This window comes from Haemaphysalis longicornis, unplaced genomic scaffold, assembly GCF_048455015.1.
Source record: "Haemaphysalis longicornis isolate Haplotype H1 unplaced genomic scaffold, Haemaphysalis longicornis Haplotype H1 scaffold_4, whole genome shotgun sequence".
NCBI classification, from domain to species: domain Eukaryota; kingdom Metazoa; phylum Arthropoda; class Arachnida; order Ixodida; family Ixodidae; genus Haemaphysalis; species Haemaphysalis longicornis.
In genome coordinates, this window is record NW_027526361.1 from 186,356,872 (window position 1) to 186,501,050 (window position 144,179).

At 47.1% G+C, this 144,179-nt stretch overlaps 3 protein-coding genes and 1 long non-coding RNA gene across 6 annotated transcripts in view; 3 read left to right on the plus strand and 1 right to left on the minus strand.

The window, feature by feature from the left end:
* Positions 1-2,861, plus strand: part of LOC144179573 (condensin complex subunit 3-like) — a 4,105-nt gene extending 1,244 nt beyond the window's left edge. Inside the window, exon 1 of the mRNA XM_077707979.1 lies at positions 1-2,861. This exon is cut by the window's left edge and continues 1,244 nt beyond it. Within this exon, the coding sequence (XP_077564105.1) occupies positions 1-2,021 (2,021 nt within the window). The 3' untranslated portion in view covers positions 2,022-2,861.
* Positions 2,862-18,149: 15,288 nt separating this feature from the next.
* On the minus strand, positions 18,150-77,185 carry LOC144179574 (uncharacterized). 2 transcript variants are annotated; one of them, XM_077707980.1, is made up of 8 exons: positions 77,097-77,185; positions 75,918-76,018; positions 56,662-56,727; positions 48,588-50,705; positions 40,847-40,927; positions 37,251-37,607; positions 34,414-34,614; positions 18,150-25,970 (listed from the first exon to the last, which is right to left on the minus strand). In XM_077707980.1, exons 3-8 carry the CDS (start codon positions 56,705-56,707, stop codon positions 25,957-25,959), a joined length of 2,817 nt encoding a protein of 938 aa, XP_077564106.1. In that variant the 5' UTR covers positions 56,708-56,727; positions 75,918-76,018; positions 77,097-77,185; the 3' UTR covers positions 18,150-25,956. The 2 variants fall into 2 exon arrangements, with proteins under 2 accessions (XP_077564106.1, XP_077564108.1); XM_077707982.1 differs by lacking the exon at positions 77,097-77,185 and adding an exon at positions 76,797-77,063.
* LOC144180711 (uncharacterized) lies at positions 62,395-63,427 on the plus strand. Its single transcript, XM_077708993.1, has one exon. It carries the CDS (start codon positions 62,395-62,397, stop codon positions 63,355-63,357), a length of 963 nt encoding a protein of 320 aa, XP_077565119.1. The 3' UTR covers positions 63,358-63,427.
* Positions 77,186-83,919: 6,734 nt separating the features above from the next.
* LOC144180712 (uncharacterized) lies at positions 83,920-89,252 on the plus strand. Of its 2 annotated transcripts, none has more exons than XR_013324521.1 (3): positions 83,920-84,552; positions 88,090-88,184; positions 88,269-89,252. It is a non-coding gene; the product is annotated as an uncharacterized LOC144180712 (long non-coding RNA). The 2 variants fall into 2 exon arrangements; XR_013324522.1 differs by having other exon boundaries at positions 83,920-84,351.
* The last annotated feature ends 54,927 nt before the right edge of the window (positions 89,253-144,179 follow it).

The window sequence follows — 144,179 nt, forward strand, 5'->3', positions numbered from 1 at the left end:
TTGACGTCGAAAAATCTGAGAAGGTGGTGGAGGCGTTGTTGAAGGCGCTGTTTCAGAAGTACGACGTCGACATGTTCGTCAAGGATATCAAGGAGAACTTGCTCGACCAGGATAAGATCATCGCCGAAGACCGCCTCACTGTCGAGAGTGCTTTGTACTGGCGCTGCCTGGTACAGCACCTTCATTCCCTGGGTACTGCCAAAGCAGAGGCGCACCTCGACACCATTTTCCCGGACCTGACCGTATACTGCGGCTACGCCTCCAAATTCGTGCTGTCCCTCGACACGACCTCAGATGCACTGGATCAACTCCGGCACAAGCTGGTGTCGATGCAGCTGGTGAGCTTGTTCTTATCGGCTGACCTCGCTGACAACGCCGGCAGAGAGCGCCTCATTGACACGGTCCGCAGGCTGTTTCTTTCACCGAAGGTGGATTCGCTGCTGATTGAGCGACTGGTGAAGGTGCTTCGGCACATATTCCCGCAGCCGGAGGACACGCTGAAAGAGGTCGAGCTGTTGTTGCCAGACATCCAGGCTCCGCTGGTCAACGCCACGCAGGCGTCGCAGATGGAAGAGGAAGCGTACCAGCAGGCTTCCGTGGACGTCCTCGTCTCGAAGGTCAAGGTGCAGCTGAACATACTCAGGGAAGAGCTTGAGCAGTCCGTCGAACGGGAGGACTACCAGAAGGCCCAGGAGACCAAGCTGAAGATTGGCAAGCTGGAGAAGGAGCTCAACAAGCTCAAGCTCGACACTGCGGTTGTGGATGTGGAGCCCGTGAACGACACCACGGTCATCCTCAAGTGCCTGACGCTGCTCGCGGATGTGATGGCAGCCACGCCGCTCAAGTCTCTCAACCCTTTCCTCCAGACCTGCCTGGAAGACATTGTCGTTCCGGGCATTGTTCAGCCGGACTTTGCCATCCGCAAGCAAGCAGTGCGAGTGCTGTGCTACTGCTGCGTGCTGAACAAGCATGTTGCCGTCCAGCACCTGAAGCTTCTCTTCGAAATCTCCTTCGTGGACTCGCCGGCCATCCGCAGCATCGCCCTAGCTGGGGCCCTCGACGTTCTTCTCGTCAATGGGCTCAAAGAGTGCGACGCCCTGCTCCAGAGCGTGTTTGCCGGAGCCGAGGAGGACGAAGAGAGCCCCATTCCGAGCAGGAAGACTTCTGACCTCTTGGTGGAGTACCTGACCAAGTGTGCCGACCATGAAGACGAGCGAATCCGCTCCGTGGCGGCGGAAGGGATGGCCAAGCTGCAGCTGTTCGGCCACATCTCTTCCTCGGAGCTGGTCACTGCCCTGATCCTGCACTGGATCAACCCGTGCGCCAAACGGAACACCAGGTTCCACCACGTCCTGGGCGCCTTCCTGAAGACGTACTCGATGGGCGGCCCCAACAACACCTCCTGCTTCGAAGAGGCCTTCATTCCGACCCTGGACGCCGTGCTGAACGCGCCTGCGTCGAGCCCCTTGGCCAAGCTAGACCCCATGAAGATCTTGAACTTCCTCACGGAGGTCACCCTCCTGAGGGCACCGGACAACCCGTACGAGTACGCCACGGAGGAAGACCTCACCGAGCCGACACCGCACGACCGCCTCGCCGAGCTGCTTTGCCGAGAGGTGCTGAAGGATCCCAACTGCGAGGACGCGCTGTGCTTTGCCAAGGCGCTGACGCTCCTCAGGCTCACCCAGAGGTGCGCCCTGTCCGCACTCGTGTCGGCAGCGGAGAAGATGGGGGCGAGCGTCAAGGCGCACCGCACCCTGGTGCAGGTGAAGCGCTTCAAGGAGAAGCTGACGGCCCTCGCGTCTGGTGAAGCGGGCGAGATGGACTCATCGAGCGTGTTCATTGAGAGCGCAACCACGGCCGACAGTAGCGTGCCCTCGTCGGCTTCATCGAGGAAGAGGAGGCTGCTGAGAAGAGGAACCGAACAAGACAGCGCCTTTGTCGCTTCTCTCCGGGAAGACACGCCGGAGCAGCAGCCAAGTTCGGAAGAGCTGTTCCCACCCAGCTTCAGTTCCTCATAAACTGGCTCCGATGTGTGCGAGTTCGTACATAATCGGATGGGAATCAGCTTGAACCTAGACGAACACCAGAAAGACTGGAAGGAAATGGACGACGCAGGGGTAGGTTGTGTATTTCCTTTCTTTGTCTAAGTTCAAGCTGATGCCCATCCGATCCCCGTAGGCATTTGCAGAGTTTTTACGCTTGCACCTTAACCGCTTGTCTTGTTTTACTCTCGTATTTCTAGGCCTTGGCACATGGTCATTTTGGTTTTAGCTTTGTGAGTTGAGACCTTACTTGTAGGCCAGTGTGCCAGCACCGGTAATATAATTTGTGCAGGCAGGTCACAGCGCGTATGTTGCTCATGTCTTGTCACTTAATGATAGCACCAAGCTGTTGACTTAATGGTGTGCCAGTTTACATGACCATAACTGCTTTGCTGCTTACAATTTCATTCTTGAAATTTTTGCTACCAGCGCCGTTTTTGCCAGTTGTACAGTTGTGTGTGACATAAAGTTGAAGTGTTCTTGTACGAGCACTGCAACTGGCCTGTGGTGGAAATTTATTTTCGAGCTTTGTATTTTATTGTTCATTGACGTGTACTATGGATGCTCTGCAGTAGGAATTTGTTCACAATTTGTTTTCTTGTACTGGTGTAGCAAGTTTCTTGTGTTGTGTTTGGAACTTTCTTTTTAAGCTGCACTTCTGATGGTTGTTTTTGTCTTCTGTATGTCTGGCCAATTCATTCTTGTGTTTCCGTTTTAACAGCCGTTGTTTGAATACTTTGACGACAAAATGCATTGTACTCATATAGCGTGCAATACATTGACATTGCTGTACGTTCAGCATTGTTCTTTTATTTTTATTTTTTTCTGCACCAGGCAGCATGGGCCTGAGCAGAGAATGGCATTACCTGATACAGTGTAATTCTGTTCTGGTAACTAAATATGTTACATATTGTCATAATTAATGACAGCTTTAATTACAATGGGACCACTACTCTTCTTATGAAGAAGCATCATTATAGCAATCAGACATTCATTGTAGCAAATACCAGTAGCTTTATCAAGGCTCTTGAAACTGGTAATATACTGGTGCAATGACATTCTGGAAAATCTTTGCTCGAACTTTTAATGCCAGCTAGTTTTGAGTTTGATGCAGTGACCATTGATACTGTGAGGTGGCCCACCGCTGTGGCTCAGTGGCTAAGGCGTTGCGCTGCTGAGCACGAGGTCGTGGGTTCGATTCCTGTCCGCCACGGCCACTTTTCTGATGGAGGCGAAAAGCAAAAACGTCCGTGTGTACGAGATTTCGGCGCACGTTAAAGATCTCCAGGTGGTCCAAATTAATCCGGAGCCCTCCACTACGGCGTTCCTCATCGCCTGCGTTACGTCGGCGCGTTAAACCCTAAAATCAATCAATGGTGTGAGGTGAATGGCAATGTTCACAAAGATTTGAACATTGAAAGTTAATTTTGCACAAGAGATTTCTCGCAAGGGAGGTTCTGAAAAAAATTTATCAAGCAGAAACGTGCTAGAACCCACCCTAGTAATCCTTGTGTCAGCTCTGCACCATCCCAGAGAGTGCTGAACGTTATGGATGCCGCTGGAAATCAGTAGGTGGCAACGGCAAGCCTGGAGAATTTGGGAAGCGCAAGTCCAGCTTTTGCAAAGAAAGTGGGAAATCAGCTTCAACCACAGCACTATCTCGCTACAAAGGAAACTATGCAGCTTCTGTGTAGTTGTACCCAATAAAACTTCGTTGCAAGAGATGCTTGGTTATAAGAGACATTTAAATGAAAACGGTTTGGTTGGTTTTCCTATGTTCACCATGTTAGCAACATTTCATACAAGGGACCTTGGTTACAAGAGACATGTTTTTTGGGTCCCGTGAGTGTCTCTTAATTGTAACGAGGTTTTACTGTGGCTACTTTTTATGTACTGAGAAAAGCAACTCAGACGACGGAACACAGCAAAGAGAACCACACAACAAAGGCACTGATGAACATCTGAGTGCGCTTTATTATGGCACTATAAAGCAGACTGAGTTGTTGTGGTTGCTGTGTTCCATCGCCTGTGCTGTTTTTCACAAAGCATCAAGTGCCAACTAGCCCTTCAACAAACCCGTTTAATTTTCAGGTGGCCATCGAATCATCCTCACCTGCAACTTTCCCAGACTTGAGGTGTTTCCCCTGAATTGGTCATACTTTCATATGTAACTGCGTCACTCAAGTAGCTGCGGTTTCTGCATTTGTTCCAGAAGTCGGTTGAATTGTAAGCAATGCATTCAGTGCAGTTGGCAAGCAATTTTGGTGGCTAAAGTAACTGCTAGGAATGCTAACTAACTCTTGAGCAATAGTAAAAATTTTGCTCTGTATCGAGTGGTTTGCCATAGCTGGTAGTGTACAGCTTTCAGTTACAGACTTTGCCTTTGAAAGTCAGCCTAGTTCTTGGAGTGAGGGCATAATTTTACTCAACAGAGCAAAAAGAGCACAAATTTGTATTGCATAATGTGCAATAAATTGCAACAAAATTAAGGTACCACTGCTACACTTACTGCAAACATGTTTTCTGCCCTTGCGGTGGTAGTAATGTCTACTTGAATATACCTAACTGCAGTGGTAGCACAATTGGTGTCACTAAGTTCACTCTGGACTTCATTGGCCGTCATGGGAGGCAGTTTTATTTTTCCTGTGACAACAAGTCGGCTGTAGTCGCTAAGAGGAGAGGCTGACTATGGTTAAGTATTCAGAACACAATCGGTATAACTGATTTGCCTGGGGTTCAGAGGCACATTTGTTCTGTACTTCTTAACAACTCTATTTATTAATCTAAAAGCGTTAAGGTACCGGCTAGTTCGTGATTCACATTGGTAAACAGCGCTTGTTCGTAGTCCCTCTTCTGGTTGTACCTGCTCCATTTTCGCGCTGTGAAGCTGTGAAGCATCTCTGCACCTTAAAAAGAAAAACAGCTGCTGCAACTGCGTTCAGTTGCAGCTTAGTTTTGTCACCTCTTGAAAGCTTCAGGAGAGGACAGTTGTGACAGCTCGTGAATGAAAAGAGTTCACATTGTCACAGCCAGGGCAAACAGGTCTTTACAAAATCTCTAGATGCTGGGTCTAAGGCTTGAAGGAAGAGGGGTGATTTGCGACATGTTTTCCTAACCACCGAAATAAAAATATGTAAATTAGCAGTAACCGATTAGCTCACTTCTCCGTTCTGTTCGCTCATGGCAGCTTTTTAGCAGCTTTAGCACAAGCTTGGTTCAAGCAACTATTGTTTTGTGATCACCAGCATTCTTTGTCTACCAAGGCAATCGTAATCTCTCTTGCGAGAGATGGTGCTCATCCTTGATTTACCAATCCTGGACTGAAATTCCCATAGGAATACATAGAAAAAAAATGCGTCCCAGATCATGTCCCAGGCAGTGTGTGGATGGTGCGAACTTGTAATTGAGGAGGCTCAATAATGGGTCATCCAACCGGTTGCCATGATGAGCAGTGGAGCAACAGAGCAATCCACTCTCCACAAAAGACAGCACTGAAAGTAAGCATTCAAAGGCTTTGTTTCACGGACGTTCTAACCCGTTCGTGAGGTTCCCCAGCGTGACATCTCTTATGCCATGGATTGTGCTCGGTCACTGTGCCACAGAGCATTGCCAAATTGAATGCACGGAAATCTGTGTGGGAAGTGTTTGCGTTACTGTAAGTATAAACCTAGGTGTAAGGTATTGTGACAAAAAAAAAAAAAAAAAGCAAACACAGCAGCTGCCATTTTGAGCCGTGGACACAAATTCGAATATTACCTGGGTTCGTAGTCAAGCCACTGCCATTCATTTAAATTGGGAAGCTCAGTATCTTGAAATAAACGCTTCGAAAGTAATTCTGTGGTATCACTAGGACAAGGGCATAGAAGTGAAATTTATGGTACGCCATATTTCATGCTTCCATCTTTAACAGCAAACGGTTGTGGAATCGGATGCAAAATGACCCGTACCAAATTTCGGTTGGTGCACACGACAGAATTTTAAGGCTACACAAACGGAGCAATTTCCAAACCATGATGTTGCTAGGTCCAGATTTCCATTTATTTCTTCAAAACAAAAGATAGGTTACCAAAAGATGCCCTTGTGCAAGGCTGCATTAATAAGCAGGAGATACTCTGACACGACCTGTTCAAGAGATGCGAAGGAAACGCTTTTTAACTAGCGGGATTTCCCATACAGCACACATAATGAAAGTTTGCATGCCTACGAAGTACTATTTATGATGGCAGCACGTGATGTGTCGTGTTTTAGAGCAGCTCCATTACAACAAAACTTTTGGCTAGTTTTTTCAAATCATCACTACATACATTTTTATAGCTCCAAGGAAGCCAATGATTGCAGTTCTATTTGCCGGTAGACAGCTACCTGAAGGTGTTCACATTTTTAAGTACTCACCTCCTGGGCCTTGCTTTCTTGCTTTTAGGAAAAGAGACAGAGAGAGAAGACTTTATATCCAGTCAGACTAAGACCTATTGGTATTCTTGTGTAGTTTATAAATGTAGAAGCGGCCTGTTGTATTTTCTCAGGGGTGGCATGAACTTTCACAACATTATGCAACAAACAAGTGACCAGAACAGTTGAGCTGGATGAAGTACAGTCAAACCTGTTTATAGCGAACTGCAATATGCACCGCGATTAGTTCGATATGTCCAATAGTTCGATATAGCCGAACCCGCTTATAACGAGCTTGTTACGAGTTCGCAATCCGCGGAAACCACCCCCCCCCCCCTTACCAACTCTGCCATCCGCGTATGCAGAAACGAACACAGTAAAGTAGCCATTACCATAGAAAAATAATCCATTTATTGCAAGTAATAAAGCTACTTTCTGCCTTAACTGCCCACGTTGCAAAAAAAAAAAACACGGTGATTTTTGTATTCACTTTCGTTTGGGCGGCTTCAACTAACATAGCATTCTCTACAGGAAACATTGTTTGCACCAGTTCCGAGTCCGCGTCCTCAAAAATCTAAGAAGCATTGGCAGAGCACATCGACTGCCGAAAGCGCTTCATTATAAGCGTCGGATGGATTTCACTCGCGACACCATCGGGAACGCTGGCGAGCTCTTCCCAGAGTTCACCGATGCTGCTGTCTTGGTTCGGACTCGCTGACTGGGCTTGTTTCGTCACGAGTCCAGCGCGTCTGAAACAGTTACGGAAAGTATTGGGCGTCACATCGCTCCGTGCGAGGCGCAATGTCTCAGCCGCGGCTCTTGCTCCGTGGTCGCGCCCAATCCACATCTCAATCGCCGCTCTGAGATCATGCATTTCGGCGGCCATTCTAGGCGCCCAGAGTTCGATATATCGGATGTGAACTTCGTTACAAGGAATATGTTTCCCATGTATTTCCGTAACTGAATTATTTTTGTTCGATATATAGCATAATTCGCTCTATCCGGGTTCGTTATAGCCGGGTTTGACTGTAGTGACAAACAACGTCAAGCATCAATTTAGTGTGGTTTTTCGTTCAGCATGCAGTCATAATTAGTGGAGCTCTGACCATATTTCTGTAACATTTCAGCTCAAATGTGCACAAAAAAATGTTGGCAAGTATGAAGCTTTGTACTGATGCTAGAAAATCCAACTTTTTCTTTCAAAGGTTCACCTCCAGGCTCGAGAGACTGGAACTTTAGGCACGACAAATCAAGGTTTCAGGCACCTATAAAACGCACTTAAGGGGGGACGTGGCTTTCAAAATCAACTTTTTTATTTCTTTGTGGATTTTGATGAAAATTGGCACAGCAACTGGAAATGCTTCCGTGATAACACCATAAAAATTTCAAACTAATATTTTGAAAACTTTTTGATGTATTAAATTTTCTTTCTGTTCCGCTTGTACCGAGCTTGAGCGGCTTATAAAACACGATAGAAAACTTGTTCGAAGTGCTTTGCATTCCCATATGAATGGACGAGGTCGTGACAGTTTTAGAATTTTTTTTTTACAACACAATGTTTTTTGGTTTTCATTTTTTTAGAGGTTAATGTGCAATAGGCATGTTGACTGTGAACGATTATTCGAATAAAAAAATCACAAAAAACAAATCTGGAAAACCAAGAGTGTCACGACCTGAACTGTTTATCAAGGAATGTAATGCAAGAAACGAAATCAAAATAGACCCAGCGGTCACAAAAAAATCCCTGGTACAAGCGACGGAGGTGGCAAAAAAAACTGTTTTGAGAAAACGGCTTCCGAAGTTGCAACATAGGTTTCACTTATCAAAAGTCGTCATGGTTGTAGCCTTTCATGTCCTTTTGAACATGCGGCTTCTGGAATGCCTTGCCTTGAAATTGGAGTGCCTTTTACAGCCTTTTTCTTTCCAGAAAACATCATTTTCAGCTCCTCCGTGAAGAGTACATACCCCACTTTGCAGACCAAACGAAGGGGGAGATGGGTTTCAATGGGCTTTCAATGCAAAGTAGGTTAGCTGGTTGGCTGTATCGCACTGAACAGCCTCCTTTTGCAGTGTTGTCACCATGGCAACAAGTTGAGCATTTTTTTTACTAAAATTTGAACATTTTTGGCTTTTTTTTATGTTTTATCATCTTGCCTGGCACAGCAACTTAGTACTCATACGTGCAGAGGTGTTCATTGCCAAAAGTTTGCATACCACAAGGATGAAAATGAGCTACTTTGAAGCTTGGTAGAGTATTCTGCATAACTCCCAACTTCAATGCAAGAGCATATTTTTTTAATACTTTTGACATTCAAGGCATCCAATATTTCTAGCAGCAAAGCCAGTATGCCCTAAGCAATGGTATCAATAATTTCCCTAAAAAATCACTGTTAAATGCTGCGACAGTAACGTACATTTTTAATGCAGAGAACATATTTTTATTCCTATATTACTAACTCAAACCTGTTTGCATGAAAATTACAAGTGCACGGGAAACGTTGCGCAATACGGGCGATATGGCTCGCGCGCATCGCAGCGCACGCTTACCGCGACATATCGAACTTTAATTATACCTGATATGGCTGGTCAGGTCGCTTTTAAGATTAAATCTAACGTCGCAGGCATTAATTACAACTACTGGCGTTCAATCGTAACCGGTTGCCCAGTCATGTGCTGCTCCAATGCGCGTCGGCTATGCCGTGCGCGCCAGCGCGTTTGACGCGTCGACCGTTTCTTTTTCAAGGCTAGCGAGTCCACAGTCAAAACACAGCAATAACTAAGCGTGTAAACATCGCAAACCCGACTAAAAGTTCACTTCACGAACCGCTATCGCAAGCGCGCACACCGCGTCACCCTCCGGGGTCTGGCGACGGTAGAGTCACGCGCACCACGAAGCGTTCGATGACCTCCTCCTTTCGAGCCACACAACTTCCCGTAATCTGGCTCGCGATCTCAGGCATTCCCATCGCGATAACGTGCGTGTTGAATACCACAGATTGAACAGAAACTCGGCCGAGCGAAGCGGCGAAAATGAACTCAATGCGCTCGCTACGCAGCTCAGGCGGCCGCCATCTTGCGTTGCGCCCGTGACATCCAATCAGGAGGGTCGTTGTTCTGAGCCCCGACCGGAGGACCAACAGCGCTTCAGCATCTATTTCTAGCTTCGTTTGTGCGTCGTTTCTTTTCTGCCGTTTGTGCGTTTGTGAATGAACGAAGATAAAAGAGACGAGCGGAACCGGAAAGACGATCGCTCGGCCGATCTAACCATATCAAAATGGCCGCGCCCGGTGGCACCGTTGCGGAGATAGAGCGCTCCGAAAATTGCCGTTTTTTCGGCCTTTTGCGCTGATAGTTTGTCACCGCGCCTGACAAAAGTATTTTTTTATGCCACTTTGCGACGCTTTTCAGCGTAAAAACTTTGCAGACGCATACAATAGGAAACATAGAAGCCGAATATGCGGGTTTCAAAAAAACGATGTTTTGGTCATTTTTCCGAAGTTGAAAGCCGCGTCCCCCCTTAAAAGCGCCATTTAGGCATTTATAGGCACTGAATACTGTTGTTTAGGCAGACAAAGGCTCAATTTATATTTGCTTCAATTTTTGACTTCCACTCAAAACAGTGGACAAGTCTTCTGCTGTGGAAAAGCAATGTGATTTTTTCGTGAAAATTAGTCACACAAGAATTGCTATTTCAACAGATCTACATGAAATGCAGGGTGATTTGACAACCAAAGAAAAGCTTAAAAGCCATGACAAACCAGACCCGTCTCAATTATTTGCAGTTGAAGTTGTACCTCATTTCAGTCGATAATTGTGTGCAACAAACAACACCCGACGTCCGCTAAAGTTGGGGGAGCGTGCTAGTACTTCGGCTGCAAGACCTGATTCCCTCTGGAATATCAGAATGTTTGGTGCTCAGAATCTTTGAAAGCTTTTTTTTTTTTTAAGTACAGGGAATCTAGCAATTTTATGTGAGGCAGAATGGCAGATTGGCTCTCTCAGCAACCGGTCCTTCGGGTATGGTGGCGGATCTGTCCTGGGCCTCCCAGCTCAGCATTCTTGGTCAGAGCGGCGCCCAAGCTGTCAGCTGCAGGAATGCTTTCTTCTAAGAGTGTGAAATAAGCACAGGAATGTGGCAAGTCATGTGCAAGAGTAGCGTGGTGTAAATAATTTCGGCTGCAACGCTTTTGTCGTCTGCAAAGCTGTCAGCACCAACGAGTGTTTCTGTAGTAGCTTTCTGCCCTTTGCCCTTAGTTCTGCCCTTAGCCGGACAACAACGGGCTCTAATGGAAGAGGCACAATCGGTAACTGCTGCTTGAAAACTGCAGACAGAAAAAAGATCTTAACTGCAGGTGTCTGCTCGTTGACAGAGCAGAACGACCTCCTCAGCTCTTCACAGCACCGCTGAATCCCTTAGTGCAATAATTTCGTACAAATTACTGAGCTATTCTGTTCCGGAGAAGCAGATGACTAGGGAAGCTGCGGGAACAACATCAATCCGGAACTACACACTATACACCGATTATCTATTTTTCACAGCACGCAACATTGTTTGCAACTGATTCCCTTACTGCTAGGTATCCAAATGCCCTTGAAGGTTACCCGGCACAGCAAATGATGCCTGTCACGACTAGAGTACTTCAAAAGTGCCGAAATGTTCACTCCTACAAGCTCCATTTCTCGTTCCTCCTTCATCCTACACGTGCTGCATCTTGCCTTCCAGCAGTGTTCCCGTAACCGACGGATGACTGTGCGCGTGTTCGTGGCGTCACCTTAAAACTTTGGCGTGTCAGATTTGCACGTGATTTTCCCTTAGGTACTTGAACTTGACTGGCACGTGCGCGTCTGCATTGCATTCATTTCCTCCTAGTTTGTTTTTCGTTGCGTTGACAATGAATCGGGCACATAGGCAAAAGCTTTTGCGCCGTTGGTCTGCGGACGCAGCGCGTCAGAACGACATAGGACAAAGCAGCTTGTGGAGACAGGGGTGACGTCGGCGAGGTTGGCTGCGGTGTCGCTGCATAAGAGCCTCTGCCCCCTCGGCCGGTTTGGCGAGGTCAAGGTGGCGGTGGCTCTTACACGGTTTGAGTTTCTCGGCTTGTTTGGCATGGCTCGCGGAGTTTTCTCGCAAACGGCGTGCAAAATATACCCTGTTGCGGGCTTCTGGAGCGAGAGCAGCCCACGTAGACTATTGACTCAAAAAACTAAAAAAGGCGTATATAACACAAAAAGGGCATTTTTAGGCGCTAAAAAGCCCCTATAGGCTCATGTAGTCAAAATAGGAGCTAAAAAGCCCATATAGTCAGAATAGGCACTTAGAGGCACAATAAACTATTGCTTAAAATGCTCCCCTTTGCTTAAATTCATGCTATCTGTTACATAGGCTTGATATGGACTCAAGGGAAAAACAGGCATTTTGCCTGAAGTTCCGGTCTTTAGTCATCTCCTCTCCTTTAACAAATGACTTCTGCTAGACACAGGTGGAAGAGAGCGGATACGTATCTGTTTTGTGCAGACCCCTTGAATTTCCCTGAGAAGCTTTTTTGATCATTGTGCGCATGCATGCCTGCATGCATACACGCCTTGGCAGCTGTGAGTTCATCTCAAACATTTATTCAGCACTCAACCATCGCAGCAGTGCGCAGACATTGCACTTGATTGTTCCCACAGCATTGTAATATTGTCGCCACATTTTCTTTTTCCTCGCAAATTATACGCAACGGGTTACGAAGAGCACTACGCATGCGTCGTGTGGTCTTGCTAGAAAGGTAGGCCTGGTTGGCCTATTGTTACGAGCGAGGCTTACAGGCGTCTGCGATATGCCCCCAATGGCATTTCATAAAGGGTCATGTGCACACTTTGAGAGAAAATCTAACCACTTCACGAGGCCGTAAGGGTCACAAGCACACCTCTTATCGGTTAACACTGATGTCACATGGGCCTGTTCACTAGGTGTCCCCTCACTGCAACATCCCAATCATGTGGGCCAAACCTGGCTTCTCGGAACTGTTCACGTGCTGCTTATGAATTCGTGCCTCCCAGTGAGCGCTCATCACATTGCAGCCTGCGCGACTGAGTACATCAGCTTCGAGTCCTGGATAGTGATGGAGATTATGTTTGAAGCCACACTGGCATACTGTTGTTTGCACTCGACCGCTCTTTCTAGAACCACGTGCTAACTCAGTGTTAAGACACTTTGTGCACCTCTGTGCGTAGATACTGTTACTGCTAGTTTTTTTTTTTTTTTCTGGAATTGTGCATTCCTGAAAAACTGAAACTGAAAAGCGCGGCCAGAAAAATGACACCAAGAAACCTACCCACCATTAGGGATAGAGGTTTGTCCTTCAATGTTCCAAGTGTGCCTAAGTTAAGTATGAGGACAAACCACCTGGCAACATTGTTCACATCCCACACTTCCAATTTTTTTACTCTCTTACACGTGGCGTCATCTCAGTGGAACACAAAGGTGAGTCATACATATATTTTAGGCATTTTACGTGCTGAAGTTACATGTGGGCTAAGCGGCTCGTTGTAGTGGAGGGCACCAGATTTATTTCAGCTATCTGGGGATCTTCAACGTGTGCCGAAATCTTGACACAAGAGCGTTCTCACTTTCCAACTCCATCACAAAAATTGCTAATGCAGACGGGATCGAACCTGTATACACAAAAGCAAATCACATAGAAATCAAACTCCTGAGAGTTCTGTCATCAATACCTCTCAGACCATTTCATTTCAACAACAAACACTGCAGATCATTTTAGTAATAAACGCGAGCTTTGCCGAGTTCCTCCGACTTCAAAATTGGCAGTATACTGCTACGTAAACATACCTACTCCTCTAAAGGAATGATCACACAGTACTATTGACTGCGAGGAGCCAAGAGCAGCATACGACTTGTGGATACCACAACTGCATGAAATTTCGACTAGCTTAGTTCTACCAGTAATTTGTAGTTTCAAGTTTCGCCCAGAAAGATGATAGAAAAGCAGCCAGAAATCTTTCCTCTAAGCACATCTTCCTCAGCAGATTTCCTGCCACACGCCTCGGGTTTGTCCTAGCGACATCGGCCTGAGTGCTTTAGCGCACCTCTGAAGAATTACAGAGGTTTCGTTTGAAGCGTTTATTGCCTTTTTTTTCCTTGCCTAAAGCTGTGCAAGTGGAGATCAGTTGGGATGAGGAAATGGAACAGACCAAGGTGACCAAGTGACAAAAGGCATGAAGGGCCACATTGAGGTGCATATTGAGAGTTCAAGCTGTTTGCATTGCTGTCAAAGCAGCCTCAGAGATTCCAAAAGTCACTTGCAGGGCTATCAATCAACCCAAATGTAGAGCTGTTGTCGATGCACTGCATTTTGTGCAGTTGAGGCACTTAATTGGTGCACACTATGTTTTTTTGGGTCTGTAACGTAACTTATGGTGCTCCATACTAACAGCAACTACAGCTACTTGAAGGGGGAAGGGCTGGTATCCAGCAGTTTTAACTGCAAATGCTGGCGTTATTTGTGCGCCAATAGGTGATATACTAGCTTGTTGACAGCAAACAGGCGGCTACATGCCACAGCCTCCTCTAAGCAATGAATCGGAGCTAGACACGTTGCAGCCGTATCTTTGCTACGAGGCAGGCCGCAAGTTGCAGAGGGTTCGGAATTTCTCTATGTCAGCGTTGGAGTTCCCCACCGCTTGACCAACGCTGCTCACGCACTACCCAGTCTGTCTTCGTCAGAAACACAACCGGAGGGTTTGAAAACATTAACGTGAAATGTTCTCAGGCTGGCATTCCCAATCATTTGATGCGGCGGTGGTGCTGGTGAAGTTGCCTTACGCCACGACTGACCAGTGTTGTAGCAACGTTTTCATGTTTGCTTATGGGGGCACTCTTCCGCAAACTCTCTCCGCCTGCGAGTCGAGGGAGTCAGCCAGCATTGAGAGTGCAGTGTGGAGTTTTCTCCCCATAAGCAACGCAGCAAACAAGCCACCAAATGAAGGCCTCACAAAGACCTTTGGACTTCTCCACCGACACCTTGATGATCAACCACAGCTGCTTCTGTGAGACCGTTGCTTTGCGCATATATGTGGGCTAGAAGTAACACGTTTAAAGCTGTACTCCCGAGTAAAGGTTGTGAACGGGTTTTGTGACTGCAAAAACTGTGCTTCCTCCCTTGTCGCTGACAGCTACCTCAGGTATGCCACGACGAGCAGAAGAAGATTTGCACTGGGTCACAATGGTGACAGCCATGACTACACTACAATGGGTTTCTTGATTAATAATCTGTTACTATATAGTAGCATTTGTTGTGGTGAACTTTTCCAAAAAAATGTGTGGGCAAAAGTGGCACCTTCCCATTTAAGCTGGAGTGATCGCAGGTGTCGGCATGGGGAGCGAGGTCAGCGTCGATCCTTGCCCACCAAATGGAATCTTCCACTCTACCCTGGCACTCCACTCTACCAATTCCTCCACAAGAGCCACTTCAAAGTCGGTAAGACTCTGAAGTGGCTCTTGTGGAGGAAGTGGTCGTGGCCACAGCTAACTTTGCCAGCCCAACTATAGCATAGCCCTTATATCGGGACGTTGCTTGTTTCCACAATTGTTTCCTTGCACTGCCAGTACTCCCTCAGCACAGATCGAGGTGACTGTGCATGGTCTTTATAAAAAACCCAGCGAGATCCTTAACTGCGAAGTCATTAGATTTGATTTCAAGGTACACACCTCCAATGATGCGATTGTGTCGTCTCGTCGCCATTCTTTTCCCTTTGCGCTGTTCTCGTGGGAGTCTGTTTGAAAGTCGTTCCGATGCATCACGCTGTTATTGAAAACACTCGAAAACACAGTACTCTAGTGTGATTAGGTTATACTACATTAGGTTAGGTTCAGGTTAATTTTAGGTCTGGTGCACGTTATGTTGGTACAGCATTTTAAGGTGCATGCTGCGGTGGAATGACCTGCAATCCCTGTTTTCGGTTCCTCTCTAGTTTCCATCTCCCCCTCCCTCAGGGTATTGACGCGTGCGTACCCACGAAGAGGGATTGCTTTCGTCTTCTCGATTCCTTCCCCTCTAGCCATACACAGGGTTCGTACAGGCTTGAAAAGCGAAAATTCAAAGGTTTTCAAGGACTTTCAAGGACCAGAAAACACATTTTCAAGGTCCCCATCTAACGTTTTATATGGGATTATTTATAACTTTTCCAACACAATGCAAAAGTTTTTTTATTGCACAATACCTAAGCAAATTAGTGCACATTTAGATAGTTGCTAACGGGTTCGTAAATGCTTCCCCAGCTTTATTTTTTATTTCATGGCTGGTATTTAGAGGTTTTTCTTTTTCCTTTGTGTTTGCTGAGGCTGTTTGATTTTAAAACTTAGTTAATGTTGCCTGCATCTCCTCCTTTGTCAGCAAGAGTATCAGCTAAAATTAAATCCGCAAGTGTTGCTGCAAGGCAGGATGAACAATGTACACGTCCACCATTTTCACAAAAAAGCAAACGCAGATGGAGCGTATGAGGCACAGGAAATATGCAAGGAGCATGCGTCCACAGACTATATGGAAGATGCAAGATAGAGAACAGAAGCTGGCTTTCACTGGATTGTATCGTGACATGGATTGGATTGACAAGTGTCTGCTCCCACCAAACTTGTAATTTCACGCAATACACTGAAACTTAATTGTTACGATGTTTCTTTACATTTGTTAGCACCTAAAGTCCACGATAAACACTTTGAATTCTTGTGAAAAGACAGGGCCATTGATTCTCTCCGGAAAAATCAAGGGTTTTCAAGAACCATTTAAAAATTCTAGGACTTTCCAGGCCTTGAAATTGACACTTCTAAATTCAAGGGTTTTCAAGGTTTTCAAGGGCCTGTGCGAACCCTGCATACATATTCACTATTATGCAAAGAGGTTTGCCACTTCTGCAATCATGCATTCCCAAATTAGCCTGTAGGCCTCAGTGCATGCCTCCAACACACGTTTCTAAGTTAATGGCCCAAATGCATTGACTGGGTCCACCTCTTGTTTGCTAAAGCCCAGGCTCAGCAATGGCAGTGTGCCACCTTTTTGCTCACAATGTCGTGCTGCTCCACCAAGTGTACACGTAACATGCAATGTAGCGAAACCAAATGGCTGCATGAGCTTGGTACCCTTGCAACTTTTGGTGTTTTTAGCAGTCTTCCACATCTTTAGTCTAGCCAATGGTTTTTAGAATTCTAATATGCGATGTATACAAAAGATGGTAATTAAAAAAAAAGCTTGGCGATGGTCTCGCAATCTGTAGGAGCAGAGTTTGAATCCCAGACCCATGCAATTTTCAATTCATTGCTTTTGTTCTGTTCGCGCGTCTGGCCATTTTTTGGGCCGTCTTTCGGTCACGCCGACGCCAGAGGCCGATGTTTGCCTAATGAGGCATTTAACGTTTTAGCGTTAAAAAGGTTGTATTTGTTCCTTTAAAGAAGGGAGAGGGGGGTTTTGGAAGCACGCATCACACTCGTACCACCTCGGCTATGAGGCATACTGCAGAGGCGGGCTCTGGATTTATTTGGACCAATCTTTAACGTGCCTCGAAATCTTGTCACACACTTGTTTTTCCGTTAGAAATACAGCCATCACGGCAGGAATCAAGCCCGAATCCTTAGGCAACAGCATTTCTTCTTTCGTCCGTATCCAAAAAAGCACAGGCAAGGAATGCTCTGAGTAAGCTTCACAATAAAGCTTACTCAGACCTTCAGCTTTACAATAAAGGTTCACAATAACCTGTGAAAGCTTCCCAATAAACAATTTCAATTTCAATCTCAAAGTAGTGATCAGGATTCTTATCCCGTGCTCCAATAATGTTCTTCAACTTAAATCAGAATCTTATGCTGCTCCACTATGCTTCAATGGCACCTGGTTCAACATCTTTATCAAGCCGGTATCCAACGGCAGAAGTCATTTAAAGCTTTCAATAAACTCCAGAACAGAAATTCGCACCCTGCTATCTGGTGTTTGGATGCCAGCATATTAAACTGAATATTGCATACTGACCACTGTGGCCAGACAATGACCAGACATTAAAGAAGAGTCTAGCCAGCCACAGTACCACGGCTAACCTGAACTGCAATTAATAAAAACATAACAACCAAGTTGCCCTTGCAATCACTTTAAACATAAATAGAGACGGTTTTTTTGCTTATAGCATTGCCACTAAAGTTTTTTATTAGGTAATGAAAATGAACATTAGCAACAGTCCGAGTGAATGGTAAGGCTTTCAAAAATACCGTTAGAAGTCGCAGCAGAGACCGGCGCAACTTAGTTGAGTGCCAACGTCATTCAAAGTTTTGAAATTTGTTAAAACGCCACTGGAGCACACATGTTACTCTCAACTCCCTTGTTTAAAAAAAAAAGGCATTGTGTCGTGGCCAAACAAACAGGATTGGAAAAAAAAAATAATTATGAGCAAATCGGGCCCCTGCGGAGCTAACATGTAAACCCATAAATACACCCTACGTTCCCTTTCTTTGAAAAAATGAACACTGCTGTCAAACTACTTGAGCGGTCAGGCTTTAGGAAAATCTCGAAACAGCTGCACAGTCAACTTTAAAGACAAAAATAAAAAGAAACGTTTGCAAGTCAAAGACACACAGCGTAGGCCAAACTCTTTTCCTTCAAGCAGTTGCTCAATTAAGGTGTTGAAACACTCAACAGTGCAAAAGACCGTTTCCATCTCAACAAAGTGTTTCCATCTGATGGAGAATTATAAATATATTTGACGAGATATACATGCGACATGGTTGAAATACAACGTAACAACAAAGGAGCAGACAGTGGCATCGTGATGTCTTCGTAAAAGCAAACAGTGCATGGCCGTGAATTTTTCTCGAGCTACCGATGAAGACACTGCATCGCATGCAAAAGTGACATAAAAATCGGCTCAGAATGGGGAAAATGTACACAGGGGGAAAAGTGCCAAAAAGCCAGACAACGTCGAGCTATTGTTATTTCAAGCCTCAAGTTGTATTACTTGCCATAGAATCACTCGCCGAACCGAGTGCTTAATCATTCAAAAAACTTGCAAGGCCTACATTGATTACAGTGCGAGATAAACGCCATTCCAGCAGGAACGGATCAAGCCAGGCCATTACTGATAGCTGCTTTCTTTTTTTCCTCCAAGAGAAGTAGTTACCATGATTGAAGCACAACGAAAAAAACACGGACAGTGAATACAGAGTAGACAGGACAGGTGCTATCCTGTACTTTCTCCTCTGTATTCACCGTCCGTGTTTTTTTTAGTTGCACTTCAATAATGGCAACTACTCACCAACTAGCCCAACAAGGAACTCTTCAGAGAAGTAGTTTCCGACAAACTTGCACAATTTCAAATGACCTGACTTGGCGTGGCAGCAATACAGCAACAATATTGCACTCCAATAATTTCGCATGTTTTGTTTCACCATCCAATCCCTAGCCTTCCTGCATCGCACATTGGCGTGTATGAAGCACAAAAACTGAACAGAAAGTGTAAAACCCATCCTTAAGACAAAGAGGAAAAAAGTCACTGATCACACAGCATTTAGGCACTGGTTGTAACAAAGACAACAGAGATCACAAGTATAATGCTTTTAGAACACACACACAAAAAAAACAAGGACGAATGCATCATCCGCATAATTACAGGAAAATTATTGCCTCTGCTATAACAGGAATTCTGCTGCAACGTAAAATGCTTTTGACGCTAAAACATGTTTTAAAAAAGCAGCAACAAGACATAATGCATTTAACTGAGATGCATAATGCATATAAAAGAGAGAGAGAGGGGCCTTACAGGTCACTCATCATGTCCTCAGTAATGCAATTATTTAACCTGCTTAGGGTCGAGTTTTTGCACAGGTTACACGCCTCAAGTGTCACGTTTGTTTTTCGTGTTGCAGCATTTTTAAGTGGAGACAGAGAAGATACGGGTATGTCGGCAACACAGCTGACAGAAAAGCAAAACTGTACTAGTACATACATCACATACCGGTCACATACAGGTGCGTCGACACAAAAAGGATCAGGTGTAAAGGAGCCATGCAGACAAAACACAAGTTTGGTTCATTCAAAAGATTGCCTCATTAGAATCATACTGACAACACTTTTAACGCACACTTTGCTCAAATAAGCTATATAATTAGGAAAAAAGGGAATGGCCATGCGACCCACCAGCTCATTTCCGCAACAGAACCTACGATGTCATATGTGCCCAGCTGTGCGATTGGCCGAGGCCGGCAAAAGCAAACGCAAATTAGGCACAGCTTATAAGCTTGCTGAGCACCCCTCACGGTGGCTCAGTGGCTAAGGCGTTGCGCTGCTGAGCACGAAGTCGCGGGCTCGATTCCTGGCCGCCGCGGCCGCTTTTCTGATGGAGGTGAGAAGCAAAAACGCCCATGTGTACGAGATTTGGGCGCAATTCAAAGATCTCCAGGTGGTCAAAATTAATCCGTAGCCCTCCACTAGCCTCATCGCCTGCGTTGCGTCGGCGCGTTAAACCCTACAATCAATCACTAAATCAATCAAGCTTGCCGAAACAGGCTATTTCCGCTTAAATTAAAGGCACATTCTCCTTATAGCTGTAGGAATAGTGGGATTTATAAACAGTGGAAACTGCATACCGCTGCGGCGTTTTCGGGTCGTCTCAGACGACACTGACCGATTGGCGTAAGCGACTGTGTCTTACGTGACCGTATTTGTCGAGCGAACACTATGTTTCATGAAATGATTATCGTCCACGTTAACAAGAACGAGCCAGGTACAAATACGGTCAAAAACAAAGCAAAGGCAGAAAACGGCCCTTCGCGGCATGGTGGCGCCATCTAGGTTGACTAACGCTAAACGAGGCTCCGCAATCGACTGGACAGCGGTTCTTGTGATGTCATTGCAGACGTCGTGAAAACACACGATTTGGCGGGAGAATCAAAATCTTAAGCTAGATTGACTATTTTCTGTGTGAATAAAGCATCGTTTGCTTCCGGACAAGCGCTGGGGCACTATAAAACACAAAATCTTTCAGATAAAACAAAAATAAAACGTATTTTGTCTGTATGGCCCCTTTAAGTCACAACTGAGAAACATGACTGGGTCACTGTAGTGGGGTGTCCAGTTCCGTTTCATCTTATCCCTTGAATGCAGACACGCAGTTATGTTCTTAGATCATTACGTTCTTAGTGCGGGCCCATATTGCGTCAATCCTGCCATTATTAAGCCACTGTAGCGCTAAATGGGAAAGTTCTTGATATTTCTTGCATTTTTTTCTTTTGCTGAAAAAGGTCTTTGGTGGGTGAAAGGGGGTGGGCCGAGTATGAAAGGCAAGTTCTTTAAAAGTGAACAAAGTTGTAAAAGTGAACAAAGTTGTGTTTCATCTTCATGGCCACTTTCAGTCCAAATTTTAACAACAAAAGTAAGTGCAAAAGTACATAAATATAAGCTTGAACACTAGGCAACTGTGTTACAATCGCAAACATAGCGTATATTCACACTTACAACCTGAACTAAATAATAACAAAAGTTTAACGCCATACCAGCATGCACGTTACCAAGGCTTTTTTCGGCTCGGACGCGCAGGTTTTCTTTCGGACAAAATCCGTATACGGGCAGTAAACACGGGTGCATGTGTCGCACATCCAAGCTGGCTACATGCGTGGATAAGCAATAGCATCACACAATATGCATACACACCAATGTCAACTCTGGCGAGGTGCACTCAGTAATCGCACTACACACACATCACATTTCTAGAAGAGAAAGAATGAAACGTCGAAAATACAGATGTCGATGCCATAACAGTGCTCCTTAAAAACAAACAAAACGGGAAAAAGGCCACCACTTGAACATGCACTCAGCCAACCATACATACAAAGTGTACAATGCCGAAACACTCGTTGCCTCGCCAAGTCCAAACATTTCGAGGAAACGTAGTCCTCTTCACAATACAGTGTTTTTAGCAGCTTTAAATGCACAACGCGAGACTGCCCACTTTCACTTCAACACACACACACAGTCATAGTCCCCATCCCAGCATGCCTTCGGGCAGCTGTCATAACAGATCATTCCCAGAGGTGATTTTTTTACAGCAACTTTACAGTGAGCTCACAGAAGCACACTAAAAAGAAAGCGAACAGCCCCAACAGCTCGCTACTAGCTTGGTTAACGTGCCTGTCTTTGCAGATGGAGCAATACCCAGGTGTCCCATGTTCTTTGTCACACACTATCGTTCTTTGTGGAACTTTCCATCCAGCGTTACTTTCTAAGACAGTCATCTCGGAACAGTTTGGAACTACTGCAGAGCACTTTAAGCACTACCTACCACAGTACCTAAGGAAAAGCAGACTGAATTGCGAATGCTAGTGTCACCGACCAACACTGTCAAGCTGCTTCCGAGCACGGTGGCACAGTCCAACCTCGATACAACAAACTTCATACACTGGATACCTTGACATAATGAAGTAACAAGGTGTACAACAGCTTGTGTCATTGAGCCTCATGTATATTTAATCTCGATTTGCCCACCGGTTCTTTTACTCGGAGCGAAGCTGTAGATGCTTTGGTTTCCACATATCGTGTGTGTGGAAAAATCCGCATAAAACCGAAATTTTTCGCACCCAAGAGCTAGTGGTACGTGCTTTCTTCTTCAAGGGCTCCTGGAGCGACATTTGGACCAGTGCTTTTCCCGTCCAGCTAGAAGTGCTTCTGCAGCGACATTTTGGCAGGTGTCTTTCGCATCCGAGCACACTCGCATCACCAGTTTCCCCTTTATGAGTGCGTGGGTTGGTGGGGGGCGCCCCGTGCAAATGCAGCTAGGCTTCAGGCACCCACCAATAACATGCCCGCTATGATGGTGGGAGATTTAGATGCGATCATCTCACAGCCCCTCCGTGACCCGATTGCTGTCCTGCGTGGTTTGGGTTGGTGTGCTACACAAAAAGGAAGATGCCTACGACCTGGCAGAGGAACGGACGGCTCCATGTTTGTCCCCTAGAATAAAACTGCAGTTCTCCTTCCAAGTTTCATTCAGCTAATTAGCTAGGAGGTTCACAATCGTACTTTGTTTTTGAGCACTCCTTTGATTGCGTCCAGCTTCGCTGGTCATCCTTCTTCACAGAGTGAAAGGGCACTGAATTTTTCCGTGGACTGATTGATGGTGGGTTTTAATGCTCCGAAGCTATACCTTGGCCCCGAGGTGCATTGTAGTGGAGGGCTCCAGATTAATTTTGATCACCTGGGGATCTTTAACATGCACAGAAATCTTGACACACGGACGTTTTTGTGCTTTGCCTCCATCTGGAAAGCAGCCGTGCCCTTGGGCTCAGCAGCCTGACGCCTTTGCCACTGAACCACCGCGGCGGGTTATTCCGTTTTTTAACACGAAAGTGTTTTACGGCCGGGTACACCAAGATCTGACTGGCATCATATCCGTCACGGCAATGACGTCGCCAGAAAAAGTTCCATTGATGCGGCTGTGCTCGGATTGGAGCCACGAACTCTCTCGCTGCAACGGGAGGTACACAGCGCTCTGCCCACTGCTCTACAAATTCAAGCGCAAGTAGGTCTACAAACGCACCTTATATCTTTCCCACTACCTTCTTCATTCAGATGCCGTCTAGGAGATGCTGCCATCTAGGAGAAGCACCCTCTACTGCTTTCGGCCTCAGTTCCGTTTCGTTTGCATGGTTTTCAAGGGCATGTGGTTTCACACGGGCTTACGCAATGTTCCGGCGCATGCAATCCAGTGTCTACATTGATACGTCTAACGGTGCCATACCGAGGTAATATAAACAGCAATGTGCAAGTTCATACGAAAGCACAATAAATGCTCCTGCAAAGGGCACATTTCACTTTTGTGTTTTACCGATTCCTATGAAAGAGGGATGCACCACTTTTTTTTTTTATTTGGATGCAACCAAGCTTGTGGCAGTAAAACTAAAATAAACGTATGGCAAACCCTCATTGTAACAAAGCCACTTCATTACAAATTCACTTTATTCAAACGGTGTCACAGTCCCCACTCCTGTGCAAGTCACCTCCACTTTTAACGAAACATCAGTTATAACGAAGTCAGTTTTTTGTCTTAAGGACTTCTTTTAACGAGGGTTTACTGTATGTGAAGAATTAATTTTTCGTTTATAATGCAACATTTGAGGTAAAATTATCGGTAGTGCGAGTGACTCGAGCTGCTGCACTTCTCCTTTCTCTTGGTGCAACAAAATAACCGCCTTCTGGCCGCCTTTTTCCCATGTCCTCAAAGTTAGTTGTTTGAACAATGTTCGAAACATGCAAGTGGAACCAATGCCAACCACAATGTGTGGTTGCGTCAGCAGTTTGCACAAATATGATCCTCGTTACAAGAGACACTCAAGGGAACCAAAAAACGTGTCTCTTGTAACCAAGGTCTCTTTATGCAATGTTGCTAACTTGGCGAGCATAGGAAAACCAACCAAACCGCTTTCATTCAAATGTCTCTTATAACCAAGTGTCTCTGGTAACAGTGTCTCTTGTAACGAGCTTTTACTGTAGCAACAAAACACCACACCCACAAATGCAGCACGACACTGGTTTTAGCTGCGAATGGGGAGCACAGAAATGGATGTCAACTACTTCCGCAGCCGTTCCAACTGTCTACAACTTGCAAGTAAACTGGTGTTCGTTTGTGGATGTCAGGCAAGAATTGCATATTGAATGAAATTAAAATTAACGAGTTTGTTGTATCGAGGTTCAACTGTACACAATAAAACGAAGGCATCCATCTAGTTTATCATTTCAGAGTTGAGGCTGCATGCTACCAGTGGTTGAGAAGTTTCGGGTTCCACCAAAAGGGGTGGCTAGGTTAGCACAGCAGAAAACAAAGAATTGAGTGGTTACCTGGACCACGGCAACTAAGCCTTCACACATAACTAGAGTTTGGTCTATTTCCCATGCCTTTGACAAGATAAAATCATTAATCTTACGTACATTAAAAAAAAAGGCAACTATTAAAGGAAGAACACGTATCAGCTGGTGTTGGCTGTCTTGCATAAGAATCCTTGCATGATTAGACTTAACGTAGCCTCTTGTTCTTTTGTAAACACAGTATTCTACAGCACCTGCCAACATTGGCTTATTATCGCCACAATCACGAATTATACCACTTTTGTTATAAATAGGGTGACCACAGTTCTCAAGGAAGAAAACAGGACATCCTAGGGAAAGCACGGTGAAAAAAGTAAGCACAAGCAAGAGAGTCAATATTTTAATTAGACTACATAACTGCACTTACAACTAATTGCCAGTACATCAATAAATAACTTACGGGGAACAAAAATATCCACAGCCAAGCTTTGTAAATTCAGTAACACCAAAAAAGGTCATTCTTTTTTAACAGGAAGAAACGTTCATTTAATGCTGACTCCTTGAAATTGCATCCGCAGCCAGCAAAAGTAAATACAGCTCTAATTCCGGCTTGGGGGAAAACCGGACATTATGAGTTAGCGAGGCAAAAAAATACATTTCAGTGACCCTCCAAAACAGAACTGTCCAGGCCAAAATGGTCTATCTGGTCACCCTATTTATAACAAGCAGTAATTAAGGAAAAAAAAACCTACGTCCACTGAGGCAAAGCAAATCAGCAACAAATAGCAGCCATTTTTTGAAAAAAGATGAAAATGTACCAACATAATCACGGGCGTTCGGAAACATGTCAGCCTTGAAATGCTTTTGTTCATACTTATATATGAATACAGCATGTCACGTGCCCCATGCGAATCACGTTGGAAAAACTCCGAACATACGCATTGTTTGAAATACAGTTCTAAACCGCCGTGAGCTCGAACATGAAACGCCAAGCCGCCTTTTGTTTTGACATTATATACAACGACAATGTTTTTTTTTAACAGCTAGCGGTTAAGGTCACAAGTATTTCCTTCAGTTTACCTCGCGTCGAAAACAAACGCGACTACGTGGACAACGTAAAGTATATACGCAAAAAACGAGGTAAAAAAAAAGGGGGAACAAGTAGGCCATTAGGCAAAAGAAGACATTTTTGAAGCACACTGTGTTCTGATGCTCCAAAATTTGCCTCTCCGTCTGGCCAGCTCCGATATTCAAGGCCGGCTTACCAACACAGATTACTGTTCCACGAATAGCGTAATCAAACCGCAATAAACCAGCACTCGTAGCAAAACTGGCATGGCAGCTCAAGAATGCAGCACTTGCTCGGTAGACAATACGCGCGACAGTGAAAATTGTAGTACGCCAAGTGTTCGTGCGACGTGATCAGTTACCAGGAGCCAAGAAACAACAGCAACAGGGCATCTCTCGTGACACATACACACACACACACACACGCCATACCGACGACGGTGCACAGCACAGTTCCCGTCGTCATAAACACTCAACAGGCAGTGTAAGAACACGACAGACGTCTTCCCTAGTCCAGGCATCTCTGAATTGCAAACCAAGCGTCAGGGGAGAAGGTTCCTTGACAAAAATGACACCTTTCTTGTAAATGTTGGGGAAATGAACGCCTAGTCCTCCTTGAGCAGTCATGTTGACGGAGCTGCAGGAAACAAAAGGAAACAGATTAACGAGGTTCGTCACAAATTAAAAGCTTCAGCTCGGGTGCTTTGCTCCAAGTTCCTCTTTCTCTGCTGAAGGTTTAATTACAACATCCCCCGCATAACGACTTACCACTCAGTCACATCGGTTATGCCAGCTGCCCTCTCTCGACCATCAACAAACCCTCTTTTTTTCCGCATCACAAAAAGCATTAGCTCAGACTGAGGGAAGGAACAGCATCAAGGCTTTGGTAGGCATTGGTAGGCATTTTGCTTTCAAGGCAAAATGATGGGTGAAGTGGCTTCACCCATCACTTGTGCACCAGAAACGTGAAAACAACTTTTGTAACGTTCAACAAGAGAAATGCTCCAAATGGTGACAAGGGGGGGGGCCTCGTGTCAAATCAATCAATCTACCGGATTCTCAAGCAAAAGTTCCCTTCAATAAAAATAATGTGAAAATTTTCATGTCGCATTACGTTGCAGAGAGAATCGATCGCCTTCCAGACCCTGCAGGGTAAAATATTTGGGACCACGGCATTAGCAAAGCCAGTCCCACTCCTAAAACAATAGCGTATGTGTGCGGGCTGAATGGGAGGTAGGACATGTGTGCCGCACAGCCTTTGTGCTTGTTTGAGAGACCGCCTGAAGTTATGCTCAGTATTCCACACAGGTTATTAATCAATGTTTGTTTCATTTCACTGGTTTCGTTTACTAGAGGTCTGCGTATAGAGCGGGATATCAGCTCATACTCAGTTTGAGCCAAATAGTGTGATCTTTTATTTAAAAGTTAAAAGAACCTTCCTGACAAAAATGAAAAAGAAAGAAAGAAAAAAAAAAGCCCCAGAACTTTCAAAATGTCTCTTCATACTCTTTGTCACATTCTAATCGCAACAGATTGCATGCACTACTCGCATATATGGGTTGCAGCTCCCGACTTGGCTCACAAAAATTCACAATAAACAAAATGTTTAGTTAGACGGTGTCACGCAGAGGCTTAAAGGGGCCATGCAAAAAAAATGCAAGTTTGTTTTTTCAAAAGATTTCATGTATTATAGTGCCCCCGGCGCTTGTCCCGCAGCAAACGATGCCGTATTCACTGAGAAATTAATGAATTTAGGTTAAAATTTTGATTCTCCCGCCAAATCAAGTGTTTTCGTGACGTCTGCAATGAAGTCCTGAGGGCGCGTATACAAATGAACTTCCACTGCATCATTCGGCTCTGCAGCCTTGCTTGCCGTCAGTGACCGTTCTCCACCGTTGCTTTGTTTTTGACTGCATTCGCTCTAGGCTTGTTTTTGTTACTGTAGAAAGTAACCATTTCACGAAACACGGGGTATCCTCGACAAATGGGGTCACATAACACAACTCCAAAGTGGCGGACTGCTGTGCAGCTGAAACAAGCACAGTGCATCCAGTACCAACATCAGTGCACACTGGTGCCCATTACCAACAGCAGTGCGCACGTTCGTAACTTTCATCGTTTACCCCACCTTTCTTACGGCTGTAAAATGAATATGCAGTACACATTTAAGCGCAAATAGCTCATTCGGCAAGCTTATAAGCCGTCCCTAATTTGCGTTTGCTTTTGCCGACCTCAGCCAATCACACAGCTGGGCACATAAGACATTGTAGGTTCTGTTGTGGGAAATGAGCTAGTGGGTCGCATGGCCATTCCCTTTTCCCTAATTATACAGCTTATCTGACCAAAGCATGCACAAAAAGTGGTGTCAGTATGATTCCTAACGAGGCAATCTTTCGAATGAACCAAACTTGTGTTTTGTCTGCATGGTATTTCATTCCCTCCTCTTTCACCACCGGGGTGGGGTAAAGGAGGGTCTAAATAGCAAGCACAGCAAGCACAGCACAGCAAGCACAGCAATCTAAATAGCAAGCACAGCGGGAGTGCTTGCTATCTGCAAAAGCTTTTCCATTACAAACTGCATCAACACAAAAAGCGCTCGCAAAGTACTGCACAGCACAGACCTGCAGACCTTGCGCCTTGCAGATAGCACACCTACGTCCACAGAAATATAATCTCCTCTGGTGCCATCCTTTCCTACAGGCATTAACATTGCTATCTGTGGAATAGTGTGCGGGGAGTGCTTTCCTCCCGTGCGAAAGGATAAACCTCAGGTGCATAACTGTGCATGCTGGCATGACCAGATTCCGCACAACCTTCAACGCTTTGTCTCTGCAAATGCGCAACTATTGCTGCCCTGCTCATCCAATGACAGGCGCCCTGCTTATCTGATGATTATAGGAAGTCACCAGCACACTTTCGACTGCACGTACCTGATTTTAACCCGCATGCGATTTTTGGGTGCATTTTCCCAAAGGAAAAAAAAAATAGTGCGTGTTAGAACTGAGCAATTGTAGTACACTCCAATTTTTTTTATGCAGCAAATAGGGCACTAAAGTTCTAATAGAATTTGCGGTAGTGAATATGCTGCTCTATACACAAAAAAAAAAAAAAAACTAAAAATAACTTGCCCTGGACCACACATCCAAGCAAATGCCAAGGGTAAAATTAACTGTCCATTTCACTACTTCCCTTCCATTTCCATTTCGCTTCATAAGCCAACTATCATTAAATTCAAAAGCTGATATCATCACCTCCCACAGCACTTTCATTTTCTGTATACTTCTTTCTTCCTTCCGGTGGCGATTCTAAACTCTTAGCAAATAACAAAAGGGTATTGTAGTTGTGCAGAAAGACGGCTGTTTTTGCATGCGCTCATGAACACCAATTCAACTGCATTCACAGTTGACTTCTGCAAGGACGTTAGCATCACTGACCCTGAGACAGTGCCAAACCACTGCACTGTCTTTCAAAAATGAAAGCAACAGGAACCAGCCCGAAAACATCGGTGGCAGCTGCTTGGTAAGTTTGGCTCTCATCAAAGAGTTTGGCCTTCAAAGAGTAAGAATGTCTTCAAGGAATTTCCTTTAGCTAGAAAATTGTTAATCCAAGGTGGACATACGTGTTTTCTGAACTGTTCACTGATCAGCATAAACACACATTGCAAATTTCAGAATTGCTTTGAATCCTTTTCTTTTGATGCAGAAGGACATTTTCGTAACCTGCTTTCGAAACTAGACAAGGAATTAGCTAATTTACCCGCTTCAAGGGCTGCCGCTGTAATTTTATGGCCTTCCAGACGCATACAGCAGCCAACTGGGGAATTAAATTTCCTGCTTCTTTTGCACCATAGGACTTGAGGGGTGCTGCAATCTCTTCAGCGTTGCGCAAACGTTTTCTTCATGACAGTTGCACCCTCCGAATTTTACTCTGGTTTACGTGCCATGCTGCTGTTAACTACTGATACTAACTGTCTTAATTCTTAGTATCAACAGAACATCAGCAATCATTTCTTGCCTTACCTACTCGGGATATTCATTTCGTGCTTTGAACTAAATGCTCAAAGCAGGCCCTCCAGACTTCCAACCAGTTCTTACAAAAAAACTTCGACGACCGACCCATTCGTTTGGTGGCAGATTATTCAGTGAAGCTACGTCGTTTCATTTGGGTTGCACACACTCTCGAAACAAACAGTCCTAAGCACTTGTCACGGGCTGTGAATGAGAAATCCCAAATGTCCATGTGAATGCCTGAGATGCCTCGATTCTGCCTCTCGCTGTCCAAGGGCTTTGTAAAAATCTTGCTGACCAAGATGCTCTGCTTTGCAATCTGCTTCGACGCTTTTTGAATGGCTCCAATCTGCCGCCATGCAATGGGGGAGTTGGCGACATGATGAACTCAGCTGCTTGCCTGTTTGCTGCATCCTTCCACTCCCTTCATCTACAGTGTACTGGAGTTGGCAGCCAGTGGGCTGCCGCTCTTGCTATTGCCGAGTTTCACTCACGCTATGGAACGCCTCGTGCTATGGAACCTTCTCACCGCTCCCTCTCTCTCCCTATTGTGATTTCTGTTCATTAATATTTCCCACTTAACTCTTTCGGGACCGCCGGAAAAAGTGATGAAAAAGAGAGGTCTCGGTACAAATTTTTTATTACATAAAGCAAAGGCACCATCCTGCCTTAGCATATACCAAAATGCAGCTAATTATATGCTCTTTGACATAGAATATCAAGTTTTACTTCAATGCTCACGACAGAACCATGAAAAAATCTGAAAGTAAGAACTTCGTGAAAAAACTAAAGAAAAAGATAGAAAAAAGCGCAAATATAAAAACATTAAAAAAGAATAAAATCATTTCAGGATAAGCAAAATCCAACACAATGCTTTGTTTATTTATCGCGAAAGTTTGATGCGGCTAGGTGTAACTGGTTTTTTGTTTTGTGTGTGATCTCTTTGGCACTAAGGCCTTGGCTACGTCGTCGCCCAGGTACACGCCTGGCTCTCGACTCGGTGAAAACTTGATCTGTTTCTGCGCTGGTGGCAGGATATCACCACCATAGGTAGTTAACACCCTAGCGAACAAATATAAACCAGCCAGAACATATTTCGAGCGCACAAACCTACTCCAGAGCCAATTGAAACTAAAACTGACACCAGAAACCTCACTCAAGCTGAAATCAGATCTCTAAAGCCGCATTCCGACTCTTCACTGCCACTCTGATCGTTAAAATCAACAGTAGAAGGCGAAGACATGCGAGACGAGACGAGGCAGATTTCTTATCGCGCTCACGCGAGTATGACGCCATGTTTGTTTACATTCGAAACCACTGCCCGTCAGAATAAAATATCTGATGTGTTGCCGCCTGGCGATAAAAAAAGAAACTTCACAGAACTGAAAACTCCAGTTTTCAAACTATCTCCTAGATGTCACTAGGTGTTCCATCGAGCGAAAATTTGTATTCTGCAGGCTCGCGAAACCATCGATCATATGTGATCGATGGCCTATGGAGCGGTCCCGCAAGAGTTACGGTACTCCTCTGGGAACACATGCAGGGCATGCATACGTGGGCTAGAGATAAACAGCTTCGCTACAAAAAATACCGACCAGCGCGACACAGTCAAAAGAAAGTACAAACTCTCAAAGGGTGAAATTTTGTACTTGAACAAGTCGCGATGTATTTAGAAATATAGCACTTTGATATCTCACATTACATTTTCAGTTCAATAGTTCTGTCGAAAAATGCTTTACTAAGATACCCCCTTCCTCCCCCCCCAAGAAGGGTGTTTTCCCTGCGGTACAGAAGAGTTAACACAATTTCCAATGTGCCTAAATCTAATTGCTCTATTCCTATGAATAAGAAAGTTAGTGCCAATCCCGACATCCCCCCTAGGTACTCCTTCAAAGGGACACTGAAGACAAAACCGAAGTTCAATCTAAATAGATAAGATTTGCATCCACAGATAACGATGATGCCAGACTCTGGGGCAGTACCTTGAAAATAAGCGCGTAAATAATAAAAAAAATTAAGCTATCAGTCGCCCAGCAGAGATGACTGCAGCACCGGCCGAGTGGATGTGCCAAGAGTCACGTGACAAACAACTGAACGAGAACCGCGCACACAAGCTCTCAAAGAAGTACGCAAAATCTTTCTTTGCTGTTAACTTTTATAGGTCATAAACAATTACAAATGTACAGGTACAATTCAAGACGTGCCGATGTTTGCAAGCTGTCAAGCCGTGGCGCGGGTGGCAGTAGCAACGGTTATCGCAGGTTTGGCGCAGTCACACGCCTGTTATCTCCTTGTTTACATCAAGGCGGCAAGTAGTGCACGTAGCACTGTCTGTCCGAATGAAGTTTTTCACCCAAGCTGGCGGCCGAAGCTTTGTGTGTGGGTTGTGGTCGCATTTGCTTCGTGATGAAATTCGACGGCATGCTCCTGCGGGTGGTCTGTTCTTACACCCGCTGCAGTGGCTAGGAGGGCTAAGGCATTGTGCTGCTGAGCCCAGTGACACGGGTTTGATTTCCGGCCGCGGCGGCTGCTTCTCTGATGGAAGTGAAAAGCAAAAACGCCCGCGTGTTCGAGATTTCGCCGCACGTTACAGTTCCCCAGGTAGTCGAAATGAATCCACAGCCTTCCACTAAGGTGCGCCTCATAACCTGCGTAATTTCGGCGTGTTAGTCCCCATAATCAATCAATCACAATTCCGACATAGCTTACTATGTCGGAATTAACACTAGTGACCATTCAACCCTGCACCGGGTATGTAAAGTGCGCACGTTTTTTTTTTAAATCCTCGGCTTGCGCCGGAGTCACAGAGCAAGAGCAAGACAGGAGGGTAAACGTGGCTTCTTAGCGTGGCCAGATAATGTCACATGCGCTCGTCATAGGTTAAGCTAGCAGCATCTGCCGCGGATGAAGAAAGTGCGCGGCTACGCGATCGCCATTTCACTGCGCAGCTATCATTTGTGGCCGCTATCATTTTGTCCATCGGGTGCCGCTACCCTCTCCTTCACCGTTGCAGCGACGAAGCTTTGCAGTTCGCCTTGGTTTTTATTGTAGCCTTGTCTGGTCGCTTGCCCACGCTTGCTGCAATGGGCCGTTTCTACTCCTATATATTCTTGCTCCGTGGACGGAATGAAGTGACTTGTTCGTCCCATGAATCGCAAGAAGCGAGTGCCACCCTTATGATGAACAGGAGGCATCGATCGCCTGTAATTTAATGCTTCGGCCGCAAAGCGCTTGCCGTGGCAATGTGTTTGTTCGAAACCATTTCTTGGTGGTCTTGAACTTAAATAAAATGTGTGCGTCAATCTGGGCGTTGTGCACCGCTATGCTTCCACCACAGTGTGTGCATTGGTAAAATGATATTTGGTAAAATGAAAGTCCTGTACGTTGACAAATGGCAACACCCAAGCTGGCTCAGTTAGTAGCTTCAACTTCATTGGTGTGATTACTAACCCCGAGTCTGAACAGCCACCATGTTATCACTAACAGTCTGCAAGGCTTATTATCATTCACGTCATCTATAAAATGATTCTGACAAAAAGCAAGGGGATCTAGGCTCAGTTCTTTTTCTCTTCTTTTTCCCAAACAAGGAAACTCAAAGTAGCTTCGAGGAGAAAAATAAATTTACAGTGCAAAACCTTCGCCATGCGCTGTGACTAAATCTGAGACACTCTTGGATAAAAGCAGATTTTTTTCCCAATGTTCCTTTTGCCTCTTTCTCATTTTATCTTGCAAACGAAACCCAGAGTACATGTTTAACACCAACTATGACCCAGAAGAGACCAACAATTTTCATTTTACCAATTAAATAAGTAGACGCAATGTGGTGCAGTGATTTTGTGCAAAAATCTTTCCCTTCGCGACAACACTTTGTGGTTTCCAAAGCCTTGCTGCAGCACAAGAAAAGGCAAATTTGGAAGCTACACTCATTCCCTTTCACAATAAAGGGGAGGGCTGCAGAAAAAGATGTCATTCTCTGCACAGCCTTCGTATTCTAATACTGCACTATTTAGGTGGTCACGCTGGTCCTCTGGCTCACAGCACTCACAGTAGGAGGCCACTCTCAATCCTAGTGAGAGGAGTTGTCCCGTAACTGAATGCTTTGCTCGGTTTCGGAGCAGCAGGCGACTGTGCGCCATGACATGGCCACTAGCGCCCTCCGCAGCTGTGGGAGAAGAATACTGGGCCTCCTCGACTTACCAGCCCTGAATGGTCTGCGGGCAGTCCAAGGACCGCTTTTGGACGAGAAGTGCCATTGGAATACATGGAAAAATTGAGCACCGGATCAAGTCCCGGACAGGGCACGGAAGGCTAGGGGACTGATAAAAAAGGAGGCCCACTACTTGTGCCAATAGGGCTACGGTGCCATTTTCAAACAGGTGTAAACGCGTTACCAGCAGCCAGCCGGGCCGCCGAGAGATGTTTAGGCTTAGCATGACAGCAGATATTTGATGGTCGCTTTCATAAGGGGCCTGAATGACGATTTGTACCGCCACTTTATGCCATATTATCGGCTCATTTTGCGAATGTGGAACTCTGTCTGCACCGCGTGGGTTACATCTGCGACTGTGTCAGTGTGTCCGTTATGTGCGCGGCAAGTTTCCGCATGAAAAGTAAAAAAACACCGCGCCAGACTAAACACTTCGATGACAACCACCTGGCTAGGCCTCCGTGCAATGGCAGCAAAGCTACCGGAATCGTCCAACTTGGTGGCCTGCGGGTGACAAGTGCAGTGGCCTGTGTCACGTGACAGCTTGCCTCCACATTTTGGAGGTGATCTCGCTTCCGGATCGCGCCCGCCAGATCTTCCCTCCAGATCTCTAACTATGAAGTCAGAGCAGTCGAAGACTCAAGTCAGAGGACGACACTCTGAGATGACCAACTGAACATACTTTGAGCGCTCAATTTCAACCACCCCAACGTGCAGCTGGTTTTCAGAGTACTCTAAAGTGCTCTAAAGCGACTGGAGTGCTCTAAAGCGACCACCCGAACACAGCATCACCTAACTTCCCTCCTTCCTGAAAGCATTGCCGTTGCAATGCATGGGTCGTTGGTCACACGCCAATCCAAACTTACCATCGCCTTTTGCACACGCCGTCTTGCTGACACGGCACTTGAGGACAACCGTCTTGAAGGAGAAGTTCGCGCCTTGGTGCCTCGCGGAGAAGTGGTTAACCAGGGAGGGCTTGTTGAGGCAGCTGTACGAACACTGGGTGCAGAACAACTCGGACACCTGCGTGCTGCGCACTGGCGCTGGTGACACCTCCTCCGAAGCCCCTGCACATTGTATGCGAGAAAGTTCAGTGATTACTGAAAAGCAGCTGGAAGGCGCAACTTTTCAAAGTGCTGGGTTTACGTATTTTGGTGTAACTTTGCTCCTAAGAAAGAGAGAGGGAGACAGGATCACTTTACTGTAATTTTGATCAATCCGATGAATTAAGCAATGCCAACTAAGGGCAAAGAGCATCAAGAAAATTACCAATTTAAAGAAAACGTGGTGTCTAGTGTAACTAAAACTGGGCCGTTAAAGTATAAGGCAGATGGTTTAAAAGCAAGTAAAAGCGCTGGTGTATAGGGCCAGGTTATGAATACGTGTGATACAAAATGAGCTGCGAAAATCTAATTTCTGATAAATAGTTGTAAATGCACTTCAGAGGAATCACGAGACTGCCAGATTAAAAGAATGTAGTCTGTAAAGTTGCGGGAAGTGCTTGCGTCATGTTGCATCGAGTGCCTTACATTGAATTAAGAAGTGGGTTACAGACAGGCGTTCTCCGCACCTGCTACACAGGGTATTGAAGAACCAGTGAGCAGGTGGGAGGGCGTCGCATGTGCGTGGCCCATCAGTGATCTAGCTAAGGCAAATTCGGTGAATCGGTTGTGCGAGTCAGTTATGTATCGTCCCAAGTGTGGTTTCGTTGCACATAGTAAATTGCTGTCTGTTTGTATGTCCCACTCTTGTTGCCATAGGCGGTGAAGTGTCCATCGTAAATACGGGTTCATGTCCTCATCCAATGAGTTCATCTGATCTTTGTGAAGGTACAAGCATTTTATGCATTGCACCAGTAGTTCTCAAGTAACCCACAGTGTCACTTCAGGACATGATGTATGGACGAGTGAATCACTGACTCGTGAATAACTGCAGAAGCAAGTTGTGCCTCGCGGTTGAAGTTGTCCACGCACTGGTTGTGCGGCTCATTCACACAGTACGGTGGTGGTCAGAAGAGCAAACCTAATAGCATGCACGAGAAGTGACAACTGGGATAGTTGGTATTGCATTTGGGGCATCTTGATGGTAGCGCACTTAAACAGGGACACTAAGAAAGGAGACGACAAACCTAAAGGGAGTGTGGTGCTTTAGCGTGCCTTCAATTCATTTACGTGAAAGTGAGGTTGAATTTTTAAATCGCTAGCATCACGAACTTGATGGCAGCCATAATGTATAACAGACACTGCTGCACAGTAAACCCCACATCTCGCTATTACATTTCTCACTATTACGCTCCTTGCTATTACGTTTTCCTGCCTAGTACATTTTAATGGTGTGGTCCCGCTAAAACGTCCATAGACATCCATGTTTTTGGTCCAATTTATTATGTTGTCACATCGCAACATTCCTGCTTTAGACATTGTGATTACAGCGCTGAAATATTTTTAAAAACGTAGCTAAAGAGATGAAACAGAGTGGGGAAAAAATTAACAATAAAAGGAAGAACGGCGCGGTCTCCAATCAGCTCTGTTGGTGTGCTGCTGGGATTGTACTCGTGATCGCGCGTGTATGCACTGTTGTACCTATTTTCTTCTAGACATTCACCTTGTGTTTGACTTTGTCTGCCTTCGCCATGGCCACCGATGGTGTCAAGAAAACAGAAAACCCTCTTTCTTGCTTCAAGACAAACCTGACGTTCTGCGGGTAGTCGACAAGGAACTGACACGGAATAGCACATCAATAGTGAAAGAGTTCGGACTGCCACTAGTGTTGAACTCAGTTGAACTTGGCATTGCGAAAAGGCATGTGAGCCACTTTGGCGATAAGGACAAACCACAAGGCTATCCATAAATAAATGGAGAAGGGCATTATTTTGTAACAGGCCTCGAAGAAGTGCAAAACTTGTATCACTGATTTTTTTTATCCCTTGCAATGCAAAGTAAACCCATTTTGAGTTTAAAGGTCTTTTACAAATGTTTAACAAGCATGTTTTTGGGGTACTGCTGGCATGTTAGCGTAACACAGTCCCCAGCCAATACAATTTTATTTCACGGTCACGCGAATAATGTTTAAGCAGGGCTGTCTACTGTACTACAAACGGTTACAGGCAAATGTGCCGGGCTAGTTAGTCAACAGTGCAAACTAGACCTTTCAATCTAGGACATGTCTTCCTTTCTGCATTCCAGCCAAGCCTGTGTTGCTCAACAGATTGCACCCAATGTTTTCCATTAAGTTGACACTATACACGCATGTCAGCATTCTTTTGCCTATCAGAGAAGTTCACTGTGTACCCACCCATTCTGACAAATAACGGTGCATTCGAGTGTTGACTGATCACGGGGTTTAACATGATAAAGCAACACCTGGGCTACGATTAATTCAATTTGATGGATTGTAGGCGATGAGGAGTGCCGTAGTGGATTAATTTTGACCACCCGAAATCTCATACACGCGGGCGTTTTTGCATTCCGCCCAAATCAGAAAAACGGCCGCCGCGGCCGGGAATCGAAACCACGTCCTCGTGCTCAGCCGCAAAACGCCTCAGCCACTGAATCACCACGGCCAGAGCATTCGAATGCAAGGCTTTAATCGGGACGTCACCTGCTCTACGGCCTAACCAACTTTGTCACACTAAACAGTCAGGTTCGGCGTGTCCTACCGCAGAGGCCTTCAGAAAAGCACGGATAAACGATGGTGCACCCACCTTCTTGTGAAGAGGGGCAGTCCTCGATCCTGGTGAGCACCACCATGGGGATGGGGCGAGACATCTTGCTCTCGAGGGAGTTCTCCGAGACCCAGATGTCTTCCCACTGGCCCCCGGGGTTGGCCGACGTGCCCTTGGGAGTCCAGTTGCCTGCCTCCAGCTTGTAGTACAACAGCGGGGACGCCGCTGCCACTGCAGTCGCGGGGGAACCACCCTCGACAGCCGCGCTTGAAGAGGAAGAAGAAGAAGAGGCATGCACCGTCCTCCAGGAATTCCTTGGACGGCCCCAGAGACTGCGACGGAGCTTTTGGCTGCCACCCACTTGGCTCCTCCTGGGCACGTAGTCTTCGTCCGTCTCTGAGAATGAAGAATGTGCAGCCATCCATTTTTGGTTTTAGATTTCGTGCCGAAAGCTTGGAAGAAAATCCTTCGATTCCGAGGTCAGTCACGCTCAGCTTAAAGGGGTCGTGAAGACAAAATACAAGTTTGAATAATCAAAAGACTGCTCCGTCCCGGCAACAATGGTGCCACTCCTATTGCAAACTTCAAACAAATAATGGAGATGTTAAAGCAGTAGTGACACGAAATTTCAAAGCTGAGATAACGATGTAAAGTGCTTCCTTTTTATCAGGTGATATCTCCCAGCAAGTTTCAACAGTAGCCATTCAGTATAACATATTTTAAATCCATTCTAATCTCTGCCTGTACGAGAAAGCCCAGAGCAGGCCAGCATGACATCATCTGCTACTTGCACCAAACTGCCGATGTCGGGGCTTCCGTGACGCAGCCGACGTGCAGGCTGCGGTTGGTGCACGCTGCTACATTGTGTGTACACGTCATGGTTTTAGGACTGGTGTCATGCTGGCTGGGCGTGCAGGGATGGCGAAGACCTCGGCCGGTCTGGGTGAGTGCATGCGCGCACCCAGACCGGCAGCGGTGCGACAAAAATGGTGACGCCTGTCATGGCGGCTGCTCGGCGTTCGTTTTGTCGAAACCGAAACTGACACAAATAAACGACGCTGTAAATGATTGTTTACGCTGCAATCGACCGTCTAATGCGCCATTCTATGATTAGTGGGGGGCCCCCATAGAAGCGAAAAAAAAAACCGTAACATGAAAATTTTGTGCCAGTGCTCCTTTAAGAAAAACAAATGAAGCAGTGGCCCCAGCAACGTTGCGGCGACGTTTCTGTGATGTCCCAGGATCTTGTTTGTGCGACCGGCGGCCCCTGACCAAAGCCACCACGAAGAAACACGACTGCGTGACTGTAATGGGGCCCCTATTTATATCCGTCTGACTGCATCACCTGGATGTTAATGAGCAGTTAACACGCTGATAACTGTGCCGACTGTCGTGGTTCGGGTGTTTCACCTGGCGATCCATACACACATTCCCCAACAAGAAAAGAGCATTCGGAAGTGTCGTTTGCTTCCCACCATCCCACAGGCTCCAGACAGCCGAGTTTGCCGGGCGAGCGCAACGCCAGCTGCAGCACACCTGCAGAACTCTGGGTTGGTCCAGCCACACCACCGACTGCCTTCAGCACCCGTGAACGTATACACGCAAAAACGTAATAACATTGTTTGCGTGCACATCTAGTATAAATACTGCGGTGAAGTCATGCATAAATGTTATTGAAAGGGGAAACCGCCAAATGAAACAGGGCGCTGATAGAATGCTGTCGCCGTGCTGCCTAGGCATAGGTTGACACGACTGGGAAGCATGTGTTCAAGGCTTCGCGTTTTCCCACGATATCTTCTCTTCTTTTTCTTTCTTTTTTTTTCTTTTGCAGATACGAAGCCATGGTTACTGCACCTTGAAAAGCCCACAGTAAACAAGTGGATTGCACGCTGCCACGATGTACGAGCAACCTGTTAGCATGCTGGTTCATCACCACCACCACCACCACCACCCTATCTACGCCCACTGCAGGGCAAAGGCCTTGCCCATTATTCTCCAATCAACCTGGTCCTGTGCTGACTGCGTCCAATTTATCCCCACAAACTTCTTGATCTCATCTGCCCATCTTCCTTACTGGCAGGGGGCGGCAGAAAGTAAGATGGGCAGATGAGGTCAAGAAGTTTGCGGGGATAAATTGGACGCAGTCAGCACAAGAACGGGATAACTGCGCACTAAATTTGAGATCAAAACAAGGGCGCTAAAACACGGTTATTACGGCATAGTTTATAGTTTATCACCTAGCAGTTCTACTCTGCTTCATGCAATATTTTGTATCTTATATCGCCGTATTAAATGCATGGGGTAGACTCTTCACGCGTTGAGGTTCTGAAATGTTTTTGTCAGCAATTGGACAGTGTAATATCATTGTCTTTCTGGCAAAAGAAACCCTGAAATTGTTGTCTAATCTATTGAAAAACTGAGAAAAATACAGGTAAGACATGCAGCAATAAAAGTTGTAAATATATGAACGCAGGACAAAATTTTCACGTTCGAACTCCATTTTTTCCCGTGACTTTGTTGCAAATGTGTAGACGGTAATAGAAGCGCTACAATTTTTTTTTAACAGAGGTCTCACGCTGAACCCGTTAGCATAGAGAGAAATAAATCATCGAACATGAATATTCTGTAATTTATTCCGATATGGCTATCAGATGTTCCGCTGACCCCTCCGCTCATCCCCTCCTCTCCCAATAAAGTTCTTTGATAGCCTTCTCGTGAAGAGTTCCTTTTTTCGGGGCGTGTTTTTAAACAGCTGGTGTGCTGGGTTACAAGGTTACCTGCAAGCCTGTAAAGTTTCTTGGCGGAGGTATGGTGGCTAGAAGGACGTTGTGAAAACACGAGCCCCCTACACCGGCGAGGCCAGGCATGGCAACGGCGGTCTGCTGCTCGAGACATCTCGGTAACAATGCATGCGCTGCCGCGTGACGGCACGAAATACCAGCATGCTGCTGAACACGGCGCGGCTGAGCTGATGCTGACACCTCTCCTTCTAGAGGGTGCAACCCAGACTGAAAGCTATCCACTTTCTCCTATTCGTAGGGCTGGAAAGGGGGATATTATCTATCTTGCATTGCTCTTGCAGAACCAAACAACGATACACGAAAAGCAGATAACACGTTGGGCCTGATACACCCTTGTAATATTTTCCCGATTTTATACATAAATTAAAAATCGGCATTGAATTTTCAGCCCTTGAGACTTCGTATTCGATTGTATGTCCTGCTATACACAGGAAAATGTGAATTTGATACTTTTACGTGTATGAAGCACCTCATTTGGATCAAAGACCCATGTGGTCCAGTTGGTAGTCTGGAGTCGCAAATGTATTCTAATGAACGGAGCACCTTGCGTGGAGACATCGTGCAATGTCTGATGTAATTGCAAACAAAACCTCCTCCTCTTTTGTGGACTCGAGAAATATAAGTGACTTTTTCTTTTGAAGTAAAACATGAAGACCTCGAGAAAGTTTCAGGCAGGCTGCACAAGCGTTTCTTTTCTGGGCGTCACGCCCATACGGCCTTTATCTGCCTTTCCGGCCTTTATCTGCCTTCCAACATATCGTATTGAATCCAACCCTGCTATGGAGTGGCAGTACCCCTCGACGTTATGCTCACTGCATCAAAGTGTGCACTTACCGTACTTTGAGCTTGGCTTTTTTGCCTTCAGGTGCCACAAGAGGCCGGGTGAAGATGTCTGGCTCTTCTTGGGGACGAAATCTGCATGGACAGCAAAGCAGTGGTCAATAGAGGCAATAGAGAAACTGGAATGTCTTTAAAGTAACCAGTGTGCAAGATTGGCGGGCGAGTTTGTTTTGTAATGACGAATACAGTGCAGCAAAGACGACGACGAAAGGTAAGCACACAGCAGGGCGAGTGCCGACGTTTAACCAAGTTTTATCACAGAAAATGTGTCCTTCCTTAAACGAGGTTACATCAATAAATGAGCGTATTTAAAATCTTTTTCTTGACCAAATCGCTGCTCCGCTTGCACCCAATCTTTACACAAAGGTGGCCCATTTCATGGTCTATTTTGTTTAACAACAACAGCACTCACCTGCATATTCAGAGAAAAAAAAGATTTTTGCCTACAGAAAAATCACATCACATCACTTTATTTCCTTAAAGACCCCTCGATGGGGTATATTACATAAGGCGTGGGTTAAAAAGATAAAAAATATTTTATTGCCCCAAGTTTTTCATTGTGAAAGATAAGTAGGCAGCTGGCCCAAAAATGTTGATGGGCAGGAAATGGTGACGGAGTCGTGAGGAAGGTCATTCCAGTCCTTTGTAGTCAGTAAAAAAGAAGGGCATAGAAAAAGTGGTCGTTCTAATATGTGGTCTGGCGACTTGAAGTGGATGACTAGTGCGGCGGGATCTGCGGGCTCTGCCCAACTTGGAGCGACGGAGCCACCTGCTATACGTAGAGCAAAACGCGCAATCGGGGTTCACGGTAGGAAGGAGTCAAATCGAATGACAGTACATCAGAAAACCTCTTTTGTCACAAGTTTGTGATTGTTTCAAGTCCTTCATGTCACCTTTCTTATGGATTCGGATGATGGTCGCATTCTTCCAAGATTCCGGTACACTCGCCGTCATTAGGCATTGTGTATACAGGTTTGCCAGTTTTTCTAGTACAATTTGCCAGCCATCCCTCAAGAGGTCTGCTGTTATCTGATTTTCACCAGGTGCTTTTTTCCCCTTGCATTTCTTCTGAAGCCTCCTTAACTTCTTCTGTCATTACTGGTGGGATGTCTATCTCCTCTGAACTACTTTCTCTTTCAGCATTATCCTGGATGTCCCGGCTACTGTACAGATCCCTATAGAACTCCTCGGCTACTGTAACTATTTTATCCCTATTTCTGATGACATTGTCCTGCTTGTCTTTAAGTGCATTCACCTGATTTTTCTTCATGCCTAGACACCTCTTTGCTGCTTTCAGGCTACCTCCGTTCTTTACAGTGTATTCGATCCTCTCCATATTATACTTCCGTATGTCAGCTGCCTTACGCTTATTGATAAACTTCGAAAGCTCCGCTAGTTCTATTCTGTCAGCTGGGGTGGAGATTGTCATGCTTTGCTGTTTCTTAATTAAATCTTTTGTCTCCTGGGAAAGTTCACCAGTATCCTGTCTAGTGATCGTACCTCCGACTTCTACTGCGCACTCCGTGATAATGCGTATAAGAGTGTCGCTGGCTTCCTGTGTCGTAAACTCTGCTTCCTCGGTTAAAGCTGAACATTGGTTCTGCAGCGCGACCCTGAATTCTTGAACTTTCCGTCTTACTGTTAGCTCAATTACACTGTCGGCTAAATCAAGCTTGTTTCACCTGTTTGCTGTCAAGGAACATTTTTCCATCAGACAACAAACAAGCTAACAGAGACGATGGTAACAGTAGGAAACCAAGAAAATTTGGTCTGCTGTTACATTACTTGCACAGTGCTTCGGCCAGCAGTTGTAACAGTCACTGCTCTTGAACAAAGTTTTCAAGAGCTTGAAATTTTCGCAGTAGTTGGCCTTTAAATTGATCATTTAGTTGTTGAGGTCGATAGTTCTGGCATCTACAATGCCTAACTGGCACTATACACAGCTGAGAGAGAAAAAAAAAAGGTTGCTGCTTTTCTTTAAAAACATTCTGTCCATATTGAAGATCATCATCGACGAATCTCCCGTACAATGCACAATGGAAAGGAGGAAGAAAAAGCCTTGCCTCGTGGAGCGTGCAGCAATCATCAAGTAATTTTTATGCTATTCCGTTCTCATTAAACCTACTCCGTGGAACCGGTCCTACGGTATCTCTCATTACTGAAGATAGCGCCGTGACCAGCACTCAACTGCCCGCAAACATGTGAAGACAACTTGCCATCGAGCAGCAGTGAAAACAACGGCAGGGGACTCTCAAACGTAAGTGGAATTCACATGTCGTAAAAGAAAACGAGCAAGGAAGTCGTCGCAAAGAGAAGGACGTTGAGAATTAAAATCACACAGCTAATTAATGCGGTGGAGGCTCAAATGCGGCAATGAGTCAACAGAGCACCTGATTGCCACGCAAGCCCAGATAAAGGCTACAGCATCAAACCAAGCGAAGTCCAACGAGCAGACGGAAAAAGTAGACGAAAATGAATTCCAGCGGGTGATAGAGAATGACTTGAAAATTGCAGCCATCTCGTTGAAGATCGATAACTATCCAAAGGAGGAAACGCAAAGCGTGCTGGCAAGCACAAGCACCGAGAATCGAATCGGCGAGTCATGCAACACACGGTGCGCAAGACTCCACGGATCTTGTGAAGCTGCCGAAATTAGAAATGATCAAGTTCAGCAAAAATTCCTTCGAATGGACTAGATTTTGGACGCGATACGAATCAGCGGTTCACTTGGGGCCTAATATGAGCAATGGACAGAAGCTCAACTACCTCATGCCGAAACTAGCCAGCAAAACAGCCACAGCAATTGAAGGACTTCAGTTCTCAGCTGAAAGCAATTATGAAAAGGCTATTGAGATACTAAAAGGGACATTTGAAAGACACGAGCGGTTGGTGGACCTGCACATGAAAGAACTTTTACCACTCGACAGGGTAACATCAGTGTACCATACAGAAGCCCTGCGAAAGCTTTTCCAAAAGGTGCAGATGCACACATTGGCACTGCAGTCTGTCGGCGCAAAAACGGAGTGCTACACCCCAATGTTGATACCAGGACTGAAAAAGACCATGCCAGCGGAACTACCGATCCAGTTCAAGACAAAGGAGGCATCTGAAAACAGGCTAACGGCTAGCAGAAAAAAAAAAACCATCATCAATGGGAAACAATAGTGCCGATGTGTTGCAAAGAACGATTGAATTCCTATGGAAACAGGTGTGCTTGCATGAGGAGGCTCAGAGGGAGGAGGGGACAGCAGGTACGAGACTTAAAGGGGTTGTGAAGAGAAAATGCATTTGTCTTTGCTTAATTTTGCCTGCTTGAACGACCTTTTAAGAACATAAATCCCAAATATTTTCACAATTCATTGCTTTTAGAATTTGGGAGGCGCCTTTGAAATTCTCGTTTTGAGGTGCATCGCAAGCGACCATCGTGCGTCGTCGGTCGGCAGCGCAACTAGAGTGAAGTCACATCAAGTGCATTCGAGAGTTCAACGCGTTCAACGTTCTTTGTGTAACATTGTTCTGCAAAGCTGCAAACCCGATATCCTAAAAATAATGCATTTATTATTCGTTGCCAAAAAACAGTTTCTATCCATGTGAGCAGTGTCCTGACCGCTTCAGTTGGCTGGCAACAATTGCAGCAGAACTCAGACCTACTGGCTGTTTGTAGAGTTTGTAGCCAGTTTCCCTGCTGGATCTCACGTTCTTTTGCCGAATTCTCTTCGGAATCTTACCTTTTTTGGATGAAATGGCACAAAACCGTCTAAGCAAAAAAAAAAAATAATAATAATAATAAAAAAAAAAAAAAAAAAACAGCGCCCGTTTGCGGTTTGAACTTGCGGCCTCCAGGCCAGCCCAACGTTACGGCCAGCCTTGTCAGACACTTTATCCACTACACTATCGACGTGAGAAGCGCGCGCAGCGAAGAACTGCTGCATAAAAGCCTCTTCGCATTTGTAAACCAGAAGTCTGTCGTGTTGTCATACAGTCTAATCAACCCACAGCTTTAACTGCCAGCTCACTGTTAAACGCTTCTGCAGTAAGCTAAAGGGGAGCGTATACAATCAACGAAACAGCGTTAACAGCATTGTTTATTGCAAGAAACAGGAAAGCAACCGTCGAACTGCTATATGGTGGGACTCTGTGACTCGGCGCTGTATCACTGCTTCTCGCTAGTTATTATGATGAATGGGTTTTAAGTTCCGACTGCTCAAAGTTCCTTCGATAAATGCGTTTATGTAATAAATTCTCATTTTAAGCGTTCAGTCATTTATCGTGTCAGGTCAGAAGTTTCATGTTTGCGCAACTCACATTACAGGCTACGTGAGACAGACGTCGGCAAACTTGTGCAAGAATATCAGCTAGCAAAACAGCAGTTTAGACTTGTGTGAAACAGCGTAAACAGTTTATGAATGCCCAGGTTAGATTAAACGTGGTTACTTCTGCCTGCGCCACTCACCGGCGTAGTTGACTGAAAGTTCGACCATGTTGATCAGTCGTATCAGAGATCAGACATCTCCCGTTCAGTTTCAGGGCGAGTTTCATCATGGCGCCAATGTTGTAGCTTTATCTGACCCTTTGCAAGCCTGCTCCATGCGAACACATTGTGCAGACGAGGGAGAACTATGATTGGCTTCTTACTGACTTACTGAAACGTCACTTCACGAGTTGAGGAGGAAAGCCACGGTGAAACCGTAACTGCATTTGTTTTCCCATTTGCCGATATCGGGCAACAAAACGGGTATGCATTGTTTGTTTATTAAGGTTCCACTGTTATAAGCGCACACACAACACAATTTTTTTTTAAATCTCTTCACGACCCCTTTAAGCAGGAGAACAAGAAACCATGCAGCACAACCGCTAGTTCCTACAATTCTGCAAACAAGGCCTGCTTGTTCTGGAAGCAGAACGAAGGGCGTTGGGATCACCGGGCTTCTAATCAGGTCAGATTACTACTGGGAGTTCGTCACGGGACAAACATTACACACCGAGAACCGACTTGTCGCAGCCGTGACCACACTTGGCTGGACAGTGCATGGAGCTGTGGGCAGGAATACGGTCAGACTGCAAGCGAAACAGGCAGTGATGGTACTCGATGTTGAGGCAACTAACATGGAGTTGAAGATGTAAAGATTTTGGAGCTTAGAAGCCATCGGAATCGAAGCATAGACTAGCCAGATGAAGAAAGGCAGCACGGTTGCTGAAAACATCAGAGAGCAGGTGTTGAGAAAGAAAATGGGCACTATAAGGTGAACTTGCCGTGGAAGGAAAGCATCGGCATGCAAACGCTGCAATGCAACGACTCATCCAGCTGACAAGGAGGTCACGCAAGAATGAAAAGCTACTCAAAAGGTATGACAAAGCCATCTCAGAATACTTCAGCTCAAGAGTTGGCGAGAAAAAGGGAGCGAAAATTCAGGATGCGAGTCAAATTTATGCTATTACATGCAGCCCTCCGATGTAATAGAGGATGACAGGGAAGTGACAAAAGTCCGAGTTGTTTTTTGATGCATCATCGAGTTCAATCGAGAAAAAATCATTAAACGACAATTTAGAAGCCGGTCCTAATTTCAACGAAGATATGCTTTCGTTACTTCTAAACTTTTGGAAAGAAAAGACAGCTCTAGTAGGCGACATTGAGAAAGCACTTCCACAAATAGCAATTCATGAGTGTGACCGAGACGCATTACGATTCCTCTGGTGGAAACACGGTGCTGAAGGTGGGCTGACACACGAAGTCAAAACTCGGAAAATGACCAGAGTCACACTTGGAACAACACCAAGCATGTTCCTCCTAGCGGCGACAATTCAACATCACTTGGGGCAAATGATGGATGAAGTCCCTGTTACCACTGAGAAACTGATGAAGGGAATTCTTGACGTGATACAGTTGAGGAAGCCGTCTCTCCTATGAATTCCTCCTAGTTTTTGAGAGAGTCCTACGGACTCTCTTGTTACTAAAGTCCGGGAGAGCTCCGAACACTCTGCACATTTTTTCAGGTGTAAGCACCACGGATAATCACTCTGAGGTGATCAAAGGTTCAAAGGTTGTAAATGTTGAAAAAAAAAAAGTTCCCGCAAAGACTGCTAGCCAGCGACACAGTTTTCTCTGATCCCACAATAACATTGCAATCGCTCACGAGTACAACCAGGGTAGTACTGTCATGAGGCGTTCATTGCCCTCAGTCGGCCTTGCGCCATAAAAATCCAATCATCATCATCAGCACTGTCATGAGCAACCGAGGAAAATCATGCAGTGATGAATACCTCAACATCACTCATGAACGCGACTGGAGAATAGTATACGAGGGTATCGCAGTTCCGTTATTGGTCTGCATGCTACAGGCGTCACGGCAGTCAATGTTTTTGTCCTCACACAAGCCCGGGACATACCAAGGTGCGCACGTTCCGTCCTTTACGTATACAACGATGCCACCTGCGAGTCCGCACACTTGCCACACACAATCTCGGTGTAGCCATCGACTCTAAACAGTGCGTGTGTCCACGTGTCTGCGAAGCACAACACGGATGTCCCTTTGGGGATCACACCGTGTGTCAGACTGACACCATGACACCCATCCAACACCCCACCGTGCCCCTACCACTAAAGCTGCCAAAACCAGGTGCTGAATGGCACACAAACAAGAGTGACCTGCTTTTACGCATACAGTTAAAACCTGATCTAATGAAGTCATCTGGAGCTGCAAATTGTGTTGTTAAATCGAGAAATTCGTAAAATCGGGACTGTCAATTTACAAGCAGTTGATTCCATAAATTCGATGCCTAAAGGGAGGTGCATTCTAGCAGCTATCATGACATCGTAATTGCCCTTGCCTGCCAATAATTTAGCAACGCGCTAAAAGTCCATGGTGAAAATAATAAGCCAGCCGGGGCTTGCCTTGAAATCAGCGCACCTCGGCAGACGCATAAAACACGGCGCATTTTGTTGTACCACTTCCCGCTGAGCGGAACGTTCCTGGCTCTGGTATCCTTGAACCACGTAAACAGGGCTTTCTCCAACTGGTCTTGAGGTTATTTTTCTTTGGCGAAATTCCAGACGATGTGGCATGGATGATGGCATCCTTTCCTTTAAAGGTTGTGAAAAGTGTGCCGGCCGGGATGCCGTAATCTGCGGCCACGCAACTGCTGAGCTTATCTCATTAAGAGCTCCGTAAAAGCAAAACAAGATGCCTCGTTTATTTTTCTGATATGGCGCAACAAACTTCATAGCGTTCTAACGAAACACATTTGTTTCTCGAAATACTTCATTAAATCGGGATTGGCACTGAATCTATTTCGTTGGCTCGATTTCATAAAATCATTGAGCTGTAGAGGCAACTGCGGGGGAGTCCGAATTTGTTCGTTAAATTTGAAAATTCATAAGATCTGGTTTCATTGGATCGAGTTTTGACTGTATAGCACTCAAGAGTTTTGGCCAGGGACAGAAAAACTGCTTGGAACCCTAGTCGTAGATGGCTTCAGTGCAAAACTGCAGAATATTAAAACAGGGCTAACAAATGGGACAAGGAAAGGCAACACATGGTGCTGACTAGCCTTTCGTTGTCTTTCCTTGCCATGTTTCTTAAGCGCTGTTTTGGTTTACATTGAATATGCATGAACTAGGCCAAACCACCATCTTTACTCAGCTTAAAACTGCAGAAGTTCTGCTCAGCATGAAAAAACACTTGCCCGCAGAGAGGCCTTTGCGCAGCAGTGGAGACTGCACGCGGAGGAGACTCACCGTCGTCGTCGTACCGTGAGATGACCAGGGAGGCCCGTGGCCGGTTCTCGCGGCTGCGCAGGTTGCGGTACACCTCGCAGGCGTAGGTGAGCTTGCCCTCGCGCAGGTGCCCCTTCTTGAACAGGTACCGGTACATGCCCTGCACCCGATGCAGTGGCACGTGGTGGTTCTTGAGGTACTCCGACATCACCCGGTCCTTGAGCACGGCCAGCGCACGTGCCGACCTGCCCTTGCGCATCTTCCGCAGCTGCTCCCCGCCACTGGGCAGCAGGTTCAGCGCTGTGCAAAACACCGCCTGGGACTCCTCCGGCTCCTTGGCTCCGGCCGAGCGCCGGCACGGTGACAGCTGCCACGCAGGGCTCGAAGCACTGCTGTTGGCGCCTTTCTTGATGATCAGGATGAGCGGGCTCTTGACGGGCGACTCCTTGCCGATTCGTGGGCTGGGGGTAGCTGTCGCTGGCGGCGTCCGCTCGCCGCCACTTTCGGCGGCGGGTGCCGTCGAACGGCCGGTCTCCGTAGATTGGACAGTGTCGACTGGGAGCAGGCTGCTGGAGGTGCTGTCGAGCTCTTCATACTCGGGCACGATAATGGGGTAGGCAATGTCCGGGCTCTCAGGCACCATCTGGTTGGACCAGCAGAGCTGCTGGCCGGGACTGCCGTCGAGGGCCTTGAGCTCGGTGAAGGTCTTCTCCACCTCAGCGTCGTCCGAGATGTCGATCCACTCCGAGAGGCCCTTGTGAGCGATGTCGTCCATGGTCAGTGGCTCCAGGATGCTCAGGCCAAAGTACTTGGCCAGGTAGTTGAGGTCCCCGATCAGCAGGTCGTCCAGGTTGATGAAGTCCACCTTCAGACCAGAGGGAACCTGGAGGCAACCAGCCTCCAACGGATTGATGTGCGGCTCCACCGCAGCTGGGGACGGCGGCAACGTCCGTGCTTCGCTGGGGGCCACCGGAGCACCCTGCCTGGCCCCTGTTGGCAGTTCGGAGCCTTCGGTCAGGTCCACGAGAATCATCTTGGACCTCCTGGCCTCATTTTCATCGCTACACTGCATGTCTAGCCTAGGAACGCTCCTTTGTATTGAGACCGGGATAGGCCCGTTGTGCTCTGACCTGACCGGAGTGGCGGCAACTTCGACCCCACCCACACGTCCCAGCTTCTGCGCCACGCTCGCAGCCATGTTCTGAATGGTCACCTTTGAAAGGTGCACATCTTTGGCCGATTCCTCGGTGTTCACGGGCCTGGCAGACATCGCGGGCCGCACTTGAGGGTGGACCACTGCCATGTTTTTCAGCCCACTGGGCACATCGCTCGGACTAGCTCGCGCACAGCCGTCCATGTACTTCACTTGTGGTGCCACGCCCTGGACGGTGACGGCAGGCTTGTTCTGCAACAACCTGCCGCTGCTGCCGTTGGGAAGGAATGCCGAGCCCTGCACGAGCAAGTCGATCGGACTGGCCGGAGGGCCGCCGTCCCCATAGTTCATCTTCGACATCACCTCTTTCACGGTGACCACGGGCTTGTTCAACACCGGCCGGCCATCATTGGCCAGAAAGGTCAGACTGTGCACCGGCTTGGGGAGTATCTTTCGCGGCACTGCGGCGCTGACATTGTTGGTTGTCGCTGGGAACGTGGCAACCACCCTCCGCTGGTACGTGGCAACCACCGGAACTTGCTCCACACTGCGAACGACCCTGCGCTGCTGATCCGGCTGTGTCCGGCCGGCCGAAGTGGACACAGGGCTTAGTGACCGCACCGTCACGGTTCCGCCCGACGTTTTCAGCATGCGCATCTTCTCGTTTGGGGCCAGCTCAATGGTTTGCGGTTCGCCACTGGTCGGCTGAGTCAGGTGCTGGGCAAGGAGGCTGCCCTCGGGAACAAACTGCTGCGGGGGTTTCGCGGCAGGGGGTGTAACCGGGGACTTGTTGAGCTGGTGCCGCAGAAGCGAGCTCTCGCTCGCCTGCTGCTGCTGCGCGTGCTGCTGCAGCAAGGCTCGCAGACTCGACCCGCCATCCAGGGTGACCGTCACGTGACCGCCCCGACTAAGGTGCGTGGGAATGACCGCACTGGGGAATGGGCTGCTTGGGGGCGGGCGCTGGGCGTGGCTCGGGACTTGCCTTCCTGCGGGTTCAAACACAGGGTGAGGAATTGAAGTGATTTTGTAATACATCTGGCACTCTTCCTTTTTTTTAAAATAATAGACGGCAGCAACCAGAATGTAAAATGACCTGAAAAAAAAAAAAAAAAAAACAAGAAACCTCCAGTAATAGACGAACAACTACCTGATTCTAGCATAGAAATTTGGCCTTGTTGGTTCAAAACTTTCAAAACTATAGCACAGAAGACCCTGGACAAAGAACGAGTAGACACACCCATACTGCTGTGTGTGTCTACTCTTTGTTTGTGCCCTTTCATCTGCGCTACAGTTTGAAAGAATGCCTTATTCCGGGGTTTGAGAAAAGGCACAGAATAAAATTAATGGACACAAATAGAATTTATAAATGCACTGCACGAACACTGCATGATTGCTGCCAACACAAACACACACAAAACGCCAGAAAGGTAGCCTCAACTACAAAGTGGCAAAATGTGTCAACTGCCCAGGTTAAAGCAGCAACGAGATTCAGGTGCATCCACGTCTCTGTCCTCAAAAGCTGATCAGGTGTTTCTGTGGCACCATCAAAGCATATCCTGAGCCGCTGCAGACATGCGCCACATCTGCTGTGCACACTGACACATTTGCGATGCTACAGGAACAGGCATGCAAGCATGTTGGAAGAAAAACAGTTGGTGGTTTTAGAATGTATTCTAATTGACATTTGAAATTCCTTCAAAATATAATTTTAGTTCATGTTAACTAGACTTCAATATTTTAGCGGAATGAAAAAATGCAGAGTTTTGGCAGTAACCTGGTGTAACCAGACTTGATATCACCAGGAGGAGTCAACAAGCACAGTGAAAAAAAAAAAAGAAAAAGAAAGAAACACCGTATTTACTCACGTAAGATCACAATTTTTTTTAATTGACGCAAATTTAGGGGTACGTTCATTACATGGGGTAAATTTTTCACGAAACGTGTTTGAGCACAGAAAACGCAAGCACATTGTGGGTCAAAATTTCTATGATAGGTCTCATGAACATAAAAAAATAACAAACAAAAACATAACAAAAACTCCGCACACCACCGCCAGTCGCTTTGCAATGTGACCCAAAATGCAGTGTTGTCGTGAATTAGGAAACGTGCCGGAACGAGTTTGCTGTGAGGTGACAACAGTTTGACCAATAAGTGGCTTCCAGTGTCACAGTGCGGGACATCAAAATAGGCATGGCTGCCGACGCAGCAACCTGAATGCGTTTTTTTCTTTGTCTTGTGAATACATTACGTGCATTTAGTGAGTTTCTTCCTCATCAATATTGAATGCATGCTTGCCGATATCACTAATATCGGCCAGTCTGTCGCAATAACGTAGCCATGTCCTGTTTGAAAGGGAAGGAGAGAGACATACGCACGACCATCATCAGCTAGACTTGGCACAAATACGATATGTTGCTGCAGCTAGTTCATCGTGCGGTCATTGCGCAGGAAATAAAAAAAATAAAACTTTGATGACAAACTGCAGGGGTGCGATCATTATGCGAGTAAATACGGTACACACAAACAAGCTTTTAATCTTGGTCAGCAAGGCAAGTGCACTTGCATACAGCGCACCCTCACCTCACACCACTGCCTTTTAAAAACCAAACGATCATAAATAGAGCTGCAAAAGGACAACTTAGAATTCAGAAATTTGAATTAGACAATCTACTCCCTGAATTCACCAAACGGACAATAAATCCAGTCATGCGAATTAATTTGTTACAGGCCACTTGCGCTTCTCAAAGTCCCAATGCGGCTGCCAACCCGTTCTACAGGTTTCAACGGAAATTTGGGTTCAGCGCAATGCTGTGATCAAACAGAGCTGTGTGCACCAAGTGGAAGGGGTGCAAGCGAAGGGGTAGACCGTGTCTTGCAAGCTGTCACCACGCGGGTGGCTCCCTTTGTGTTTGCGTCACAGAACATGACGTGTGCCAGGCTGGAAGAAAAAGATTGTCCACACATTTTGGCAGCATGTCCTTATTGCCACTGCTAGTATATCAACGCACTAACACAGAAAGTCTCAAGGGAATGACCCTCCCCAAAGTCAACCTTGGACATGGCTGATTCCTTCAAGCCCGCCACCGCTGAGTTCCGTCTCATAATTTAAAGAGCTGTCATTACACTGCAGTTCTGAATTGTTGTGTGTGCGCAATTTGCACCTTAACCAAATTGACGAAACACACTAATGCCTTTCCAGCGCTTACAAACCAAACGTGGCCATTACACACAACTAGACGTCGCTGATTTCCAAATTCTTCAATTTCTCCTTAAGTTTCCCATCTCTATTCTTGATGGTCCCTGCAGCACGACAAAGCCGATTTGATTGATAATGGAGTTGAACGCGCCAAAACTACACCGGTCTTGAGGTGCGCCGTAGTACGAGGGTCCGGATTAATTTTGACCACCTGGGGATCTTCAACATGCGCCCAAATCTCTTCAATGGGGATCCTCAACGTGCGCCTCCATCAGAAAAGCGGCCGCCGCGGCCGGGAGAATCGAACCCGCACCCTTGTGCTCAGCAGCACAGCACCTTAGCCACTGAGCCACCACAACAAAGCCGCACTGCACTGTAGTCGGCTCAACATGTCCAATCAGAGCACTTTCCTCTCAAATCTGCAGTTCAGGGCAGTTACCGTGCAGTTCCCGGGGGGCCTCAAACATCTTCTCTGCATGTCTCCTCGCACCACAAACCGCACCAAACATAGCTGAGGTTTCTCCAAAGATGTGTCTATTGATCCCCAACCACCTTACGCGATTTTCGTACACTGTGGGTACCTTTCAGGAGAGCCGGGTCACGCAGCGAAAGGGCTGTCAGCTCGTTTTTCGGAACATTACCCTGGACTCCCTCCTCCTCCTCCTCCTCCTCCTCCTCCTCCTCCTCCTCCTCCTCCTCCTCCTCCTCCTCCCCCCCCCCCCCCCCCTTACACACACATTTGCTGCATTGTGGGTGCGTGTGGCCCTGTGAGTCCACCCAGGCAAATGTGAGCAAACTTCGCACACTGCCCCTCCCCACCTTCTCTCTCTCTCTCTCTCATCTGGAGACAATTCCCACACCAGCTCAACTGATCTTACCAGATCATAAACAAGTGTTTTTAAAGCGTAAGCTTCCTTAGTGGGACCAATGGCGTCCCGTCAGAAAGCTAATGCATTTCCCCCCCGTAGACCCGTCGGTCGAGCGAAAGGCTCCGATGAGATTTCTGGACACGCGGAGCGTGCGTGAAACCGGGCTTCCATTGTGCCAAAACAGTTACTTGAAAATCGCAAAAAAAGGAGTACGGTTCTAGATAAGACAACACACGCATCGATCATGCAGAACGAGTACAATAGTGCACCTTTATCTCATATACCATGTATCGTTATTTTAGATCATTATTTTAGATTTTAACTTTATTTTGCAAAATAAAGTGCATGAAAAATCATTGCATGGGTTCATTCGTCACTTGCAATTTGGGTCTTCAAAGGTTTGACAATCGACTGGACACACTCTTAGCTTTCATGCTTCCCTCAACTTTAAGAAGAAATGGTCAATTTTCCCCCCTCTTTCTCTGGATCATGATCCCTTTCTCTCCATGTGGGAAAGCGACGTTAACCTTCTACACTAGCAGGTCAGCTGGTTCTCACTCCTGTGAGCAGCAGGCTGGGAAGGTGCGTGATTGTACAAATACCTCCACCACTAGTCCCCCAATTCCACGACTTTGTTTTTGTCTAACACACCCAAGCAATGCCTAAGCACACTGGCATCAAAGTAAAACCAGATCTATTCACCCTATAATCGCCGAATCAAGTTCTGGTTTTGCTTAGGATACTTTTCAGGAAGAGCAAATTAGTCCGGCTAGCCTGGGCCACTGGTATGCATGCAGTTGGTACTAGTAAGGACATACTGGACGAGTGTGAGTGCAGAAATAAAATTGCAAGTAGGCAGAACCAATGCACTGTCTTCTCTCCGTCTCTCCCTGCAGTGCCTTTCTTTTTCTTTGCAGGTCACGTTTGACATGCAACATCTTCACACCTTCCAGAGAGAATTTACTCGCAATAGTCTGGCCAGATTCCCTGTTTTAACTTCATTTTGCTAGCTCCACTGTGTTGCCTCAATAAAGTGCTACCTCATTACTACCGGTGAAGAAAAAAAGCTGAAACTGCCATTCTTACACATTACAGGCACAGTTTAACCCAATAATTATATCACACATCATTTTCCCGACACAAATGTCAATAAGAATTCCTTCTCCATTAACTCAGTTACCATGCTATTGATTTTAACCTGACTGCGCAATTAAACTGTGAATGTTTTCATGGCTGAAATATTACTGTGGCGATAGAATGGCATCCATGGTTCGTAGAGAATACTTGGCTGAAAATTCGGGGATATTTCAAGGATGTGAAAAGACATTTAAGGGGGGTGTTGTCGGAAGTTTACTTCCTCGTGTATCCTAGGAAAGGAGCCTAGTTTCCACATTACAGTGGCTATCGCCCTCTCTTCTTTGGCTGCTTAACGGTAACCGTTGGCCTTGACTAGAAAAGGGTCATTTTCTCCTTTTACGTTTTCCGAAAAGCGATCTGCTCACTCCTTTTATTCATGAAAAGATCTCGCTCACAGAAAAGGACGTGAGTGGTTCCGCATTTTGCATGAGGTCGTTTGCTGTGCTGCGGTGATCCACAGTGTCGATGTCGCCTTCAGGCTACCTCACAATCGCTCCCCAGTCCGACGCCAAAAAAGATGAGAAAATCGTCACACATCTCCATCATGCCTGGGGCTTATGAAGCAGAAAATAGGCACATGCCTCCGCAACTGACCAACCAGTGAAGCTTTTCACAAAATCCCTACAGGAAAAAACTTTGTTCGGAACTGCTGGGAGATTGATCTACTGCAGCTGTAGGGGTGGTGTGATGACACAATTTTTCATCTTCAACAAGATCATTTAATCCCGAAGCCATGTTTGCTAGTCTCTGTTTATAAAGGGTAGCAGCCTAAGAAGACGTTGCCGTGCTGTCTGCTCACAAGTCGTTTCCCACACCAGGTTTGCTGCTTGCATAAAACTCCCAACGAAAGAGCAGCCCTCACTTGCTGCAGCTTTGAATTAGTGCTTTGCACATTTCTGATGGCTCCTTCAAAGCACATTTTCCCGTTGTTGCAGCGTTGATCATCCTCTGATATACTGCGCGCTTCGCTACATAGGGATCACTTGTTCCAGCTTCACCCACTGACAAAATACCCTTAACGTTTCAGCCACACAGACTGAAACATGCGATTTACACCTTGCATCTTGTCGCAGCAAACATGAACTTTACTGCGACAAATGGCACACGGGGGGCCGACGGGTATGACTTGCATTGAACTGGACCGGACTGCAAGTCCACGAGTTTCCAGATGATGCAAGCATTATCGCATTTGAAACTATAACTTGTTATAAAAACTGTACACTGTAAAAACACAACTTTTTTTTGTGGACATTCCTCAGTAAATGTGCCTTCAAAACCAGCGTGAATTCCGCAAATCTGTCGATGATTTGCTTTATGTTAACGAAACAAAACCCACAGGAATTTGAAGGAGTTTCAAGGGGCTGCAGAAGGATCGACATTTGGGCCAGTTGGTATTGGTTGAACATCTTCAAACAACAGCGTAAAAACAGACACTAGCGGAAGAAAATGACAGGACGATGCTGTTTGTCCTGTCATTTTCTTCCACTAGTGTCTCTGTTTTTACGCTGTTGTTCAAAGATGTTTCAAGGGCCCTTCAATTAATGCATCCAAAATCAAGGATATTGAAGTATTTCAAAAGGGCTGTCCAAAGCTGGGCATTTCGCACACAAGTTACAGCTTGTTTCAGATTTGATTTCTACTGCACCTCCTCCAAATTAGGACTCCTTTTTCCTATGCACATAATACAATCCCCATAAACCGCAATACTTTCCTGAAAAACGAAAAAAAAAACAGCCTCACCTGTCGCATTGTTCAGCGTTGCGTGCCCAAGCATGTCACGATTCATCTTCCCACCAAACTTTCCACCTGAAAGAGCAGAGAATAGACAACTGTGTATTGCCAAGAGGACGAAAGAATTGGAGAACATAATCATATACGCCTGCCCAAAAACACTTGAGCCACTTACGACGTTCTACAATTCAGAAGACTATTCCGAGAGCGTTCCCTTGCTTCGGCATTCAGTTGCAATGGCGTTTGCACGAAGTACGGAGGTTTTGTACTAATATGAGTCACAAAAAGTACTTCACAGGAAGAACAGCAATGTTAAGGAGGGAAATTAACAGCGCCACACAAAGCTGGTATGACAGTGTAAACTGCAATGAATCCTTGCTGCACTACTTTACAATGGAGTCCTAACAAATACCACGAGCATCTGCAGGGGGGGTACAATACGCGGCAAATGAAACGCGAACACGAAAATATGAACCAGAATACGCAAAACTGAAAAATACTGTTCGTCGAGGTCTAATAATGGCGCGCTATCAGTATATTTGGAAGGCCACATTTCCAGAGTTTGTTTTTGTAACCAAGCCACGCGCCATTTTTACTCGTATGGAAAGACATCGTGCTATTTGCGTGTTCTGTTTGATATTTTTCTGTTCGCGACACATGGCCCTTCACGGTACGGCTTTGGCTTGGGCAGAGTCCTTCATACTCTGGCTGGGGTTACACTAGCCGGCTACCACTGAACAGCGCACTTGAGCTTGTTGTGTGTGTGGCGATAGCCATGTTTCCCGTCAATAATAGGCCTCTGCCAGCCCAAAAGTGCAAGTTTCACAAGACAAAGCAGCCACCATTGCCCGAGTCAGTGGCCCATGCGCAGGAAGAAAGGATAATGCCTACGAGTTTGAAACCGCCTGCAGATCTGGCTACGGCCTTTCCGGACATCAACAAAGCGGTGCTCTCTTGGTTTTGTGAACAGCACTGGAAACGATAAGGTGCCACTCTTTGGCAGAGTTCGTCAACCGAAGGAGCTGGACTTGGCTTGCGTGCTCGGGAATGCTTGGTGCCAAGGATCAAGGAAAAAAACGTGCAGAGAAAGTGAACCTGCGGGATGTTTTGGATGCGTTTGACACCATTCAGTTGTTCTTAGGCGTGCGTGACGACTACCGATGAACCACTTCTTCCAGAGCGAGAGCTGAGCTGTGAAACTGCTGCAAGCTAAGGCTCACAAAGCCAACTTTTGGAGATAAATTTTTGGTCTGCGGGCGATTTCACTGTAAATTGGTTCATTATCATGGCAATGAAATTCCCGCAAAAAGAATTTTTTTTTGCTTTCCCCGGCAGTTTTGTTATTGCGGTGTATTCTGAATCCCCGGGAAACATAGATCATTTTGCTTTGCCCTTCTTCACAGTGTTAAACTTCAATAAAGTCACAAACTTTGGCCCTTTCACAAAGACTGTCATACCAACTGAAAGGTGTTTAATGACTTGAAGAAAAAACTACGAAAGTAAATTTTTGCAGTAGTAAAATATCCGCTCATATGTACAACACTTTCTGCAAGTAATGCTTGTACGTAACCACACACACACACACACAAAAAAAAAAAAAAGAACTGAGTGACTGAACATTGTGCTTTTGCTAAGAAACATTCTGGGTTGAGTCAGGATGGGTTGCAAACTTAAATGACTCAGCACAAAATTTGTTCCTTTCGATTTGCAGCCCAAACGAAACAAATAGTGGAGCTCCTCCGACTTGCTCTTTCTAGCTGTACTTGATTAACGAAATTTTAAGAAGCCCCACTTTTCTGATAATCACTTTTTAAGTTTTTAGATTCCCAACTGTACTTGCAAACGAATTTGCTGATGAAAGCCAGGCTAATGTGATTTTCATCATGAGAGAGCCAGGTGCCCCATCTTGTAAAAGAAAGGCCTTGAGGTCACCTAAGACTTTTTATGAGTCGTGAATGTTTTCACATTCACGTCCAACTGAAGGCTGCTGAGGGCTCCTTCCAGTTTACCACTGCGAGTAATGTTCCTGAATTTTTCTGTGCGGTACGTTTTGCAGTTTTGCGATTCAGAGTTTCTTTGGTAGCATGTTGGCTGCAGGTCAGAATCGCTTGGACGGAATTGCTTAGAATTCAAGAGCACGTATTCCCAAGCCATGCGTTCTGTAACGTCTATGGAGAGATCCACTGCTCCAATGTCTTCTTTTGTGGCCATGATGTCTCCATTGTCCGATGGGTAAAAATTTATACTCATAGCAGTACGACCTGTGTTGACATGCAGAGCAGCTTGGTTCGCTGGCAACTCTGGACAACAGAATTCAGAGCGCGTCACCGCTCTAGCACATGGCCACGCATTGCCCAGAAGGGCATGGTTTTTTTTGTGTGTGTTGGATGTTGGTGTCAGGCGGTGGACAATACACCTTTACAGGTGTTTGCCACACCTCACCACAGATGGGTGGGCTAGACATGCGATAACTTTGGTTGTAGGTGGACTGGCTCTGAGCTCGAGTTGCATCTGTATGCAAGAATTGCGGGTAGGTGCGATAACGTGGCAACCAAATCCTCTTCTGCCTGCCACAGTTCCGCTGTTCTGTGGGCAATCATTTGCATATGATGGAAAAAGTTTTTTGTTCTGTCGCGCAGTGCTGCCTGCACAAAAAAAAATTTTGCACCCAGGCCGCTGCCAGCCGAAGCTGTGTGTATGTTGCAGTTGCGTTCGCGTTCGCTTTGCAATAAAATTCAACAGCGTGCTCCTGTGGGAGGAACTCTGCTGACTATGTTGGAATTATCACAAGTGACCATTCAACCCCACACTAGGTATGCCGAGTGTGCGAGACTTCTTTTAAAAACCTCGGCTTGCGCCAGAGTGAAGTGCCTTGTTTGCCCCAGCAAATGGCAAGAAGCAAGTGCTACCCTTACGATGAACAGGAGGCAATCGATCGCCTGTTAATTTCGCACTTCGGCCTCAAAGCGCATGCTATGACGATGGGTTTGTTCGAAAACATTTCTTGATTGTCTGGAGGTTGAATAAAATGTGTGCGTCACACAGGGTCTTTTGAGTCAGGGCGTTGTGTGCTGCTATGCTTTCACTACGGTGCGTACTTAGGTAAAACGATATTTCTATCACGTTATGTGCCTTTTTCATTCTCTAATGGCGCCAAGAGTTTGTTAGTAGTGGTTTGGACGCTCGTAAAAGCTTTAGGAACACTTCTGGCAGGTGGGCTAGTAGGCAACTCGCTTCGCAAAACATTCAACAGATGATGCAATAAATGTCACCATATCGCGACGAAAAAAATTTAGCGTTCCACGCTTTTACAAGTTAAACTAACAGATGAAACCACGCTGTTAAAGGAGCCATGAAGACAAAATACAAATTGGGTTTGTTAGAAAGACTGCTTAGTTCCGATAACAATGATACCAATATAATCGCAATCTTCGAACAAATAATGGAAATATTAAAGAAAACGTGTGAAGCAGTCGTGACACCCTAGCCAATTTCCTACAACTTTTCTATGACGTCACAGAACCTTGTTTGTGTGATTGGCGGCCGCCTAACTCACCTGTCGCGACGACACATGACTGGACGTCTGTAATGGGGCCTCTAGTTCCATTTGACCGCATCACTTGAATGCTAACGTGCAGTTAACGCACTGAAAATTATGTTTTATTGTTGGCCCGTATGACGTCATTCTTGCTCATAGCACGTCACTGTGGCGCAAAATTTGAAAGTTTTTAAATAAATCTTGCTTTTTTTTTCGTTAAAAAAGCATCTTTTGTGGCTGTAATGGAGCCTGTTCTTTCAATCCTAGTTCTTTCAAATTAAACAAAGTTGTATTTTCTCTTCATGGCTCCTTTAAGCCAAGTGCATCGAAGCGTTAAACCCAACTATCCATAACGAGAATGCAAATCAAAACAGTGCCCCTGTCGTCATTCTCGCTGCGGTTGCGCTGTCTGCTAGACGTTCTGTAGGTAAACTAAGAGGCCGCACAGCCCATTCACATTGTTTATCCACCATCGCACGTCCCGTGGGAACCAAGAGTGATGCACAGAGAGTGGCAGGTAATAGAAGTGTGGGCCAGGCAAGTTGTTTTGTCGTATGCGCCGAGTGCCAACCAGTGGCTCCTGCAGCTGCAATGGTTCGCTCGGAAGGCTTTAGTTTTCCTGCCAGACCACACCACTGTCTCACTCGCTTCCAGGAGCCGTTGAAATCATGCGAAACGTCACGAAATGGCATGAGGAGTGAAATGCGTTTTTCAAATGGTAATTGCTCGGCAATCAAAGCATCTTTTGCCTCTGAATGAACACACGGACAGGGCTTCAGGGCAGCTGCACCCACCCTGCTAGTTGCCTTCAGAGTCCCTTCCGTCTAGGATGCAGGCCTTTCCAAACACTGACCTCCAAACGTTCGCGTCTTTTGCCACCCACGTCCATTCTTCACCCCCGAATAATTTTATTGTCCCTCTATCCAGTTAACCACGCTCTCCTACATGTAGCCTTGTCTCTCGGTAGCCTTGACTCTGTTACACCTGTGGTCCACCAGATGACCTTTCGTCTCACTAAATGGCCAGCCCAAGTTCATTTGTTTTTCTTTACTTGAGCTGCGATACCCCCTGCCCAAGTGCGTTCCCTGGATTTTCCTGTCCCTAAGCATTACTCCTAGCATCCTTCATTGCCGACCCAAGTTTGCTTTCAAGCTGTCTTAGTAAGGCACCAAGTAAGGCCCCATAAATCATCACCGGCAATACACACGGGTTATATACTATACTCTTCAGAAATAGAGGTAGCCTACTTTTGTTTATTTACAAATTCTTGCCGAGTTCACCGTACGTAGCCCATAACCATTCTGCGCCGGATTTCTTTTTTGTAAATGGTATACACTACAACTCCTCTGGGAGAAAGTTTTACGTCAAATATTTGTTCTTTACTTTGTTCAAAAAGGCACTTGGTGCGCCACAAAAGAAACAAAGGAACAGACAAGAGCTGCCCCACTTATGTCAGCAGGTATGAAAAGAGGTTACCCAATATAGTATAACACACCTTAAAAAAAGACCACACGGAGAAGGCTTCGCACAAGGTTTCCTTCTCTCCCTCAAATGTCACTGACTAAGGCAATCACAGCTGTAAGCAGCACCTGGTCATGACCGCTTTATCTCCCCCCGCTAGTGCCGCCTGCCGAGTTGTCTCACGAACAAAAGAACTCCCGTGAAAGAACAAGTTGACTCAGTGGCCGGGGCGGGAGGTGGGGGCGTTGCTTATGAGCAAAGAAGCGCCTTGCCCCTACTCGCACCACCTCGGGCAAAAGTGGCATTCTTTTTACTTGACATTTTCGCCCTGCTGTCATCCGGTCAACATGCAAACTCGATTTTTTAGATGCGAAGCATCTCATGCTCCGGGCTGTGTCCCTCTCTCCCTTGTTGTTGTCCGCCGTCCGCACTCTACTGCGCATGCGCATCTCTTCAGCCCCGTCAGTGTTTGGGCTGACATCAGCGCAGTCCACTATAAAAAGAAATAGGCGGTGCCCGGTTTCGATCCCACGACTCTCTGGCCGCAACGGGAGGTACGTGGCGCTCTTCCCACTGCGCTACAAAACCGAGACGGGAGCATGTGCTACGAACGCACCTTATGTCCTTCACTCATTCAAACTACGTCAAGAAGCTACTGATACGTATGGACACCAGTCTGCCGGACCTACTTAAGAGCGACACTTTCCTCGGGTCACTTCAGTGGGCTGGATGAAGCGGCAGCCATGCAGTCGCTTCAAAACCCTTTCTTGTTCATCGTGCAGGTTGGTAAACACGCTTCCTTGCACGCTAAGCGATCCAGCAATATTTGGCTGCTGCTCTTTCCAAGCCCACTGGTGATTCTTGGTGACCTGTCGGAGTGCGTGCATGTTGTGAAATTACTTATGTTAGCCGGGGATGTGGAGCTTAACCCTGGTCCCGAAGAAGATATTCTTGCTGCTATTGCCGCCTTATCTGCTAAAACCGACGCACGCCATACCGAGGTAATAGGGATGCTGTCCGAGGTTCGAGCTAATCAGCAAAAACTAGAGGAAAAAGTTTCCAGCTTAGCAAGTAGGCTCGCAACCGTAGAATCCCTGGTGGAATCATACGAAGCAAATCAGGTCGCTGATGATCTACCAAGAGTTGTTGATGAAGCAGTTCGAGACCGAACTACGGCTATAAATTCTCGGCTGGACGAGCTGGAAGACCGGTCTCGACGGGAAAATCTTATATTCTACGGAATCCCTGACCTTCTGCCATCTGAGAATTGGTCTGAGTCTGAAACTAAAATTCGAGACTGCCTTTCCAATCTACTTCAGCTAACCTTAACCGACGAAGCAATTTCCCGAGCCCACAGACTAGGTTCCTTCACAGTAAACAAACATCGACCTATAATCGTAAAATTCTTGTCTTCTAAGCATAAACAGAAGGTCTTTGCTGAGCGAAAAAAATTTAAAGGTACTGGCATCTCCGTTAGCGAAGATTTCTGCCGTGCCACGCGCTTGTCGCATAAAAAGTTGATCGAATTTGCAAAGGCTAGCGGACAGAAATATTTGCTACGGCTCAACCATTTGCTGATAGGCAAAAAAACGTACATGTACTGCCCGGTAACCGATCGGGTTTGCGAAATCCAGACAAGTGAGCCTCGTGCAATGAATGCTGTCATAAGCGAGCCCTCTGATGGCCTTAGCAATTCACCAGCATAGCGGAGTCATGGTCCGGTGGCAAAAAAAAATATCTCACTTCTGTATACGAATATTCGCAGCGTCGTCAACAAGCGCGATGCTTTATCTTCCGTAGTCGACACGTGCAGTGCCGACATTGTTGTTTTGACAGAAACTTGGCTTTCTAGCAAAATTATTGACCGTGAAATTCTAGAGTGCGAGGGTGCTTACCGTTTCTATCGACATGACCGGGATGTGCGATCTGGAGGTGGCGTACTTATCGCTGTTCGTGATTCTTTGATATCCTCTTCCATCCAGCTCACGTCACCACTAGAGCTAGTGTGCGCACGCATAGGCTTTCAGAAAAAAAACTTTATAATTTGCGTTGTCTACAGAGCGCCTTCCTCGCCTAACACATTTTGTTCAGAGCTGCATGACGTTATAAACAATCTGACAGTAAGGTTTCCTTCCATGCCGCTAATACTCCTCGGGGACTTCAATTTTCCGGGCATTAACTGGCAGAGCGATCCCCCTACAACCCAAGAAAGCTCCTCGGAATATTTTGAATTTTTAAGCCTTTGTCTTGATTTCAACCTGCACCAGCTTGTTCTTAAGCCAACTCGATGTTCCGCGCAGTCCGCGAATATCTTAGATTTAATCCTCACTACATCACCGGAATTTGTTTCTCCTATGACTTATCTACCGGGTATTAGTGACCATTGTATTATACAGTGCGATTTGAACTTAAACTTGCCTTCCCTTACCTCGTCCAAAGTAATTCGTGATTACAGAAGTGCAGACTTTGACGCAATTAATAACGAATTAGAATTGTTCATCGCTGACTACATTCCAAGTTTTCACTCCCGAACAGTCGAAGAAAACTGGTCATTATTCAAAGAAAAAGCTACCTCCCTGATTAACCAATACATACCACAGAAGCGTATTTACTCCGATTCTCGTGCACCCTGGTTCAACTCGCATCTTAAGCGTTTATTGAACAAAAAGAAACGGCTTTTCCGATCTGCAAAACACTCTGGAAGTGTTGAGCGTTGGAATGCCTACAAAACAGCTTTGAGCAGTTACAAGGTTGCTGTAGCTGAATCTAAGAAAACATTTTATGAGCAAACGCTGCCTTCTCTTTTAAAAGATAGCCCTCAGAAATTTTGGAGTGTGGTCAATGGTAAAAAATCGAGTGCCATCGAACTCTGTGATTCTAGCAATGAACCTGTCGGTCGCACCGTGTGTTGTGAAGTATTGAATGATGCGTTCATTTCTGTATTTTCTGATTCTGCGCCTTGCGCAAGTGCTGTTTTTCCTGATGTACCTTACACTTCAATGTCGCCGATTTTCATTGATCTTGATGGCGTTGTGAAGTTGATACAGAATTCAAAAGTGTCTGCATGCTCTGGTGTTGACGGTATCAACTCGAAATTTCTTAAGGGCACCACTGCTTATTCATCTGTCATCTTACGTGAAATCTTTGCTCAGTCACTTCAAACCGGCGCTCTGCCAAGTGATTGGAAGGCAGGAATGGTTATTCCCGTACACAAATCTGGTAGTTGTTTCTCTCCGCTCAATTATAGGCCTATATCCTTAACTAGCGTCCCCTGCAAATTAATGGAGCACATAATTTATTCACACCTGGTTTCATTTCTTGAGTCAAACTTATTTTTTACCCCGCACCAACATGGATTTAGGAAACACTTTTCCTGTGATACCCAGCTTTTGTCTTTCACAAATGATTTATTTCAAGCGATGGACGCTAACATTATTGTAGACTGTATTTTTTTAGATTTCGCCAAAGCGTTCGATACTGTTTCACACACAATTCTCCTGGCTAAATTAAGCAAGCTAAACATCGATCCCAGTGTACTTTCTTGGATTAAGGGTTTTTTGTCCGATCGTTCACAGTTTGTTTTTGCTAACGAATGTTACTCTTCTACTGCTCGTGTAACCTCTGGAGTACCTCAGGGATCTGTCTTAGGACCTCTATTGTTTTTAATTTACATTAATGATCTCCCGGGCCAAATTAACTCGTCAATTAAGCTCTTCGCTGATGACTGTGTTTTGTATCGAGGTATTTCCAATCCTGGTGACTGCGATGCTCTTCAATCAGATATTGGCATAGTAACATCATGGTGCTCTAAATCACAAATGAAGCTTAACATTAATAAGTGCAAGGCATTGCGTGTTTGTCGTGCGTTTAAGAATATTGCTCCTCCTAAGTACAGCGTTAACAATGTAGCTATAGAAAGTGTCTCCTCGTACAAGTATCTTGGTATTCACATTTCACATAACCTCACCTGGAACACACATATAAATTACATTTACAGTAATGCCAGCCGCATGCTCGGATTCTTGCGGCGTAATTTTTCATCGGCAACTCCAGCTGTCAAGTTGCTTTTGTATAAATCCTTAGTGAGGCCTAAGCTGGAATATGCATGCTCTATTTTTGACCCTTCTGCTGTATATCTCAAAAATACTCTTGAATCGATCCAAAATCGAGCTGCTCGTTTTATTCTTTGTAATTATTCTCGTCATGCAAGTGTTTCGGCGATGAAACTAACCCTTGGATTGCCTAACCTAGAATTACGTCGTAAATACTTTCGCTTGTGTCTTTTTCAAAGGATTTATTACTCTAATCAGACCCTCAGGAACGAGCTAATGGCCCCGCCATCATACATTTCATCGCGCACAGATCATCGTTTCAAGGTTGCAGTTCCTGCCTCTCGCACCAATGTTCATTTTGATTCGTTTTTACCACGAACAACGAATGACTGGAACCATCTCCCTGCCTCCATCGCTGCTATCGCTGACGCCACTAACTTTAAAAATGTTGTCAATGAATTTGTTTGTAACAGTACCCACTCCTCTCTGTAATGCCTCCGGGCCTTGAGAGTATGATAATAAATAAATAAATAAATAAATAAATAAATAAATAAATAAATAAATAAATAAATAAATACAACGAAGGCACGCGAAGCTGAACGTCAACGGAAACGACGAACTGAAAACTTTAGAGGAGGGTGTTGTATTTTCTGCGGGAAAGCTGTGGCGGGAAGCGCCACGCGCCTTGCAGCTCAACTAGAGAAGAGGACGAAGAGGGAAGGGAGGCGGGGTAGGAGTGTGAGCACGCAATAAAGAAAGACAAGAACCAGGAGGGGTTCGATCAGGTAACGTGGGTGTTGGTCTCTTCGCTGTCTCTACATTTCTCTGTCCCTACATGGGGGTTCACACTACGTTCCCATTCGTGCTCCGATAAATGAAACAACATAACGGCAACACAATGGAACCTACACGGAACCCCCATGATGCTTCGCATCCTCCTCATGGTTACCCACGGGGAGATGGTTTTTTGTGACTGCTGTTAAGTTTACTAGTATAGGGATGAACTACACTGCACGCAACGCCTAAAAATTGTTGAGTGCCGCTGTGTAAATCGACTGCCTCCCGAGACCTGGAACTGTGCTACCATGAGCTGCCATCGAAAGAAAACCTCCGGAATGCGTGGCTGCAGAACACCTCCCGACAGTGGCAGCCAAGCTCCAGTACCGCGGTGTGTTCGCTTCACTTCACCGCACACGATTACAAGGTAGGAATGAAATGCAAAACAAGGAGACAGGTGTGCCAAATTTGTCATGGACTAGATTATCAACTTTGATAACGCGCGGCCGACTTGGCACGAACCCATGCTGCGGGAATGCGTGTTGCGGAAGGCAACATCTTGTAAAGGCTACAATTATGTGAGGGGCAGAAAACTGCTAAAGCTGCCCTGTCGAAGCACACTACTAAAGTTCGTTGGATTTTCTACAGGAGAGACTGGCGTAACAAGCCTTATAAAGGAACGGCTCCAAGTGGAGTGACCGAGCTTGCGGTCACAAAAAGAGCCATACTGCTGCCTGATTATTGACGAAATGTCAATACAGCAAAAAGTAATTTATGACTGTCAAGTCAACAAAATATTCGGTCTTGTTGATATCTGCTGTGAACCTCGGACAGGCGGTGCCACTAAAATAGCCAACAGGCTCCTTTTCTTTGCCCTGCGGGGGCTTTCCATGGCTTCTGTTATCCCCGCCGGGTATTTTTTTTTTACCAGGAACCTGAAGAGCGACTGGCTCCGTAACCTGACTCTCAGTGTGCCAAGAGCTGTGGGAGAAGCGGCGTTCCTCATTATTTGTATTCTATTGTCACGGGCAACCACCGCCATGTTTCCAGGCATGTCGGATGACAACACACTGCAGCATGTTATGCTGCATCCAGTGCGTGAAAATGACCCACTGTTCTTTTCATTTGACCCGAACCACCTCGTTAAGAACCTCAGAACGAATCTGCTAGAAAGAGAGATGTTTGACGGAACACCGAAAAGTAAAGGAGGTATTTTTTTTTTTTTTTCTCGGGGCCCTCTTTGAGATCCAACAAAAGCTGTTGGTGAAGCCAGTTCAACTCCCAAGCTGATCGCACGCTAAACCAAACAACCTGGAAAAAATTAAGGTGTCTCGCACTACCTCGATATTTTCGCCCGTCGTCATCAGCAACCTGGGTTTTTACAGAAAATCCCAAAGCTCAGGAACGGGACTCAGAATTTAGTTATTGCGGATTGATCCCCGCATTCGTGAGAATTGCTGGCATGTGGTACGACTTACATGACATATCTGGCTGGAAATCCAGGCAAAGGCCATTTGTCGCAAGTGAATACGATCGACTCACGTGGCTTGTCGCCGACTCCATAGGCTACATTAAACACAGCTGTTGGGGGCAAGTTTGTGCACTATGAATGAAAAATAGAGCGTGACTTGGACAACGACACAAATGAAGAGCGCTTGTCCCGTCGTTCTTCATTTGCGTCGTCGTCCAAGTTGCGCTCTATTTTTCATTCATTGGCTACCTCGAGAACATCAAGCTGGAAAACGCGAAGGCTCGAACGAAGTCCACTATGGAGACTTACGAAGCAAATATGATGACAAAATCAACGGTCGCTGTCGTGGAGTACCCGCTACACGACGTCGGGCAAGTATAAATTAAAAAAAAAAGAAATACTTGGTTGCCTTCAATATTTAAGTGGCTGCTCAGTTTGTGAAATGATTCGTGATAACTATTTCATTACTATTTTCAGTTTAAAGTATGTCTTGACGCAGGACCTCAATAGTGTTGACTTGATTGGTTGATTGATTGTGGGGTTTAACGCGCCGACGCAGCGCAGGCGATGAGGCGCGCCGTAGTGGAGGGCTCCGGATTAATTTTGAGCACCTGGGGATCTTTGACGTGCGCCGAAATCTTGTACGCACGGGCGTTTTGGCTTTTCGCCTCCATCAGAAAAGTGGCCGCCACGGCCGGGAATCGAACCCGCGTCCTCGTGCTCAGCAGCGCAGCGCCTTAGCCACTGAGCCACCGCGGTGGGTTGATCCAGTTGAGTCTCCGTTCAGCTGCTTCCGCCAGTTAAACGGCGGAAGCCCCCTTTTTGCAGAGTCCTCCACTTGTGAACTCTTGGGGCGATGCAAATTTAACTAATAATAATAATGTGCACCTGGACCTATTTACGTAGAGTTTCATTACTGTCAATTGTGCAATTCATATTGTCCAATGGCAACCTGCATGTCGCGAAAATGAAGTCGCAGCAATGCAAAAATTCCTGTATAAATAAGCTCAATAGTGCCATCCCATTAAATGTGGGGTCAGATGTTAAGGACCATGTCTCTAGTCCATGTAAATATGTGACAGTAGCCTGTTCAGCAGTGCGTCTCAAGGAAAGCATGACTAAGCACAGTAATACTGCAGCTGAACCACATACAACTGCCAGCGCAGATGGCTGATTGCGTGGCGGCTTTCCGAGTCACCGCCGCTGCGTCACCGATAGCGCGCCTCAGGTGACGCGGCGGAGGGAAAGAGAACTATTGCTCTCACAGGTGGAGAGGAGCATTTGGCGGGCTGAGCCATAAGGGGGAAATCAAGCGGCCGTGACCTGGTCATCTTTGCCAAAAGAGAATTCAGCACACTTGCCATACATAAAAAAAAAAATTATTCTTTCATTATGCAACTTCAAAAACTTTACACTGATCATTTAGCATTTCAAGAAGTACCACCATCACGCCGTTGTTGTGCTCCTCTGCGAAACAGCAGTTAACAGAAATACTTGTAACGTAGGCTTAATGCCACAGGGCATACTACTGCAATAAAAAGAAAAAGTTTGCCTTGACTAACTCTTCCACGTGGAAAACAGCCGAGTAAAACCTGGCCCCTCTCCTCACCGATCCTGTAATGCAGTGGCGTACCTAGAGGAAGGGTTTTGGGGGTTGTAACTTTCCCAGTGGTCCGCCGACACAACCCCATCCCCCCTCTTCCACCGAACCGACAACTGAAGCTGACCAAGCGAAGTTTGTAGTCTCGGAAGCTTTTACTGTTCAACGTTCATAGTTAAATCTCGAAAAAGAATATGGTTATACTTGTACCAAAAATAGGAGAAGAAGAAAACAGAAGCACGAGGTTTTAAGACTGTGCGGACCAACTTTAACTGCGTATTAAAAGTAGTTTAACTCCTTCGTGACCCGGGGAAAATTGGTCGATTTTTAGGGGTCTAAGAAAACGTTTTCTTTCTGCTAAAAAATTTATTAGGCAAATATTACACGAACAAAAAAATGCAGGTTATTTAATGGCCTTTCCAATAACACCAGTTTTTTAAATGTTTTCATACATCATAGTTGCGAAAAAAAATTATCAAAATCAAAATTTTTGTCAAGCTGTCAAAGAAAATGATAAAAAAGGAGTTGTGTAAACAAACCACCAGTAGTAGAAAAAAATTGGAATATACAATTTGTAGGGAAACATTTCAAAAACATGCCCTAGAGAAAATGTCGACCTGCACGGAACAGTTTGTCAGATATAAAAAAAATATTAGCAAGTGTGCTGCTAGTGCCATGCGGTGAAGCCCAACCTCAATTTGAAAATGTGCAATTTCGGGTGGTTCCCTGGAAGAAATCTTGCGGTTTGACACTGTCAGAGGCACCAATTTGCCCCCGCGTAACGTAAAAATACCTTGTCAATGACTGACTTTGCATTTACGGCCAGTACACTATTTGGGACAAGCACGCGATGTGGAAAAACATGCATTAAGTTGAAAACGGAACTCTGTGGTTGATTCTTGATGATGTTCACTGTCAGTTATCTCTCAAAACATAACGTTGCGCTTTATTATCATCTTCTGACTCGCTATTGTAGCATTGCTCGCGGGAATGAGGTGCAATGCGCTAGAATCTTGCCCTGCAAACTTTGGCCAAGAAGCTGTTGCGCGATAAAAAAGATTAGTACTACGGGCCTCCTACACTGCAGAGCCACCTAACATGTTCCAAATGAAACAGTACAAAACCTATTCGAGACTCCGCTTGAATAGACGGTTAAACTATGGCAGGTAGACTTGAACTGCGTAGTAGCGCCAAATATGAATTTCGCGATGCAGAAACAAAACCGAAACTGTTGTGAACTGTTCGTGAATGGTCCTGTGGTAAGTGGAACTTGTACAACACGACTTAGAACAACGTGTGAAAAGGCAATAAAACTGCCTAAAATCATACAGTAGCTTTGCAAACAGGCCCTGCTTGACATTTTCAGCCCATTTCAGGGATTATTGCTGTCAGAGTGCAAACCTGACGATTCAAAATCATTTTCTGATTCACCAATCGTGCCCTAATAACAAAAACCAAATGCTGATACGAGTGGCACGCATCTGTCGTTGGTAGCAGTGACGCGCTAGGACCACGCCCCTTTTTCACACCCAAGTGATGCAAATTCGTGTTAAAAATCATGTTTTTGTTGCAAAAATTAAAAAAAAAAACTCACTTTGAAAGGGCCTTATCTGAGCTGACTCCAAATAGCTTTACCCGTTCCAGCAACACCTGGAACGCTATGAAAAGGGGCTCCGAAGGTATCGTTCAAATTGAAGCGATTTTGATTAGGGTAGGCGCGGTCACGAAAGAGTTAGGAAAAAAAAATGAGAAAATTTCTTAGTGACAGAAAAAGTGTCTATTGGTAAGAAATGCGTGAAGGTGTAAGATTTCTCTGGGGGGATAAAAATATTCCACAGCCCCCCCACCTACTGCGTGCCTCGTGGCTAGCCCACGTTAACCCACAATCACAATTTCTGTAGGGCCACACCACTTTCGGAACTTTTGTGCACAACTGCAGTTACAAGATTTGAATCATTTGTCGACTTTTAAAAAAAGGACACTGAAATTTCCCGTAGGTTGGGACTCAGTGTAATGGAGCTTCCCTACTGACCTCAAATGGAATTTAATAAGGTCAGATCGAATTTATATTATTTTATTTGAAAGCTAAAACTGTTTTTTTAATGCTAAGCACTCTACGAGCTGAAGTAACCCTCTTACTTCCATAAATTAAAAAGGTTCAGTTTTCCTTTGTATATATCACCTGAGTTTATACATCCAAGCGAGGAAAGCGGCAACGTTGCGTGCACAGTTAAGAAAATCAGTGAACACGGATAACAGTGCTGTCATGCTGAACAGGGTGCCAGAAATATGGGTTGATTTGACTACACAGTGCAAATTGTGCCTATGTCTATATAGTAACAGATATCATCAACTTGCAGGCAGATCGAATTTGAGTAGACTCTCGCATTCACAGGTTATATTTCAAGTTTCGGCTATCTCCTTGTTTTATGAAACTGGCTTTGCTGTGCAAGACATATTTTACAGTTTGTAGACAGGTGAACAGTCTTTTTTTGTATCCGGTGTAGCAGTGAATGATACTGCAAGGTTTTAATTTTTCTTTCTGCCTTTTTGTAAAAATAAGGGCCACGAGGAGACTGCATGCGCTTTGCTTGACTTAATCAGAAAAGAGGGCAATCAGGAATGCTTTAGTTGTATATTTCCTTCCCACCCTGATCTCCCATCACTCCCTCCTTCCCATTCTACTTTCAAACTCCCCAGGCTTTTTTTTTTTTTTTGTTATGTAAACGTGTTTCCACTATTATATTTATATTCCTCCTGCAGGCAAATTTTACGTTATGGCGGCTGCTTCGACGTGAATAACACGGTCTTCAGCCCCTCTTCAACCCGGTCCTCTTCAACCCGGTCTTCAGCCCCTGCCAGGCTGCCAGCCCAGAGGAGGGGGCCACCGAGTGTACATTTCGGTGCACGCCGACGACATCGCCCTGTGGGTGCTGGGGCCCAAGGGTCAGGGCAGAGCCATTGTACGGCAACTGCAGGTGGCCATGGATGCAGTCCGGGCCAAGCTGGAGGGCGTCGGCCTACAGATGTCGGCAACCACAGATGCCTTGCTGGTTCATCCAGACGCCGTCGCCCATGGATGGACCCAGTGCCTGACCATCGATGGAGAGGAGCTCCAGTGGAGGACCGCCCGGGGACATGGCTGCTCACAGTGGACAGCCCTCCGGCTGTACAGCGCCTCGGCGGTGGGTCTCCTTGTGTATGCGCTGCCACTGGTGAGCCTGGGGCAACCAACCTGGCGGAGCTGGAAAGAGACCGCCACAAGGGGGTCTGCGCTTGCCTCGGCCTGCCCTAGAGGTCACCGTGCGAGAAGACGCTGGCCGAGGCGGGGGCGCGGACCCTCGAGATGACGGCTGACTAGCGGGCACTGGGCCAGATTGACCAGCTGCAGCGACTAAGGGGCCACCACCGCTCGCGCATGGGGTGCATGCTGGCGCTCACGAGGAGGTGGTGGCCCGGCTCCTGCTCTGGCAGCTGATGTGCGGCTGGACATCCCAGGTCTGCGCAGAGAGCGGCAGATGCCCCACGGAGGACAATTCGGGGCGCCGTCTGGGGCGACCTAGATGGACACGCCCTAGTTTACACAGACCGCTCAGTGCGGCAGCGGCCGCCGTGCTGGGTGAGGCCCCCTGGCAGGCGCGGCTGCCCTATCCTTCCTCTTCGGCCACAGCTGAGCTGGTGGGTGTCGGACTGGGCCTGGGCCTGCTGCTGGAGAAGGAGCCCTTGCCCGAGCGCTGCACCCTGCTGCGCGACTCCCGGGTGGCCCTGGTGCATCTGCAGGACGGTGACTTGCACTCCTTGTTGGTGTGGGGCATCCGGGAGAAAGCGGCGCGTCTGTCGGATCGGGGCACTCGGCTGTGCCTGCAGTGGGTCCCCACCCACATCAGGCTGGATGGCAACGAGCGGGCAGACGAGCTGGCCGCCGGGGCACACACACTGCCTCCTACGGACACGGTGGCCCAGGCGGCAGCGGATGACGCCCGCCTGCTCATCCAGCGACCCCTCCGGACCAGGCATCCAGACCCGCGGCTGCGTGTCAGAAGGGGCCCGCCGCCTGTGCGGGCATCACGCCTGCCTTGTCGACTGTGCTCAGCCGTCCTGCGCCTCTGCATGGGGGACGTGTGGACGGCAGAGCGGAAGCACCGACTGGGGCGGGTGGCCAGCCCCGCCTGCACTCGCTGCCGAGCGCCCGTGCAGTCTCTGCCGCACGTACTGTACAAGTGCCCCAAGTTTGCGGCAGGGCGGGCGGAGCTGCCGGCCGTGCTTCGAGGGGTGCGGCCACTCGAGGAACTGCTTTGGCCCCCAGGCAATGCCAGGGAGTGGGATAAAGTGCTAGAGGCCCTGGGTGCATACCTGGGTGCCTCAGGGCTCCACAGCGACTCACTACAACACCATGTAACTGCCCAGGTTGCAGTGGAGTGCTGCTGCTGGTGCAGCTCTTTTGTGTGTGTATGTGTGCATGTGTGCATGCGCTTGCGTGTGTGTGTGTGTGTGTAGGTGCCTTTTCCGCTACACCATTGCGTTCTGTACCTTGATGTTTACTGGATATGTGTAGTGTTTATAGGTGGTATTCGTTAAAAAGTTTAGCTGTCAATTTCTTCACTTGGCAACACTGGAAACGGCCACAGACATGGCCGATGAGCCACAGACATGGTGCGGCTTGCGCCAGTGCGCCCGCACGCCAAAGAAAAAAACAAAAAAACACCGGCGTGCATTGTCTGCTCCGTTTCAATCAACGGGGACGTCAACAGAGATGTTATTAATCCCACTCACATTGGACTCGAGGCAATACTTTGCGTCCGGTGAGGTAGAGTTTGTAACGTGCAACACGGTCATGTGCTTAGCACGGACAAGTACCGCCATCCCACGGAGCCCGACGTAACGAGTGACGGCGCATTCACATGGTTGCCTGCATCCGCACCTCACCAGTGAATACAAGCAGTATGTATTCATACTTTGCACAACTGTTTAACTCCTTTTTTTTTTCTTCACCATGCGTGTTTTATATATGTTTCATGTTAACCCCCCTCTACCATATCCCCTTATTCCTATGTACGCTTTCCTCCCCATCCCCCCTCCTCTACACCAACAGGCGCGCCGGTGTCCGCCCTTAGGCCAGACAATTTACGCCTGCTGGTGGACCTTCTTCTCTTCCTAAAGAACAATAAATACATGCATACTTTGACGCTTAATTTTTTTGCGTGAAAAATAAGAAAAACTCCACAACTACTCCTTTATATTTTTTTATTTATTTTTAATTTATTTTTGCAGAATCGAGTGAGAAATTTAAATTTCATTTATTCTTTTTATATTTTTATTTATATATTTGTTGTCAAAATCTAAAAAAAAAAGCGGATAGAAATCCTGGTGTGCTAATGCTGTAACGGCACCCAATAAGGCATGGTGGAATGCCTACATGTGTTGGTCAGTAAGAGGTCAAGTAGAGGGAATTGCTTAACAGGGGTTAAGTGAGTGAAGGGACAGAAAACCCCTCGCCCCATCGATTTTTCTTCCTCCTACACTGCACTTTCTAATGGGAGACAAGGATGAAGAACCTGATAAACAACGAGGGGAACATTTAATCTCCACCCCCTCACACCAGTTAAATAAAGGGCCCCTGAACCACCTGGCACAACGTGGATAGAATAGCAGTCAACAGATGGGCCGTGCAATCATAGACGGCTCCTTGAACACTGCAACGTTTAATGAATGCCATCAGCAAGCTACTAGGAGGTGCTAACGAGATATTTTTGTAAAGACTGGTCAGCCATTAGCCAGTGCTTTTTTCATTGCCCATGGGCACAAATGATCGCTGACTGTATTTCGCCGAGACAGATATGAGCATGAAGCACTGCACCTGATAGCAGCGTCGTTTTGAATTAGAAACAACTTCCTTTAAACTTGGAAGTGTGAAAATGCTGAACTGCAACATTAAAGACAGCGCTAGTAGGGAAAAAAAAAAAAAAGACAGGCGGACACAGAGCCCCGTGTCATGCAATTTCCTGTCCCAGTATTGTTTTCGAAGTTCACGGCATCAATTTTTTTTTTTTTTTCTCCGTCTCAAGTGAAAGAAGCGAAAGCTACACGCACATGCTGTATTATCACAGAGCAAGGGATTCATCCAGGTGACCACCATTCTTTTCAGTCAAGAGACAGAACGATTGTATACATACTGTTATCGTTTACCTTCAATCACTAAAACCCACCTGCACGAAATTTGTTATCCGAACTTAGTTGTTGGCTGACGAGAAGGCAGAATTGTGAACAGGATTAAGAATAAAGAAATTGGTGAATGCGAGTTGGTACTAAGACTGCATCACAAGTGTACTCTACAGTCCTGCTGTTTTATGAATGAGTATTCCTTACCTTTATTTCCTTCCCAGGACGTGGAGCATGGTCTTCATCACGTCACCTCCCTGGATCTTTCATACTTGAGGTGACATGCAGTGCTCACGCAAGCATGTCCGCTGAAATATGCACACAGGCCGCAATATGTACAATAGACGACTTCAGCAATGTCATGGCAGAATAGAGTGAGAAAGAAAAACTTTATCATTAAGTGGCTTAATTTATTAAGCAGGCCGTTGATTAAAAAAATTATTGGAAAACATGTAGCTCTATCGTATCCGTCCAAGGCTTGTTTCGGCACTATTTAACACAACGGGGGACACATGGTAAATGCACACGCCGGCCGCACGTAGGGAGCGGATGATAAACTCGCGTATTGCTAACATGGTGCACCCCCTTCCCCCCCGCACTGTCAAGACTGCCCGTTTCTGGCACGTTTACAGCACGGCATAATGCCAAGGTTCAGTTGGTGCGCAATAAACAAGTATCTGCGTGATATTTCGCGCAGATTTTGCATCTCCACAGCTAAGACGCAGCACAAAATTTTTTTTTTAAAAAAAGGAAGCCTGCGATGTGCCGCGGCATTCATCTCCGGAGCAGCCAGTCACACAAGCGGTGCCCGGAAAATCTTGGGTAGCGGTTCAAGGCTTCGGTAGAAAGACTGGCACATACGCCATGGCAAGGCCAGCAGTCGCGATCGCCAGCACATTCCACTGTTATGTTGCTCACCGCGGCGGCATCAACCAGCGACACCGTTATCCCACGAATTTTGCGAGCAGTCACGGCGTAGTCGGGTGCTTAATACCCAGAATGCTCGCACTAAATCTTTCCTCGAAATGTTACTCCAGAAATTTTTCCCGATCTACATTTATCGCAGTGTTCACAACATCCGCTTACATTTGTTTTGCTGGGATCGACAGGCCAATCTCCGGTTGGATACAGTAACGCTTTCCTCTGTGGCACTCCCGCGGTCAGTAAAGATAACCAAGGGCTACCCCATGAGGCTATCCGATATTGACGGCGCTAACATCGATATAGGGCAACGACCACAGAGCACACAAGGAAAGGCCTAGTCGCCTCTTGGATGGCTACCGGCTAACGAAAAACTCTTCGCGTTTAACCTCACTTGTGTAATGGTCTCACTAATTATTAACAGTCCACCACTGACATGAACAAGGATCTGAACAATGAACTTACATGCCAAACAAGGTCACTGCCGATTGTAGGCTACCTTGTTCGATGCCGCTGGTACTTGCTAAATTGTGCACGCATTTCCTTTGTCCTCTCAGAGAGGGCGGCACATGTACCGTTGGTAGGGGTGCTTTGCGGGAAAGTTGGCCGTCTGAAAATTTTGGCGCCATCGAGGAATTTCGCACGTCGCCGTCTTTTGTTTGCACAATGCGTGCTCAAGATATGGAATAGCTACTCGTCCAGGATGCTATCTTCTGAAATTCCTACTTGTTTTAAAGTTCTGTCGCCTGCTGTATAGTGTATTATAGAGAGCCAAAAATGCATTTAATATAGGGAGCCAGACGTGCAATGCGGCAAAGCCGATCTTTTAACGAAAGCAAACTAAATGCTCTAAACAAAGTCATCAATATCCGCTATTGCAGTGATTATGTAACTTAGATGCCCCTTTAAGTGCTTCCGTAACCAACATGCACCTGCGAGGTGAACTTGTAGTCAAGAAGTTATTATGAGACCAACGTAAGAATGCGCAAGAACACTATAAGGGCCCTGACTCGAAAGGAAATTTCCATTATTAGCAAGGGTGCTAGGTTGGTAAAAATATTTTAGCCGCAGGGGTAACACCTCAACTAAGTGATATCGCCAGATCTAGGTGACCATGTAACTTAAGTGACGCCATCAGATGTGACATCAGTGATGTGCGGTACGTAGTGTACTCGGAACCAGTGATTTCCCTACACCCCCCCTAGGGGGTGTGAGACCCCCCCCTAGTTTTTCTGGGCACCCCCCCTTGAATCCCCAAATTTCACTCTTGTCAGTCCTTAATTGTATGGACCTTTTTCAGTATCGATCTGCGCATGCGCGGGCTGCCCGTCTGCTATTATTGGCAGTAGCCTCGGGCAAAATAAACAAAAGTGCGCCCCCCGAGCTTGCTGTTAGCGTTGCACTTACTTATTTCCTTTTTTTCGACAGCTCGTGGCAAGTTCGTATGTGCACACAAAAAAGGCTTTCAAAGGAAAGGGGCAAAGTGGTTTACCACGCTGCGAGCACATTGCTACCAGCCAGGGAGTAGCGAAAAGCGCTACAGAAGCCAATCCTGGCGTTTTAATATATCGGGAGCGTACAATCGGGGCCTGATTTATAAGTGCTGCATAACTCGTGTACTACCTAAACGTTGTTTCAAGAACTCAAATTTCGTTACTGGCCCAGGTAACAAGTTCGAAAAATGTCCTTATGCGTTGAAAAATGGCGAGAAATTAAAAAAAAAACTGAATACGGACCTTTCATGGTAAAAAATGAATTTCTCTAAATTTGTTTTTTTCTTAGATTGAATAGAAAGCACCGCCTCTCAGGTATATATATATATATATATATATATATATATATATATATATATATATATATATATATATATATGTAGCGAATCAGAATAAGAAATGAGGGGCTCGTTGAAAATAACACAGAAATAAGGGTTGGCAGTCGAGAAAACCTCGGAAAGCAAAGGGGAGGATGTGGTAGATCATTGAAACAGATTAAAAAGAAAGTGAAGAAAAAATGCCCGCCAGGTGGGATCCGAACCCACGACCTCCAGAATACCGGTCTGGTGCGAATGGCGCTGGCTACCACCCCCAAGCACAGGAAACAAATCTACCTAACATAAATACCCCAGAAAGTGAATGGGAAAATCGCCCCGCCGGTAGCGTAGTGGTTATCGCACCAGACCGGTATTCTGGAGGTCGTGGGTTCGGATCCCACCTGGCGGGCATTTTTTCTTCACTTTCTTTCTTTCCAAATTCTTAATCTGTTTCAATGATCTACCACATCCTCCCCTTTGCTTTCCGAGGTTTTCTCGACTGCCAACCCTTATTTCTATATATATATATATATATATATATATATATATATATATATAGAAAATGAAAAACGTACGTCACAGGGATGAGCGTTTGGTTAACAGACGTCTATTATTTAACTAGTGGGATAAAAAAAACAGCTTTTCTAGCTTTTCTATGCGGCTGTACGTGCTTTTCAAGCCCGTACAGCCGCACAATACCTCTCTTAACCAGCTTCGAATGCGCAGAGTTAAATGGTAAAAGAGCCTTCTTGGCACGCGGCTCGTAAAGCCAGCACACGTGGTCCTGGTAGAACGGATCCTAATATCTAGAAATTTTATGCGGTTTCCTTCGGGAAACTTCTGCGTTAAAACAAAAGGGCTAAGGCATTGATTAAAACAGATGAAGTCATTGTAAACCAGTTTTCAACATGCCCGTCGGCTAGGGTTGCCACCTTTCCCCGAAAAAAAAAAAAACGGCCCTTCGGGGGGGGGGGGGGGGGTGAGGGGGGCGGGGTCATGGCATATTGAATATCTGTGTTGAAAAAAAAAAGACGTAATGTTTTTGACATGAAGTGCCATGTACTGTAGCGTTTTCTTACAGAGGAATCAACATAACCTTTGTACTGAAAGTGAATGAGAGCTTGGTTATCGCTCTGTGTGTGCTTCACTGAAAAGTAACCGCAATTGGTGACGGCGGCGGCAGCATTTCGTTGTTTTGTTCCTCCCTTAGGCCCCCTCCATCTCAGGCAGCGCGCTCGCCCGCGTATTTTCTCTGCTCGCGTGTCTTTGCGCAGCTTGTCGACACATATTTATCGTCTTAGTCGTCGAATTGACGCTTGTAAAACGCCAAAACGGACATAATCACGGCACGAGGGCCGAAAAACCGGCCAATGACGGACGGTTTTAGGTATGGACCGGCAACCAGCCCGCTGTTTAAAAAACCCGTCGGGCCGGTCCAAAACCGTCGGCTGCGTCAAACAGTATTAAAAAATTAGTGCCTTTCCACTCTGTGAAGAAGGATGACTTGCAAAGCTGGACGCAGTCCACGGAGCACACGAAACAAAACACGTTTGTCCAGTGGCGTCGCTAGGGATGGATGGGAAAGGGGGGGGGAGGGGGGGCCTGGGCCCCGGGTACCAGTCGCCTCGGTAAGGGGGGGGGGGGGGGGGGGTGCCACTCGTGCCTCTCCAGTGTCTTTAGTGGACGTAGAAAACTGGAAGACGACTGCCACTAAACTGCCGCTGCCTATTCCAACTCTCCTCCATTTTAAGTATAATGGGGGAAGGCAAGGAGAATTATGGCATTCAAAAATGCGTGGGGGATTATCCGATAATGTGCGCGGCGTGAAGAGTTATCGCGATGCCACCGGAGGGTGTGGGGAGCAAGCTTGTTCCTTCCGGGAAGGGACAGTAAAGATGTGTGTCCCCGGCGGGGCTTTGCTGCGCCGAAATCTCGACTCAAGTCTCACTGGCGTTTAGCTTTCGGCCTTTATCTGAAAAGCAGCCACCCCAGCTGGGATTTCATTGTCACAAGAATTCACTTGAATCCCAGAGCTTCATCGCAGTGCGTCTGATATGCTGGGCGTGTCTGCATTCCATTGCGCATGAAGGCACGACGACGGTGAGTCTCCTCTCGAATCTAAGAAAGGGAGACACACGTTTCCAAAAATTTCTGGGTTGCTGTCCTCTGCCCTCCGTGAGACCTGACAAAGATGTATACGGGGAAACTTGTGGACTGTAGCGCCGGTGCTTTACCTGGACGCGGAGACACCCCTCTCCCATTCTCTCAGGAAAGAGTTCTCGAGGAGACAGAGAGAGAGTAAACCCTATTTCGACCTCCGGTTCAGGGGAAGTGGAAAATTTCGTTTCTCAATTGCAATGGACCTTTTTTCAGTATCGGTCCTTTTAGCAGCCGCCACGGCGAACCTAAACTGGCAGTAAGGCACGCCCCAAGAAATGTTTTGCTTTCGGGGAACCCGTGCACAAAATATCCTGGTCCTGCAATCCCTCCCGCACCCAACGTCACCCGTGCCTTTCCCATGAATGTCAGAGTAGCAGGCGCACGCTGGCGTGACTAATTTGCAGTGACCAAAGCACCCCTTTTTCTTCACTTTTTTTTTTTTTTTTCATTTTCGTTTCTCCCTTACTGCAGTAGCAAAGTGCTCGCAGCGTGCCCGAAAAGAGGAAATAAAGACGTGCAGCCCTAGGAAGCATAGCCGCTGCTCCCCAAGCAGCAAGCTGAGGGGGCGCCCTTTTGTTTATTTCGCCAGAGGGTATACTGCCAAGAATGGTGGACCGGCGGCCCGTGCATGTGCAGATCGCTACTGGAAAAAGGTCTGGCATCTGGAACCAGAAACACAAAAACAACAAAAATACGTCCCGAGTTTCACAGACGTAAGAATTTCAACACTATGATATCGGCAGGACAACGCGGTCCCTTTCGAACGGCTCCGGTCTTTTCGGTACAGGACGTTTCGGTACAGGGCGTTTCGGTACGGTCTATTCGGTGCACGGACCTTTCGGGACACGGGCGTTTCGGGACACGGACGTTTCCGGACACGGACCTTTCGGGACACGGGTGTTTCGGCGCAAAGACGAATTCTGCCGAACGGTTTAGGCTGCGCGCGTTATGTTCTTGTTCGTAATTGTGCGTTATTTTAGGAAATGGGGTGGTTATACGGCCTTGCCCGAAAAAAACGTTGGTTTATGTGTTAAATATTAGGATATTTGTAGCATTTATAAAACCTAATCGTTCATTATTTGCTTTTACCCAGGCAGCACAGAATGTCTAGAAAACGTCGCATTTATGGAGGAAACGTCAGAAAGGGATTTCAGACAGAAAAAGATGGCTTCTAAAAGTCAATCATTGCAAGGAAAATATCCCTCCGACTATGACGTCTTTAAAACGTATTTCTGATAACTGCTTTTAGCAGTTCTTCGTCTAGCCTTCTTGTAGGCGGCCGTAAAGTCCCGCGCTTGGGCGCGCGCTGGTTTGAGAGTAATCGGGTTTGGCGCCAACGGTATGGCCTGATGTGACTCCATGGACTGGGATAACAGTGGCTTTCCTCTCTGCCTCTACCTCCTCCGCAGCGTTCGCATGAGCTTGGGCGCGCGCTGGGTTGAGAGTAATCATTTTGGCGCCAACGGTCAGTTTGCGGCTGGGCGCCGATCTTCGAGCTTCTTTGTGTAGCCCTCATTTTTGTAAGTATTTGTAATTTGTGCCCTTTTCATAGGTCACATTTTGTTCCGCCCGTTGATACCGCCGCGCTGTGACTCGTAAATGTTTCTGGTGCATTAGTGACAGTGATTCTGAAAAAAACCTTTATTTCCAGCCACAAGCGCCCGTTCAGTTCTCTTGATGTGTGCAGTTTCGCGATGTTGTCAAACACGAGTACCGTGGTTAGTTTCAAGCGAGAAGTGTTTGGTTAAGCAGCTGATCCTAGAATATTTTTTTCGCATTGTAACATTTATTAAATGTTTTGGTTTACTTGCGCGACAACTTGTGCTCCATCTTGGCATCCTTGGTCGGAAACGCTGAGCTGTGCTTTTACGGTAATTTTTGGGAAAAGCGGCGTCAAAATTTTGCGGCATCTTTTGTGCACTAACCCAGGAGGGCCGTAGACGAACAAGTGGGTTTGTTTCACTCCTTATGAGAATTCTGTCGTACCATGCCATGACGCAGTGCCTACCTGACAGGGCGTCATGGGTGAACGTTTACCCAGCCGCAGCGCCTGAGATATCCGTGTTTTGATGCCGATAAAGCTCTGCAAACCGCCTCCAGCATGGGTGCCTCTGCTCGAAGCGGCACTGCAATTTTACTGGCGCCTGTTTATTTTTTTTCGCAGCAATTGATATCCACGCATTGCCGCAATTAAAATCTACGCAGGTTCAAATCGCTATCTGTTTCGGAACCGACCCGACTGTTGCCATCGCGACATGCCGCCCCAGCCATAGATATGATAGACGTGGTAAGCGTCGCAAGATGTTAAATCCTGGTTAGAGATAAGGCTCTTTCGGCAATGTTAGATTAAAGTAGTGCAAAAATGTCGCGCGATGGTTAGTTGTGCATATTTTAAGCAAATTTTAAAATATATCAGCTTGAAACATCAATTCTTCGGAGTAGATATTCGGCCGGCAGCCGGCCTACCCGCGCGAGCGGAAGTTTGCCGGCAGTCTCCCCTTATTAGCTTGCTGCGGTCACATGATTAGTGCCGGCATGCTGTATGAGAACGCGCTTTACCGGCAGACAGCTGGCCAGCTTTCTTTCGCAAGCTGCCCTGGAGCGTAGATAACAGTGGCGCTGTTATCTTCCGCGCTGTAAGCTGTTATTAGCCGGCAGCTTTCTTGACAATTTTCTGTAGGAGCTGCCTAATTATTTGCCGGCTGCTTGCCTCAGCCGCGGCGCATCAATGTTCCGTCAGGTGAAGGGTGCAGGCCTTTTACGCTAGGGTAATTATTTGCCTGCAGCTTGGTTTAACTAAAGGTCATATTCTGGGCCCAATTTTAATGCACTGTGGCGGTGCAAATAACCGAAATAAGCCACCCGGCCGTGCTCTCACGACAAATAATTATTCTGACACGAAATGCCGGCACTCTTTGCTCGCGAAGGACAACTTCCGTGACAGTACGACCGCGTGGGTTATTTCGGTCATTTGCGCCTTCACAACGCATTTAAAATAGACCTAGAATAGGACCTTTACTTAAACCAAGCTGCCGGCAAATAATTATCCTAGCGCAAAAGGCCTGCACCCTTCACCTGACGGAAGATCTCTGTGCCGTGGCTAAGCGAAGCAGCTGGCAAATAATTAGGCAGATCGCGACAGAAAACTGCCGGTGAGATCGCAACCGGACAGCGGCCGAATATCGACTCCCTTAATTTTTTCAGGCATGCCAGCGTTGACCTTTTCCTTATTGTCTTAACTGTCCCTTTACAGCTGATAAAAATCTTTCATCATTATCACTCACGGGATTGCTTTTGTCTTTAACTTCAAAACTGGAGGCTAGTTCCTGCACAAGTTTGAGTAAACGCCAGTTTACCTAAATGTGAAAAACTTTAAGGCTGCCTGGTTGCAAGCGAACTTAATGCATTGTGCCTGTTTGCAGCCTTTACGATTGTACGATTCGTGAAGAGTAATGAAGTGTAGGCTGTGCCGTCATCGTTGGGAGAGAAGGAAGGAAGTGGAAGGGTTGGCTTGTGAGCCCATCTGATGACGATGATGTGGGTTAGGGTGCCTGGTTGAGAACAAATTTTACATTCTAAGGGGTATTTAGTTGGATAAAGGTGGTGCAGCCAGGTCGGGTGAGGGAAAGTGTTTGTGTGAATTCTACTGAGAGTAGTTTATTCGTGTTTGAGTAGGTTAGAATGAAGAGGGGAGGATTGCCTAAGGGCGCGGTAATGCTGCCTGATTGATGTCTTGGAAGGTGATCAGGGGTGAGTGTCCAAATCGCCCTCGGTAGCCTTGCAAAAACGGCCGTGGGCCTGCTGGTGGGCATAGTCGCTGCCCACCAGTGAGGAATGAGCTAGAGTTCTAAGAAAACCAATGTTCGAGTGGAGTGATCATGGCTCAGTAGCTGGAGGGCTTTTGGGACCACTTTACCCAACAAGAAGCTACAACAGGCAGCCTGGGAATCCGTGAGTATGATCGGTGACGTAGTTTGGGTGATTGCCAGAGGAACAGCGAGTTCTCGGCGACCCAGGAGCAGTGCCGGATTAAGAAACTTTGGGGCCCGGGGCTACTGCGTCCTTGGGGCCCTAATGATGATTATTATTATTATTATGATGGTTATTATTATTATTATTTCGTTTTAATAGGCGAAAATTTTCCAAGCCCATCTTATGCTCTCTGATCAGTGATAAATTATACATAATTTTACGCTTTCCTGAAACTAAATTCTTGGCTTGATGTCTAGTATTATATAACGAATTTTATCAGGCGTAAAAGTTAGTACGGTTTGATTGCCGGTCCATCACAGATTCACAATTAATCGAAGCGCCGTGTCGGCCTGCACATGCCATGGTACAGAAGAGTATTTTCTTACAAGAAGCGTATTTTATTAAGCCTGTAAGGTTTTAGTTTTATTGTGAAGTTCTCCACCTTCATATATGGGAGGGCTCAAAGTCCGCGCAGGCAGCTGTCACTCACAGACATCTGCCAAACAGTTAGCTGCCACGGCCAAAATCCTGTATGTTACCCGCACAGACGAGAAAGCACGCGGCGGTTAGAACACGCGCCGCCTTTGAAGGAAGTTGGGAGGGGGGCGAGGGGGGGGGGGGCTCTGACGTGTCGCGCAACGACCTTCTTATCGCAGTACGATTAGCACAAAGACGATGATAAGCAGAAAAATGTCGCTTTTTGGGCTGGGGAGCGATCCGCTTCGTGCGTGGGTTTGCGCATGGCCGTCGAACTTTCAGCGGCGATGAACTGTTGCGCAGCTGTGATGGTCTTGCTAGTCGGCAAGCCGTTACACATTAACGGGTCCCCTTTGGGTTGGAGAGTGACAGGTGAGCACGAGAGATGGCATCAGACAACAGTTTAATAGGGATAGAACGTCTCTGCTCACCCCCGCGCTGCTGCTCCCGTCGGTGCCGCGCAACAGTTCCAGCAGTCAGTAGTTTGTTGTAGATCGGTCGGGTTGTTGTTAGGTCGTAACTGGCAGTGGAAACACGCTGAAGCTTCTCGTCCAGATTCGGGGTCTACGACGAAGGCGAGTGTGGGTGGACCTCTCGTTTTCGAGTCCTCAACACGTCTGCCGCGTCCACTGTTTTCCCGCGCTCCTTTGGGGGTTCCTCTCCTCCTGCCGCCGTGCCCAAGCTGGACCAGGTCTGCGGGCCGCCCTTTGGTCCGTGCCGTCCGCCAGCTTATTCCAAAGCGAAAAGCGCCCACGGGGACAAACAGCTTACCGTCCCCGAGTCGCGGCGGAGGTCCGTTTTCAAGACAGCATCGAAGGGGTCGCACGCAGGATGTGTTTTTAAGTGGACACAGCTTTCATCATCCCGAAAGGAAACAGACGTTGTTGTTGCTTTGTTCGGCGTCCACGCCGGAGCTCTTCACACCGCCTAGGCCTGCTGATTCCCCCTCGAAGGGAGCCGCTAGGGTCGGGCTGGCCCGGCGGCCTTTGCGTCCGCGCGGAGTGGCGCCTAGAGAATTACGCTACGAATGGAGTCGCGCGGACATGTAGCTTCCGCAACGCTTGTTGCTCAGGCAGCCTGCAGAGGCTACAGCACAGAGGCGCGGGCTGATGCGAACGACCCCGCGAGTGGCCTGCGCAACCTTTGAACATTTAAATAACCATATATACGCTGGCCATTGAGCGAGAAATATCGAGTCAATATCAATCACGCTTATGCGACTGAACTAATCTACTAGCTTTATTGAACGGGTCGTCATCGCAATGAACTTCCTTGTCAAGCGCTATACATTGAAATTTGTGGCAGAAACTGTGTATGAGCCCGTAGGGCAGTGCTTAAGTTGTCAATAATTACGTATAACGTCCCTCAGGCTTAAATAATTTGCAATGTTCTTCAGGCAATATTTCATTATTCGCATGCCTGACCCTTTCTTATACCGAAACGTGCGCGCGCCGAAACGTCCGCGTAGTTAGATGTCCGTCTACCGAAAAGACTACCGAAACGACCGGTGGCGAAAAAGACCAGAGCCGAGATCGGGGCCTTTTTTATGTGGCTTCTTAGGCCCGGTCAAGCTGTGTACCCGCGACTTTTGATCCAAGACGTCTTCTCATAAACCTCGGTGAAACAAGGAAGAGGACTAGGAATAACTAAATTAAATTGAAATGAACTCGAAGGTTGTCAACCATAACGTGAGCCCCCCCCCCCCCCTCCCTCCTCCCCACCTGTCACGAGTTAGTCAGCTTCGGTGTGAAGGTGAAGTTGAAGCTCCTACCTTCAACTTCCAATGCGGGCAGCGAGCACACTCAAGATATTTTCTTTTCATATGATCGAGCGGGGCCCCTGACAGCTGGGGGCCCGGGGCTGCAGCCCCCGTAGCCCCCACCTTAATCCGGCCCTGCCCAGGAGGAGGGGGTGTTAAGGGAGGCGCAAGTAATGAACTTATGTTGTGTAGTCGCCACTTCCAGGTGCCGAGACTGGGTGGGGTACGAACTTGCATCCGTGTACGCGATGTCATCGTGTTTTCCATATGCCCGTTGGTGGGCTTGGCTACGAGCGAGACATTGACCTCAGTGAAGTGTGGGATGCATGTTCTTGAGTAAAGGATAAACTTTAATGCGTTGCCGCCAGTGGTGAGGATTACTGCTCGTTAAAGCCCATTGGTGGAATTTTGTTTCATTGCTGAGGCATTGCTTAGCCTGCACGGCTAAGAGTTGAACCCCCTACGTCTACAGTGGCACTGAATATGCACCACTGTGTCTTTGTTTAGGTCGCGCTGGGGTAGCCGTTTAGGGTAGCCGTGAGCAGAGTTGTGCTGTCATTTATACTGATATGTTTTGACTGTTTCACTGGAGCGAGACCTAGGCCATAGAACATAAAGTAGCTGTCCCTCTCCGTACATCTGCAACTGGTCTATTGCGCGTCTTTGTATTGTTTTACCAATGCAGCTGACAGGAAGCTCATCATGAAGGAGCTTGCTTACGTACGGCAGCAAAATGAGCAAACTTTAAATCTTCTGAACCGATGGTGCGAGAGGCCTCAACTGAACATGGACGACTGGAGCTTTCCCCTGAAGTGTGCTGAAGATTTAGGAAGACTGGAGGACAGCCTTCAGGAAAACAAGGACCTCGAACGCAGCCTGACAGGCCATTCTAAAGGTGTTTGAAGTTCCCGCCTCACCTGCTGTTTATTTTCATATCAAGCGACTTGCAGGCTTAGGTGGCATATCCGTTGGTCATACTGTGGGGCTCAGTTGCGGTTCTTATATGTAGACGAATTGACGGCGAACTTCAGCTACTCGGGCCAGAAAAACAAGGCTTGTGCCGCCTCGTCAGAGGTTAGTCAATGGGTAGTTTGGGCTGTCAAGCCTGCAGTGTTAAATGAAATAGCACCATGCTTAATTGCTGCTTCAGTTTGCCCTGGTTCAACTTTTTATTATCTTATTGCAACTGCTCAGTTTAGTTAAATTTATCTGGTAACGAACAAGAGGCCGTAAAAAAGGGATGTTCTCTGAATTATGCGTGCGTGTACAATCCTTTCTAGGAGGCTGTGAGAGCAAATATGCAAACACGAGGAGCCATGGACGCAGAAATGAAGACAGTCATCATGATCCAGCTCAAGAATGCAAAGGCGCGAACGTAAGACCCACACTGACTAACACATAACACGGTATTTTAAACGGATTACACATCTAGGCGTCTTTATTGGCTTTTTTTCTGCAGTTCATCCAGATAACCTGAACAGCTGGAGGTACGACCAGTACAGCGCAGCTAAGGAAATTGCAAGAAATGGGAAAGGCGTCGTCGACAGAAAGGTCAAAGAGGATTTGCCCCTAATTAGTGCAGAGAAGAGGACCCCATTATCTGTTGTGGTTGTTGAGGGTATTTTTTTTTCAAGCATGTATGAACCATGCCTATTGATGAAAAGTTTTGGCATTTAAGATAGGTTCACTACTACCGGTGATATTTGCTAGTCGTGCTGCACATGGCTTTTTGTTTAGAAAAATTGTGCATTGTTTTCTTTTTTTTTTTTCAACCATGTATAAACCATGTGTATTGAAGAAAAGCTTTTGCATTTAAGATATGTTCACTCCCGCTGGTGATGCTTTGTTAGCCATACTGCACGTGGGTTTTTATTTGGAAGGAAGTATTTAACACTGCTGGCTCCAGGCGACCACTGGTATTCTGCCGAGTAATTTCGTGGTACATTTTTACAACGTAATCTATCCGATAAACGCAGTTCAATTGTTTCACTTTCCTAAGTTGGTATCATTTTTTGTAGAACAAGCGCTTGCATCTTATTGTTTCAGTTTAAAAACAAATGTACGAAGTTGTGGACCTGGTGGTACAATTTTCTTCTATTTATATTTTTTCGTGAAAGTTTTATTTGTGCTGCATACTTGCTTTCAAATAATCATACACAACTGTACAAGTTGTGGACGTGATGGTGAGAGTTTCTTGCGTGTGCCTTTTTTGTAGTGTTTTATTTGTGCTTCATTCGCACCTTCCAATATCCATAAGCAAGTTCACACAGTTATGGACCTGATTTTACAAGTTTCTTGCATTGATTTCTTTTGTTTTTGTTTTCAGAGTTCTGTTTGCCCTCCATTCTTTCTTTGAAAATAAGAAAGTGTAGAGTTCTGGACTTGTTGCTACAAGTTTCTTGCATTGCTTTTTTTTGTTCAATGTTTTATTTGCACAGAATTCTTTCTTTCGTATGACCACTGTAATGTTTTTATATAATATGCTTCTAGCAGCTGGAAAGGACGCTTTCACCGCATTGTGTTCTGATTTGTAACGGTATTTTTCTCCTCAGTACATTACCCCCATGGCTTGGTCTCAATAAAATGTTTGCACGAGCCAAATGGCTTTTAATTGCGAATGCATGCAGCAAAGCCGCTGCATTCGCCCCCAGCATCACCTCCGGGGGAGGGGGTATGGGAGGGGGGTTCATAAAGCCGTATTTAATACGTCTAAAAAGCGGCTCTATATATCCCAAGAAAGGGATTCTTAGCACCTTTCTAAAGCCCTTTTCAAGACCAGAATTTCTAACCCTCTAAAATGCGGATTGAAAAGTCACATTAACAGACTTATACAGCTCTTGTAAAATTCCACTTCTAAACCGATTTTCGAGGATGTTTTAAAGAGAGTAAATAAATCGTCTAGAAATAGTAATACCTGCTGGACATTAGACGTGATTTAAGACCTTTCGAAAACTTCGCGAATGCGTGATCGGATTGTCTGGGATGTTTGCAAGCCGTTTCTTTCGTCCTGAAAAATCGCGGTAGTAGAAGTCTTCAAGCTCTTTTGTGCTACCTGGGTAGCGACTTATTATCATCAGTATTTTAAAAACAAATCAGTGACAGTATCATGTTTTCACTCGTTTTTTGACGACTTATTATCAATTGCTTTTTTTTATCGAAAATCAGTGAAAGAAACTTTTCTTTTTGCACTTTGTGGAGTCCCTGCGACAACGGCTGCGTAAATGAGTGCTACCTCACCGGGAAAGGAACCTGTGATTTTATAAATGACGATTTTTAATGACGAAGAGGTTGCAATTTCTTGGCATTCTGCATTTGTTCGCGTTGCTTTCTTCTGATAACGCAAGTTCTTGAGTAACTTGCGGCACGCTTCCGTCCCGACTTATTCGTAGTTAGCAGGGACTGCGGCGGGGTTTATTGTGTTTGTGAATCACAAGTTGGAAATGCTGTGTAACGACGTTGAAAGCACTCTGCAATGTTTTCTGCAGCATACTTAGAGTTATTCACCTTCGCAAGGGCTGCTCATCCGTAATTCTTGGCGTTTTGCCGCAAAGTTAGTTCCCATAATATGGTAGTGATCTGAGACTAATGTCACCTGCAGCTTCCCATCATCAGCCGCACACCGGTAAAATGATATTCGCAGAAGCAAGTGTCGGCGCGACATTATACATAGTATATATATATATATATATATATATATATATATATATATATATATATATATATATATATATATATATATATATATATATATATATATATATTCCGAGGTGCTGAAGGACCTCTTTTAATTAGGCTCCCGAGCACAGGCCACCGAAAGACGGAACTGTCCGGGGATGATGATGGTTATACACAGATGACAGTGGCGATGGGTTTGGATGGCTAGAAGGAACAGAGGGATTGACCCGCCGTGTTCCACACTGGATATAACAATGTTCATGTCGCTTCCACGCATAAATATCACAACAGTACACCCCCAATGCCCACACATTTCCCCCCGCTGCTGAAGGCGGCCGCCTGGCCGTACGGTGTTAGAGCTGGCGACGGGTGAACGGTTTTAACCGTGAAACGTGCACTATTTCAGTTCCACGGCGCCGACGGTCCGGTGAAGCGTCCACTGGAGAAACGCCATAATTAACTGGTGAGGTCTGCTCGATTATAACGTAGGGGCCCAGGTAGCGGTGAAGAAACTTTTCGCAGAGTCCTGGAGTACGAACAGGGGTCCAAAGAAGAACTTCGTCTCCTTTGGAGAATTGAACGGAGCGGTGTGATGAGTCGTACCGGGCCTTCCGTTCTTGCTGGCTGGATTCGGTGCGGTCTCTGGCCACACGTCGACAGTGAGCGATCCGTTGGGTGAACTGATCGTGAAAAGGCGAAATGGCGGGGATCGGAGCCGAGAAAAAGGCGGTGTCCAGAGCAAAAGAGGGGGGACGGCCGTAAACAAGAAAGAAGGGCGAGTAACCGGTGGTGCGCTGGACAGCTGAATTATATGCGAACGTCACGAAAGGTAGGATGATGTCCCAGTTGCGGTGGTCCGGGCTGACGTACATCGAGATCATGTCGGACAGAGTGCGGTGGAAACGCTCGGTGAGCCCGTTCGTCTGGGGATGGTAACTAGAAGTCGTTTTATGGACGGTGTCGGTAGCCTGAAGGACTTCCGCAAGGACGTGGGAAAGAAATGTCTTGCCACGGTCACTCAGCAGGACCCGAGGTGCGCCATGTCGCAAGATGATACTGCGTAATACAAAGTCAGCGACTTCTTGAGCACTACCACATTTAAGGGGAGCGGTCTCAGCGTAGCGGGTCAAATGATCCACAGCCGTCACAATCCAGCGGAAACCATCGGTTGTTGGAGGTAGGGGCCCGTACAAGTCTATGCCTACGGCTTCAAACGGAGCGTAGGGGCATGGAACTGGTTGAAGCAAACCGGCAGGGGGTGACGTCGATCGCTTGCGGTGCTGGCACGAATCACAAGAGGCCACGTATTGCGCGACACTGGTAGAGAGGCCGGGCCAGAAAAAACGACTGCGAACGCGATCATACGTCTTCTGAAACCCGAGATGTCCAGAAGTGGCATCATCGTGAAGCGCCTCGAGTATGCGTCGGCGGAGTTGACGGGGAACAACAGGAACCCATTCATAGCCGGCAGGGTGGTGGTTTGCGCGGCAGAGAACTCCATTAATGATCCGAAATAGATGAAGTTGACGTCGCAAGCGGCTATTAGGTGGCTGGATGGATCCATCAAGGCGGTCGATTAAAATGCGACAATAAGAGTCTGCGCGCTGTAGCGTTTGCAGTTCGGTAGAGTCGGGTACGGAAGCGTGGTTAAGGGGGGCCATGGGTAAACACGGCTGACTGGAGTCGGAGGAGGCTTGCGACACGGCCGGCTGCGACGAGAAGGATAGGGGGCACCGCGACAGTGCGTCGGCATCCAGATGTTTTTTGCCGGATTTGTACGTGATGGTGAAGTCGTACTGTTGCAGACGCAGCACCCAACGGCCTAGGCGCCCAGACAAATTCTTCATTGTCGATAGCCAGCAGAGAGCATGGTGGTCTGTGACGATGGTAAAATGACGGCCGTATAGGTAGGGACGAAACTTCTGAATTGACCAAACAACTGCGAGGCATTCTTGCTCGGTGATACTGTAGTTCTGCTCTGCTGGTGTCAAGGCGCGACTGGCGTACGCGACCACCCTTTCACGATGATGAGCATCTTGCTGCAGGAGAACAGAACCAATGCCACAGCCGCTGGCGTCAGTGTGCAGTAAAGTGGGTGCTGTCTCGTCAAAATGGCGCAGGACGGGATCGGACGTAAGGGCGTCTTTGAGGGCTTGAAAAGCTTCCTGGCACTCGTTCGTCCAGACGAAGGGCACGTTGGCTCGTAAAAGCTTGTGCAGAGGGGAAGCGAGCGTTGCATGATGCCGGAAGTATGATGCGAGACCAAGAAAGCTTCGCAAATCTTTCTGTTGTAGTGGCCGAGGAAAACCGATAACGGCAGCAGTCTTATCCGGGTCCGGGCGTATTCCATCCTTGGAAACCACATGTCCCAGCACTTTGATGCTCTTACTAGCGAAATGACACTTTTTAGTATTCATTTGCAGGCCGGCATTAGAAAGGCAAGTTAGCACCTGATCAAGGCGCTCGAGATGCTGCGAAAATGTGGACGAAAAGATTACCACGTCGTCTAGATAACATAGACACGTTTTCCATTTGAGGCCACGAAGCACAGTGTCCATCATGCGTTCGAATGTAGCCGGGGCATTACAAAGGCCGAACGGCATCACATTAAATTCATAAAGGCCATCTGGGGTGGTAAATGCCGTCTTTTCTTTGTCCGCTTCGTGCATCGGGATTTGCCAGTACCCCGATCGAAGATCCAAGCTGGAGAAGTACTCAGCCCCCTGTAAACAGTCTAAAGCGTCGTCTATGCGGGGCATAGGATATACGTCCTTTCGCGTAATCTTATTAAGCGCCCGATAATCGACGCAGAAACGCACAGAGCCATCTTTTTTCTCGACCAACACAACGGGCGATGACCATGAACTTGTAGATGGGCGAATGACTTTGCGCTTTAGCATATCGGCCACATTATCTTCAATTATCTTGCGCTCAGACGAGGAGACACGATACGGTCTGCGACGGATCACAGCCGAGCCATCTGTTTGAATTCGATGCTCTGTGGCAGTGGTCTGTGTGAGGCCAGGCGAATGCACGTCAAACGAAGCCCGGTGCTTGGACAGAAGATCAAGCAGTAATTTGGTCTGGTTTGGCGTTAAGTCGGGACTGAGAGTGGCCGCGAGAATTGACAAATCACCAGGCGAAGCAGACGCGGGCTTGTTTGAAGAACGCTGGCCAGAGGAAACGACTGCTGCAGGGCGGCTGTCGGCCACTGAAGCTATAGTAGTTCCATGTGACAGTAGTATTGGTAAATGTGTGGTGTTACGGGCAACCAAGGCTGCGGACCCACACACGAATCGAACAAGGCAGGTGGCAATGGCAATGCCTTGCGGCAAAAGTCGACTGCACGGAATTGCAACCACGTCGCCGTCGACAATTTCGTCTGATGTGACCGACAGAATCTCTTCGCAACCGGCCGCCAAAACGTGATCGGCATTCAATTTTAGTGTTTGCCGTGGTGCGTCCTGATAATTTGGTTGTTGGGTGTCGGCGATGTGGATAGTTGGTTGACGGCAGGAGATAACAGCCGAGGCAGAAGAAAGAAAGTCCCATCCAAGGATGAGTTTATGGGCACAGGGAAACAGAACAACACACTGAATGTGATGGCGGACTTCTCCGATTAAAACACGCACGGTACAATATCCCAAAGGTGTGATGTCATTCCCATTAGCGCCACGTAAGCAGTGACCAGTATACGGAGTCTTTACCTTGCGAAGACGTGAACACAAATCAGCATGAATTACAGAAATACTTGCTCCGGTATCAACTAACGCTTCCACTTGAATTCCTTCGACGAAGACAGACAACATATTAGACGGAAGTTCGGGAGGACTTGTGGACGTTCCAGGTGATGCAGTTTTACCTCCAAAAACTGCAGCATCTAGTTTTCCTGGTGCTGGTTGGAAGTATTGGAAACGGGACGAAGAGGAGACAAAGCGCGCTGGAAGGGCGAAGGAGAACGACGGCGAGAGGGCCGGGAGTCCCGCGGAAGGTCTCTGGTGTCAGGAGGCGGTGATCGGCGGCGAGGAGATGATGAATACGCATGCTGACGAGGAGAGTAGCTGTAGTAGTCCCGCTCGTAAGGGGCGTAGCCGCGCCTCTCGTCTTGCTGCCGTCGACGGCAAAATCGAGAAATGTGCCCCCGGATGCCGCAGTAGTAGCAGACAGGCCGGTCATCTATAGGACGCGGTGCTCGCCACGTTGAACGGAAAAACGGTGGGGCGGAAGGCGTAGAAATGGCGGTCAAGTGGCCGTGAGGAGTTGGAGGTGCAATGTGCTCTGTGGACACAGGTTGCCTTGAAGCAGCTTCCGAGTATGTAGGCACGTGAAGTAAAGCAGACTGGCTGGGCTGCGGAACGGTTGTCACAGCTGCGAGCTCCTCTCTAATTATGTCACGCAGCCCTTGTGCGTGGACGTCATTGACCGGATTGCTGTGATGACAGGGTGCATCGCGCTGCTGTAACTCTTCGCGAATGATGGCCCGAATCAAAGAACGCAGCTCTGTACTCCCCGAAGAGCCGATGCTCCAGGGATCGGGTTGGAGTCGGATAGCCTGAAGTTGGTCAAGGCGCTGACAAATGCTTCGCACATCGGCAACGGTAGCGGGATTTTGGATCGCCATAGCGTTGAAAGCAAAAGAGGAGACCCCTTTAATGATGTGCCGCACCTTGTCCGTTTCGGGCATATCTTTATCAACTCGACGGCACAGCGCGAGGACATCCTCAATGTAGGAAGCATATGTCTCCTCCGCGTGCTGCACCCGAGCGTCAAGTTTCTTCTTGGCTGCCAAGCGACCAGACGATGTACCAAATACCTTGCGTAACTCTTGGGTGAAACCTGACCAATCATCGAAGGTGTCCCGATTGTTGAAGAACCACGTCTTCGCTACTTCGGTTAGGGAAAAAGCAACTATGCGGAGTTTGAACGTGTCATCCCACCGGTTGTACGAACTCACTCGATTGAAGTGGTCGAGCCATTCTTCCACATCATCGCCCCGTAGGCCAGCGAAGTCCGGAGGATCACGCTGGGGAGTGGTGATAGTGAAGGCAGGCTGAGCAGGAGCTCCTGCGTTGGAAGCACCACGGCTGCTTTCCTGCTGCATGGGGATGTCTGCCTCCGGCAGTCACCGACCTGATCGAAGCTCCAGCGGTGGAACCGAGGGAGGTAAACGGAGGAATCGAGCGCACCCTCCACCACTTGAGAGACAGAGCTCCGAGGTGCTGAAGGACCTCTTTTAATTAGGCTCCCGAGCACAGGCCACCGAAAGACGGAACTGTCCGGGGATGATGATGGTTATACACAGATGACAGTGGCGATGGGTTTGGATGGGTAGAAGGAACAGAGGGATTGACCCGCCGTGTTCCACACTGGATATAACAATGTTCATGTCGCTTCCACGCATAAATATCACAACAGTACACCCCCAATGCCCACTATATATATATATATATATATATATATATATATATATATATATATATATATATATATATATATATATATATTGTAAGCACTGTAGTTCTCCGCGGCACAATATTTCGCTGATTTCAATCTTCTGTGTAATCATCATCACCTGTCATCCTTTTCAGTAATGCTTCATCTTCGTCACGTGTACATGATCATTATCATCCCTGAGGCTAGTGCTGCTTGTTCCCCAAATAAACGGCGTCTGTCTCCTCCGCTCTATCAGTGAGCGACGTCTCCTTGAAGGCCTCTTACACGTGGTGGAGGTGCACCTCGATCCCGCCCTCTGGCTCTCCTAGCGCACCCCTGGAGCTACGTTCAGGAAGACGCCTTCAAATGCCAACCGGGCCAATGGAACAGGACGTCCCGACTCGCACCGCCCCTGCAACGGCTTCTGCGCCTCCTGCGTGGACCGTTACCAGCCGCCAACGGGACCCCAGATCCTTCGCTGGCCTTCGCGGTGAAGACGTCGACGATTGGCTCGACTATTACGACAGAGTGAGTGCGTTTAATCGGTGGGATGACTCTATGAAGCTCTATAATGTCCCGTTCTGCCTTGACAAAGTGGCTAGGACGTGGTTTTATAACAACGCACATCGCCTAGGAGATTGCAATACGTTTACGGAGGAGATTCGCAAGATTTTTGGCACATCGGCGAGCCGATCGGAGAGCGCCACGAAGAAACTCTCCCCGCGCGTTCAACATGTAGGTGAGACGTACACGTCTTACATTGAGGATGTGCTTGCGCTTTGTCGCCAGGCGAACGAGGACATGTCGGAGAACGACAAAGTCCGGCACCTTCTGAAAGGCATTAGCACATTTGCCTTTAATGCTCTCGTCGCTCAGAATCCCACCACCGTACGCGACGTAGTTACGATTTGCCAGCGCTTGGATGCGCTGCAGTCCGCTCGCATCCAGCAGGATACCCCACCAGCCTGCCTTCCACCCGACACGGAGCTGCGCTCTTTGATACGTAGTATCATTAGGGAAGAACTTCAGGCGCAGAAGACCTCTGGACTCTCTGGTGATCGCCAGTTCTCCTCTGGCGCCACTTCGCGCGACCTGGTTAAAGAAGAACTGAGTCTCATGGAAAGCGGGCCCTCTACCGAACACGCCGCTCCACAGCACGTGGCTCAGTACGCCGAGATGAGCCCGCTACAGCCAGTCTTCCCGCATCCTTCGCCTGCTCAGAGTCATTTGTCTGCCCTTTCTCCGAGACTCCCTGAGCCGTACAGCCAGTACTATGCTCCTTGGCGACCCCCCCGACCCACTTGCTTCTACTGTGGTATCAGGGGTCATATTGCCCGATTTTGTCGACGGCGTCAGCAAGACGAACGTGCAGGCCTTATACCGGACCGCAGCACCTACCGACCTCCATATGGCTTTCGTCAACGGACATATCATTCCCCGCCGCGGCCTTTTCCGTCGACCCCGGACACACAGGACGTTCCTGGCAGTTCCCGACCATCGCGGCGCCGTTCACCATCTCCCTTTCGGAACCGCTCGGTATCGCCCCTTCGCCCCGCGTCTCATGCTGCTGGCCTCCGACAGGAAAACTAACCTCTGCAGTTTTTGGAGGGAAAACTGCTATACCTGGTAAAAGTACAATTCCTCCGCAGCGGCCATCGAACATTTTATCTGTAATCGTCGAAGGTATTTGTGTTGATGCTCTTGTGGACACTGGCGCCAGTATTTCAGTTATTCATGCAGACTTGTGTGCTCGACTTCGTAAAGTGCAAACGCCCTACTCTGGCCCGACCTTGTGTGGCGCAAATAATGTTTTGATTCAGCCCTCTGGACAGTGCACGGTACGCGTACTTATCGACGGCCTTCGACATCATATCCCGTGTGCGGTGCTGGCGTCGTGTGCTCATTCGCTAATTTTGGGGTGGGACTTTCTCTCTTCAGCCTCAGCCGTCATCTCTTGTGATAGCCCAACCATTGAACTCTCCAATGAGCAAGTTTCGAGTATTTGTAGTATGCCTCAAGTGAACCTCGTAGTGGCTGCAGATTGTGTTCTTTCTCCAGGACTGGATACTCTCCTCACAGTTCGATCGGCCGACATCAGTGAGGGGGACATTTTAGTCGTCCCTTGTGCCAGCCTACTCTCTAAAGGAGTCGTGATAGCTACGTGCCTAATACGCTTCTGCAATGGGTTCGCAACCCTTCCCGTGACCAACGCTAGCCCCGAACTGATCCTGCTGCATGAAGGCACCACAGTGGCCTCGACTCATCAGGGAGAGACCATTGATGTTGTTCCTATCGGCTCGTTGTCGGCTCTTCCGCGTTCTGTTTTTTCGGACACTTCTACTTCAGCGCTGACCGCCACCATTAGCCCCGACGTCACGCAAGCAGAGGCACAGTCCTTATTGGCCTTACTGGACAAGCACCGTTTGTCTTTCGACTCCTTTTCCAAAACGTTAGGCCAGACCACTGCCGCAGCACACCGCATACAGACAGACAGTCCTCACATCATACGCCGCCGCCCGTATCGCGTGTCGGCGTCTGAACGAAAAATAATTGAAGAGAATGTCTCAGATATGCTTAAGCGAGACATAATTCGTCCCTCCGCGAGTGCCTGGTCTTCTCCTGTTGTATTAGTTAGAAAGAAGGATGGGTCAGTTCGCTTTTGCGTGGATTATCGAGCCCTCAACAAAATTACCAGGAAAGATGTCTACCCGATGCCAAGGATTGACGATGCTTTGGATTGTTTGCAAGGAGGTGAATATTTTTCAAGCCTGGATTTACGTTCAGGGTATTGGCAGATACCAATGTAGGAGGCCGATAAGGAGAAAACAGCGTTCTGTACCCCCGACGGCTTATACGAGTTTAACGTTATGCCGTTCGGGTTGTGTAATGCGCCCGCCACCTTTGAGCGACTCATGGACACTGTTCTACGTGGCCTAAAGTGGAAGACCTGTTTGTGCTATCTGGACGACATCGTTGTCTTCTCGTCCACCTTCTCTCAGCACCTGCAGCGGCTAGATGAAGTGCTGACCTGTCTCGCTAGCGCCGGCCTACAGCTCAACACAAAAAAATGTCATTTTGCCAGCAAGGCCATCAAGGTCCTTGGCCATGTCGTGAGCAAAGAAGGTGTCCGGCCTGACCCTGAGAAGATTAGCGCAGTCATGAGCTTCCCACGCCCGCAGCAACAGAAGACGCTCCGCACCTTTCTTGGCCTGGCTTCCTACTTTCGACGTTTCGTGCGCTACTTCGCCACCCTCGCGTCTCCGCTAAACCAGCTTCTTCGTTCTGGCACGCCTTTCGCATGGTCTGAGGACTGCGAAAAATCATTTCAATCCTTAAAAGACGCGCTTACCTCGGACCCCGTCTTGACCCATTTCGACGACACCAAACCAACCTTATTACATACGGATGCAAGCGGGTACGGAATTGGTGCTGTTATTCTCCAGCGCGATAACCAATCTAGAGAGCGTGTTGTGGCCTATGCCAGTCGCACTCTCAGTTCCGCAGAGAAGAACTACACCATTACTGAACAAGAATGCCTGGCTGTCGTCTGGTCGGTACAAAAATTCCGTCCCTACTTATACGGCCGCCACTTCACCGTAGTGACCGATCATCACGCCTTGTGCTGGTTATCGACGCTGAAGAACCTTTCCGGCCGGCTCGGACGGTGGATTTTGCGATTACAGGAGTACGACTACACTGTGTAAGCACTAATTAGTGTAAGCACTGTAGTTCTCCGCGGCACAATATTTCGCTGATTTCAATCTTCTGTGTAATCATCATCACCTGTCATCCTTTTCAGTAATGCTTCATCTTCGTCACGTGTACATGATCATTATCATCCCTGAGGCTAGTGCTGCTTGTTCGCCAAATAAACGGCGTCGGTCTCCTCCGCTCTATCAGTGAGCGACGTCTCCTTGAAGGCCTCTTACAATATATATATATAAACAAGTGCCACCTGCAGGCATGTTGCAGGTTATTATGAGCCGCTGCAAGTCAAATCGCGTGGGATGATGTAAGTGAAAAATACAGTGTAAAACTTTAGCGCTACTATTCCGACTGATAATTTGTTTCTAACTGCACAGTTAAACTATTTCATTATTATATAAAATATAGGCATTTACTTAGTTTAACAGCACGGGAGAGTGCTTAGTGCGTCAGGAATATTTTCCGCAGCAATCATGCACATCAAAGCAACGTCCCCGAATAGGACCGACGTTGGATCGCGGCTCATTGGTCCCTCTGAAGTTCCCATTCGGTACTTTTGTGAAAAAGAACTTTGCTACTCCAAAAAAATTAAAAAAAAAGCTGAAGTAATTGAATAATCGATTCAAAGAACATTTATGCGAAAAGTAAACAAATTAAAGGGGATCGAGGAACTATCCTCAACAAATATTTACAGGAGAAATCGCTTGAAAAGTATGCGGATTCGTAAGTAGGCGTTAAATAATCTCAAATAAGAGCACAGAGGCCGTCTTTAAAAAAAAATAGATCCTAAAGATCATATCCACATGCAAATCAAAACAAAAACAAACTGATATGTTCGCACACTGGAAACTCCTTTAAACCCGTTAATTTAAACCCGCAGTGGGCATGGCTGCAGCACAACAGGCAACATGCTGAGCAATCCTTTTTGCTTTGTGCTTCAGGTTTTTCTGGGCATCCATCTGGCACCGGACTATCTCCAAAGGACATGCGCGGAACACGGACCGGGGCCTGCTCTGCAATTGACGGCGCCTATCAAGAACACCACGTGTGACACGGCTGAGCTTCGCTTCATCGTGCCAGCGTGGCTATCTACTGCTGTGACATCACATCACGTGCCATATTCAAGGGCTATAAGAGCACCTCCGGCCCCGTCGTTCGCCAGTGGGCATGGCTGCAGCACAACAGGCAACATGCTGAGCAATCCTTTTTGCTTTGTGCTTCAGGTTAGTCGTCACCATCTTGCTTACTGTATACGTAGCGATGACCGATTTTTAGTGCTGCTGCCCTGCCCACTATGTGTTCATTGCTTTCTTAACAGTGTTGTTCTGTTATCAAAGGATCTTTTGACATGTGGGGATATTGAATCAAACCCAGGGCCTCCTAACGAAGATATGTTGAAGAAACTGTTGGAAGGCCAAAAAAAAGATTACTTCTGTCGTTGAATGCGTTCAGGAATCGCAAGTAAAGATTGAAAGAAGAATTTCCGGTTTAGCTGATCGCATAGACAGCCTCGAACAGAAATTGAATGAACTTAGCTGTTTGTCTACCGACGTTAAGAATATGAAGTTGTCAACATCAAAGCTTGAAAAGCAGGTATCAACGCTTATTGACAAAGTAGATGACCTTGAGAATAGAAGCCGCAGAAATAACTTAATCATTTGCGGGTTAGAGGAGCCCTCTGAAGAAAAATATGAGGATCTGAAAGCAAAAGTACAGGAAATATTTTTCAGAAGAAATTAGAAATAACGGTAACGGGAATTGAAAGATGTCACAGGTTTGGCAAAAAAACAAATGACGGGCCACGACCTGTGATCATAAAGTTTCTTGACTACCGGGAAAAAACTAACGTTTTGTCGAGTGCATTTAAATTAAAGGGAAGCACATTGTCACTGTCTGAAGACTTTTCCAAACGAGTTCGAGAAACGCGGCAGCAATTGTGGAAAAGTTCAGAGGAAGAAAGACTGCGCGGCTGTAAGAGAAGACTAGTTTATGCTAAGCTTAAGGTTGATGACGTCTTGTTTGCATGGGACGAAGGAAAGGGGACACGCTTTAGGCTGAAGAGAAAATCGAATTGACACAAAAACAAGCACTCCGGCCCATTAAAAATACTAAATGTAAATTGTAGGAGCATTCTTAATAAGGCCACTGAATTAGTAGCATTAATACTTTCTCATGATCCAGCTATTGCTGTCTTGACGGAAACGTGGCTAAGCGACTCGGTTTACGATAGTGAGTGTTCCGTCTGGCTACAGCGCATACAGAAATGACCGTGGTAGTAAAGGCGGCGGTGTTTGTGTACTTTTTAAAGAAAACCTTAAAATATGTAGAATGGCAGATATACCAGCAGTAGAAGGTATTTTTTGTAAGGCTTACCACAATGATGTCCGTTACATTATAGGAGGTATTTATAGGCCCCCAAACGCTGCTGTTGAAGTGCTGAATGAACTGCAAAATTATTTGAAATTGAATGTTAAGCATGATGACCGGATTATAATGACAGGAGATTATAATTTATCTTGCGTAGATTGGAAAAACTTTGCCTTGAAGCAGCGCGAACCTTCGGGTGAAGCTATGCTTGATATTTGCTACAGTTTTGACCTCCTTCAGTTAGTTGAAGTCTACACAAGAATTCAAGGTACTGCTCAGTCAACTCTAGATCTTTTCTTCGTTAACCAGGAAATTACACCTAAAGCAACTACTGAAATATATCCTGGAATTTCCGATCATCATGCTGTGCTATTTACTCTAAGTGACAAAGTTTTCGATAAGACATTACCCGTTTTATCTTTCTCTAATTTCAATCGTGCAGATGATACTGCTATTATAGATCTCCTTTCATTCAACTTTGACGACTTTGCGAATAATGAAACTGATATACATAATTTATGGAACTGGTTTAAGGACATTGTCAAAGAATGCATAGAATCATTTGTGCCTCTGGTAACTAAAAAATCGAAGCGAAAATATCCATGGATTTCTCGGGTGACACTGAGGTTAAGAAGGCAAATAAAACGTCTAAAGAAAAAACGAAGTCTGAACGTAACGTATTCAGAACAAATCACCGACCTTTCAGTAAAATTAAAAAATCAAAATCAGACAGATAAGCAGCGTTATTTTGGGGAGTCCTTGCCAAATTACTTGACCTCATGTCCCGAGAAATTTTGGAGGAGCATTTCACCCACGTCGAAAGATTGTGACGTCTTTAATGTCGGCGGTTTTCTCTTCAACGATCATTTCAAATCCGTTTTTTCTTGTGACAATTTTGTATTACCGATCTTTGAAACTATTTCGCCGCGAATGCCCGATATTGTTGTTAGTGAACAGGGCATATTGAACATGCTTGTGAAACTTGATATCAGAAAATCTTGTGGACCCGACAATATCCCTAACGCTTTCTTAAAGAGATACGCTGAATGGATCTCGAAGTACCTCCATGTTCTTTTTACAAAATCGCTGCGCGAGGGCCAGGTTCCGGACGACTGGAAAACAGCCAGAGTCAAGCCTATCCATAAATCAGGAAACAAGCAGAGTGTCAAAAATTATCGTCCTGTCTCGCTAACATCAACCGTTTGTAAGCTTCTCGAACATATTATCCACAATAGTATTTCAAATTTTCTGGATGAACATAATATCTTAAACTAGCATCAGCATGGATTCAGGAAGGGATTTTCAACAACGACACAATTGGTATCAACAATACACGACTTTGCTACTTCAATTAATAATGGCAAACAAACCGACGCAATTTTTATGGATTTTTCAAAAGCTTTTGACACGGTTTCGCACAATAAATTAGTATACAAATTAGAAAAAATTATCGGGAATGATCAACTTATTAAATGGATATCGGCCTACTTGAAAAACAGGGAACAATTTGTAGTTTTTAAAAATAATTCCTCTCACAGGGTTGCTGTTGACTCTGGCGTCCCCCAAGGGTCGGTTCTTGGTCCCCTTCTATTTATTTTGTATATTAACGACATAGTAAATGATATCCCTGTAAATATTACGCTCTGTGCGGACGATTGCATTATTTACTCTGAAATAGAATCCCCAAAGGACCAAGTTTTATTAAACGAGTCGCTAAACAAGGTTGTTTCCTGGTGCGAGGCTTGGCAAATGTCAATCAATTTTGAAAAAACGGTGTACATGTCCATTTCTCATAAGAAAAACCAATTAAATTTTCAATACTTTGCAAACAATACCATTCTTTCCAAGGTTGAATCCTACAAATATCTTGGGTTATGGATAACAAACGGTCTTAATTGGACAAAACACATTGACATAGTAACTTCCAAGGCTAATTAGAAACTCTTCTCTTTACGAAGGACTTTGAAACTTTCACCTCCATCCGTCCGTATTCTTGCTTACAAATCAATAGTCCTACCTATACTTGATTATGCAGCGGTGATCTGGGATCCATTTACTCAAATTAACATTCATAAAGTAGAAAAAATACAAAGAAGAGCAGTTCGCTTCATATATAACAGTTATGGACGCACCTCGGTAACTGAACTGTTAGTTAGAGCTAACTTACCCTCAATATCAGAAAGAAACCACATATCCCGATTAAAATATTTATACCAATTGGTTAATGGGCATTACAAGATAGATACAGGAAAAATTATTTCATTTTCTTCAGGTTACGCCACTAGACAACGCCATGCTCGTACAATAACTCCGTTCCGTACCCGCAATAATTGCTTCAAATATTCTTTTTTCCCTAGAACTGTGCAGGATTGGAATAGTTTAAATAACCATCAAGTTACAAAACAATCTTTAGCATCATTTGCTGCTGGTCTAGAAAAGCAGAGAAAATAATTTTACTTCTGTGCTAGCTTGGTTTTCTTTTCATAAAATGAGACTGATGTTTCATCTGTACTATTTTTGTTACGTTTGATTACGTTTGTCAAACGCAAGTGACGTTTCTTTTTTTTGACTTGTGTTATATGGCTGCCTACTATGTGAAATGTGAGTGACTGTTCCATTTGTTTGCCTGGTGTTATATGCTAATATTTCCGTCTTTTGTACCCACCTGCGAAAATCCCTCCAGGGGATTGCAGTACCCATAAATAAATAAATAAATAAAAAGAAATTTTTTATTCTACGCCGAGATTTTGGACCGAAGGGGCTGCTGAGTCCGGATGGACGTTCGCCCTGGGGGTCAGCCACCTGACTTCCCCGAATCACGCTCGACGCACGGGAAGTAGGCAAGGAGCATGCATGGAGAGTTCAATGAGCCAAGAAAGACTGTCGTTTTTTTAAAAAAAATACTGATAGTTGGGAGCTGCAGGTTGCATTTATCTCTGATAGGAATAAAACCCGACCAAATTATGACAAGTATAATTTCTGGCAGAACCGTCTGAAAATCACAAGCGACCAGTCTTTGCAAAAATATATCTATGTAGGTAGCAGAAAACATTGCAGATAGCTTTGAATATTATACAAGAGCCTTTTCAACTTTCAATTCACACAAAAAAAAACAGTAAATCCAGCAGTTAATAAACTGCTAACGACGATAAGGCCGGGACGGAAGCGTGCGACAATGTACAACAGGGGCCTTCGGTAAGGAATTGATAATGACTCGGTATGTGCATTGCGTTATCAGGAGAAAGAAACGCCCACAAATACGGAATGCCAAGATATCGTAAAATCTTCGTCATTACCATTACATTGGAAAGATACAGGTTCCATTGGCCCTGCGGTGGCGCTTAATTACGCATGCTGTTATTGTAGTTTATGGAAAGTGCAAAAAATAGTTACTGTCGCTGATTATTGATGAAATGAGCGAGAAAAAAATACCTGATGATACTGTCGCTAAAAAGACGAAGTAATGAGCGGGCTATACGTTTTCTGGCTACTGTCACGCAAATAGATAGGCATTTTTTGGCATGGCCACAAATTTTACTGGCTAAAATAACGCAGAAATATATAAATAAACAGGTTCGATTTGCGTGCTTGCAACTCCCATGTTAAAAACGCACGCGAGTTTTGCTGCTTCAAACGCTCGCTCGAATTCGCTTTCGTGCCGAAACGACCTGTATCGAACCACCCTGTACCGAAATGTCCTGTACCGAAACGCCCGTGTCTCGAAACGCCCGTGTCCCAAAACGCCCGCGTCCCGAAATGTCCGTGCACCGAAAAGACCGTACCGAAACGCCCTGTACCGAACCGCCCTGTACCGAAAAGACCTAGACCCAATTTCGGACCCGATAAAGCGTTGTTTGCGCTGTAGCAGGCGTCTGAAAGATTTTAAATTTGCAGCGAATGTGTTTAGGCTACAAGGCCTGACGCTCCATTACCCCGAATTCCCAGAAATTTTTATATTCGACTTAATATCCCCCTATACGACTCCAGTTAGTTCAGTGAAACGAAACTTTTTATAACGTAAAAGCAATAGTAATGCTCCACTAGTGTTCCGTAAGTTTCCACTCCAACGAAAACCAACCATTACCGCCAAATATTTTTGTTTGCTAATAACTGAAGTGAAGGCAAAACAAAACAGCCACGCTTCAGTTTTCACGCTGTCAAAAGAGAACATCTTATTACGTCGAAAGAGTTAAAATAATTGTACGCATTTCCCTAACTTTAAAAAAGAGAAGAGACATTCAGGTGGCGTTCTGAATGATGTTGCCAAAATCTTTGTATGTCTCTAAATGAATCTTTTTACAAAGCTCGATCTTGTTTCCTTTCGCATAACTGCAGGCTATCAGGAGAATATTTTTTGCTGCTATTTTCCGCTAACGCGAGATTTTCTAATGACCTGCTCGACGCACTATATGTATTTTATTACAAAATTTCCTAATCGTGCCATGTTTGTTCTTGCCAGTTTATATTTCCCCACATTACCTGGAAATCCTCTACGACTGTGACAACGCTATCGGAATCCTCTACTTTCCGATCATTATGCGCCTACTTTTACTTAACACAAGGGACTATACTAAACAGGACATCTTCATCTGTATGTTCGACGTCCCAGACATTGTTTCAAATATTAGCGACATGCCTGACATTAGCGATCTCTGTATTGTTTGTATTGCCTTTGTCCCGCTGAATGTGCCATCTCATCACTCGTCCAAAAAACGAAAAATAATTTGCGACTATAGAAAATCCACTTTTGCTGCTACTGACAACCCGATTCATAAATAAATCTATGAAAATTTTTGAAAATCGTTTGGTTGACGAAGACTGGTGCATGTTTAAAGCAGTTCTTGTATATTCCAGAAAAGATAATTTTAAGGAACCGTAGTTCGCATTGGTTCAATGAAATAATTAGCGCTCTGAAAAGAAAAAAAAAACGGCTTTTCTGTAAGTGTAAATATTCAGGCAATCCACAAGCCTGGATCCTTCAGAGAAAAAAAAAAAACGAGTATTCATGAAAAAAAAACATTAAAAGAAGCAAAGCATGCTTACTTTAGCATCACTCTTCCTTCATTATTGCCAAAATACCCCCAAAAGTTCTGCATCGTGGTTAACTGTATCGAACGCTCGTATTCCAAAGCCCTCGCTTTAAATAAAACCTGCAAAGTTTTTGTTCATTTCTATGCAAAAATATATACATCTTTTGTTGTTATTTCAACACTTTATTTTAACAATACAAAATAAGTGGGTAAACTTAATTACAAAAATTTCAGGAAAATAAAATAAAATGAAATACAGGGAATTAAAATAAATAAAATAAAGGAAATAAAATAAAGGAAATTATTGTAATATCAAATAAAATAGTGGCAGTTGGGCTGATTTGTTCTTGTTATTGCTGAAATTTTGTATGAGAGGGGGGTGACAAATTTGCTGGGGCCCCGGGTGCAAGGTTGGCCAGGAACGCCACTTCGTTTGTCGTAATTTGCGATGGAGCATATTTCCTAGGCCATTAGCTGAATGACCCTCTGACGGATCCAAGCTTTGTTCTTGCAGATAAACCACTATTTTTCACTACAAAACTGCGCCGCATAAACCGGGAACCGGTCATGTACGCGTGCTTAAAGGGACCCAGAAAAGCCTTTTGTAAAAGTTACAAAAGGCCTTTATTGTCACGTAGTACCAATATAGCGGTGCAATGCCGTTGGAATTATTGATCTACATTCAGTATTAGCTGCGCCAGAAGCAATTAAGTGCACCTCTCCCCCCTTGCCGATCGATTCCTCCTCCCTATCTGCTTCTTTCAAAGCAGCTGGAAACACTGGGAATAGCCATGTGACATCGCGACGCTCGACTTCCGCTCTCCGCTGGCTACATCAATCGCTGCAGACCCGCCTTTGCCACGGGATCGCGCAGGAAGGAGGAAGAGCAGCCGGAAGCCAATGGCAGTGACGTTGCCGGCGGCCGACGATCGGCCGAATCAGGGGGGCACCTCGCCGTTGCGTCAGCCGCGGTCGGCGTTGCGTCAGCCGCGGTCGGCGTTGCGTCAGCCGCGGTCGGCTCGCTGCGGCGGCGCGCTCATCGGCTGAGAAAGGCGATCTTCAAAAATTGTTTACAAATTATCCGTACAACGTATGGGGCTCACACTTGGCTCAAAAATCCCCCGTTATGTGTTTGATTGCATTTGATTGCCACCTTCACAAAGCTTTTCTGGGTCCCTTTAAAAGTGACATACGCCGTGACGGCGGGTTTCAGTTGTTTTAGGGGGCAGCCCTTTGGCAGCCGTTACCTGGGCTTCGCGGGAGTGGCGTCTGTTTATGTCTGCGTAACCGAGTGAGCGAGCGCAGCAGCGAAGAAAGAAAGAAAACGGAGAGGAACGTCTAGCGAAGGGTGAAGTGGAGTACGACACGTTCGGCTACCGCGTCATCTCTCTCACTGCCTTTCTTTCACACATGTGTCATGTGTCGCCCCCAAGGAGCGCCCTCCCCCTACACTTTCCCCAGACGCTGTTACTTTCTCCGCTAATCCCAACTTCTCGACGTTTGCGCGGGAGGTTCAAACACGATATGCAACAACATGCTCGCTGCTCCCTTGCGCGAGGCTAATCCTAACCACGGGAAATATGCGCGGGAGATTTGAACACGATTTGCAACATGCTGGCCGGCGGCGGCGGTGTGCTGCAAGGTAGCAGCGGAGTGCCGTCGTACGTTCGCTGATCACGCGAACACTTCCTTAGACGCAGTGGAAATGTGCCGTGGCCGAGAAGACTGCAGCTCCTGCTGCGCACAATTTGTAGTAATCGTCAGTGCATTTTTTACGCCCATCCGTGCTTCAGTTTATTTATCGCAATCATCTGATAGCCGCATACCACCGTTAGCTGCCGCCTGCGCAACTTTACAAGGGGGCATCGATGGAGGCGAGAAGGAAAATAGTTGTGAAAGAGGTGCCAACGGTGGGGAGGAGGAGCTCCGGAACGGCGCCGAGTAAATCGATGACACCGGAATGAAAACTGGGGGTGTTAGACATATACTGCTTTGCAGTAAAAGTCGTCGACAAATTTAGAAATATTAACAATACGACAGTCAGTCAAGTTTAGGACAGGGCGTTGTCACAGTATCCAAGAAACAAATCCCTAATTACCGGAGCGATAAATGAGCCTATAGAAATGCCGTTTCTTTGCAGGTAATACGGTCCCATTCCGCGTAGGTGCTAGTAAGATAGACATCTAGCAGTTCTAAAAAACTGGCTACACTGATCCCAGAGGCACTTTGGAAGGCAACATAACCCCACCTGTCAATGGCATCTTCAGCAGCTTTGTCCTTGTGCATCCTTTCGGTCCATCGTCTTTCTTTGCGTTTGGACCTATATATCTTTCCGAGGTGTGCCGGCAATGCTCCGCCCTAGTAGCTCGTGTCTGTCAAAACTCTTCGTGGCTGAAGACTGGCATACAGTAAACCACACGGAGGCAACTTGACACTGCATATAAACATCTATTAATTAAGTGGCTACCGGTCGACAGCTTTTGCTGAACTGATAATAAACTTGACACTATTACTCCAGTTGCTTTTTTTTTTCGCCGGGTATATACTCAGAGCCGTATAACGACCTGCGTTTGCGCGAAGTTGCATAATTGGTGAAGCCCACCTCCCCCAAAAACGAAGACGAGAATAAAAAGCCCGGAAAAGGACGACGAAAAAAAAAAACGAATAAAAATTGCTCTTGCTTTGCTTTGGTTAACCCTAGTTTATAGCGAAAGCTTTACTGCCCTTCTTTGCGATGAATACACTGTTTATTTATACGCTTTCTTCGCATCACGGCGTTGTTTAAGCCTCGCCGCCGTTCGAGCGACCACAGCTGGATGTTCGTCTTCTTCCAAATCACACGGCTCTGCGCCGCACGTAGACTCCTGGCCTTCCTCCGCCAGGTGGCGACACGGGTCCCGCGCACGTCTCCGTTCCCTCCTCGCCTATCTCTCGGTAGAAGGGTTGCAAGCTGGGATAGTTGGAAAGACATATTCTTCGATGAAACCAGCGCGCACTTAAACAAAGGAAAACAAGTTTTATCACCGTGCGTTTGAGAGAGCACGAATTGTCATTAAAGGGTCCCCCATCATCCCATCTTTCTTTACATTGTACAAAGTGCAGCGGACGTAAACCTGATTTTTCTTGCACGGCCGTTTTATTTAGGCACCGTAAACAAACGCCCCAAGAAATTATGGAAGCGTTTCATATAGCAGAAAGAGGAGAAACTTCAGTGTGTCAGCCAAGCAAGCGTGTGTCTTCATCCCAAAGAGATTGCATATCTGCGTAGGCCTTGACTCTCGCCGGTGTCTATCTAGGTGCCTTATCACCGTGGCTTTTGTAAACTTGTTTCGCTCACGCGCAGTGTTTTTTATTGTTTTGTGTTAAGCGTTGATATTCACCCTTCTTGATATCAAACTGTAGTTGTTAAACCAGTGGCTTTCCTTGTTTTCCACTTCCTTTGTCCTTGTTTAAAGGAGTAGTCACACGAAATTTCAAAGCTTCGACAGCTATGCAAAATGCTTCCTTTTTATCAGGAGGTATCTCCCAGCAAGTTTCAGCAGTGACCGTTCATTATAACGTATTTTAAATCCATTTTAATCTTTGCCCGAACGAGAAAGCCCGAGCGGGCCGACATGACATCATCTGCTCCTTGCCTCAAACTGCCGCCGACATCAAGGATCCCGCGACGTAGCCGCCGCGCCGGCTGCGGTTGGCGCGCGCTGCTACGCCATGTGTACACGTTGTGGTTTTGGGACTGACGTCATGCTGCCCGGGCCAAAGCTTCCTGCTTGGGCGCTTGGGGATGGTGAAGACCTCGGCCGGTCTGGGCGCGAGAGTGCGCGTCAAGACAGTCATGCGACAAGAACGGTAGCGTCACGTGCTCTCTCCTGTCATGGCGGCCACTCGGCGTTCGTTTTGTCGAAACCGAAACTGACACGAATGAACGACGCCGTAAATGATTATTTGCGCTGCGATCGACCGTCTAATGTGGCATTCTATGATTAGTGTGCTAATAGGCACCCATAGCAACGTGAAAACTTGCGCAAGTTGGTCTAAGGGAAGGCCTAAGTGAAATGAGACAACAAATCAATATCCCTTGTGTACTAATTTGCTGTCTTGTATTTGCGTAATGTCTTGTTCTTGTTCAACAAAGTTGATAAGTATGAACATATAAACCGGGCTTAGACGCTCAGATTTGGCTGTGGGTATATAAGACTATTGCGCGGTATGCATTTTACTTTGGCCGGGTGACTGAATCGAGTTACAGATAGACAGACGGACACACAGACACAGACAGGCAGACCAAAACTAAAGCGTGGCAAACTGTTCGCATGGCGCCGCAGTGAAACATCCCCCTCGAGAGGGGCACGATCAAATGCAGAGCATTTCCGGGGGCGCACGACGTTAAGTTGTTTGCGTTACGTTAATGTTGTTGCACTTGTGGCAACTGCTGACGAGAGAGCGCTCGTCAGCAGCAATTTGAATGAGTCAAGGATATAAGGCGCGTTCGTAGCCTCCCATTCTGTGTCGGCTTTGTGGCGCAGTGGGTAGAGCACCATGTACATTGCGTTCCGCCTGCAGGGTCGAGGGATCGAAACCAGGCGCCGGGCAGTATTTTTTTAATATAGTGTAGGGGGTGGGGTGCGGACTACGACTACGGACGACTACGGACGTCAACGCGGGTGACATCGTGAGTTACTGAAATGCTCTGCATTTAAAAGCGGCTGTGATCCCGTACCTTCATGGCGTGTCGCACAACTTAAGAAGGATAGCCAACAGAGCGGGCATACATGTGTGCTTTTCTGCCTCAAAGAAACTGTCGGCCCTCTGCAGCATGAACCACGGTTTGGGAAGGGAAAAATCCTCGTGTTACATAAAGCACAGAACCCCCTTTGTTGATTGCGTTGAAGGCATAGTTTACGACTTAAAAGGGCCCTAAATAGGCTTCTGAAGGTCGCCATTTCAATCGCGCTATCGCTAGACTACCCCTTCACGACAATGTGTACCAAATATTACACATTTGCGTAAAGGAGGGGCCGCACAAACAGGCAACAAAGACTCTTTCTTTCCTTCCTTGCTCACCTACCGCGTCCTTGCCGCCGCACTGCCGCGCTCTGACGTGCGACAGACTGCTTCTGACGCACCCTGTGACGCACGAAGCTCTGAACAATATTGCTGCGCTGTTAGCTCCATTCGATTCAGAAGGGGGGCACGGCAACGTTGCAGAGGAAGTTCTGTGGTGCCGGTGCAGTGCAGCAGCGTGGTTCCGCGGTGCCGTGCATTACGGTTGCACCGTCAGTAGCGCCCCTGCGTGTTTACAATCGAGAGAGGTGCAGGCATAGTCGTCTGCTAATCATCCTCGCCTGTCGTCCTCTACAACTGGATGTTTACGGCCATCTGGGTTGCGTCGTACGCATCAGCGGCGACGCAAAGTTTGTCCCACGCATCTTCGATCTCGACGGACATTTTCACGCGGTCGCCGCAACTGCCGGTAGCCGCCTGCCAACCCGCAACGCCCGAACGCTCACGGCACAATGGCTGCACCTCCTCCGTAGCAGGTGCAGCGGTTCTCCGCACCGCGGCGGCACCGCTGCAGCACCATAAGCAATCGAGCGACGCGGTGCACGGCACCATTCTTGCAGCGGCGAATCGAGCGCTTTGGTGCAGCGCACCGTGCAACGGTGCAGGCGTTGCAGGGAATCGCGTCTGAATCGAATGGAGCTATTGGTGGGCCCCGTTAAATGCTGTAATCAGCGTTCCCGGCTCTGGGGGAAACGCGGTTGCGTGCGGCGCTCCTGCACCGGCGGCACGGCATATTCGTCCTGCACCGGTGGCACAGACGAATGTAGATCGTCGCCTTCCGTTATACGGGCTTAGCTGAGTTTGTAGATATAGCGCGTTGTTTACAAGGTATGAATAACGCCGAAAAACACGGAGCGTCTCTGCGGGCACAAACGCCCGCTACACGCGCGACCACGGCAAGCATCTGCCTGCACGGTCGACAAGCAGCCCACTGTGCGGTGCATGCACGATACGGCATGCACCGCAGCAGCTAGTGGGACTATTGCTGAAAATCAGTTTGCAAATACGTGAAAGGGGGTGATAGTGCAGTGAAAGATTGCGCGGGGGATCGTCGTCGTCGCGGCCTCGCAAAGCAGTGTCTGGATAACTGCGGCGATACTACGGCTTTTCCCAGACCTCGGTGGGACCCATGGTGGGACCAGTTCACCGCGACATGTCGAAACGCTAGCGAGCCGCTATTGGCGGTGAGCGCGACCACGGGCGGCGCAGCGAAGCGCGATTCCGTGACGTCGGCTTAGGGATTCACGCATTTGTCGTCTGCTTCACTCGGGCTCGCTCTCCCTGCTATTTCTTTGCGCTCGGTTGACGTCTGATGCTTGTCCGCACCACATTTTGCGTGTGCGTAACTTTTTATCACAAGAATAGACTTAAAATCGCCTACACTAGCTCAAGGCGTGATTTAACGTATAGTTTTCGATACCGCTACGGAAGAAACATTGCCGGCGTCGCCCCATTCTTTGCGAAGCCGGTCTTGTGCGCAGCGCGAAGAGTCGGAGCTAGGCGTCGGCTTCTATTGTAAGCAATATTAAGGGAACAGCCAGCTGCTAGTAGCCGACAACAGCCAAAATACAAGACCAAAACAAATTCCAAGCTTTCGCGGCTGTCGGCTTTGGCAGAAGGCATTACGATTCCCGGTAATTGCATGTAAGGTAAATCAGTTTTGAACGCTCGAAAGTATTGTATAACATCACTTTACGTTGTCATGGCATGAAAGTGTGCCGACATACACTATGGGCCACAAAAACTGCAGGCTGAGTCCCACTGTGCACAGGCGTATGCTGGTTTTATGCAGGCTTCTAACCAATATGGAGGTCTATTGCGCAAAACGAGCCACGTCTACGGTAAAAATACAGTAACACTATTGAGAGACGTCGACCAGGGGTCCCGGTGAAGCGTTTATTGCAAGGCAATGGTGCAACCGGCTTTGGTGTGAGACCAGCCAAGATGGAGCCCAAAACGAACGCGCCCGTCGGCGAGATGATGATGGTAATGGGAGTGTTCCTGGATGGTGCAGGTTCTGGTGAGATTGACCACTGCAGGACACGATATCCGATAAGACAGACTGTGCTCACAATATTTCCCCCCCCGGGCGGCGAGGCGGCCACCTGGCCGAAAGTCAAGGGGATGGAGAGCGGTAGACGAACGGCTTCATACGTGACACGTGCACAATCTCCACGCCGCGGCACCGGCGGTCGGTGACAGCACAAGTAGGAGCTACTAAATAGTTGACTGGAGAGGTACGCTGAAGAACTTTGTAGGGGCCAATAAAGCGGGGCATAAACTTTTCGCACAGTCCTGGCGCACGGAGAGGCGTCGAAAGCAGCACTTCATCTCCCGTATGAAAGGAGACATCTCGGTGAGCTGCGTCATAGCGAGATTTTCGGTCGTTCTGGCAGGACTCAGTGCTCAATCGGGCGAGGTTCCGACAATGCGCTAGCCGGGAAACAAAATGATCCAGTGCGTTGTCTGTTGTAGACAACGGACAGGAAAAGAAAGAGGAGTCCAGAACAGAAGGGGGTGGCGGCCATAAACAAGAAAAAACGGTGAAAATCCGGTGGTACTTTGAACGGCGGTATTGTAGGCGTAGGTTACGAAGGGAAGGATAACGTCCCAATTCTTGTGTTCGGGGTTGATGTAGCAGAAAATCATATCGGAGAGGGTACGGTGGAATCGTTCTGTCAATCCATTCGTCTGAGGGTGATAGCTTGAAGTTGTTTTATGGGCAGTACCGGCCGATCGAAGGACTTCCTCAAGGACTGCCGAAAGGAATGTTCTGCCACGATCACTTAAAAGAGTGCGAGGAGGTCCATGGCGCAAAAAGATAGCTTGGAGGAAAAAATCTGCCACCTCGGAAGCGCAACCCGTACGGAGTGGGGCAGTTTCCGCATACCTGGTCAAATGGTCTACAGCGGTCACGATCCACCGATGACCAGTCGGCGTCAGAGGAAGAGGTCCATACAAGTCGATGCCAACACTGTCAAATGGAGCAGGAGGGCAAGGAAGAGGTTGTAGCATCCCTGCAGAGGCCGAGGTTGGGCGTTTACGAAACCGGCACGAAGGGCATGACGCAACATATTTAGCGACGCTGGCCGAAAGACGCGGCCAAAAGAACCGCCTTTTGATTCGGTCGTAAGTCTTCTAGCTTGATATAAAAATGTACATTCGTGAGAAATCATTGCTTTCAAGTTAAATATTTTTGAATAAAAAACATATGCTCACCTAACTCTTCCAAGGGGTTCATTTCTCATACTGGTTTAGGTTAACTGCACCTACACGTCCTTCACAGTAATAAAATTTGAGGGTTGAAAGTGGTGACAATACCAAGCAGCACAAAGTAGCATAAAACACAGACCATACAGAACAGTAACTGGCAGATTGTGGCGATGCATAAACCATGCAAGAACACGAATAAAGTGGTGCTCATAAGGAGGTAGGAACACTTCACCCTCACTGCAAGCATGACATACTTACACTGGCTTGCCTTACAGTCATTGGCTACAATAACACCAAAATACCTTTTGATACATCTGCACTTAGGTGCAATGCACAACTTTTGAGAAGTTTTAATCTAAATCTGTCCAGCTACATGGTCAGATTGTCTCATGCCGGGATTGTATCGACATTCTGCCCAGAAAATTCTCAGAGTACAATTTAATATCCACAAAAATAATACGAAACAGCGCCATCATTCCTGCTGCTTTGGCAACGCCTGGACATTTTGGCTATGTTTGGAATTAACAAGACTCCATGAATTTACACCGCATTCATACTCTGTGCAAGTGTAACACAAACATGTAAACCCAATCCATCAATTCAGGCAGTACACCCAGAGAAAATGGTAGTTGGGACCAGCTACCTTTTCTCTCGGGATAATCTGTAAACGATTGCATTATTAACTTATAGTAATGAGTAATGGCTATCAGGAGTTACTGGGCAGTGTTTCATACCCTGAACTCCCTAGATTTACAGGCCGTAGCAAGATGCCAGGATGATCACCGCCGCCGTTTGAAACGTCTATTTCATCATCATCGTAGGCAACGTATTCCCACTTCTTATTTTTAAGAGTATCTCACCTTCCTGCTCCTCCGGTGTGTCCTCCTCGAAGCCCATGCTCTGCGAGTCGCGGTAGGCGACAGCGTCGACTCACTGCAAGTGCGTCGTCTGCGAGCCGGTCGCCGTGACGCAACTTGACTCGTAGTCTTGCGCCTGGAGAGTTTGCAGTGGCTTTCTCGTTCGCTTTATCGGCTTAATTTTGTGGCCGGATTCTTTCATGAGGTCAACCACTTGTTGCAGGAGGCGGTCGCGTTCGGAATATCCTTCCTCCGTGCCCGATCTGAATTTACAATAGAGTTTTGCCAATTACAATGCAACGTTGGGGATAAAAAATACGCAGTGTCTAGAGTGCAGTCCTTTAGCTCAGCACTGCAGGCCAAGGGCCTTACTGCGGGCATGGCTAGAGCGCTATCCGACGACATTAGAATATTTAGCACTATGCTACTCCCCCCCCCCCCCTTCCTTTTCTCCGAACCATCTGTTGGTGTGGTGTGGGGGTTCCGTTTTAGCTCCTTCATTCCAAGGACGGTGGCTCAAAATCAGCTCCTGCCTCTTTTGTTTTGCTTGTTTCGCCTTGAAATTGAACTACAGTTTTCATGGCTTAGGCCGCAGTTTTAAATGATTGCTTTCTCTTCGTTAGGTCGTTTTACGTTAGTTTAGATTAGGTTACTTAGCTTTCCGTTAGTATGAGCGATGTAGTTCCAAATGTGGCATTTGTTTTACAAAACGCAGGTTGTCCATATGTGTGTCTATTATCACGGCAACCATGAGAATTGCTGATAGTAATTTCTCATGGCAGTTGCCTATGATTGGCTAAGCACGCCACCCACAGATTCGGCGGGACAAATATTTCGTAAAAACTCGTTCGACAGCTGCTCCCATTGCGCTGTGGTGTCGCACTTGCTTTTTTAACCAGAAGGCCCAGGTTCAGCTCCAGTAAGGGGGACTTTTTTTTTTTTAGCTTTCAGAATTTCTGAAGTTTTCACTCGTGATTTTGTTTATGCTTTTTTCTTTTTTAATTCTGGTTATTACTATATCAAGAGATCCCCACAGAAGACTTCTGGAATGGGTTAGATGAGGTTTCATGTAGATTGTGTTCAGTGTTGTTCGGCTGGGTTAGGTTAGGTTTGTTGGAATTGGGTTGGATTAGGGTAGTTTATGATACGTTTGGTTAGGTTACGTTAGGTTAGGTTATGTTGGGTTACGCTTGGAGGTAACGTTTGGAGGTTATTGAGCTTGGAGGTTACGTTGGGTCAAGTTTGGAGGTATTCAGCAAATTTTAGGTCATCCAGCTTTTTAAGGAAACTGCCGTTAGAATTTCTCGGAGGTCATTCTCACGGCTGCCGTGAGATTAGACGCAGCCTATGCTTACAGTACCGTCGGGCGGCACTCCAGACACAGCGTGAAAAATAATGGCCAAAAATCGCGTCTACTTACTTTTGGAGGATCTTCCGCTCTTGGGCAACAAAATGGCCAGCGATAAGGTCAACTCTCTCCCTCACGCTCCTTACTCCGTAGGACCGCTTTAGAAGTCTGTTGACCCGGTTAACCAGCTCGAACCACCGGGCAGGTTCAGTGAACGGATTGCAGTTGATCACTTCTAAGAGGATCGCAATGTCATCACGAGCGGAAAATCGCGCTCGGCCGGACGCATTGTGAGGCAGCGGCTGCGGCGGCGGCGGCGAAGGCACCAGAGCGAGCGCAGGTGAAGGCACGGTCACGCGCCGTACACGTGGAGGAATGGCCTTGAACACCACCGATTAAGTTCGAACCCAAATACTACTAGGCCCTATCATCACTTAGATCAAATCTTCAACTCAGGAGGCGCTGACGTCTATAGCGGATGTAGTTAGGGATCCCACTTCCGCGTGACTGTGGACGCCTCCGTAAAAGCCGCTTACGGAGCACGGCTGGCCACCATGTTACGTAAGTTACGGTAACACGGAAACAGCGCAGGGAGAGACGCCGGCCGCGCACGGAACAACTGGCGCATGCGCAGTCGAGTCCCGGTAACAACGTAACCAACGTAACGAACGGAGCATACGGACTGCTAAAACTCTCTATTGACACGGTAGGACCGCTTCCCACCACAGCTTCAGGGCACAAGTACGTGTTGACAATGCTCTGTCCGGCGACAAAATTTCCTGAGGCTGTTCCCCTAAAGCAGCTTAGCTCTACGGAGGTGGTGGACGGTCTTCTGAGTATTTTTTAGCGCGTAGGTATCCCCGCACAGCTGCAGAGTGATCAGGGCAGCGTTTTTACGAGCGCTCTCACTATAACTTTCTTGGAGAAGTGCGGCATAAAGGTCGTACACAGCTCGGTTTGCCATCCACAGACAAACAGCGTAGAACGCTGGCATTCAGTGCTGAAGCGTGTGCTAAGGGCTTTATGTCATGAGCATTCTACCGACTTGGAGCGTTGCCTCCCAGCGGCGACGTTTGCGTTGCGCACTGTGCCGCATGAATCTACCGGGTTTAGCCCGGCGGAGCTGGTGTACGGCCGCGAACTGCGGTCGCCACTCCGTATGCTTCGGGAAAACTGGACGAGGGAGCAACAGGAGACAACTGTTGTTGAGTATGTCCTAGAATTGCTCAAAAGAATGAGCATAGCGCGCGAGGTGGCAGAGGCTTGCATGAGTGCCGCACAGACAAAATCCAAGCTTTATTACTACCGCACAGCCCGGAAGCGTTCGTTTAAAGAAAACGACAAGGTCATGCTGCTGCGGCCTTGCAAGACAAACAAGCTTGAAGTTCAGTGGGAGGGTCCAGCCGAGGTTCTAAAGAAACTGTCAGATACCAACTATGTGGTAAGATTGAGAGCGTGACGAAAAACGTAAAAATTTATCACGTAACTCTGATGAAGCCATACGTGGACAGAGAAGTAGTGATTTGCCTCTCACTGAATGGGTACGAAGAGAGAGATGCCGGTTGACATCCCTATCTTTGGGGAAGTGAAAAACGAGGCCCTCACTAGGCAAGCTGCTCGGGAAATGATAAAAGACGAGAGCTTAGCACGGGACCAAGTCGCCGATTTGCAGAACCTTATAAAAGAGTTCAAGGATTTGTTTACAGACAGACCGGGAAAAACACACATCACGACTCACTACATTGAGCTGACTTCCGACGAGCCCGTGCAAGTGAAACCCCACCGGGCTTCCCCGACACAAGTTGACCTGATGAGAACTGAAGTAGAGAGGATGCTAAAGTTCGGGGTAATCGAAGCTGGCGACAACGACTATGCCTCGCCGATGATAATGGTAGAGGCCCCAGGGAAAGAGCCATGGCCATGCATAGATTACCGACGACACAACGCAAAGACGAGGGATCAGCTCTACCCTATCCCGAACATCGAAGAAAGGATAGGAACTGTCAGCCGGGCTCGCTACATATCTACACTCGATCTAATTCGAGAATACTGGCAGGTGCCTCTGACGGTTCGCGCAAGCCGTTATGCGGCGTTTGTGACCCCTTTCGGGTCCTACCGTCCCCTTGTGCTCAGTTTCGGTCTAAAGAATGCCCCATTTTGCTTTTCGTAGCTTATGGACAGGGTGTTGCGGGGCATGTGCGATTTCGCCTTGCCCTACCTCGACGACATAGCAGTTTTTTTCAGACTCGTGGGGAGAGAACCTAGAGCATCTCAGAAATGTGTTTCAGCGGTTAAGTGAAGCTGGGTTGACGGTGAAAGACCAAAAATGCGAGCTAGGCGGAGCCAAAGTGTCCTATCTTGGGCATGTTGTGGGACGCTGGAAACGCAGGCCCTCGGAAATTAAGGTCGATGCAGTCGCGTCTACCCCAGACTGAAAACTAAGACACGTCCGGGCCTTCCTCGGGCTTACCGGCTACTACCATCGGTACATAAAGAACTACTCAAAAATGGCCAGCCCACTAAGAGATGCACTACAAAAGGACAACCCCAGACAAATTGCGTGGGACGAAAAACAGCGCAAAGCGTTCCAAAGTTTGAAGGGGTCGCTTATGAGCCACCCCGTTCTCGAGGCGCCTGACAACGATAGGCCTCTCATCGTGCAATGCGATGCCAGTGACCGCGGCATGGGGGTAGTCTTGTGCCAGCAGGACGAAGAGGAAACGAGCATCCTATAGTATACATGAGCAGAAAGCTTACCGTTCGTGAAGAAGCCTACAGCACTTCAGAAAAGGAGTGCACGTGCCTAGTTTGGGCCGCACACAAGTTAGCTTGCTACCTAGCTGGTTCGCATTTCTCTTTTGACACTGGTCACTGTGCTTTGACATGGCTCCAAAACATGTCTTCCAAAAACGGCGGACTCCTGAGATGGAGTCTCGCACTTCAGCAGTATAACTTCGATGTTCGGTACAAAAAGGGTAAAACGCACGGCAATGCTGATGGCTTGAGCAGGCCTTCAATGTGATGTGAGGCAGGTATGTAACCTTTCCTGACGCCAACCACGTTAGAGAGAGAGAAAGAATGAAAACTTGTATCCACAAAATTTCGGGCTTCCGTTGTATTCTTGGAAGGGGTTTAATGTTGTTTTCTGCATTATTATAAAAATATTCTTTTTATAGTGGACAGTTGGCTCCGTTACTTGACCCGATGGCACTGGAGAGGGCCAGGTGCTCATCGTGCTGTGTGGCTTTGTATGCGTTTGTGTTATCCTGTGAAGTGGCGAAGGGGTGTACGCCCGAGCTGCCCAAACCAGCGGAAGGCCGAATAAGATCGTCTGCAGTGGTTGACGCCATTCGACTACAGCCGACGCTTTGAGTGACTAGGTCAGGCTGCTCACCCTCAGGTCGAGTTTCCTGGTGGGGGAGGAAGCTGTAGCGACGGAGACCAGACAACAAAACTTCGGAGCCTGATGTGCTGCTTCGCAAGTGTATTTCGCGCGGCTCGTGGAATCGTCACAAAGCGCCCAGCAACCATTTCCACTGGGTCGGAGAGCTCCCGGGAAGCCAAGCAAGCGTCTTTCCTCAAAGCGCGGGTCGAACGCTGAGAAAACACCAAGAATACTGTAAAACAGTAAAACAATGAAAAGGAATGCGCCCCTCTGGAGATCCTGGCTGTCAAGGTCGGCACCCCTCTCCGCGTCCTTTGCCGTGACCGGAACGTGGGCATACTTTTGCAGACCCGGGAGAACCCCGGACCGACGGCCTGGAGACACGGAGCCTGCGCTGTGATTGGTTCGTGTGTCCCCGGTGAAAGTCCCCGGAGGGCCCAATGACAGGGGCCCTGGTTACACGGTGCCCGTGTTGTGATTGGTTCGTGCGGTCAGAGCCAGAGACCCCGTAAAAGGACCTGAAACTTTATTTAAGGCCGTGCAGGCCCTTTGTTTGGGACTCGACCCTGTATCCTAACCATGTAACTTTACTTGTATATAAACCTTCTTGCTTCTCCTTGTCGCCCTGGCCCCTCAATCCTGGTCCGATGCGGTAAGCCCCCGAGACCCCGACCCCGGCTACGACAGGGCTAAGACGCCTTGTGTGGCGGCATAATGAGGTATCCCCAGTGCCAAACGGTACAGGGCACGGAGGGCTCCTTGAAGGCGGTTTGTCTGGGCAAGCGAGAGGCGGAGGTAGGGCACAGTGTACATGGCGCGAGATGTCGCGAAAGAGTCCACAATGCGGAGGTGAGGCTCTTTGAGGCCGTGTGTGCGGTTAGAAACGCGCTTGAGAAGATGAGAGACCTGAGAGATCTTGGAGTGGAGTATTTGTAGTTGAGGAACAGCAGATACATTGCGTGTAAGTGAGGTCCAAAATTTTTCGTGAGTCAACTTGCGGAATGGAGGCTGCACCAATTGACAGCTGTATTAAAGAGCGATCCGGGTCAGGGCCTCGTATTTTAGACAACACTAAAAGGCCAGGTTTAGATGCTGATATGTTAAGCCCGATGGAAGATGCATGGTCGAGAATGGTGTCGCAGGTGTTGCGACCGAGTGGGGGCACCCGATCCGAGCTCCGTGGCCTCCGACATACGAGTGGTAGCGTGTCTGATGCGAGCGGCCAGCCGCTGTTGCAGCCGTGAAGAAGTCCAAAAGCCGTAGGCTAACGTAACTGTTTACTTCATAGCGAGAGGTGAGCCGAAGCCAAAAAAACAATGCCCCAACGGGCGAGGTTACAATACAGGACTCGAGCAGAGCGACAGCATGGATTCGCTGCTCTAACAGGAATGAATTACAGCGCTTGGGCGGCTTCTATTTATACCCAAAAGCCGTAACGGTCAAAAAGCCAACAAGCGGCAACACGCCACGAACGTCACCGACACACACAGCGCTCTTTCCAGAGTTCGTGAGCAGTCGATAGCCTCGGCGCACGTTGAGTCCGGGAGAGGGGAGAGAGGAGGACTCCGCTGAGATCGCGGGGCCCCTGTGTCCTTGAAGAGCGTTGAGACGAGCCTCGCCGGCAGCCGCCGAAGTTTTGAACCGCGCCGAAGCGAAGCGTCTGGCTCGGGCTTGTCGAGGCATGGAAACATGAATCACTGACAAGAGGGGACCTGTTTCGAAGGCGCACGCAGTGGCTTCGCCGCACAGCCGAGGAGTGATGCGGGAAAGTACGGCGGCGCTGACCGATTCGTAACACAGGCCAATTGTAAGGTCTCCTCGATATGTGCCAGACTACCGGAGTTCACCCAAAGGGTAATGTCATCCGCGTACATGGAATGGTTGAGGTCGAGGATCCTGGCTAGTCGCGGGGGCAGTGATGACAGGGCAAGGTTAAAAAGAGTGGGAGGGGTCTCTGATGTGAGATAAAATGGGGCAGCCTCTGAACTGAGAATCGAATAAGCGGAAGTGCGGTTCGAGAGGAAATCTCGAATGTAATTGTACATGCAGCGGCCGCAACCCGTTGATGCCAACGTGTCGAGGATGGGGGCATGAGCAACGCGATCGAAGGCCTTTTCTAAGTCTAGGTCTAGAATACCCCGCAGTTGGGCTGAGCTCGAAATTTTGTACACATCCTCTTTGAGACGGAGTAGGGTGTCTTGGGTGGGGAGGTGGGCTCGGAAGCCAGTCTGAGTGGCAGGCAAGGGGCGTGATGTGTGAGATGCCACTCAAGACGAGCGAGAGCTACACGCTCGAGTAGCTTCCGGACACACGAGGTAAGCTAAATGGGCCGTAAGTTGGTGGGCGTATGGGGCTTACCAGGTTTAGGAAGAAGAACAATTTTGGAATGTTTCCAAGCTTCCGGAATTCGGCCAGTTTCCCTTGTTATTGAAAAGGTGGAGAAGATCTTGAGTAGCCTCATCTGGGAAGTTTCGGAGGAGCTTATATTGCATACCATCCTCATCCGGTGGCGTATTTCCGAACCATATCTCGTTGGGGCCCAGGCCGACCTCCACAGTGTGGTTGCGCTGAGATGGAACAAGTAGCAAGCCACACGAGGGGAAGACGTCGGTCGATGAGAGCCCGCCTCAACCGAAGAGTTCGCTTTTTTAATTTAGCCTATGTTTTTGCCATTCTATTTGCGCTGAGTCACTTTAAGAATATAGGTTTGTTTGTTCCGTCGCCAAGCGCCCTCACCTGGTTATTGGCACTGTGGCAAGTCCCAGTCACCACTGAATAACGAAGACCCTGTGCTTTTCCCTCACACACCCAGTTCTCCTAGCATGGCCCGACACTAAGGCTGTGAATGGCAGAGCCGCTGCCAAGCAAATACCATGGGGATAAAAAGATGTAGACGTCCTCACCTCCTTTACCGCCTTCCGCATCCCTGGCTAGACCAGGAGTCAACTCTTCTAAACCAAAACTTGTAACAATAATTAGAAGATCACCACTCAAAACCAATTCGGAAAAACCTTTCAATGAACTTTTGTGACATAGAGATCAGTTAAAATGATTAGAGCTCACACTTCTATACACTGTTCCTTTAGGCAGTGCAGACATACCAGAGAAAAAGGCTAGTTCCGGTTGAGTATTTTATGAGCTGTTTGAGCCGCTCTTAATGCATAGACGAAATCAAAAGGTGGAATGTACGTGAGCTACTTGAAAGCGTTATTTGCTAGATTCAGTACATTTCGAAACGTCACAATGCCTAGCGCCGCTTTCTTTTGTGTGTCAGTTCCTAAATGTTGAACTAACACGCGCAGATTCATAATATGTAAGAGGCATGCATCCCAAGGAATGAATTTTGTTGCAGGGATAAAAAGTACCTTCGTTCCTTCACTGCGCCGTTGTAATTATAGACCTATTTTCACCGTTGTAAAAGTTGCATGACGAATATTTTGCAGCGCAGGCTCGTAAATAGGTTTATAATTATTGCGGCGCAATGAATGAACGAAGAAGAAACACATATACAACCACACAGTGCCGAACTTTCAACTAGATTTTATTGAAAAATGACGGTTCCTATATACACAAAACAAAGAACATTGTGACGTCAAAGTACATCATATTTCTAAAAAGGCTACTTCTTTACCTGAAAGCGATATAGACGGAGCACGCAACTCGCGTAAATGGCCCTGCGGTCTTTTTCACTCGATCGCAAGAAAAAACGTTGATTTGCTATTTGCAGGCCCATTCCGGTTCCTGCGAGGTTCCTTTCACCTTGAGAGCTCACGCTTGCTTTAATTCTTGCAATGGTGTTTGTGTGCTTAGTAAAGCAAGAGAATAGGGATTGCCTTGAAGACAACAGTTATCAATAAGGCACATCGCTGGCTCAACCTAATGCCGCATCCCACAATACTCAATCAGACGTACTAGGTTCCACTCGAACAGAATGACTTCAATGGCAGTGAGCAGTTAGTATTTGTTAATTTTATATGCCACACCAAGTAGACTAATGCCCCAAACCGCAGTCTTTTCTACATTCGCCCGGTCTGAACAGTGGCCTTCCCCTCCCCTGAAATACACTTAAAACATAAAATGTGCAACGTTCATTTCCGTTAAAGTGACACCGCACTTACAAGAAGTGTGTTATGGCGTCAACTCCACATCGAAGTCACCAAAACGTGCATTTCAGGGCGGCATTCATGCGGGAAGAATTGCTACACTTGAAGGCGTCCACGAAGGCCTCCAAGTGTCTCAGGGGCGCGTTGCAACGCTCGCGCGGTGGACTGGGTGGGGCAATCGCGCCCATGATCTGACTCTTTGGCGATGGCGACCGATGGCCGTCACCAGCCGCAGAGTTTTTGCAGAACTTGAAGCACGACATGACGAAGAAGACCTGCTCTTCAGTCATGTGAGCCGATGGTAGTCTCAGGTTCTCCTTGCTCGCCCTGAAGGCCACGTACGCCGCGTGGAGGCCCACAAGGTCGGCGACGTCCGCCAGTGTTATTGTGCGGTTAACGTCGCCACCAGATTCAGACCCGACGACGGAGGAGTCGCCGGCCATCCGGGACTGTTGCAAGCAACGCACTCGCTCTCCATACTGGGACCAGGCAGCGATGCTCTCGTTTCCTGCCTGGGTGAGCTTGAGGTGGAGTCTGCGGAGGATCTCGTGGGCCACGATGTGTCCGAGGCCAGCATAGTTGGCCGCCACAAGGCTGTCGAAGGCGAACAGAGGCGTAAGCAAGAGTGAACCGGAAACGACGACCTTGTCTTTGAAATACATGGTGTTGGGCGTCTCCAGGGCGCTCAAGACGAGCTCGGAGACGTTTCTCTGCGTGCGCGCTGCCAAGTCGCAAGTCTCGAGCCAAGTCTCAAAGAAGCTGGGGTAGCCGCGCGCGAGTGGGTAGGCCCCGTACATCGCGTCCAGTTGCCGCAGTGTCGTAGCATCCGCGGGGAAATACCTAGGTGCCACGCGCAGAAGCTGAAACTCCGATATCGAGGAACGGGGTAATCCACTCCAGGGGAAGAGTGGGTTGGCCAAGAGGGAGGTGTACGTGGCACGCAGCTGTTGGCTCATCACTATGGCAGCGTTGGTTGCCCATGGGTCGAGGTTTTCCAGCAGGTATGAGGCGAATGCGGGACCCTACGGGAAATTGGCAGAGTATCGTTAGTAAAGAACTATAACGACCTTTAAATCGATTGTATTTTTTCGCCTATGACTTTGGCTTTATTTCGTGAGGCTAACCTAAACGTTGCATGACGAAATCCTTGAAATATAGGTAAGTTTCGAACCAACTATGAAATCCGAAAAAAAATGAAATCACAATTGTGGGGCCCAAGCCCCTCATATCGGGGCGAGGAGGCGCTAGCGACGTCCTCCTCCTTGGTGGGGCGAGGGCGAACATCGCGCGCCTCCCTCCTCTCCCTACGAGGCGACGGGGGATGCGCGCAGGAGACTCCCCGGGGAGACCGCCCTTGGGACGCGCAGAGATCGCACGGTACGTAAATGCCCTTCGGCCACTTCTGGCCGTTTCTTACATTGGCCGTTGTTTTCCACTTCCATGGGTCACGGCACCCACCGTGTCGATTAGCGCATGCCTCGATTTGCGTCAGTGCGTTTATCTAGGATGCCCGGCGAGTCTCCGCGGGCATATTCCACTTCTTGGTGGGTTGCCCCCGCGTCCGCGATGTGACGGCTTGCGCCGTCTAAGGTCAGCGGACGAGCGCCGATGCCGCCCGATCGAGTCCAGCGGCTTGAAATGTGTAGCGGCCACAGAGAGCCCCCTTCCCCTACGTCAGCGAGCGTTGCGGCCGGCCAACGCCGGCGGACGCTAACTGCTGCCCGACTACGGGCTGGGCACACGCTGACGGCTGTATATGCCCCAGGGGCTAGGTGCGTAGTACAGTGTAGTGTTTGTATCGTGGTTGTCCGCGTAATAAACCCCTGTACTATGAAATGTATCGCTTCCATGTGAAGTGACTGACAACGTACACTCGCGGCGAGAGTCGTGGCTCGCTCTCGAACCCGTTGTGGGCAGAGTCTCTCGGCAGGGCAGTTCGGCGCTGCGCGAGAGCAGTGAGAATAACGACGGCGCGTTATTCTAGTATTCTATTATTACTGTTATTCTATTCCTTAATGGCAAGTATTAAGGATAGAATGAGATAATGCCCACACAATGCACTACAAGTACCTTGAGAGGTACACTCGTTTCCACAAGCGGAGTGAACATTTAGGCGAAAGCAATCCAAGCGTTGCAAGAAGTGTGTTACAATTTTGGTTCAGCGAGTTCAAAGATCCTGCGGGAGATGTATGATGAACTTTGCATTTTATGCTGCTCAGAAATTTACCTGGCGCATTACAGGAACGAAATCCAGAATACTTTACAGATGGTTTTCTATAACATCCAGCGTAAAACCTTGTAAGTCAGCGAAACAGTTTTCTTGTTAAAAGTTCTGCCGTTCTTGAAGTATTTGCGAGACAACTGCCTTGTGTAGAAACCGGCTTACACTACATGCAAAAAGCCCAGAATGAGATCTGACATTTTATTTATAGTAATTTTTTGCTATTGACAAAAAAAAAACAGTGTTGCAGTCAGTGTAAGCATTCTTCTACTGTATTCTGATACTGCCATAGAAGTCTTAATTCCTGGCTAGCTTTTATAATTAGCCTAATATTTTTGTGACCTACACGGGAGGCCATGCCTTACCGGAATTGCGGAGCGTAAAGGTGTTGTTGGCGCTTTTAACAATAAACCATCATTTCTTGAATGTAATGGATGCATTGGGAGTTCCGCACTGAATCGCGAGTCAGCGAATTTTTTCTCAAAATATGCTAGGGTATCTGCCTGAGTTTTTTTTTTTCTTCATTGCTCTTTGCCTGTTGCTTACAGCACCAACATAAATTCTTTGTGGTGATGTTGGCATCTGAGTAATAATTTTTTTGGAGGTTTGACGCAGCTAGTGGTTTTAAGCAAGACTGGAGGTGTCAAGTGATTTATAACCACATCCTCTAGAAAAGGTACCACCTACCAACAAGCACGGGTCTTTCTTTTAACTCCAGGAATTCTTCTGATTCCAGTGACAAGGAGCCAAGTAATACCCATTTCCGGTGGGAATAGCAACGGCAACCTAATCGTCTTCAAAAATGCTATTCAGGTTACATGACCTGGTACACCTTGAAAATAAATGTAATTAAAAGCATCCTGGTGCGAATCCACCCGTATCCCAACTTGAGTTTTTATGCCATCCGCTTGTAGTTACTTCTTCACTAGTACGGCTTTCTTACAGTAACACCATCGCTGCTACCAAACCTTCCTCTGACGCAGCGTTTATCAGCGTGTTTTTCAGTTATTGCATTTCATTCTACCTCATAGTGTGCAATTTGTCACGCAATGCCAGATCACAGCTTTAAATAAATCCTGAATATTCTGTATTTCATGTCCAACAACACAAATTTTCACTCCTTTTCGTGCATTTAAAATCGCTTGCCTCACGCTTTCATTTTCACCTGTGCCATCTCGTTAAAATAACATCACCGCGAATCCTGCCTCCTATTTGTAAGGTTTGGTTGGAAGAGCCTTCCCGTGGACATCGCACATATCTCTGCGACCGCACACAGTTTCATTTGCCTATTTAGTAAGAACAATTCCTGCCTTATCGCGCACACAGTGCTGCTGTAGTATGATATTTCTCTAAATCCCTGTATAACTCCATGGGTTTGATAAAAAAAAAAGTTGGAAAGCACAGGAATAAGTAAAACAATTAACTTAAAGCGACAAGTTACGTAACAGCCGAGAATGTAGGGCATTGTACACTTTTCATTAAAGACAAAAAAGAAAGTTTTCCCATCAAAGGGGCCGTGGAGACAAAATACAAGTTTATTTTACTCTGACGATTTGGCGTTTTACCGTGCCCTCAGTGCTTGACGTGCAGATAACGATGCTTTATTCATTTGGGAAATTAAACAATTTCAGCGACCATTATAATTCTCCTGCTACATTGAATGTGTAAGCAGGTACACAAAACGAAAGGTAGTGTGTTGACTGAGGCTGCCACTACCAGCAGAAACGTTTTTTACCTCGATTACCATCGGTATTCCTAGATAGCGCCGAGAATACCCCTTCCGCACTTTGTTTGGTTTAGTCCAGACTTGTACCTGGCGATTTTTGTTGCAGTTGATAGTAAACGTTTCGTCTAATATTGGATATGACTTGACGAACAAGATCACGTAAGCGGCAGTGTCGCCTATGACAGTCGAGCAGCGACATGTCGAACGCACTCGCTAAGGCCGGCATGGTGCTCGCCCTACGCAGGTGATTCTATGTTTACGTGTTCGTTTGTAAGGCCGCGTTCAGACTCGTGCGCTACGTATGCATCGTTCGTACGGATCGTAAGCGTAAACGCGAAAAACGCAATGAGTTTGTTCCGACTATCGCTGCATTGAGCGTAAAGCACACAACGTTTGCTGCCAGCAGGGGCGCAAATGTTGCAGGGTCCGCAACTTTTACGACAAGCACAGATGCGACTGTTACGGTGGAGCCAATGGGCAGAGCAGTTTCGGTTTTCACTTTCCGGTCACGTGCCTTCCGGCCTCCCCAGATTATTTTTCATCCGCTGACCTCCGTTCGCAGGCATCCGCCAATGCAACGTAGTAGAACAACGCAGTATCGCCAGTCCTCGGGTTCGCAAAAAGATTGCGGAAATCTCCGTCAACGGCCCTGTCGAGGAGATTTGACGAACCCACATTGTTCTACGACTCCCGCGTCTGCGTCGGTTAGCGCGTAGACGACGATAAGCTCATTTTGGGCTTGAAAGAGCTTTGGCCCCCCGCTAACAGCCACTTGCTTATCGGCGTCATGAAGAAAAATGCGAAAAGCAGTTGCCCGAGAGCGGTGATTGGCTGGTCATAAAATACGTATATTACCAAAGGGCTCAATGTGAAAAAAAAACTAAACAGCATAACCCATGGGTCACTCGGGACATGATCCACGCCAAACGTAAAGTAAAGCGATTGAAGAAGTGCTTGAAATTAAAACCTGGACACGAAGCACGGAATAATCTTAGAAAAGCCATTGATGACATGAAAACGAAAATTAAAAAAGAAAAAAAAAAAACTAACTACTTTGAGACAGCGCTGCCAAACTTTCTAAAAAACTCTCACCTAAAGTTCTGGAATTACCTTAAACCTAAAACCTCCAGCAAAACGTCAACCCCCGAAAAGGAAAGCCAGGTAAACGCAGACTCACTAAATGAATACTTTAAATCTATATTCACTAAGGATAACCGTAGCTTACCTGAAATGGAATACATTTTCCACAAGCAGATTGACCCATTTACTGTAACCGAGAACGGAATACTTAATCTATTGCTTGATCTAGACACAAAAAAAGCTACGGGCCCGGATGATATCAACAATATTTTTATTGTAAGATACGCGGAACTAATAGTTAAATATTTATGCAATATTTTCAACAAGTCATTGTCAACTGGTGTTCTACCACAAGAATGGAAAATTGCCAAGGTTGTCCCAGTGCATAAATCAGAAAATACAGGTGATTTCGCCAACCTTTGTCACATATCATTAACATGCACTGTATGCAAAATACTAGAACACGTCATCCTCAAACACATTACGTCATTTCTTCAGATCTAGAGCATTTTATCGCGGTACCAGCACGGGTTTAGGCAAGGTTTATCTACTGTCACGCAGCTAGTCGAACTACGCACGATATATCACAGTGTCTTAATAATTTAATCAGAAACAAATTGACCTAATCTTTTAAGACTTCTCGAAAGCCTTCGATACAGTGTCTCATGTAAAACTACGGCGAAAGTGGGAAAATGTGCTTGGCGACACAGTCTTTGTTACCTGGATTAAAGATTACCTAACTAATTGCATGCAGTGCGTAGAATTCAACAATAAAACATCCCCAATAACACCGGTATCATCAGGAGTTCCCCAGGGTTCTGTTTTGACTCCTATTCTTTTCCTTGTTTTCATTAATTATGTACCATCAAGGGAACCAGCTAATATAAAACTTTTCGCAGATGATGGGTGTGATTTACAGCGAAATTAACACAATAGAAGATAGCTTAACTCTACAAAACGCCTTGTCGAAGGTATGCGATTTGTGCAAGAAAAATCAAATGCTGCTGAACTCCAAAAAGTGTTCGCTCCTGACTGTAAGCAGAAAAAGAAACATTTCCGACTTCCTTTACAATATAAACAATAACCCCCCTTGCGCGTGTAACGGAGCATAAATACCTAGGAGTTACAATAACCACCGATTACAGAGGGGAATCGCACATAAACAACCTCACGTCTTCTGACAGGCACCACCTTACGTAAAGCTATTGGCCTACATGACGTATGTCCGGCCCGTACTTGAATACTCCAATATAATTTGGGCCCTCTTTACTAAATAATTGATCAATAAGTTGGAAGATGTCCAAAGAAAAGCGGTAAGGTTTATCTATAGCCGATATAAAATGAGCGACTCTCCGACAGAGCTATTAAAACAAGCTGGCCTATTCACCCTCGATAATCGAGGCCAGATATATGGATTAAAATTTTGTTTCACCTCAATTTAGAGGCTTCAAACTATATATCCGTTGAACGAACAAGGCTAACCAGACTAAAACATCCCCAAAGGCTAATAGAATACCGGTTCAACGTAGACTGTTTCAAGTATGCTTTCTTTCAAGTAGCAATGAAGGAATGGAATTCTCTAGGCAACTCAACAACTGGTACCGCGAGTTTAACAGTTTTTAAGACTGGTAAAAAAGAAAATTAACACGATGTGATTATAACTTGTTATCACCGTGTGAATGTGTGCATCAACTCGTTTTGTGTATCATCTTGTGACGAAATCATGAATTCTTGAGAAGGTTTGTAATGAAGAGTATTATAATCAGTAATCCCGTGCGCAGAGGAATGTTGTAACCTGTATTATCAAATCCTGTACAGTATGCTATTTTGTAAAATGTATTCTTTCCTTGTCTATTGTTGCATGTACAATGTTTCATACTAAATGTCGAGTAGAGTTTATAATGTGCACTATAGTCAACCGGTTGTGTAACCCCACAGTGCTCGAAAAACTCTGACATGTACTGTGTGTATGCCCTTCCTGCGACAATTCCGTGAGGGATTGGCAGTATGTTTAAATAAAATAAATGAATGAATAGTCGGTTGCTAGCTGCGTATGCGGAATTTCCAGCAGTTGCGCAAACTGCGATAAATACGCCACTTGCGACTGATGCGACTGTAGTCTGAACGCGGCCTCACTCGATCCAAACTGTTTTTACTGCGACATGTAGTCTATCCACACTAAGCGATTCCCCTGCGAAGCGTGCTAGCCAGCCAAAGGCGGTGGCATCAGAAAAAAGAAAAGAAAATTGGGCCCATCTTCCCGTGAGGGGGACTCGAGTAAATGCGTCGCATAGGGGGTGGGTGTATTGCGTTAACGTTTAGTGTTTGGGGAGTTGGTGGTAGTGAATGCGTTGTATCAGCAGCTTCTTGACGTAGTTTGAATGAGTCAAAGATATAAGGCGCGTTCGTAGCCTTCCATTCTGTGTCGGCTTTGTGGCGCAGTGGGTAGAGCACCATGTACATTGTGTTCCGCCCGCAGGGTCGAGGGATCGAAACCAGGCGCCGGATAGTATTTTTTTTTATATAGTGTAGGGGGAGGGGTGCGGACAACGACTACGGACGTCAACGCGGGTGACATCGTGAGTTACTGAAATGCTCTGCATTTAAGAGTCCTTCGCACCCCGAGAGCATGCTGAATGAGGCGCCAGCAGCGGCGGTACGGCGGCGTGCTGTCTGCCGGCACGCTCGCTTCGGACACCACCGGCGCCATGGTGCGAACAACGTCCCACGACAGCAGCAGCCGCAGCTCCCCTCTCTGCAACGTCGACCGCAGGCCCGACACCAGGTTTCTCACCGAGCCATTGCCGTAGAAGCGGAGCTCGTCGAACTCCTGCAAGAAACGCCCCGGTGGGACCTCGGAATAGGGAAGCAAAAATCATACCGGTTCCACGCCACGTACGAATGGGTGTTGGAGTGAATATTCCATTGAAAGCTATGCCTATTGTCGCAGCTTTGATGCAGACTTCGAAGGTGAATTTGTACATCGTTCGTTGTTTGGTGGAATACGACTTAGATAAACCTATCGCATACACTGAAAACCAATTACTAACCCTAACAAAGTGGAAATTGGGGTTTCTTGGTAAAAATAAGAAACAGCGCCATGGATGTAGAAAAGTGAACAGCAAATAAAACTGGCAAAACAACAAAAAATGAGCAGTGTCTAGGGAACAGCAAACAAAACTGGCAAAATAAAAAAATTAGCAGTGGCTTAGCTCGGCTATGCCAGGATATACGTAACGTGAGCTAAGCTTCAACTAGTTATTAGTAGCTTTCCTGGCTGTCTAGGATTAGATTGATTACCATGCTTACTGCTGCTTCAATGATACAAACGTGGTATACGCATTATGTGGCACATGTAATTCACCAAGCGGCTCCGGCGCAGCGTCACCAATCGCCCCAGAGCTAAGCTGGTTCTACAGGCGCACGCCGGTGTTGGTGCGACGCACGAGCCATCAGTTCCACACCCGGCCACCTCTCGCATGATCATCAAGTGGACCGGGCCGCCACGTGCGGAAGGAAGTCGGCGAAGACGCTGGGCGCGTGGGGTGTGTGAGAGACGCCGGGCAGCGAGCAACGTTCTGTGCGCCGTGTGACGTCACTGCTCCTCGCGCATGCGCAGTACGGCTCTCCATGAGCCACGCGAAACTGCTCAACGTCGGCCAGTATAGCTCACGCTACAAAAGCAACTGCAGTTCGTGTTGTTGTCCTTTCTCCGTGCTTACAGTGTGCGCGCTGTTTCTACAAGTTTGAAACGGAACTCGTTTTGCAGTACGCGCATCTCAAAGCCCTTTTGCGCATCGAGATACAGCGCAGTGAGGTTGCGCCGCTGTCTCACCGTCGGCGCGTATCGACGCGGTGAAGACAAGAGTCAGCATGGACTTGCATCGAAAAGCCCTACTCCACGCGAAGCGACGCTGTTTCGCTGCGGGTTTAGGACCCATCGTGCGGTCGCTTCGCAAACTACTGCAAACTCCGGTTAAGACGAACTGGGTTGAGAAGAACTCTATGGTTATGAGGAACAACACTTTCGCTCTCTTGTAACGTCCGCAATGCAAAAAAAAAAACGTCCGCTGAAGACGAATTTGCGATGATACGAGCACATTTTCCCGGTCCCTTCGAATCCGTCTTACCGGAGTCTACTGTAAGCTTCTACGCGCACCAGAGACGTCCTTTCTCCGGTCGGTAGCTCGTCCAACTCTCCGTGTCCCCCGAGCTCAACGCACACTGTAGCCTCATATCGTCGCTTGTGGGGTCTGCACCATGCAGGGACGTAGCCAAATGAGTTTTTTCGCTGCTACAGCACCTCCCGAGATTTTCTTAGTGTTGCATTTCCGCAGCCATAAGCGCATAGCTGCTGTGTGGCAGGAAGTGGTCACGTGATCAGCGAACGCACGGCGGCGCGCGCTACTCTGCCGTTGTCTCGATACGCGTCGGTGCCGCCGAGCATGTTTTTGTAAATCGTGTTTCAAACTCCCGCACAAATGGCGCGCGGTTCGGATGAGCCACGCAACGAGAAGGATGACGAAGGACCAGAAAACGCGATGTGCAGCACGAAGCGCGTGCTGGGCTTCTGTGCTTTTTGTGAACTTGAAAGGACAACCCACTTGCTTTCATGGATGCCCGGTTTTGCGTTTACATTCTCGGGTGCCACTGGACGCCGAGGGCGGTTTCCGCACACGTGTTTGCCAAGGGCTCGGCATACCGCCCTAACCCATAACTTTCGGAGCAGTGTCTCGCGCCTTTCGGGAAACCAACCTCCCCCTCACAAATTCGCCACACAGGGGATCTCCTCCGTTTTCTTTCAGTCTTCGGTGCTCCCATCGTTCACTCGGTTACGAGGCCGGCGAGAACACCAAACAATAGTAGCGTACGCCAAAGAGCGGCGCACTTAAATTAAAGTCCGGAAAAAAGGGACGGTAACTCGACTAAAAGTACCGTGAAAATAGCCCAATCGCGCCCAGGCCTTGCATCCGCAAAAAATACGCCGTTGGCGTAGTTAAGGCACTTAGTTGCTGCAATAGCGTAAATGTACGTAATGGAAAAAAAGAAACAAAAGAAAACTGTGAAACAAATAAACAGCGCAGCGTATTTGCCTCTGCACAGCAAAATCTGGCTATAGAAAATTCCAATGAAGACAACCAGCGTAAGAATGCCACGCATTAGAGACAATTACCTGAATTTCTGCACATCGTTTTTTACTCTTTTTTAGGCAAGTCTGCCGCAGTTGGCGTATGATACAGATACTTGAGGTTTTTTTTTTTTTCGAAATTTAGCCAGATTCAAAAACCGAAACTAAGGGAGATAAAACTACACAGACAAGAAAAACTCGGCATCTTTCCCATAAAAAAGAGGAGGCAAGAAAATAGGTGAAATTACGCGCGGAAAACGTGTAAACAGATCGTAGTTCATATCGAAAATGAGCCACATCCTGCTGTTTCGCGGATAGAAATGAGCCACAATTCATTTGCCCATGGGAGTTCACTGTTGGCGTGACTTTCGGACTGTTTCGTGGGTGTTTTGAGAAGGTTTTTTTTTCGCTTTTAGGAGCATGGCTCATCATGAATTCAGGCAGCACTTATGAGTTTGCCGGAAGATCTGTCGCCAGACGTCGAGGACAAAGTGAACGGAAGAAGAAGTGAACGAAATGAAAACTTAGAGAGGTGCAACAATCATTTAACCTAGTTTCCCCTGTCCCTACGGTGGAACTCCGGCTATATTTATTTTCTACTCCCATATTTAGCTTTTCAGTATTTAACTAAATAGCCACCGCTTGGCCCTGGCAAATCTCCCCCCCCCCCTCCCTCTGACGGTGCGAACCCCTTCATTAAGGGGAAGAAGATATGAGCAGCCTTCGTGTGAAGCGTTCTCGAAATTGATGGCACGGCAATGAAAAGCTTCCTTACTTCGTGAGTGCCTTCAGGCGTGCTCAAGACCATTATCCTAAGGCAGGATTAGAAAAGAGCTGCTAATGGTGCCAGGACGACTCACCTTCTCTTCATGTACAATTCTGCGGTCCTTCATTTGTTGCACATATTGCATAAGCCCTGTTGCATTTACCGCCCATACTACGTCGCACCATTATTGAAAGTCAATTTAAATAAAGATTTCATAAGAACGCGGCATAAACTTGAGTGGTTCAATTCAATACGAGCCAAATCCAACCATATCATCCCAGTATTCCTCAAATTCACCGCGTAATTTTAATGGTCTGTGGCCATAAACTTCGCCTAGCTGACATGTAAAACAAATCATATAACAATTAGCTTTGACAGCGTTGCGTTTAGGTCCCGTAACAAACTTCCGCTTTTTTCTCAAATTCGCTTTAGGTGGATTTGGCTCATTAAAAAAAAGCCTCACTTGTTCTTTCTGCGCCCGGATAACGGTGCCTGATCCTATATCAACTCAAAGCGTGGCACATTTAAAGTAGTCTGCACGGCCACTTTCGCCTCTAACCCTTGCCTAAGAGGCGCACCATGCAGCATTGTTTGTGCCCTTTTTCCAGCTAGGGTTACGTGCTCCTGTAAAATATGCTTTTGGGCTAGTTGGTGCATATTGCTTCAAGAAAACAAGCGCTATAAACCAGGACAGAAAAAAACGAATAATGACGAGACAGATGCGCTACTAACTGATTTACTTCAAGTAAAGACAGGGGCATAAGTAGCTTGTCTACAAACACACATACACACACTAAAAAATAAAATCTAAAATCTAAAAAGATACGATAAAACAAAGTAGCGACTGCTGAAGACAACAAACACATCTTTTTATCGCATGTTGTCTGGGATCCGGTACTCATTTTAAAGGCATTCCATTTAGATGCATCGTGAGTGAAAATGGTTGCTGGCAACGCGAACTTAGCAGGTTCCTTCAAAAGCACTTGCGAATGCTAATTACAGATGACCCGTTTGTTGTCAAGAATTCATGTGATGTCATAGCCTACTTGGACAATAATAGCTCGGCATGAGGTGTTTTTTCTGTGGATTTATTCTTTTCGATTACGCATGACGAATTGCTTTCGTGTGTCCAAGAGTGCATTGATGTGAATGGAGCAACGAAGTTTCATAATGCGACGGGCATCTCTGTAGACGCGTTTTTATCCCTTCTGGAATTTGGTTTAGGCGCTACAGTTGTGAAGTTTGCAGGAGACCTGCACACGCAAAGAAAGGGAAGATGCTTTGGTTCGTGTGTAGCCCCTATTCTGTCAACCATTTTTCTCTCCAGTTTTGACCGGCGGTTGCGCGATGAGGAAAAAAATGACGTAGTTCTTAATGTTTTTAGGTGCGTGTATGACTACCTGATTGTTTTAAAAAAACGGGAATCTGCAACCTACCAAAAAAGTGTTGTGCAGGTTTTGGAGTCAATTAGGAAGGTAGGAGGCAGCATGAGTTTAGTTTCACTCATGAACTTCAGAAAGGGCAGAACCTTATATTTTTAGATATTGACATCTGCATAGCAGAAAACCACGTTTGCTGGATGCACTGTCCACGCGCGACTAAAGGGCTTCTTCCTTTTGGATCCGCGGATTGGAAAACCGTGAAGCGAGCGGTTGCTATTTCGTGCTTAGAGTGTGCCTTCACCAAATCATGCGTTCACCGCATGCAGGTCAGTTTCGATGCCCAGGTGTCACGACTTGAGGAAGCCGGCTATCCTCGCAGTCTACTGTCACTTGCGTCTCAGTCGCTACTCAAGAAAATGAAGCACCGGCACTCGAATCGCCGGGTTACCAGTGAAAAGAAAAAGCGACCCGAGGTAGTGCCTTATATGCACAAAGTGGCCCATAATATAAAGAGTGTGGCCAAAAAATATGATGTATACCTATTGTGTTCTCGGCGCGGTGCAAGTTGGCGAGCCTCTGCAAGCGCATTAACTGGGAAAGAAAGACAAGCTGTTGCGAAAAGAAGCACAGTGCACAGTACGTGGACATCCAACTTGGCGTAATTTACCGAATTCTGCCCACTTGCGGTAACGTGTACATCAGACAAACCGGCCGATGCGTAAATGACCGCCTAAGGGAACCTGTCCATCAAGAATGGCACCGGGTCGCATTTGCCCCATCACTGCCGCGAGGGTGGCAATGGATGGCTTCAGCGACTGACTGAAGCAATCATATTAGGAAAGAGTCGTGACACCATGGCGCGAAAACTGTGTGAAGCGTGTTTTATCCAAAAAACAGCGCAGGCTAGATCAGTGAAGCATCGCTATCACTATTTTCGAATGAATACCGGACCCTAGACAACATGCGATAAAAAGATGTGTTTGTTGTCTTCAGCAGTGGCTACTTTGTTTTATCGTATCTTTTTAGATTTTAGATCTCTTATTTTTTGGTGTGTGTACGTGTGTTTGTAGACAAGCTACTTATACCACTCTCTTTACTTGGAATAAATCAGTTGTTAGTAGCGCATCTGTCTCGTCATTCTTCGTTTTTTCTGTCTTGGTTTATAGCGCTTGTTTTTTGGAAGCTACGTGCACTTTTATGCACCTCCTTTAATCAAGGCGATAAAAGTAGGCTATCCCCAGATTTCAGCAAATACCGCGTCTAGGCACGGACAGAGTGCATTTCTGCTGACGAGGCTGGTGTCACCGGTGCAAAATGCAGCATGCCGCCTGCTCACACGCCACCTGTTGGGGCCCCGCCTTATGATGCCGGGGGTTCCAGTGAGCACCGCAAATGGCGCTACGGCATTTTTCCCGGCGGTCATTGCCACCGACAACGTGGGGTTTCGTTCCACGTGCACGGGGCCCTTTATGCTCCGTGTCAATAGCAGGAGATTCAAGAGATCCGCCGAGCAATACATGCGATACGAGTGAATTTTAAGTGATTACTCGCAACCTAAGTGATGTAATTCATTTATTTATTTATTTCAGAATACTGTTGACCTTTAGGCCGTTACAAGGGTGGTACACATTAGGATAGTGAAGCATGAATACGTATAACTCCTACAGCAGTATAAACAACAATACATCAGGCTTGATATGTTACATAGCATACATATTCACATCACAGTTACTAGCAAAAGTAACAATGTTTCAGTCAAAGCATACATACAAACAGTGAGGGCAATCAGTAACGGTAGAGCAAGGTTACAAAAAGAATTCCTTGAGCCCTTCCTCAAACTTTTCTAGCGAATTACAATAAAGAAGTGGCAATCGTAACGTGTCCTTTTGGCGAATTGTTTTAGGAAAAAATGAATTCGCATACACATTAACACGCGCTTGAGGTACTTCATATGTATTGAGACAGACGGGTTGTTCCTGGAGACCGCGTTTATTAGCTTGCTGACTCCGGACATTCCGAGGAGGCCGAGCGCACGATCATGATGATTATCCCCAGATGATAATGACGGCGGGCGGCTGGCTATGAGTGATCGAGGAGCGTACCCCTTGGTGACCACAATAGATGATGATGATGCCGAGTTCCCGGGAATATTCTCAATGCACATCCCTGATTCTCACAGTATATTCATTTGCTCATCTCAGGTCTATTCCGCTACGTGGCGTTAAGTATTTCGTTGTGTTCACGTTTAGCTTATTTTTTGACAATAAAAAGAGGAGCCTCATCCTTCCCAACTGTCGACGTTCGGCTAAGGTGGGCAGTTCTAGCGAACCTAACATTTCTGTTACCGACTCGGTAGTAGAGTACTTCGAAGAGTGAACCTGGCAGCTCGCCTTTGTACGTTTTCCAGCATATTTATAAGGCCGAGTTCGGCGGGGTCCCATGAAATTCTCCCATATTCCAAAGTTGGCCGAATATACGCAAGATATGCTGCTAGTTTAACAGGGGTTGAAGCAAGTCTTAATTTCCGCCGTAGGTACCATAATATCTTCCCCGCTACTGAACAGATGTGTTCACTGTGGGTCCTCCAATTTAAATTGCTGGATATTGTTACACCTAAGTATTTTATTGCATTTACAGTAGACAGGCGGGTAGAGCATAAAGTTTAGTCGGAATTTAACACATGTTTTGTCTTGCTTGTAACGCGCAAAGGAACTGTTTTAGTCACATTTATTTCCATTTTCGATTCGGTACACCACTTGCTGACATCTTCAAGAATGTCATTAAAAAATTTCTGGTCAGTCTCACTATGTATTTCTTTATAAATTCAGCAGTCATCTGCAAAAAGTCGCACTGTAGTACCCGTATCTATGCTGCGGGAAATGTCATTGATGTAAAATAGGAATAGTATCGGCCCTAATACTGAACCTTGCGGTACCCCTTAGGTAACCTTGAGCGCCTCTGATATGCAACCGTTTATTTCCACACATTGTGTTCCACCTGTTAGGTATGAGCGTATCCACTGTACTACATTACAATTAACTCCTAGGTGTGCTAATTTATCATTAACTTCATGTGAGGAACCTTGTCAAAGGCTTTCGAGAAGTCCAGGCATATTGTGTCAATCTGGACACCGTTATTTAAGGCCCGTGAGAAGTCGTCGACAGTTTCTACTAGTTGGGTTACTGTAGACAGATTATGCCGAAAGCCGGGCTTGTTTGGGGAAAATACGTTTTCGCCCTCAAGATACGCGTACATGGACTTGGATATGCTCTAGGAGCTGCAGCATACACAAGTGAGTGAAATTGGGCGGTAGTTTTCAGCCTTTTGTTGGTCCCCACATTTATGCGTTGGCACAACCTTCGCCCCAATCACGCTTTTGCTCAATTGATGCATTAAATATTTTGTATAAATAGTGGGCAACCCATTCCGCATACCTTCGCAGAAAATCATTCGGTATGCCATTCAGGTAATCATTCGGTAATCGAAGAGACATCACGGTGGATTGTAAACGCTCAGTTGCTGTAGGCGTATTTGGGATGCAGCCATAAGAAACCAATGTTTTGGCCATTACTCAGGGGATCAAGAGAAGAATGGCTTGTTTTGCGTTACGCTGTGATAGTCATACCAACTTGAAATGAGAGAGAGAGAGAGAAACTTTATTGCGTGTCCGGCAGAGTGAATTAGGCCGTGGGGGTCGGCCCCGATCCCGGGCGGGTCGAGCCCGTAATGGTTTGCGCCACCGCAGGTCCTTCCCGCTGTCGGGTCAGGGCTTCCTCCACCTGCCGGACGGCCTGGAGTTGTGTGTTGTAGTCTGAGGAAGTGATGTTTTCATGCACTTTTGGTGGCAATTCTTGTGCTTCAGAGTGTGTTTGTAGGTGAGTGCTGTGGGGATCCTGACGCCCGAGCCATTGCGCGATCACTGGGTTTGTGCCATCACGCGGCGCTTTTCCCATCTCTCCTCCGAAATTCCGGCTCGTCTTGGCGCCTCTGTGTAGAGACGAGCCGTCTCTCAAACTCTTGCGTGAGGTGAAGCCTGCAGAGACCGTTGCGGCGATAAAACACTGTCACGCAGCGGGCGCTCCGCCCTGGTAGCGGAGCTAACCTCACCTGATTGGTCCGTTTGAACGAGGCCCGAACCCGACTCTCGCTTGGACGCGAACGCGCGCCCTGCGCGGGGGTCCGTTCGGGAGACGCTTCCAGGACGCCGAAGGCGTTGGCCGAAGGTATGTGACGCTTTCTTTACCAGCCGGCGGCAACTCGGTTGCGCCGGCGAAAGCCCACCAGCCCTTCCGGCTGCGGCCCGTGCCCAAGGCTGCTCCTGTTGTCCCTACGCTTGCATATAGTAAGGCCGTACCTACCACTCGACGAACACGCCGTGCGGTACGCGCCTGTGAGCGAATGGGCCCCGTCTCCCTCGCTGCTGCGAGCCGATCCGGCCAGCACGGCGATGCGCGCGCGCACAACGTGCGAGCACCCCGGAATTTGCCCTGACAGAAGAGCCCACTGGCTCTGCGCCGACGAAACGTGCGCACTTGCGCGTGGCGCCCCATCGCCCCTTTCACCTAACGGGAAGTACGTACCTGTACTGCAAATTGTGTAATTGGGACTGTAAAATATGTGATTAGAACGTCAGTGTAAAATAAACGTCTTCCCTCCGTACCCTGGGCATATTCCTTTGTCGCCCCTTTCTCCACCTGCCCAACAGAGGCGGTGTTAAGTTGGCGCGACGGCGTTTCAGTATCGTGAGCGTGCTCAACTAGCTCGAACCCACAGTGGTTCCTCGCGGTGTGCATGAATGCCTGCCTTGTTCAAAGCTAGCGTTATGCATATTGCGAGGTAGAGAGACCACAAACTGGCGCCCAACGTGGGGCCATTGGCTCATTAGCCTTTGGCCGCTAATTAAGCTGAGTACGCAACCGGAATCGGTCTTAATGCTTATGCGCTAGCGGTAGCTGCTACGGGGACGAGGCGACTGCCCCTCCGTACGCGAGTGTGCGTGCACCCCTCGTTCACGCAGCCCCACGGGGCAGTGCGACGGTGCAACCGCGCCCCACTGGAGCGGCGGTATACGTATTCCGGGAGAAAGGCCACAGCCGCCACTCGGAGTAGTGCACGCGAGATATATGCTTGTTGCCGTCCCCTGAGAGTAGAGCACGAACGTGGTAGTTGACGCGCTATCTCGTGCTTCGTAATATATCGAGATTCATTGTCCAAGTGTGACTTTAGCCGGCGGCGCAAAAGCGTGTGCCAGTAAAGGAGGCAAAATTGACAGCCGTTCAGTAGAGGAAGAGGGCCCAGAGTTGAGAAAGAGCGCGTGGACACCCCGCAGAGAGGGGCAGGCGCTTTTCGCGAACTCCATGCCGCCGGAAAGCGGACGGGCCTCGGCTGTAAAATCAGGAGGGGGAAGCGATGCCCGTTGCAAGGCGGTTGTATTGAGCCGAAAAGAGCTAGTAGCCGGCCAGCAGAATGACCCGTTTTTGTCAACGGATGTGCGACGGTCTCTGGGAGACATTTTTTTTTAGTTTGATTTTTTTTTTAGACGCCGAGACGTAGCTTGTCCTGCTGCGGGCGTGCGCCGAGATGCTACTTGTCTTGTAGCAGGCGCGGGAGGGGGGGGGCTGAAGTCAGCGTGTGTCGCCGACGCCCCTGGGGACTCATTTCTGCTGGACGGTGAAGGACTCGTGCTTAACTACGTAGCCACCGATGATGAGGCAATTGAACCATTCAGTGTGGTAACCCCCTAAGTCTGAGTTGCGCACTGCTGCGCTAAGCTCATGACGAACCATTCGCCGGGCATTTAGGCGGCTCCAAAGTTTTGGTAAACTGAGTCGCTCCGTGACCTGGCCTGGGACGAGGCAAGACATTTTCGCTGTTGCCGGTCCTGCCATGTCTGTCAAACGGCGAGGGCGCACGGTGGGAAGCCGCCTGGAATTGTGAAGCCATTTGACAGTGTGCGTCCTTGGCAGGTAGTCGCTTGCGACTTGAAGGGACCTTTGCCCAGAAGCAAGCAGAGCTTTACTTACGTGGTGTCACGGGCTGACCATTTGGCGCTAGAACACAGTGGCTCTGCGCGGTGATAACAAGGCACCCACGTTGATCCAGGCTTTTCTCGGCCAGCTCATCAATATAACGTCACGATGAGGTCACCTCAGTGATCATAGCACACTAAACGGCAGGCGCTTTCGCCCCCGTGCTGACTTCGCTTCTCTCAGTCTCAGTCAGCGCGGCCGCCCCGGCCGCCCCAGCCCAATCTGTGTGGTCAGTTGTCTCTCCCCTCCAGCAAAGCTGTAAGCGCATGTTTTCTCTTTTTACTCGGTTTGTAAGAGTGTGCATGTTACGTGGCACTGTCTGTATTAGTGTGTCCCCATTTGGGCGTTGATGACTGCACATAATGTATCTTGTCCTAATTTGTTTTGTTATTGTTTAGAGCACTGGTTTAATGCACAGGGTGAGGAAGTGTTCCGCTTAGTATTTTGAGCGTTGTACCGCGTGATGTAGCATGAACCCATTTTGTTGGCTTAGTTTCTGGGTTCGGTACGGTTCGTGTTTTAGCCTCGTTGAAGGCGTTAGGGTTGTTTTCTTTTTTATGTGTGTGTGTGTTGTCGGTGCACGATGTAGTGTTTTCTTTTTCCAGTGCTTTAACTTTATTTATTTGGTACAGGAACCCCCTTAGTCTGCGTATGCGGGACGAAGTGCTGTGTACGTTTCTTTTCTTTTTTTTATCCAGTTTAGCAGTGAGCAGGGCTAGTTTACTTCTCTTCTGTTTTTTTTTTACTCGGGCGCAGTCTTGAAGAAAGAGCGAATGCCGAAAAGCGGTGGCTAGGTCGGTCGCGGGAGTGCCCTTCGAAGACTGTCATTGGCTTTCGCGCGCAGCCAGGGTCGAGAGT

Bases quoted from the DNA above. Each gene is read 5' to 3' on its own strand.
- LOC144179574 (XM_077707980.1), bottom strand. From the start codon at position 56,707: ATGAATCGTGACATGCTTGGGCACGCAACGCTGAACAATGCGACAG. The intron at 50,706-56,661 runs GTGAGGCTGTTT...TTGAACCCGCAG, and splicing joins AACGCTGAACAATGCGACAG to GAAGGCAAGTCCCGAGCCAC. The intron at 37,608-40,846 runs GTAAGTGCACAC...CTTCATTCTCAG, and splicing joins AAAGCCAAGCTCAAAGTACG to AGACGGACGAAGACTACGTG.
- LOC144180711 (XM_077708993.1), top strand. From the start codon at position 62,395: ATGCAGTCGCTTCAAAACCCTTTCTTGTTCATCGTGCAGGTTGGTAAA.